Source organism: Magnolia sinica, chromosome 7 (assembly GCF_029962835.1).
Source record: "Magnolia sinica isolate HGM2019 chromosome 7, MsV1, whole genome shotgun sequence".
Taxonomy (NCBI): Eukaryota; Viridiplantae; Streptophyta; class Magnoliopsida; order Magnoliales; family Magnoliaceae; genus Magnolia; species Magnolia sinica.
The window spans coordinates 65022544-65166722 of record NC_080579.1 but is presented as its reverse complement, the minus strand read 5'-3'; the positions used below and the strand labels follow the sequence as shown (position 1 = coordinate 65166722).

The 144179-nt window shown below is 42.4% G+C and overlaps 1 protein-coding gene, 1 long non-coding RNA gene and 1 other non-coding gene across 4 annotated transcripts; all 3 read left to right on the top strand.

Moving 5' to 3' along the window:
- Positions 1–43565: 43565 nt before the first annotated feature.
- On the top strand, positions 43566–77493 carry LOC131252110 (subtilisin-like protease SBT1.8). Its single transcript, XM_058253004.1, has 2 exons — positions 43566–45184; positions 76667–77493. The coding sequence occupies exons 1-2, from the start codon at positions 43582–43584 to the stop codon at positions 77323–77325; spliced, it is 2262 nt and encodes a 753-aa protein (XP_058108987.1). The 5' UTR covers positions 43566–43581; the 3' UTR covers positions 77326–77493.
- Positions 77494–104567: 27074 nt separating this feature from the next.
- On the top strand, positions 104568–106776 carry LOC131252109 (uncharacterized). Of its 2 annotated transcripts, XR_009174189.1 has the most exons (3): positions 104568–104637; positions 105878–106181; positions 106271–106776. It is a non-coding gene; the product is annotated as an uncharacterized LOC131252109 (long non-coding RNA). The 2 variants fall into 2 exon arrangements; XR_009174190.1 differs by having other exon boundaries at positions 105878–106776.
- A 34470-nt stretch (positions 106777–141246) lies between these two features.
- LOC131252291 (small nucleolar RNA R71) lies at positions 141247–141354 on the top strand. The gene has a single exon (XR_009174323.1). It is a non-coding gene; the product is annotated as a small nucleolar RNA R71 (small nucleolar RNA).
- Positions 141355–144179: the final 2825 nt, after the last annotated feature.

Here is a 144179-nt window from a genome sequence, read left to right as displayed (position 1 = left end):
CTAGACCTTTAATCTTCATCATCTGTCGTCTAAGTTGAAGCCAAGGAGCTTAGTATTCCAAGGAGCCTAGAAGATGTAGAATCGGTGGGTGATTTATAGGATTAGATTGTGTTTTTGATGATGGGCCAAGTGGGGTCTACCGATTGATGGCCTACCATGATTCATATGTTTATCCCATGATGGGGCCATTCTCCATGGACCCCATCATGATGTTTATTTTTTCCATTGTTAAAAGGTCATCTAAGCCTTACATTTTTTGTGGGAAAGGGATCTCCACCATTCATTTTTACGATTTAGGGCCCACATGATTTGGGACCCATTTTGATGTATGTATTGTATTTACAAGGCCTACCTAGGGATGGCTCATAGTGGCAGAGCCCCTCCCCTCCATCGCACACCATCTCTCTCTCTCTCTCTCTCTCTCTCTCTCTCTCTCTCTCTCTCTCCCTTTTGCGGCCCACATTGATGAATGGATTAGATCCACACCGTCCGATCATGTGGCCCACGGGACGTGGGGCCCACCTTAATGACGTGTTGCGTCCAGCATATGGGACCCACCATTCTGTGGAAGAGGATTGAATGGTGTACCTTACAACAACTATATAGCTGTTGTATTGACCTCAGCAGGTTCTATGGGTCTGATCATGAGGTATGTGTTATATCTACACTGTCCACCTGACTAGACGGTGGGACCCACGTACACGTGTGGAGTCCAGCACCGTCTAGTAGGGACAGTGGGACCCACGTACACGTGTGGAGTCCGACACCGTCCAGTAGGGATAATGGGACACCACCATGATGTATATGTGTATATCCACACCATCCAGTCTCCTGGATGGTGGGACCCACCTCATGTATGTGTTTTAACCACGCTGTCCATCCATTTTCTGGACGTGGGACCCGCCTTACACGTGTGGGGAGGTGGGGCCCACCTTGAGGTATGTGTTGTATATTTACACCGTCCATCCCTGGACAGTGATATGTGGGGCCTACCTTGATGATATGTGTGTATCCACACTATCCAGTCCCTGGACAGTGGGACCCACATGATGTAAGTGTTGTATCCACTCCGTCTGCCCATGGACCCCACCTGATGTAGGTGTTTAATCCAAACCATCTAGTGATATGTGTTGTACATCCACGTCGTTCGTCTGACCATCTCAGGGTGGTGGGACTCACCCCGATGTATGTGTTCCATATCCTCGCTGGCCATCAATGGTGGGACCTTTTTTTGCGATGCAATAAGCCCACCATGATGTATGTGGTATCCAAGCCGCCCAGCTTAGGCCCATTTTGCAGGCCACTATGTTGTATGTGTTATAATACTCATGTTGCCCATTTATTTGCTGGACTATATGGGATACCCCATTAGGCCTAGTATGATGTATGTGATGCACTCACTATCCATCCATTGTGCCTAGCCCATGGGCCCTTGTGTGAGGCCCAACATGATGTATTTGTGGCCCTTATGTGAGGCCCAACATGATGTATATGTGGCCCATTTAGTGAGGCCCAATGTGATGCATGTGAGGCCCTTGTGTGTGGCCCATTGTGGTGTATTTAAGGCTAATAGATGTGGCCCATTGTGATGTATTTGTGGCCCATGAGATATGGCCCAATGTGATGTACATGTGAGGCCCATTGTGATGTGTATGAGGCCTTTGAGTGAGGCCCATTGAGATGTATGTGAGGCCCTTGTGTGAGGCCCAATGTGATGTATATGAGGCCCAATTGTGATATGTGATTCCACCATGATGTTTATGATGCCCATTCATCTTCCTAGTTGGTATTATAATGGGCCATGCCTTGGGAGAAATAATGGTTAAATGTCCACAATGTAAGGGCAATGGTGGTTAAATGTCTACATTGTAACCCTCCCTAAGGCTCCGTTGTTAAGCCCATTCTCATCTTCCCTTAGTGGGCTAACCCAAATCATTGGGCCCCCATAATTGTTAGGCCCATTCTAGATATGAGTAGGCCGTCTAGGCCCTTCCTAGTTATGAGGAGAGTTCATCATCATATAACATGCTTAGGATGACTTCATGATACATGCCCATATGGATCATACGTATGCTTGATACGAGGAGTGATTGATCATAGCATATGTTATTGGGCAAATTATTTATGAGACTCCCTGATAGACGAAATTGCCTCACATGAACACGCAGTACATGTAGGATTGCTGCATGACTAGATAGTGTGATTCATACATCTCGCATTATGTAACATGACTACTATATGCCCTAGCGCCAGTAGGGCCGTAGCCTCCACAGGCATATCATGGATGGCAGGATTGGACATCGAAAATCTTTTTCTCTACATGGGGCACAATAGATGTCCCTGGGTGCAACATTCGGACTGAGTGGATGCATGAGTGTCAAGTGCTCGAATAACAGGAGGTTGTGCTTCCCACAGTGTCGTGGTCGTTGGAAGGGGGTGTGGCCTTAACTGCCTGAGAGGAGGGGGTAAAGTTAGGCTAAGTTTAACCAGCTCGAGGAATGGATCTGCTATCGACAAGTCAGGCCTAATATTGGTAGGCAAATAGTGAGGACTTTTCCACTTACCTTGTTGTGCGCGATGGGGTGGCAATCTGGTTTGGAATGTACTAAACCCGAGTGATATTCCAAAGATGAGGTGTATTGTTATGTGGATTTTGATGAGGACTGACATGCTTACGTTACAGCTCGCATATGACATTTGGCTATATAGGCCTCGCATCGCATGGCCTTGGTATGGCCGATAGTATTCATGCCTTGCATCGCATAGCCTTAGTACGGTTGATAGCATTCATGGTCTTACTAGCATGTTTCCGCATTGATCTGACATTACATACTTGGCACTTAGCTTGCACACACACTTACACCACCCTTTAAGCTTTCTATAAGCTTAGCACGATCGTTGAATGCAGGTGATGTTAGGATGCTTGACAGCATTGAGATTGGAGCATGCAACTATCTTTTGGAGCTTTTGATATTGATATTGTATTTCTCTTATGCTTTCTACTTAATTTTTTTTATTATAGTGGATATGTGGTGATGTTTCTGGTTGTTGTTATTGTGGGTTATGCTTATGGTTATGCTTCTTACGAGATAAATGTACATTGAAAATCCTCCTTGTAAGATTTCAGGATCGGAACGTGGTATATGGGCGACATAAGCTGAGAATGGGGTACTACGAAGGCTGTTGATGTCGAATTCGGTGATCGGAAATTTTGTGAGCCCGGTTTCTCAGTCTGAGGCGTGATAAAAGTTGGTATCAGAGCATAACTTGGGAATAACTAAGAACAACATCACATGTCTGCTATGAGCTTGAGACAATTAGGTTCAAAATGCATAACCTTCTGGTTTAGTTCCCTAACGTCTGAGCCTTCGAGGGTTCTCAAGGATGATCGGCGCCTTTGTTCTTTTCTATAGACCAAGCCGCCTAGATGAGGCACCCGAGGCACCCGAGGGGCTCGAGCGACCTGAGCGGATCCCGCTCCACCTCCCGCAGTTCCTGTTCCCCCACCTGACCCTCCTGTTCCCGCGCCCGAGATTCCTTCAGATCCTGCACCTCCATTTGAGACCAACGTAGCCCCCACCATATCAGTCAGTGCCAACCAGTTCCAACAGATGCTTCAGACTGTGATAGCCGCCCTTCATGGGCAGGGCGGGCGTCCCGCTGAGACCTTGAAGTAGGCAGAGCAAGAGTGCGTGAGGGCCCTATTATGAGATTTTCTTTGGCTCGATCCCCTGCGATTCTAGGGAGAACCCGATCCAACTACAGCAGAGAGGTGGCGCTCTCGAGTAAACACGATGTTTGAGACCATGAGATGTATGACCCAGCAGCGGGTCCCATTGGTGGTGTGTATACTTAAGGATGAGGCCAAGCATTGGTGGACCTCCGTTGCCCATGCTGTAGGGCCTAATTTCGTTAAAACATGGGAGGACTTCGTGGATCAGTTTGACTGGTAGTTCTTTCTTGACCACATTCGTCAACAACGTGCGTTGGAGTTCAAGATTCTAGTGTAGGGAGATGTGACCATGACTCAGTACGTGGCTCACTTTATCGTGCTTTTCAGATTTATGACATACTTAGTTGATGATGAGGGGCGGAAGGCCCGCCGTTTCGAGAACGGCTTGCATTATGGTCTCTGAGGTCGTATTATTAGTCATATGCTTCAGACCTTCGAGGAGGTTGTTCAGAGGGCCCAGGTTTATAAGACTGAGTGGACCGGTACATAAAGTGACTGTGATCAGAGGAGAGACCGGAAGAGGCAGGCCCCCTCCGGTGGCTCCCAGCAACATTAACCACGGCAAAGGTGCACAAGCTGCCCAGCCTTCCGAGCGCTAGTCTCACCTCCAGCACCACTTCTGAGGTAGCTAAGTGCAGTGAGACGAGGCACCGTATTTGGGAGTGTCCTCGCCCTCAGCAGTAGCAACCGAGAGCACCACAATAGCCTTCAGCACAGTAGCAGCGACCACAACCACCTCAGCCGCTAAGGCCCTAACAGCAGCAGAGGCAGCAGCAGTAACAGTAGAGACCTCAGAGGGGACAGGCACCTCCCCAGCCAACTCAGGCTAGATTCTACGTGACTTAGTAGGACCCACAGTCATCCAGAGGAGTCGTTGAGGGTATTCTTCCCATCTCTACATGCATTGCTCGAGTTTTATTTGATTCTGGTGCATCTCATTCCTTCATGTCTGAGGACTTCTGCCGTTCTACTGGATTTCCAAAAGAGTCCGCCCGTGAGGGATTGTCAGTGTCGACTCCCTTGGGGAAGACCGCAGTGCTAGGCCAATTTTGTTCGTCTTTTCCTGTGTTAGTGGGGGAGACCTTGTTACCCACGAATTTGTTTGTGCTGCCGATGTCAGAGTTCGACATCATCCCGAGTATGGATTGTCTCACCGAGTACCACACCATATTGGACTGCTCTGCAAGGACAGTCACGTTCTGTATACCCAGCTTATCGTACTTCTAATTCGTAGTCGAGCTCAGAGGAGAGCCATTATCTTGTCTTATGTCGTGTGTAGTAGAGGAGCCCGTAGCAATGAGCATTGATCAGTTACCGATTGTCTGTGATTTCCCTGACATATTCCAGGAGATTTTGGAGTTTTCACCATGCCTGCATATTGAGTTTCAGATTGATCTTATGCCTTGTACCGCATTTATCTCGAAGGCCCCGTATCGTACGACACTAATGGAGTTACGGGAACTGCAGTAATAGTTGGATGAGTTGCGTGAGCTGGGTTTTATTCGTCCAACTAGTTCATCGTGAGGAGCACCGCTACTATTCATCAGGAAGAAGGATGGCTCGTTGAGGCTATGCGTGGATTACCGCAAGCTCAACCAGGTCACGATCAAGAACAAGTATTCACTCCCGAGGATCGGTGATTTATTTGATCAGCTACAGGGTGCACAGTTCTTTTCGAAGATTGACTTGTGGTCAAGTTATCATCAGATTCGGGTTCGAGAGAAGGACATCACAAAGATGGTTTTCAGGAAGCGTTATGGTCACTTTGAATTTCAGGTCATGTCCTTCGGACTGACCAATGCGCTTTCCATTTTCATGTAATTGATAAACGAGGTCTTCCACCCTTATCTCGATTAGTTTGTTATAGTCTTCATCGACAACTTTCTGATCTATTTGAGGACCTACAAGGACAATGAGTAGCATTTAGGGATTACGTTACAGACCCTCCATGCCTACTAGCTCTATGCTAAGCTGGAGAAGTGTGAGTTTTGGCAGGAGAAGGTGAAATTTCTCAGTCACGTGTGACGAGGTAGGGCGTCATAGTGGACCCCTCGAAGATAAATGCAGTGCATTAGTGGGGCCAGCCCATGAACACGTCTGAGATACACATTTTCTTGGTTTGGCGAGATGTTATTGAGGCTTTATCGAGGGATTCTCTTGTATCGCATCACCACTGACCAGGTTGATCCGGAAGGGTACAGAGTTTGTGTGGAGTGACACATGTGAGTAGGCATTCACAGAGCTAAAGGACCGTTTGACGTCCACACCAGTCCTCACTCTTCCCTTTGGGAGTGAAGGATGCTTGGTTTTTACCGATGCCTCGCATATTAGTATGGGTGTTGTCCTGATGCAGCACGAGAAACCAGTGACCTTCGGGTCTTGCTAGCTCAAGGTCCATGAGCAGAACTACCCCACGCATGATCTAGAGTTGGCTGCATTTGTCTTTACACTGAAGGTGTGGAGGCACTATCTCTATGGGGTTAAGTTCGAGCTCTTCTTTAACCATAAGAGCTTGAAATATCTCTTCTCGCAGTCCGAGTTGAATATAAGGTAGAGACGCTAGATGGAGCTCCCGAAGGACTATGATTTCGATCTTCAGTACCACCCTGGTATGGCGAATGTAGTGGTGGATGCTCTTAGCCATCAGCCATGGGGCATAGTGGCATATATAATGGTCCAGGAGTGGAGGATGATCAAGGATATAACAATGTATGACTTCGAGTTTGGTTTGCAGTTTACTATCATTCATCTATTGAGCCTATCGATTCAACCCTCTCTTGTCGCAAGGTTGATCGAGGCTCAGCAGACAGATTAGTCGTTACAAGGTTACCGAGCAGAGGCCACATCAGAGGGGCAGTCGAATTGGCAAATTGGCTCTGATGGTGGACTTAGTTTCAGAGGTCGATTGTGTGTCCCGGATATTCTAGAGTTGCGTAGAGATCTGATAATCGAGGCACATCGATCGAGATTTACTATCCACCCCATCTCCACGAAGATGTATCGTGACATGAGGAGGCAGTATTTTTGGGCGCGGATGAAGTGCCAAATCGTCAGTTTTGTGGCTGAGTGTGACACATGCCAGCTTGTCAAGGCCGATTATTAGAGACCCCTAAGTCCATTGCAGCCGTCGAGCCTCCTGACATGGAAATGGGACCATATATCCATGGATTTTATCATAGGTTTTCCGAGGACTCAGCACAGTCCCGACACCATTTGGGTTGTTGTCAATCATTTGATGAAGTTGGCACATTTTCTTGCGATTTGTGCAACTTGGCCATTGGACCGGCTTACCAGGATATTCATCGAGGATATTATGACACTACATGGTGTTCCAGTTTCGATCGTTTCTGACTAAGACCCGAGGTTCATGTCTCATTTTTGGAAGAGCTTTCAGAAGGCGATGGGTTCTACCTTACAACTCAACACTGCGTATCATCCACAGACCGATGGGCAAACTGAGAGGGTCAACCAAATCCTTAAGGATATGCTTTAGGCTTGCATGATTGACTTCTCGAGTAGCTAGGATGAGCACCTGTGATTGACTGAGTTCACAAATAATAACAATTATTAGGCGACCATTAGCATAGCTCCTTTCGATGCATTATATGGCAAACCGTGCAAATCATCAAGTTATTGGACCGATGTTGGAGAGCAACATCTCCTAGGTCCTGAGCTTGTGCGGCAGACGTCAAAGGCTATCGATATCATTAGGCAAAGGATGCATACAACTCAGAGCCGGCAGAAGAGTTTTGCTCATCGTCTGCATCATCCCTTAGAGTTTGTCGTAGGGGACTATATGTATCTCAAGGTCTCACCCATGAAGGGTGTGGTTCATTTTGGAGCCAAGGGCAAGCTTGCCCCGAGATTCATTAGACCTTTTAAGATCACTAGGCGCGTTGGCGCAGTAGCATATCGGCTTGCCTTACCATCTAAGTTGTTTGGTATTCACAACATTTTCCATGTATCTATGTTAAGGAAGTATGGGTCAGATATCGTTCCTGTTATTGATTGGCAACCGCTGGAGGTTCGTGAGGACGCTTCTTACATTAAGCAGCCAGTTCGTATCCTTGATCGGAAGGAGCAGGTCCTTCGGACCAAGGTCATTGCTTTGGTGAAGGTCCAGTGGGGTCACCATTCTATTGAGGAGGCGTCTTGGGAGCACGAGGCTAAGATTGTGTTATCCCCATCTCTTTGATGATTGATTATATGTTATATCATATGCAATATCTCCGATTTTATATGATGATGGTATGTTTCCTCTTTTCTTATAAGTTATGTCTAGTTACGATATTAGTGTAAATTTTGAGAATAAAATTTTTATTAGGAGGGGAGAACTGTAAGGCCCGTATTCTAGTCTGTACCATTCTTTAGACTTCTGCGATCCTCCCCATTAAATTTCGACAACCCATGACCTATAATCGACTTTTGTACCCGATCTTAAGTCGCATCCTATAAATATAAGTCGACTCAACTTGAGACTTATACTATTGCGACCGCGCCATCACCACAATTCCAACACCATGACTTGCGCACTGATGCAATACCCACACCAGGAGTTATGGGCCCGCATTTATTTTGAGGAAAATGCCGTGCATTAGGAATCCCGAAAGAATCTCTGCCATCTATCACATCAATCAATCTAGTACTAGTCAAGTACTCAACCATCCCTCTCTTACACAAGCCATCCCCAAAGTTAACTCTGTCTCTCTCTCTCTCTCCACCCATCCCTTTCTTACACACATCTCATCCCTTTCATCCCATCACATTCTCTCTCCCTCTCATTCTCTCCATTATTTTCCAAGCAACTAAAGAGTGGACGTCCAAGCAATTCTCAAGGAGAGAAAGAGCTAAGTGTGGCCCACTTCCTACCCCCCCCCCCCCCCCAAATCTCTCATCCTAACCCTTCAGTCTTTATCATCCTTCGTCTAAGTTGAAGCCAAGGAGCTTAACATTCCAAGGAGCCTAGAAGAAGCGGAATCAATGGGTGATTTGTAGGATTAGATTGTGTTTTTGATAATGGGCTAAGTGGGGCCTACCAATTGACGGTATAGATCTCACTTTGTGAAAAGGCCAAGCTATATGTCCTAGAGGGGGGGTGAATAGGACAATGCCAAATAAAACTAATAACAGCGGAAATAAAAAGAAAATGATAGCCAAAGTAAATCATAATGCAGTAAATTAAAATAACCTCAAATTTCAGATCTTGAGAGGTTAATACAAACATTGTTCTAAGGACAACCTTACACCAAAAACAGAGTTTATGGTAGGACAACCTTATTCCTAGAAAGATCTTTGTATCAAGTCTCAAACCGAAGAGGAATACAATAATAAATATAAACTGAATTGAAATAACTTGTAATTAAAAATGTATTGCTCTAGGGACAGCCATACACCATAAAAATGGCAGGGCAACCTTACTGGAACAACTTTCAAATGAAATTGAAAATCAAGCTTATAAAGGAATAGCAGAAAATAAATTCTAAGCTATTACAACATTCTCACAAAGCTTGAATTAAATAATTACAACATTCACCACCATACATACATCTCACAAAAAGAATAAAAAATAAGAAGAATAAAACCATCAACCACAACACAAGGGTTTATAGTGGTTCGCCTGTGTGTTCACCAACTGTTAAACAACAGCTACACAAAAAGCTACTCCACTCTTAATATCCTCACACAGGGGATATTAGCGTTCACTAAAAATAGGTTTTCCCAGGTTCACCCAAAACCCTTACAATTGTGTCTTTGTATGTGGGCTTACACAATTAAAAAAACTCCACTTCTGAGTTTTCCTGGCTTTCCTCAGATAACCAATATAACAAGATTTTTCTGGCAAATCTTGAAAGAAACCAAAATAATAGAAAGGAATTTACAATATGTAAAATACCTGAATATCTCCTTCGTTGTAGCAGCCCGGTAGAACCAAATCAAAGTAGATGATTGAATGTCCAAGTTCAATGTCCAGTACTCGATTACAATGGTTCTAATTCTAATAGATTTTAAATTAAACCAAATAGGGCTTGCCTTAATTGATTTTGATTCCAAAGAAAGGGAATAACAATTCCTTTTATCAAATCAGATTGGAATAGCAGAAACAAAATCAATTAAATAAAGCTAAGGAAAGAGAATATTAAATAAGCACACTTAGCTTAGATGGAGCACAGAATTATCTCTCAGAAGTTTGACGAAGATTGGCTTGAATACTTTAATTAATTCGATAATTTCTTCTGAGATTCGTGCACTATTTATAAGTGAGAAGATCGGGTCTTCGACTGGTCTAGAGTGCTCTACGACTAGTCGAAGCCATAACAGATATTTGAAAGATTAGGCGGGATAAGCTTTGACCGTTCTACGACTGGTCGTAGGTCTCCTACGACTGGTCGTAGGTCACCTACGACTGGTCGTAGGTTTCCTTCGACTGGTCGTAGGTCCTGTAAACCATCGCTGGACTTCGAGTCGAAGGTTGTACGACTGGTCGAAGATCAGTCAACACTGTTCCTACGACTGGTCGAACAGATTCCTGGACTAGTCGAAGGTTAACAGATTTCATCCGAAATTTGTAACAAACTCACGACTGGTCGAGGAATTTCTTAGACTGGTCGAAGCAAGTCTAGGACTAGTCGAAGAAGGCCTAGGACTAGTCGAAGAACAGACCAATCACATGTAAAATAAACATTCGGTTTATGTATCCGAAATGACCTACTTCTAAGGTCAACCTATGGTCAATCAAACCTCAACCATGAAGTATGGACATTGAAACATTCGGAACTTGAGACCTTGAAGTATAAGCCTTGTAATCTTGATGTAGATCAAACCTTGATGTAGCTCAATCTTGAAAGTGTACAAACTGCCTTGAACTCTTCTTGAAGTCTTGTAGCTTGAGTCTTGTCTTGTGAGTAGTTCTTTCATTCAAGATTGATCCTTGTACTTGTGAGCTTTGCTTGTTGTGAGCTTAACTTGTTCATGAATGTTGATCCTTGAAAGAGCTTCACTTAAGCAAGTTATATATAACATAACAGTGATTTTGTCATCACAAATTTGACAACAGACAGGGATATAAACTATAGCACTTACACTTTGGACCCTAGGTATGGTCGATGGCCCACCATGATTCATATGTTCATCCCATGATGGGTCCATTCTCCATGGACCCCATCATGATGTTTATTTTTCCATTGTGAAAAGGTCATCTAGACCTTGCATTTTTTGGTGGGAAAGGGATCTCCACCGTTGATTTTTATGGTTTAGGGCCCACATGATTTGGGACCCATTTTGATATATGTATTGTATTTACATGGCCGACCTAAGGAGGGCTCATAGTGGTAGAACCCCTCTCCTACATTGCACGTCGTCTCTCTCTCTCTCTCTCTCTCTCTCTCTCTCTCTCTCTCTCTCTCTCATGCTCTTTCCCTCCCTCCCTCCCTCCCTCCGTGTTGTGTCCACATTGACGAATCGATTAGATCCACACCATCCGATCGTGTGGCCCACTAGACATGGGGCCTACCTTGATGACGTGCTGCATCCAGCACGTAGGACCCAACATGTTGTGGAAGCAGATTGGTTGGTGTACCTTACGACAGCTATATAGCTGCTATATTGACGTCAGCATGTTCTGTGGGTCTGATCATGACGTATGTGTTATATCTACACCATCCACCTAACTGGATGGTGGGACCCACGTACAAGTGTGGAGTCCAACACTATCCAGTAGGGATGGTGGGGGCCCACCATGATGTATATGTGTATATCCACACCGTCCAGTCTCCTGGACAGTGGGACCCACCTCATGTATGTGTTTTACCCACGCCATCCATCCGTTTTCTGGACGTGGGACCCACCCTACACGTGCTGCACGTGTGGGGGTTGGGGCCCACCTTGAGGTATGTGTTGTATATTCACACCGTCCATCCTTGGACGGTGATATGTGGGGCCCACCTTGATGATATGTGTGTATCTGCACCGTCCAGTCCCTAGATAGTGGGACCCACATGATGTAAGTGTTGTATTCACTCCGTCCGCCCATGGACCCCACCTGATGTAGGTGTTTAATCTAAACCATCTAGTAAGGACATGGGGCCACCATGATATATGTGTTGTACATCCACACCGTCCGTCTGACCATCTCAGGGTGGTGGGACTCACCCCGATGTATGTGTTCCATATCCTCGCTGGCCATCAGTGGTGGGGCCCATTTTTATGATGCAATAGGCCCACCATGATGTATGTTGTATCCAGGCCGCCCAGCTTAGGCCCATTTTATAGGCAACTATGTTGTATGTGTTCTAATACTCATGCTACCCATTTATTTTCTGGACTATATGGGCTGCCCCATTAGGCCTACTATGATGTATGTGATGCACTCACTATCCATCCCTTGTGCCTAGCCCATGGGGCCCTTGTGTGAGGCCCAATATGATGTATTTGTGGCCCTTGTGTGAGACCCAACATGATGTATATGTGGTCCATTTGGTGAGGCCCAATGTGATGCATGTGAGGCCCTTGTGTGTGGCCCATTGTGATGTATTTGAGGCCCATGAATGTGGCCCATTGTGATGTATTTGAGGCCCATGAATGTGGCCCATTATGATGTATTTGAGGCCCATGAGATATAGACCATTGTGATGTACATGTGACTCCTATTGTGATGTGTATGAGGCCCTTGAGCGAGGCCCATTGAGATGTATGTGAGGCCCTTGTGAGAGGCCCAATGTGATGTATATGAGGCCCAATTGTGATATGTGATTCGACCATGATGTTTATGTTGTCCATTCATCTTCCTAGTTGGTATTATAATCGGTCATGCCTTGGGAGCAATGATGGTTAAATGTCCACATTATAAGGGCAATGGTGGTTAAATATCTGCATTGTAACCCTCCATAGGGCTCTATTATTGGCCCATTATCATCTTCCCTTAGTGGGCCAACCCAAATCATTGGGCTCCCATAATTGTCAGGCCCATTCTAGATATGAGTAGGTCGTCTAGGCACATCCTAGTTATGAGGAGAGTTCATCATCGTATAACATGCTTAATATGACTTCATGATACATGCCCATACGTTTCATATGTATGCTTGATATGAGGAGTGACTGACATAGTATATGCCATTGGGCAGATTGTTTATAGGACTCCCTGATAGGTGGAGTTACCTCACATGAGCGCATAGTACATGCAGGATTGCTGCATGACTAGATTGTGTGATTCATACATCTCGCATTGTGTGACTTGACTACTGTATGCCCTGGTGACAGCAGGGTTGTAGCCTCCATAGGCATATTGTGGATGGTAGGATTGAACATTGGAAATCTTTTTCTCTACATAGGGTGCGATAGATGTCCCTGAGTGAAATTTTCTAAACCCTTATAGTATCAGAAGGTTGTTCCAACATTTGGACTGATTGGATGCATGAGCGCCAAGTGCCAAATACCAGGAGGCTCTGCTTCCCATTGTGTCATGGTCGGTTGGAAGGGGGTTCGGCCTTACCCGTCTGAGAGGAGGGGGCAAAGCTAGGCTGAGTTTGACCAGCTCGAGGAATAGGTCCCCTATCGATGAGCTGGGCCCGATATTGGTAGGTGGATAATAAAGTCTCTTTCACTCACCTTGTTGTGCGCTATGAGGTAAAAATCTGGTTTGAAGTGTACTAGACCCCGGTTATATTCTAGAGATGAGCTGTATTGTTATGTGAATTCAGATGAGGACTGGCATACTTGCATTGTATCTCGCATATGACATTTGGCTACGTAGGCCTTGCATCACATGGCCTTCGTATGGATGATAGCATTCATGCCTTGTATGGCATGGCCTTGGTATGGCCGATAACATTCATGCCTTGTATCGCATGGCCTTAGTATGGCCGATAATATTCATGCCTTGCATCGCATAGCCTTGGTACAGCTCATAGCATTCATGGACTTACTAGCATGTTTTCACATTACTCTGATATGGCATAGTTGCACTTACCTTACACACATACTTACACCACCCTCTATGCTTTTTATAAGCATATGCATGACCATTGTGTGTAGGTGACGCTAGGACATAGTAGATCAAGAGCAGGAGCATGCAGCCGAGCTTTTGGAGTTCCTATATTATCTTGTATTTCCCTTTATGCATTATACTCAAAGTTTTTTTTAGCATAGTGGGTATGTGGTGATGTTGTTGGTTATTGTTTGTGGGTTATGATTATGGTTATGTTTATGTTTATTATGAAACAAATTCATATTAAAAATCCTCATTGTACGATCCCAGGATTGGAACCTAGTATATGGGTGCTGGGAGCCAAGAATGGGGTACTATGGAGGCTATAGGCGCCAGATTCGGTGATCAAGAATTTCGTGAGTCCAGTTTCCCTAGTTTGGGGCATGACAGTCAAGGAATAAGAAGATAGGCCCTGTTATGATCCTCGGGAAAAGTAATAATAAGGCCTATATTATTAATCTTCCCAAGGGCAAAAATATCTCATAGACTTTCAATGTGGCAAACTAGTACAAGTATCATGAGCTTAGTCTATTGAATAACTCAAGGATCAGTTCTTTCTAAGTAAAGGGGATTGATGTAGGATGTTACACATATATATTCCTACATTGGCTGAACCAAAAGAAGGTTAAATGGAAGAGAAAGTAATTGAACATATCTGAACCCAATCCTTCCCAGGGAGCACCATAGGTCAAGGAGAAAGAACATATAGGGGGCGTTATCAACCTCCTACACCAGTGAACCAAGAGACGGGGAGCAGAAAAGCAAGACCACAAAGAGCAGTAATCGCCACTGACAATCCAAGCAAGATCCTGAACCCTATGGTTGACCAAGGCTAGACCATTGTTGCCAATGTGGCCAACTGGGTCACCTATCAAATGCGTCCTCAACGGCAAGTGTCTAACCTAGTTATAAATGATGGAAGAATGAAAATATAGAAGAAGACCTGGAGATTGATGAGGTACAATATGTTGTGATTGATGAACTAGACGAAGAAAATTGGGTTCCCCAAGATCACAGTGAATCCCTAGTAGTGAGAAGGCTGTTGTATATGCCAAAAAAATGAGGCATACCCACAATGACATAACATCTTTCGAACACAGTGTACAATGAATCGGAGGGTCTATGTTGTGATCATAGATAGCGGGAATAGTGAGATTATCATCTCTAAAGTCATTGTGGAGAAGTTGTAGCTAAAAATGGAAAAACATTCCTCATAAACAATCGATTGGATTAAGAAGATCAGCGAGACGAAGGTAACTTAAAAATACACTATCTCTTTCTCAATTGTTAAACATTAGAAGGACCAAGTAGTATGCGACATAGTTGACATGAAAGCTTGTCATATGTTACTCAGTCAGCCATAGCAATTAGATCGTGATGACACTCATAAATGATAAGATAAAATATACATTTTCGTCAAAGATGGTCGAAAAACAATAGTCGCCCCTATGGACCCGAATGAGCAACTTGAAGCTTTTAAAGTGGAGGGGTGTTCTCTCTTAGCCACATGAGACTTTTTGGAGGAGTCCAAAGAGACAAGAATAGTTTATGCATTGGTTGTGAAGGGTGAAGAGGTAGAGCCCACGATTATTCCTGATGCGAGAATTTAAGGTAATCTAGCCCGATGAACTTCCAGATGGTTGCCTCCTTTATGGGATATACAACACCATCTCGATCTTATCTCAGGGACTAACTTACCCAATTACCCTCATTATTAGATAAGTCTAAAAGAGTGTGATATTTTGCAAGGACAAGTGGAAGAATTGATTCCTAAGGGTCTAGTGTAAGAGAGTATGAGCCCATGTGTCCTACCAACTCTACTGACACCCAAGAAGGATGGGAGTTGGCCCATGTGTATCAACAACCAAGTAATAAATAAAATTTTAAAAAAAGTACATATTTCATATACCACGGTTAGACGATATGTTAAACATGCTAGAGGGGGCATAATTATTTTCTAAACTGGATTTGAGGAGTGGCTACCATTAGATCTACAGTCGGTCAGGTGATGATTGGAAGACAACATTTAAGATCAAAGAGGGTCTGTATGAATGGTTGATCATGCCCTTTGGACTCTCGAATGCACCTAGTACATTTATGAGGGTAATGACCAAGGTTCTGGAACAACTCATTGGGTGATTCGTTGTCACACCCCAAACCCGGAGAGAACTCTGATTGCCGAATCCAGTGCCGACAGCCTCTGTAGTACCCCATTCTCGACTCCCAGTGCCTATACGCCAGATTCTAATCCTGAAATCCTACAAAGAGGATTTTTCAGTGTACATTTATCTTATAATAAGCATAACCACAAGTATACCCAAATCATAAAGGCTACATCATCATCACATATCCACAAATATAAACAGTTGAATACAGTGCTGAAAGGGAAATACATATGATAAAAATCAAAGCTTTATAAGTCTGCTACATGCTCCAAGCTCAATACTGCTGTAACCTAACGCCACCTGCATACATCTATCATGCATAAGCTTATAGAAAGCTTAGTGGGTGGTGAAAGTGTGTGCACAAAGTAAGTACCAAATAAACAATATCAGAATAATCAGAGTAAGCAAAAATACTGACAGGCTCATAAATCATACAATATTAGAATAATGCGAAAATATGTTGATAGGCTCATAAATACCATCAGCCTTATCCAGGCTATGCGATGCAAAAAATATAATAACCAATATTATATACTGAGGAAGCAATGTAGATTAGTTATACAATGCGAAGACAGTAAGCCAAATACTATGTACTGAGGATGCAATGCAATATGCGATGTGAATGAAATGACCAAGCTGAAGTGTGAAGTCGAGATGATAGTAAGTAGTATCGTAGGCTAAGGGGTCCATCACAAGGGACTTCTATCCAAATCAGTCCCATACCTAAATTTAGATAGTCAGACTCAATGTGGTAAACTCCTAATCTCAGGTTAGTCACGCGCCCAACCGAAATCATGGTCATGCGAAGGTACACAACAATTAGTTGCGCACCACCAGCCCGAGTGGATAGTGAATGAAATGAATGCATGAGTATGCAACTCCTACTTAATAAGTCCACATATCAGTACGGTTCCTCTCTAAGAAATCACCGGGGTCTATTACACTCCAAAATAGATTGCTGCCCCATTACGCACGATAAGGTGAGTGAAAGATACCTCACTATCTGCTTGCCAATATCGAGCCCAGCTCATCGATAGCAGACCCATTCCTCGAGATAGTCAGACTCAACCTAGCATTGCCCCCTCTCGGGCAGTGTAATGACCCGGGAATTTTTGTGCTAATCTTTCCTTAAGTAGTTGCTTTTGGGGTAATTAGCGCTATGCTCGATTGCTTGTGAAATTTGCATCAATCACTTTAAATTTGATCTGCATGGCTCTAAACTTGTAGATTAGTTAGCGCTATGTTACTCTGAAATATGGGATCCATCGCTAAATCCAATTGTTCTGGAGAATTTTTGGAAGTTTTGGATCGGACCTGGACCGCGTGTCGAAAGTCCGATAGCGATGATCTTAGGCTGTTACGGTCACCATGTTGGACTTAACCATCACCTCAAAAATCAAGTCCATGTGATGTTCTGGGTCGATTTGATTGAGTTCGGAGTGAAGAGTGTGAGAACGGTTGAAAATTTATTAAGCTTTTATGAAATCTGAGTCGTGTCGCTTGCGCGATGATTTTAAGCAATCTGACCGTTAGATTCTGACCCAATTTCACCATCTGATCAGGGAAGGTGGCCTAGGCATGTCCTTATGCTTGTGGGCCTGATCGAGATTCAGTGACCGTTGAATTGAGTGTGGTCCGCCACGGCTGATCTGAAGAGCCGGTCGGTACGAAAACTCAGCTTGACCTAGATCCATGGTCAAAGAGCTTAAGTCCGACCTTTCGTGGTTATAGGCCCACCGGAAGTGCTTCGTTGGATCGTGAGAGGTTGGTTTTGGTTATACCCTAAGTATACCTTGGCCCTGGGGTTATTTTCATCAATTTTAGGCCTATTTATAGACCTTGAAACCCTGGCTCTCTTTTCCATACGAATTTCCTAAACCTACCTTGGAAAGAGAGAGGAAAAGAGAGAGAAAGTGAGAGAGAAGTTGGTGAATCATCTTAGATTCTTTCCTGTTCTTCTTCATCCTTTAACCTTCACTTTGAATCGTTATTCCGGCGATTCTGAGTTCATCTTTGGGTAAGTTAACCTAACCCTAATCTGTGTTAGAGCTTAGAATAGTCTTGGTGTTGTTGTATCTCATTTCTATTCTTTTCTTAGGTTATTCTATCGCCGTTAACGAAGACATTTCGTCTGAAATCAGTTGGGTGTTCTTTTCTGGCTTAAGGTGCGGACTTTAAGTGTATAGGTTATGGTTTTCAAGGCTTTCAATGCCAGTGAATGATTTATTCTTATTATGGATGAGATTTCTCATGCCAAATGTTGTGTTTATGTTGCGTTCCTGATATGCATGTGTTATATTGAGATTTGTGTATTCTGTGTATGTATAAAGTACCGTATACGTATAAAATATGCACTTGTGTTTGCCATGATTATTTGTCATGTATGTATGCTAGATGTATGTGTGACAACTCCTTGATAAAAGGAATTGTCCAAATGCGTGTATTTCAACATATGTCATGTATGTTGCTTTATGTATTCTAAGTGTTTGTAGAAATGTCTGAATAATCTAAAGTGTAACTTATTACACTATTTGCGGGCGTTGAGAAGTGATTCTCAACACTCCTATTGATGTGTATGATTTCATTCATGTAAGTTACATTCCTTGCTATTTAATTTCAAGTCTTACTTATGCTTACATTTATGATAAGTTGATATTCTTCAAATGCTTGCGTACCATATGAATTAAGTTGTTGCTCCATTACTGTTCTACATTCAATACGAATATCTGTTGTAGTGTAATGTGTGTGGGACTATGCATTAGTCCAGGAAATCGATAATCTGCCTTAAGGTTATGGCTGAGATTGCTTTTGCCACGAAGGACGTGATTAGACGAACCCGAGTCGTATTAGAGTTGTTGGCAGTGGTTTGGCCACGCGGAGTGTTTGCGCACTCTATGTCGCTCAACCCAACGTGCACTCGTGCTAGTCGAGTTCGTCAAGTAACCCGATTGTCCGATATATGTTCACCATCTATGGACGATACTGCTTGAATCTAGGGTACCGAATTTACCAATGAAATCCTATTAACCATGGTACCTTGATCCGCTAAGACTCATGAGCTGGACATGGTGGTATGGGACACGGTGGTCGAGCTGTCGGCCTATGCTGGGGTGACGAGCCTCCCCGTAGTGACCAGTGAGCAACTAAACTCATGAGCCGATTATGGTGGTATGGGACACTATATTCGTGCTGTCGGCCTACATTGATTGGTGACGAGCCCTTTGTAGTGACCTCGAGCATGCCTGAATACTGCATTGAGGTGACGAGCCTTAGTGTAGTAACGAAGGTATGATAGGCGTGCATTGATTGGTGACGAGCCCTTTGCTACGACCTACAACTATATGATCGTATGAGATGTCTAGGATTGACGACCCTAGTATGGATCACTGTTTGGATGGTGTTTTGAGGAAGGTACTTTAGCTTCCCAATCCTGCTGTATGAAAATGACTAATAACAACTTGGCAATCATGTTCATGCACCGCATTTGCATGTGCTTTGTAGATGTGGCGCACTTTGAGGTGGTGTCATGCGTAACGTAAGATGAAGACGCTGAGGGTGTACGCGTGAGGGCATGCATCATTTTACATACATCCTTGCATTAATAAGAGTACTTAGGACATGTTTAATTATTCTGCTTTATCATTACTGCTTGATTGAACTGATAACATGTTAACCTGTGCCTTATTGTTCCACTGAGTTGATCACTCACTCCCACGTTCTGGGGTGGTGTTAAACACCCACCAGACTCTGTCTTAGGTTCTGATGTTGCAGATGTTGAGGCGACTTCTGAGGTAGAGCGGGAGATGGATGATGATGAGGCTGCTTTCTCTTATATGCAGTTTTCAGATGGGATCTAGCGAGCCTTGTTCTGATGCGCGGGATGCTGGGATTTATTTTGGAAATTAAATGATGTAACTTGATACTTGTAATTTTGATATAAACACTTACATGACGACTTGGTATGTATATGTACTTCAGGAATTTGCACTTGTACACATATTTCTATAAGTCTTCCGCTTGCTTTCTTCACTTATCCCTGAATTATATCTGTGCTTTGGCTTAATCTATTCCATGTTTTATGCACTAATACAGACAACATACATCCATCATTAAATATGTTGCATAAGTGATGTTTTGGAACTCGGGAGCTGAGTTATGCGCGCCCCCCGAATTTCAGGGCGTTATAGGCAGGTAAGGCCGTACCCCCTTCCAACCGACCAGGACACAGTGGGATATGTGGCCTAATGGTATACAGCCCTCATGCGCTCATACATCCACTTAATCTAGACGTTGGAGAAACCTCTGGAACTAAGAGGGTTTAATGACTTTCACTCAGGGATATCTATAGCACCCCATGTAGAATAGATTTTTGGTGTCCCATCTGGCCATCCACGAAATACTTATGGAGGCTACGACCCTGATGTCGCTAGGGTGTACGGTGGTCATGTCACACAATTGCGAGATGCATGAGTCACATGTTCAATCATGCATCAATCCTATGCATACCATGTGCTCGTGTGTCGTAACTCCTATCAGGGAGCCCCATGAACAACCTGCCCTATTGCATATGCAATGGTCAATTACATCTCATAACAAACATGCAGATGATTCATATGGGCATGTATTATGATGTTATATTGTCACATACTCATAATCGGTATCAATAACTGGCCTCAATAATCAGCATCGACATTCGGCCTCGACAATGTGGACATTTAACCAACATTGCCCCCAAGCGGTGGCCCACATAGGGTCAAACATATAGTAGACCCATGGCCTCACAAAGGGATTGATATACAACACCATGTGCCTCACTCAATAGCTTAATACACATCACGATGGGCCTTTTACATGGGCCTAACATACATCACAATAGGCTCTATCGCCTAGCCCTCAAATGCATCACAATAGGCCTCATATACATCACATTGGGCCTTAAATATGGGTTGAATACACATCACAATGGGCCTCAAATACAAACCACATATACATCACATAGGCCAAATACACATCACAATGGGCCTCAACTATGGGTTGCATATACATCATATAGGTCTCGACAATCAGTCTTGGCAATCGAAATCAGCCTTGACAATCGTAATCGGCCTCAACAATTGGAATCGACACTTGGAATCGGCCTCGACACTTGGCCTCAACAATCAAAATCGGCCTATACAATCGGCCTCAATAATCGAAATCGGCCTCAATACTCGGCCTTGACAATCGGAATCGGCCTATACAATTGGCCTCGACAAATCAGAATCGGCCTCGACACTCGGCCTCAACAATCGGAATCGGCCTATACAATCGACCTCGACAAATCATAATCAGTCTCGACAATCAGAATCGGCTTATACAATCAGCCTCGACAAATCAGAATCGGCCTCGATACTCGGCCTCGATAATCGGAATCGGCCTATATAATCAACCTCGACAAATCAAAATTGGCCTCGATAATCAGAATTGGCCTATACATTCAGCCTCAATAAGATACTCGGCCTCGACAATCAGAATCAGCTTATACAACCGGCCTCGACAATTGGAATTGACCTCGATAAACGGAATCGGCCTCGACAATCGGAATCAGCCTCAACAATCGGCCTAACAAAGGACCTAAGGGAGGGTCACAATGTGGACATTTAACCATCATTGCACATTAATGTGGACATTTAACCATCATTAATCCCAAGGAGTGGCCTATATAGAGCCAAACATATAGTGGGCCTATAGCCACACGCAAGGGCCTAATACATATCACTACGGGCCTCACTCATGGCTGCATATACATCACATTGGGCCTCGGCATGTAGGCCATAATGACATCACATCATGCCCCAACACATGGGCCGGATATACATCACAATGGGCCTCAACCCATGGGCCATAAATACATCACATCGGGCCCCAACCCATGGGCCGGGTATACATCACAATGGGCCTCAACCCATGGGCCCCAAATACATCTCAATGGGCCTCGACCCATGAGCCTCCTATCCAACAAGTGGGCCGCACTACTTAGGCCTTATGTACATCAAGATGGGGGGTACAGCATACATCGCGGTGGGCTGCACAAGTGGATGGCATAGATGAAACACACACAGTATGGTGAGTCTGTACGGTGCAGGCGGACCCAACACATGCAGCAAGTGGACCCTATGCCATCAAAATGGATAGATAGTGCGGATATGAAATACATACATCGGGGTGAGCCCTACCATCCAGTGCAGATATACAATACATGAATCATGGCGGGGTTCGCGTCCCCTTACCGGACTGACGGAGTGGATAAAACATCGTGGTGGGATCACACCACAAATGGACAGATGGCGTGAATATAATACATACATCATGGTGGAGTCCATGATCTGGATGGCCCATCAAGGCAGGCCCCACATGACACTTAATCATGGGGGGTTCCACACGTGTGTGGGGCCCACGCTGCAGGGTAGCATGATTGAAACACAAATATCATGGTGGCGTCCCACACCACCTGTCTAGATGGACTGTGTGGATAAAACAGATACATCAAGGCGTGGGTCCCACCGTCCAGCCATTTGGACGGTGTGGATAAGACCCATACATCAATGTTAGGCCCCATAGAATTGTTAACGTTAAACAGGTGGTACCCACGGAATTGTCATCGGCACAGCAGTGATGTTGTTAGGATCCATCGTCCCTCCAACAGACAGCGTGGATACAAAATGCATACATCAAATAAGTGTGGAGGTGGGGCCCACACCTGCCAAAAAAATGGATAGATGGTATAGATATAACATATGCATCATGGTGGGGTCCACAACGTGGCCCACCAACTAAATGGACGGTGTGGATTCACACCGTCCGGATGGACGGTTAGCGTTGATGGAACCCACACCAAATATACACATATGTGAGGCTCCACACACGTGGCCCACACTAGTTATACATATGTCATGGTGAGGCTCCACACACGTGGCCCACACCAGATATACACATATGTCATGGTGAGGCTCCACACACGTGACCCACACCAGATATACACATATGTATGTATATATATTATAACATATATTTACATCTTACTTTATTATTTTATTATTTAGTTTTTAGCAAAAACAACCTCCAGCATCCGTCCAGGTCTGGACGCTAGATACACACATACATCATGGCAGGGTCCACTATTCTCAAACAGTTTGGATGGTAGGATATAACACATATCTCATGGTGGGGTCCACATGTGTGGCACACCAGTAAGCTGCACGGACGGTCTGGATTATTAGACCCATTGCTAACATCAATACGTCAGCCATATAGCTGGTGGGCAGTAAACCAGCCAATCCACTTCCATGGTCGGTGGGTCCCACGTGGGGCCACCAGATATGATATTAAACATATATTATATTAGATATATATATTAAATCTATGAATATTTTATTATTATTATTATTTTAGGGATAGTCCAGCGTCCAGGCTGTCCAGTGCACGGATGGACGGTTTAAAACACATCCATCTAGTGGGTCCACACATGTGGCCCACCAGATATCTGGATCATTCACACGTCAGGTGGGTCCACATTAACGTGACCCACAGCTTTTGAATAAGCTGATATTTGTGCTTTCACTGCATCCAGGCCCGTCCACTGGACAGTGTAAATGATACATCATGGTGGAATTCCCACCGTTCACGTGGCCGGACGGTGTGGATCTAATCCATTTTTCAAAGTGGGCCTCAGTAGGAGAGAGAGAGAGAGAGAGAGAGAGAGAGAGAGAGAGATCAACGATGGTGAAGGGGAGGGACCCCGCCATTATGGGCCCTCCCTATATAATACATACGTCAAGATGGGTCCCACATATATGGGCCCTCAAATCATAAAATCAACAAATAAAAGCACCCACCTTTGATCTCCTCTTCCTTCTTCCGCCAATACAATCTAGAGCTCCTAGGGGTGCGATTCAACGGTAGAGATGGACTTTGGATGGTGGAGATGGGAGGTAGAAAGTGGGCCATACAAAGCTCTCTGTCATGGAGCTTGCCTGGACGTGGGTTACTTGGGAGAAAATGAGAGAGAGCTATGAGAGAGAGAGAGGAGTGTAAGTGATGTAAGAGGGTGATGGGTGAAAGGTGAGTGATGGGTGATGTGTACTTTGACATGTGAGGGATGGGTTGCTTTGACTTTGGGGTTGCTTAGAGATGGGGTTTTGTACTTGACATGAGAGGTGATTGATGGGATATTTCTCTTGGGATTGCAACGCGCGGCGTTTTACTCGAACTGAACGCGAGTCCACATCTTCTGGCCCGGGTATCGCCTCAGCGTGCGAGATACGGCGTCGGAACCGCGACGATGGTGCGGTCGCAATGGTATAAGTCTCGGGTTGACTCAGGATCATGCGCAAATGCTGGTAATAAATCACAGGTCGCTGGAATTCGACCGGGGGAACCACGGAAGCCTACGAAACAATACGGTCTAGGATATGGGCCTTACATTCGTGGTGGTTTATTTTGATGACATATTGATATATAATCAGAGCAAGGCAGACCATTTGGAGCATCTTAAACAGGTGCTTAAGTGTTTGCAGAGAATAAGTTATACCTCAATTTAAAGAAGTGCAACTTCTTGATAGAAAGCCTCTTGTTTCTAGGCTTTGTCATGATGTCCACATGCATTTGTGTAGACAAAGAGAAGATAAAAGACATCATAGAATGGCCGGTTATGACAAACATTCATAAAGTGTGAAGTTTTCATGGGTTTGCTACCTTCTATTGTCTATTCGTGAGGAACTTCAGTACCATCGTGGCACCGAACACCGACTACATGAGGAAGGGACATTTTCAGTGGACTGATGAGGCCAATAGATTATTTCTTAAATTAAGTGGAGGTTGTCTACTACTTTGATCCTCATACTTCCAAGCTTTGATAAATTATTTAAGTTGAATGTAATGCTTCATATGTTTGTATTGATGTATTGTCTCAAAAGGGAAAGCCGTTGGCCTTCTGCAACAAGAAATTTAGTGATATTCGTTAGAAATGATCGACTTATGAGCTAGAATTGTATGTAATGGTTCAGACTTTGTGGCATTGGAGGCATTATTTGATTCAGTGGGAATTTATACTATATACAGAATGAAATTGCTTGGAATTATATATCACAACTGCATGTGTTGAAGCTTGGCAGAGCTAAGAATTAAGGGTTGCATAGGACCTAAACTAAGTCCTTATGTAGGACAACAACATGAGTGTGCACGTGTAGGATCTTGAGTAGGACTAAGGTTGTTGGTTAGCCGCTAGAAAACCAACTAAAGTCTCTTGCGAGAGCCAGTCCTTGTGTAGGATTTTAAAGGTTAGAGGTTAACTTGATTTAAAACCTCCCTTAGTGATATCCGGTACACTCATGGGTTGAGTGCATCCGCTGGGAGTGTATGATAACCAAACCACTATACATGCTTGTGTTTGAGATTGTCATTTGTGCATCAGTTGAATTATGCTTTTGTGATTACATGTTTAATCTTTATAAATGCATGATCAAATGATTGTTAAGATCAAATAGGTAGCACATCTTACACACACATGTTCAATATAGTTTGTAAACTAGTCGCTTAACCTGTAAATCATTTGTAGTCTATATGATTGGACCCCCCTCAATTCTTGGCTCTGCCAAGCTTTTGCACACGTAGTCCTGGTATCTAAATCCAAGAAATTTCAATTGGTATTAGAGTGGGTAGCTCTCGAAGGGCTTAACTGCCTTGAGTTGATCCAAGAGGCTTAAGAATGTCGTATAACCAAAAGGGATGTGCTATCACATGACCACCATAATTTGATGGGTCTAACTATGCCTACTAGAAGGTTAAGATGAGGGTCCTTTTAAAATCCATTGACCCTATGGTTTGGGTTACTGTGGAACAAGGATGGAAGATGCCCACATAACAGGTTGTGATTGACGGTAGAACCATTAGCCATCCCAAAGATAAATTCAAATGGAGTATTGATGAGAAATAACGTTATACCTATGATACTAAAGCTCTTATTGTTATTTACTGTGCAGTTTTCCCCGATGAATTCAGACGTATATGCACATGTGAAACAGGGAATGACGTATGGGACATATTGGAAGTCTCTCACGAGCGAACTAGCACAGTAAAGAAGTTGAAACTACATCTCTTGATGACCTAATTCGAAAATATTAAAATGGAAGAGTTTAAAACCTTCATGAAATTTTATTCTAAATTAAATGATATTTGTAACTCCATGTACGGCTTAGGAGAAAAAAAAATACCAAAAGGGCGTATATGTAGGAAACTTCTTAGATCCTTACCGGATAGGTTCTCTCCCAAAATAACCTCTATAGAAAAGTTTAAGAATATAAATGAAATGAAAGTAGAAGAACTTTTAGGTTCTTTACAAATATTCAAACTATACTTTAAGGTCCCCTCCAGTGGAAAGAAACCAGCCATCCTCAAAACATCACATAGGCATCAACACAGGCGTAAGGCAAAAAAAATAAATCTAAAAGTGATAGTGATGATAAGGATGTTGATGAAGAGTTTGAGAATCGTTGCTAGAAGAAGGACAATGTAGTTAAGAATCGTAAAGGCAAATACATTAAACTACCTAAGAAAGTCGAACGTTATAATTATAAAGGTTATTGACAGGTTGTCACTGATTGCCCTAACAAAATAATATCTAAAGGCAAGGAAATAGAGGTGACATGAGATGATACAAAGGAATCCAAATCCGATTCAAAAGACTTCTCTAGTGATGAAGACCTTAGACACTTGCATGTTCTGACGGCCTACACCATTGTATCCCTTCCTAAAAACTTCGAAGACCATAATAGCTTAGATTAGTGACCTGCGAAGTTTTATTAGGGCAAATTGTAAAAACCAAATGATTTTGGCCTCTTAGTTTTTTATTGTTTTTTGGGGACATTAGATATACCAATCTATTAAGTGTTGAGGGATCCAGCCTCAAAGAAAAAATAAAAAATAAAAATAAAAAATAAAAGGGAAAAAGAGGAAAGAGGGGTAATTTTTGAGTTTTCAGGGATGTTCGGTGCGACCGAACTTACTTTCAGTGCAACTGTGGTCGGGCTGAGCAGCATAATTTAAACCCTACGTTGCCCAATTTCATCTCTCGACCGCAGTTTTTCTCGCTCTCTCTATTTTTGTTCCCTCTTTAGGCTGGAGGGCTTTGTGACTATAATCGTTCTATCCCTCGATTCCTCCTTTACATCTTAGGTATTTCCTCCTAAATCATTCTAGGGACTGTTTTCTCTTGTTGATCTTCAACATTTTTGCTTGCATCTTCTTCAAAATGAGAAATCTAGGCTCATCTCCTCCCTACGAAGGACGTACTAAGAAAAAGCATGATGTTGGTTGCCCCACTGAGATGAGGCACAAATAGTTAGCTCCAAAAAGAGGGAAGACCTCCTCTCAAAACCCTAGACTGGGCCCTTCATCTTCAAATGTCTTCGTCGGTCCTAGTTCCTCCACGGTCAGACCATCTCCACCCTCTAGCCCCATTGCAACTAGGTTTTCCAAACAAAAAGTCATCTGTGAAAGGAATGTCGACTGAGATTGTCTGAAGAAGTTTAATGTCTATGATATACTTTTTCGTCAAGGGTGGCATCTCATTCGGTCTTTTGGGGGAGCTTTTAATGAAAACCTTGTTCGGTCTTTCCTGTCTCACTGAACTTAACCAAAGGATGGAGATTCACTGATTTTTAAGGTTAACTATCTATCACGCCCCAAACTCAGAAACCGGGCTCGCAAAATTCTCGATCGCTGAATCTGGTGCCGACAGCCTCTGTAGTACCCCATTCTCGGCTCCCAGCGCACATGCACTAGATTTTCAATCCTGGGATCCTACAAGGAGGGTTTTTCAATGTACATTTATCTCATAAGAAGCATAACCACAAGTATACCCAAATCACAAGAACAACATCATCATCACATATCCACTAATATAAAATTTTGAATATAGTGCTGAAAAGGAAATACATATATCAAAAATCAAAGCTCTAAAAGTTCGCACATTCATCGCATTGGGCCTCACTCAAGGGCCACATATACACTACATCAGGCCTCACCATACGGGCCATAAATACATCACAACGGGCCTTTTCAAATGGGCCACAAATACATCACAATAGGCCACATGCCAAATGGGCTGAAAATACATCACAATGGGCCGCTCAATGGGCCGCACCAATGAGCCTCATATAATGACTATATACACATCACTATGGGCCGCATCACATGGGCCTAATACGCATCATGATGGGCCGCATCACATGGACCTCGAATACATCACAATGGGCTTCACTCATGGGCCTTATATACATAACAGGTGGGGCCTTCACATGGGCCTCAAATACATAGCATGTGGGCCCTACACATGGGTCTCATATGCATTAAATGGGCCACGTATCTGGGCCTCGAATACATCAAATGGACCACACGTCGTGGGCCTAATACATATCACAATGAGCCTTGCCCATAGGCCACGAATACATCACAATGGGCCTTGCCCATGGGCCTCAGATTCAAGCAGGTGGGCCCCATCATATAGCCTTTTATATATCACATCGGGCCTCACTCATGGGCCCAATATACATCACAATGGACCTCTCCATCTGGGCCGCAATTCCATCATAACAGGCCCTATCCCGTGGGCTTCGAATACAACATAATAGGCCTCTCCATCTGGGCCTCACATACATCACACTAAGCCACACAGCAGATCGGCCCTACACAACCAGCAGGTGGGCCTACACCTCCCAAATGAGCCCACCAAATGAACAACATGGATGTACAGCATATACATCAAGGTGGAAAGATCATCTGGACCATACCACAAATAACAGTGGAGATAATGATTTTCACCGTTTAAAATTTCGGGGCCCACCATAACATTTATTTTCCATCTAGTATGTTCATAAGGTCACAAAGACCTGAACTAAGAGGAAAACAAATTTCATATCCATCCAAAACTTCTGACCCCAAACAGGTTTCAATGGTAGATGTTCAAATCCCATTAGTTTTTGCAGGGTGGTCCACTTGATTAAGGGCTGGACACAACACGGTGTGGCCAACCGTGATGTATTTTGAGATCCAACATATTCATAAGTTAACTTAGAGATAGATGGACTGAAAATAAATATCAGCTTAATTAGAAACTACTGTGGCCCATAGAAATTAGAACGGTGGATGTCACTGTCCACTATTATTACAAATGGTGGGGTCCACCTAAATTTGAGATCTAACTCATGCTTTTACTCATGCCATAAAACGATCTCTCAAATGGTTGGACGATATGGATACAGCACATGCATCATGGTGGGTCCATAGATGGACAGGGTGGATGAAACAGGTGGGACCCACAGAACTTGCTGCCGTCAGTACATTAGCTATATAGCTGGTGTGAGGTACCCAGTTAATCTGCTTTCCACGTCCAGGATTGGATGGAGTGGATATACATATCAGGGTGGGTCCCCACAGACGGCCTAGCCTGCCAATGATTTGAATCTGACTCATTTGGATGGATGGTGTGGATCCACACCATACATCAAGGTGGCCCCCAAACAGATGGACGTAACGGATATAGAATAAATACGTCCAAGTGGGTCCCATGTAGGGCCCACCATACTCTATATATATATAATATTATATTATATTATAATATACATCAAGGTGAGTCCCATGCAGGGCCCACCATACCATATATTATATTCTATTATATTATATTATATTATTTATTTATTCGTTTATTTTGTTAGCTGTTTAGTACACCCTACTATCAGTTCACACTTCACTGGCCACATCCAGTGTCCTTGGACGCTGAACGGTATGGATACAACACTTGGATCATGGTGGGTCCCACATGGACGTGGCCCACCAATTTTGATCAATTCGATATTTGCGTTTTCCCCTACATTTGGCCTGTCCAGACGGAATTCCAGGTGGCCCATTCAATGGATGGCATGGATAAGATGCATACTTCATGGTGGGGTCCATCCGGGTGGGCCACATGGCCATATCATCACAAAAACGAAAGAGAGATGAGTGATGGATGGACTCGGGCACTATGGGCCCTCCCTTCTATGATTTACAATATACATCAAGTGGGTCCCATTACATGTGGGCCCACCGATCAAAATCAACGGTGGAGATCCTTTCTCCACCAAAATGCAAGGTCTAAATGACCTTATTCATACAAGGAAAATAAACATCATGATAGGGTCCATGGAGAATGGCCCCATCATGGAATGATCATGAGAATCATGGTGGGCCATCGGCCACACCTAGGGTCCAAAGTGGGATCCATACCATTAATCGGTAGGCCCCACTTGGCCCATCATCAAAAGAATGAAATCTAGGCCTAAGAAACACCCACCTTTGATCTTCTTAGACTTCTTCCATCAACGCATCCTAGAGCTCCGGGGGATGCATTTCAACGGTGGAGATGATCTTTGGATGGTGGGATTGGGTGGTAGGGAGGTGGGCCACACCTAACTTCTCCATGGAAGACATGGACGTTGGGTGCTTAGGTTTCTTAGGAGAATGAGTAGAAAATGAGATAGAGAGAGAGAGAGAGAGAGAAGATGTAAGGAGAGAGGGATAGGAGGAATGGGTTGTTGTAAGGAAGGGTTGACTTTAGGGATGGGAGAGAGAGGGGTGTCATGCTTTGTTGGTGGGAAAGTGATGGGCTAGGTAGTTGCTTGTGCTTTAATTGATTGATGTGAGGGGATATAAAGAGTCACTCAGAATTCGCAACGCGCAGTATTTTCCTTGAACCGAACACAGGCCCACATCTCCTGGCCTGGGTATCTCCTCGGCGTGTAATATGCGGCGACAATGCGGTTGCTAGGGTATAAGTTTCGGGTCGAGTCAACTCTAAAATGTGGGATACAACTCAAGATCACGCACAATTGCTATCTACGTGTTGTGGGTTACCGGAATTCTACCAGGAGGACTACGGAAGCCTACGGAATAGTACAGGCTAGGATACGGGTCTTAGACTATCAAGGTTAGGCATTTGACATTTCACTCACGCGTATTTCATGCCTGATTGAGGTTCTGTTGTGCCCATACCGGCCCGTTGAATTAACACTTTCAACAAAAGCTAAACAGGCCGTTTGGACAAAATTTCTATGTAATGGTCAAAATGTCCCTTAGTATCACGAAAATGCACTTCGGGTCTCAAACATGCCCACTGACTATCGAATTCTTCATCTCATATTTATGTCCAATGTGTATTCTCGGTTGGGAAATCATACCGAGTTCACCCCATTTATGGTGGAAACCTTGTACAATCTTGGCAAGAGGGAGCCTGTGTCTGTCCACAATAATCTATCATCAGCTCACATTTTCTTTTAAGTCAAACACTTATGGGTTACCATTTGGTCGATTATTGTATCATCTTGCCCTCTAGTGTGGTTTTAGAGAGTTTGACGGCACTCAGGTCATCGCTCAAAAATTCAATGCACAATGCCAACTGAAGATGAATCTTCCCTCCACATCTAGATCCTCTCAGGCACCCGAATTCTTAAAACAAATAGATGTTCACGTCCCAGATTTGGTTGCAAACATAGATGAGGCCCCTGTCGATGCGCCGTCACCATCAGCTACTAATAACCACACTACAGCGCCTACACCTCAGGCCGATCTTCTTTTACACCTCAGGGCTAGCAGGCACTAATTTTAAAGGGACAATCACATCAAGATTGGATGGTCCACTCTATGGGGCAAGTGATTCATTCTCTTCAGCGCACTATCTAGAGGATTGCAGCTCACTTATCCTCCCAGCAAGATGACGCCTTTGAACTCGGACCCTCGAGTTAGACCAAGTTGAGGATGACATCGACAGACACCAATAGTATAAGTGCAGATGATTTGTGGGGTGACATGTTATGGAGGAGTTGGTTTATGGGTTGTTCCTTTTTAGGGCATGTGTATGTCATTTTTTTGGATTATTGGATGGTGGTGGATGTTGGGATATTCATCCATGCCATGGGATAATATTTGTGTGTGGATATGAATGGATTACAACTACTCATTTATGGCCCAGACATATAGCATTTATTTATAAATATTTAATACAGTTACATCTGTCTCACCTTCCTTTGTGCTATATAGTTAATTCTAAGGATTAGGCCTCATATTGAGCATATTTGTACATCTAGGGATTAAGCCTCAATTGACTTGATAATTTAAGCTTTAAATTTGACAAATTGTGGTATCATATACCTTTAGCTTAGATTATCATTGGATGATCACAATTTAATTAATATATCTCTTGAATGATCATAGGTTGCTCCATGTTTTCATGATAATATGCATTCTTTCAACCCTTGTTAGTATATGCCATTTATTTGGTAATTTATAACTTAGAGAGTAGTTTCATGCTTTTTTTGTTTTGTCATATTTAATGAACCTAACTCTTTGTCAAGTGCTAACAAAAAGGGGGAGAAAGATCAATTACCACCAAAACAATGAATGATGCCTTGCATGGTTCGTTTGATCAGGGAAGCAATTTGGGGGAGCAATGCAAGAGTTACATGTCTTAGTGTATTGAGTTGTAAATAATTTATATTTAACATGTAATATTTTGAGTTGTTTTGGTATATTAATGGAATGGACAATGACATGGTCTTAGGTTAGGTTTTTGTCACGTAATTGACAAAGGGCAAGATTGTCAGTGCACTAATTTTTGCACCTTATTTGTTAATCACGTGAGTCCTTATGTCATGCAGTCGGTTGAGCACTTGGAAAGTGAAGACTGAAGACACAAGAGAAGATGAAACATCAAGTAGTATTGAACAGGTAAATGAAGTATCTTGGTGAACCCAACCCTATAACAAAAACTACCTACCTCTAGATGATCTTAATAACCTAATTAGCAAAATCCTTAATGATCATCCCTTAAGTCATATGAGCCTAAAATTTTCACTCTCATATTGGCTTTAGAGGTCTTAAGTTGTTGAAATAATTGCAAAAATTCAACAACCTTCGATCTCACCGAAGAGCACTTCAGTCCCACCGAAATTGGCCATAACAAGATAGTAAGCATAGACTTTAAATTCAAGCTAATTCGGCTCCAGCCGAACAAGCCTTCGGCTGGACTCGGTCCCATCAAAGGATGACTTCAGTCCAACCGAAAGTTGCTGAATCTGGTCAACAAGAAATCTTGAAAAATGGGGTATATTCGGTTCCAGACGAGTGAATCTTCTCCTGGACTCGATGTGACCGAAGGATAAGATCGGTTTAAACAGAAGGCTAAGATTGGTCCAATCGAAAGTGACCAAAACTGTCCAGCAGCTTTCTAATTATAATTCAGTCTGACCAAACTATAATTTGGTATGACCAAAAATACTTCGGTGTGATAGAAGATTTACTCAGTGCAACTAAAAACTAGCCGTTATAGATCCATTGGAGCTTTTCTCTTATAAAACTAGCATCCAGATCTTTGTAAAGATGATGGATTTTTGCATTTTAGAGACCCTAATGTGTCTCAAGCTCCACCAAACATCATAGACTCTGTCCCAATGAGATACATGCTCTCTTCTTAATGATTCTTCACTCTAATGAGCATTCCAAGCTCCTCTTTAAGAAGATCATGATCTCAAGCCTCTTCTACAGTATAAATATCATACTTATTGGTAAATCCAAAGTATCTATCAACTTTTAGAGTGTCCATCCAGGTGAATCCCCTAGGCATTTTAACTTCCCATTAACTGTAGGAGATTCAACCAAAACTCCCATCACCTTGGTCACCATTTAGGAATATCAAATGCAATGTGTTTGATCCTAGAGATGAAGCCTTGGCAAAGCGATGGCATCATGATTGGGGGAGCAGTGGAGAGATGATTACAGTATGGAAGAGCAATAATCAAGTAACCCTAGATGGCACGACAACGAGGCTCAATCCGATAAGTAAGGTTGTCATTTAGAGAGTTCATGTACACTATATCCTTGTGTAAGCTTGATTGTAAGAGTTTATGTAAGTGGTGCGCATACTTTTATTTGATTGTAAGTGTTGTGCACACTTTTATTTTGTAAAATTTCAATGAGACAAAACACCTTCAAGTGATAGAAAGTTCACCTTCAAGTTCAACCTCAAGTGATGGAAAGTTCACCTTCAAGAACAAACCATGAAGAGTGTATAGTGTAAGAACAAGTTCAAGACGTGGATAATGCAAAATAAAGAATACTCAAGTTCTACTACTAGTAGAAGATCAAGCTCCACCTTTAAGTAGAAGATTCGTTCTATACACTTCAATGTCCAGCTTTGTCAGGTATAAATGACCCTAGAAAGACCTTAGGCTTAGGTTCTTTCAAATGCTAAGCTTGTACAGGATTTTATACTTTCATTAGGCTTCAGTTTGACTAGTCTAAGCCTTAGTTCGACTAATACAAGCCTTGGTTCGACCAGTCCAAGATTCAAACTCAAAAAATAGATAATTCTGGTGGTTTCTCGACCAATCGAGCAGGGTGTTCGACCAGTCGAAGGGTGCTCGACTCGAAGTCCAGCGACCGATTTTTTGCACCCTTGACCAGTCGAAGGCAATGCTTAACCAATCGAACAGGGCCCTCAACCAGTTGAGCAGGGCCTTTGACCAGTCGAAGAACGGTTTTATCCGATCGCGCTAAAAATTTAAAATTTTGTTAAATCTTAGATAAGTCGAATGAGACCTTAGACGAGTCGAAGTACCGAATTTCAACCTATAAATAGAGGCCTTCTCTCATTCCAAATTAATTAATTCAAGTTAGGAAAAGCCTCCATCGAGACAGAGAGAAGTCCCCACTATCTTCAAACTATTGCACGGTATTTTAAATTTATGTTGATAGCTTTTTGTTTTGATTCTTTGATATTTAGTTTATGAATCTTATTTTTTAAAAGAGATTAATCATTCTTCATTTTGAGATCTAAAGGATTCAAACAAGTAGCCTAAGGTTTGAACTAATTTAAAATCAATTAGAACCTAGAACCCTTGACTATATTATTAGACATTAAACGTTATACATCAAACGAAGTGGTTCTACGGGCTACATCAAGTATGTCTTCAGAAAGGAAGATAAGTATCATTTTGTATTTTTGTTTTTGGTTTCTTTGAGATATCCAGAAAATCTCATGCATTGGTTTTGACTGAGATAGCAAGAAAATCTCAACGTGGGGTTTTGTTTGTGATAGCCCATCTAAAAACACAACAGTATAGGTTTTAAGGTGAACCTGTGAAAACCTTGATTATTAGTGAACACCAATATCACATGGGTTGTGATTATTGGGAGTGGAGTAGGTGTGGTTGTTTGAGAATAGTTGGTGTACACACCGAACCACTATAACTTCTGGTGTTTGTGGTGAATGGTTTAAATTTTTGTATATGTGGTGAATGATTATAATTTGGTTGTGTGGTAAATGCTTATATTAGATAGTTCTCTCTTGTCTCTTGCTTAGTTTGTGATCTTGATCCTTACTATGTTCATGAAATCAGATTATCCTACCTAAAACATTTGTTTTTAGTGTAAGGTTGTCCTATGAACAAAGTTTGAATCAATTTCTCATTACTATTGCTATTGAGATCAGTGGTTTATTCTGATTTATTCATTATATTTGTACTTTAATTTTTTATTTGGCATAATCCTATTTATACCAAATTCAATTAGGTTCTTGAGTAAGATCTAAATTAAGTCCTTGTGTAGGCCACCAACATAGGTGTACAGGTGTAGGTTCCTGAGTAGGACCAAGGTTGTTGGTTAGCCAATAGAAAATCAACTAAAGTCTCTTGTGGGAGCCGGTCCTTGTGTAGGATTGTAAAGGTTAGAGGTTAACCTGATTTAAAACCTACCTTAGTGATATCCGATACACTAATGGGTTGAGCATGTTCACTGGGAGTGAAATAGGGTAACCGAACCACTATACATGCTTGTGTTTGAGATTGTCATTTGTGCATCGGTTAGATTATGTTTTTTGTGATTACATGTTTAATCTTTATAAATGCATGATCAGATGAATGTTAGGATCAAATAGGTAGCACATCTCACACACATGTTCACTATAGTTATAAACTAGTTGCTTAACCTATGAATCATTTGTAGTTTATGTGATTGGACCCTCTATTGGCTTGAAAGCCTTTAGAGTTATATTTCTTATCTTAACTTAATTACCATAATAGATTAATTAGGCAAATTAGACTTAAATAGAAGAAATTTTATTTGGTCCTAATCACCCCCCTCTAGGACAACTTAAAAACCTAATTGAGTTTGGTAATCAAACTCTTACACTCAATCCTACACATGGACAGAGTGTACATAGACTCTACAAATGATAACCTTACTTATCGGATTGAGCCCCATTGTTGCACCGTCTAGGGTTGCTTGATCGTTGCTCTTTCATGCTTAAATCAACTCCCCACAACTCCCCTGATCATTATGCCATCGCTCTGCCGAGGCTTTAACTCCAGGATCAAACAACTTACATTTGTTATTCCTAAGCAATGACCAAGGTGATGGGAGGTTTGGTTAAATCAGCTATAATTAATGGGAAGTTAAAATGCCTAGGGGATTCACCTGGATGGACACTTTAGAAATTGATAGAGACTTTGGATTTACCAATAAGCATGGTGTCTATACTCTAGAAAAAGCTTAAGATCATGATCTTCTTGAAGAGGAACTTGAAATGCTCATTAGAGTGAAAAATCACTAAGAAGAGAGCATGGATCTCATTGTGATAGAGTCTAGAATGTTTGGTAGAACTTGAGATGCACTAGGGTCTCTAAAATACCAAAATCCATCATCTTTATAAAGATCTGGATGCTAGTTTTATAAGAGAAAAGCTCCAATTGATCTGTAACAGATAGTTTTCGGTTGCACCGAGTAAATCTTTGGTCTCACCAAAGTACTTTCGGTCACATTAAATTATGATTGGAAAGTTATTGGACAGTTTTGGTCACTTTCAGTCGGACCGATCTTGGTCTTCAGTCAGACCGATCTTGTCCTTTAGTTGCATTGAGTCCAGCCCAAGGTTCACTCAGCTGGAATCAAATATGCCCCATTTTTCAAGATTGTTTGCTGACAAGATTCAACAACTTTTAGTCAGACCAAAGTCATCCTTCGATGGGACCAGCGTAAATTTCATGTCTATGCTTACTGTCTTGTTTTGGCCAATTTTGGTCGGACCAAAGTGTTCTTCTATGGGACCGAAGGTTGTGGAATTTTTGTAGTTATTTCAATAACTTGAGACCTCTAAAACCAATATGAGAGTAAGAAGTTTAGGCTCTTATGACTTAAGGGATGATCATTAAGAATTTTACTAATTAGGTTATTAAGATCATCTAGAGGTAGGTTATTTTTGGTTTAGGGTTAGGGTCACCAAAACACTTCATTTACCTGTTCAATACTCCTTGATGTTCCATTTTCATTGTATCTTCGGTCTTTACTTTCCAAGGGCTCGACCGACTATGTGACGCAAGGACTAACGTGATTGACAAATAGGATGCAAAAATCAGTGCACTAACACGGACCACCAGGCCCTCAAGTTAATTAACAGTCAGGCTATTTTTATCTGTGTGCACGTTAGGTGGATTTCTTTCTTGTAGGAATTCAAATTCGGGTTTAAATACCTCAAGGACCTATATGTCAATGACAATAACTTTAAGAACATGTGAATTAGATGTCAGGAGGGTTAGTCTAGTAACCTACATATTCAGGACAATTTCACTTTCAAGGAAAATTGGTTGTGCATTCCATGGAGTTCGTTGCAAGAGTGTGTCATCTAAGAGCTACATTGAGGTGGCCTCGGCGGCCACTTAAGGCGAGACAAGACAATAACTCTATTGGAGGAGCGTTATTATTAGCCCGAACTTAAACAAAATATTGGAAAAGCGGTGTTGTGATGTCATACGTGTCAGGCCTCAAAGGGGCTGTAATAGAACATGGGCATATATACTCCATTGCCGGTACCTAACGGCCCTTAGGAGGATTTCTCCTTAGACTTTGTACTAGGTCTTCTGCGAACCCAGCGTGGAATGGACTCCATGTTTGTTTTGGTTGACAGATTCTCTAAGATGGCTCATTTCATACAGTACAAGAAGAATCTCGACGCTACACATGTCACAAATTTATTCTTCTAAGAGGTTGTGCGACTACATAGTGTCCCAAAATCTATCACCTCATATCGCAACACTGAGTTCCTTAGTCACTTTTAGAGGAATTTGTGTAGGCGATTTGACAGGAAGTTAAAATTTTGCAGTGCATATGTAACACACCGAAATTTTCAATACTCGAGTATTGAAAGTTCTCAAGTGTTACCATGAAGTTTAACTTAGTATGTGTATATGTACAATACCAATTTAACTATTCTAATCTTACATTTATTTTTCAAAATGAATCTAACCGTTGGAAATAATCTTCATCCATACATCAAGTCATCCGACCATTAGTTTTTATGATGATATCACCATATAACTAAGTATTCTCATCTCTCCATCATAACAAACTGCTCAATCAAATATTCACTATTAAATAGAGACATCTGACCGTCCACTTTGATTTTGGACCACCTGATTATAGTAAACTAACTATCTGACACCCACATTCGTCCGTACACATATCAGATTGAAATTCTAATCCGTTCATCTTGTTCACCCCATATGAATATGCTTAACCTACCATTAAAACTACAATATGAGGAACTTACACATGTGAACAAGTCACTCAAATATAACAGTGTACATGTTCTACTCTTGATCGCTCCAAAAAGCCACTTGTGTTCATTCATTTACAAAACTGATCGTACAATCACCTAGATACATGATTAGAATACTAACCATCAAGTATACTTATTTTTAACATATCATCTAATCATCCATCATGTTTGGATCCGTCAAATGGTCATTTGAATATTAAGATAATTTAGTCATTATGAAGATCTTAGGGTTTAGATCCAAACCACCGGGTAACGTGACAATTAGATCTGTACAAATGTTATTTTGGAATTATGAAGTGTGTTAGCCATTAAAAGAGCATCTTAGTCATCCTCGAGAGATCGGGGTCCAAACTGAGAGTTAGAAAGAACATAAAAAATAACAAATAGTGGTAAAGTTTCGTCACATTTGGATGGTCCTGTTAGTAGGAACGGATGGTGGAAGTTACGACTATGGAAAAGGCAAATTTGTAATTAAAAACCCAAAACTAATTTAAACTGGTTTTTATGTGAGAATGAAACCCACGTATTTCTATAATGCGTGGTCCACCCATGGCTCAGGTCTGCTTCAAACTTGGAGCCACGGGCCAACACACCATGATGAAAATGGTGAATGGCACGAATCTTCTGAAAGTCATCACAAATGGACCCTACCTATTCCTAACAACCCAACTAAAGCGGCATCCTTTCTCACATTGTTCCAACAAGCGAGGAAAATCGAGTACAACAATGGGTTTTACCCCATCTCCCTACTTCATGTGTGGACCATCCGATCCATGGATCCACCTCAAACTTAAGCCCATTCCCTAACAAGACGAGACGGGATTAGTGGTCGAGATGGATTTCCCGAAGGACTACCATCAGTAGACCCCACCAACCCAACAATTGAGTTGAAAATGGTTTTCACAACGTGCTTTACTGCGTTCGAAGAACACACAATAGGAAAGCGAACTCCACCTTAACCCATCCATAAATTCGAACCATCCAGCTAAAAGAAATGAGAATTCCGACCCTCCCAGGGAATCCGGAAAGATCTGAGGGAGCTTCACCTTGCTGGAAATCCCGGATCGTCCAGACGTCCACACTAGTTGCGGAGAAATCGTCCGAAGCACGATCTTGCGAAACCCACCAACTTAAACGTCTGAAACATCTGGTTTATGGGGCCCACAAGTCTCCTAAGACCCATCCAAACTACCTTTAATCATCAAATCAAAGGTAGACTCATCGGTTGATTATCCGCCATTAAAATCGAGTCATCTTCTTCATTCAAAGAACCGATTCCACCTCATAAACCACCGTACTATGTAGCGGATCAAGCTGATCAAACAATGGGCCATCCAGAACTGACCCAACCCCTGGAAGAAAGAAGGAAGAATCCTAATAGGATCCAAACACAGGGGAATCACAAACAACACTTAATGCTATTCTCCCTTACACATTACGTCCAACCTGCGAATTTCATAAGAACCCTTTAAATGTCGTGGAATATTATATATATTTCTATGCCTGCCGTTGTAGGATATATACAACAAATAGAGAGAGAGAGAGAGAGAGAGAGAGAAAGAAAGAAACGAGAAGAGGGAGAGAGAAAAGAGGGAGAAGGAAGAGAGAATAAAGAAGATAGAGGGCCGAGAACAGAGCCCAGCCCCACTAAAGCCCTGCAAGAATCCGGGCCTGTCAAAACAATTCCAACTAGCCACAGTGAGGAGAAGAGGAAGAGAGTGAAGGGTTGAGATCCATTAGATCTGAGTTGTCTAGTCGGAATGTAGGAATCGATTAAGGTAAGATCCCCATCCCTTTATATAATACCCATCTATTTAATTAGAGAATTTCATTTTCTTTTTATTAAATCTAAACCTAATATCAACCATAGATAAATCTCAACCATCCAAATCATGTGGTTTAGGATGAAATTGCATTTAGACAATACCATCAGGTAGTGAACGATCAGACTATTAAAGGTGAGGTTTTTTTCTTTTAAATTTTGCAATTTAATTGATTTGGTTATATCTTTCTTACATGTTTCAAGTTTTTAATATTGTTATCTTCACCTTATGAGTCATTGTTACCTAATTCAAATCACTACATTATTATCTTGCACGCAAGTATTATGTTGAAAATTTCACTTCTAGTGATCAATACACTATCATGGACATAATGCATTACGAGTAGCGGCCCTCTTGGTTGGCACATAATCTCGTAGGTAGGTGAGTGGTGCACAATCGATGTAAGTAAATTGCCATACTTGTTACATAATTTTTCAGAATTGGATTTCGCAAATAGTCGCTCCATAAATGCATCATGTCATGTAAATCCTCCAATCATATTGTTGTGTTGCCTTGAGATGTTCGCATAAATCCACGTTAACGTTGGACACCTTGACAAATCTACATAGTGTGAGAATGCGGGGCTAGTCAGATATTTTGAACTACTTTCCACATTGTGATGATCGCGGAGTGTGATGGACTAAACATACTTTAGTAGTCATGCATTCCATGTAGAATGTTTGGGTATACCGATACTACTTGTATTTATAAAGTATGAAATGTACCCCCTTCTGTTATCCCTATGAATCACTTAAATTATTGTAAACTTTAAAGAACAACCACCACTATGAGTACAGGGAGTTGACCCTCTCCAACTATACAAATATTGTAGGTGAATTTACAGGTTAATGATACGGATGATAATCATTCTATGGAAGATTCGTTCGAATAAAGAAGAAAGATATTACCATGAATTATTTTATTTATTTTTCGCTACGAACTTTGATAATGTAATAAGCTCCCATTAAGAGGGCATTTGATGATTTGTTAAATTCTTCTATGTTAATGGAATAATAAATGTAGTTGATTTTATTCTCGTGAATGGTTACCTTCGTGAATATAACTGAATGTGATCTAAATGAAAAAAAAAAACAATGTGCAATTTTGAAGCATCCAAGTTTTACATTATTAACACCCGAAATTCTCGGACACGAGTATGTACTTGGGCCGCAAAAATTCAGGGCGTTACAATATATCATCCATAGATAGATGGGCAAACTAAAATAATGAATCATATACAAGAGAGCATTATACGATGCATATCAGGAGATAAGCCCAAGTAGTGCAATTTTTCCTTGACTTAGGCGAAATTCACGTTTAACAATATGCAAAATCAATCGACTAGTAAGTCCCCATTTGAAGTTGTGTATAGACAAATACCTAAGCATACTCTGAATTGGTTCTATTGCCCAAGCTTCCATGCGTGAGCGTTGCTGCTTAACATATGACAAACTGAATCATAAGTGTATACACTAATGTTCAGGCCAAGTTACAAGCATCTAATGACAAATACAAGGAAATAGTTTACACACATCAACACCTAAAGGTGTCCAAGGTCGGTGACAACGTCATGGTTCACCTACATAAGGAGAGATTTTCGACCGAGACATATAACAAGCTGAAGAATAAAAAGATTGGGCAGGTACATATATTCGATAAGATCAATACAACACCTATGTCATCGATCTTCCTAATGACATGAAGATCTCACAAACATTCAATGTAGTAGACCTATACAACTATCACAAACCGGAACCGAAGGATAACTCGGGGACGCATTTTTTTTTTTTTTTCAAGTGGAGGAGATCTGATCCAAGATGTGGTGTATGCATGCTCCTAACACAAATTGACAGGAAGAAGTTTAAAGGAAAATCAATAAAAATTCAGCATAGTTCAATTGATTGAGGTTAATCGAGCAAACCGATTGAGAGAAACATTTGATCAGGTCAATTGATCGGAACAAATATGATTTTTTTAGTTTTAGTCTTTAAACGTTTTTGTGTCATTCCGATTGATCGATCGATCAACGATTCAATTGACGGATAGCAAAAAATTGCATATTTTTTTGTTTTAATTTTTTATTTATTTATCTCTTTTAATTACATTGTATAGGGTTATTTAAGCATGCAAATTTGTTTAATTTAGAAAGTTATCAATAAAATTATCAAAATTTATCTTTTCTCTCATGGGCTAGGATTATTTTTTTTCGTGGACTCAACGTGTCATGGCTTGAGGAAGGGGGTGATACTCATCATCACGCCCTTCCCTGCGTTAAATTTGGGTTAAGCTTTCATGACATTTAATGAAATTTGGTGCAATCAAACGCACTTTAGACAAAATACAATGACAGTTAAACTCAATCCATAGCTCAACTGGTAGGAGTGGAGGTACCTCGTTTCAACACTTGAGGTCTTGGTATCGATCCCTAGGGGTGGCTAACATGGAGTGTGTGTACTGACATGGGCGTGTACTAAAAAAAAAAAAACTGTAGGATGTCAAACATCCTGACGGATTTATGCTGCATGATCCATCAGAGAGAGGCCAACCATATCAACGTCTTGGATAAGTGAACGATGGGGCCAACTTTAGAAACTGAAAAACCGAATATATAGTGTAAAATCCATCGGCACGAGCTTTGTATATCCACACCGTCCATCCATTTGCCGAGATCATCTTAGATGATAAGATAAAAAATTAAGACAGATCCAAAGCTCATGTGGAACATACCACAGAGAGCAGTGGCGACAGTGATTCCCACCGTTGAAACCTTCCTAGGGCCCATTATGATGTTTATTAGTCATCCAGCCTGTTCATGACGTCAAACAGAGCTGGATGAATGGAAAAAACAAATATCTTTTTGATCCAAAAATTCTGTCGCCCCGCGGAAGGTTTTAGTGGTAGATGTTCAATCTCCACTGCTTTCTGTGGTGTGGTCCACTTGAGCTTCAGATCTGTTTCATTTTTGGGAACATGTCCTAAAATGATATCGTAAAATGGATGGACGGTGTGGATATAATACATACATCATGGTGGCGCCCACAAACTTGGTGACGTCAACACACTACGGAGGTGGGTGATGTGTGGCACACCACGCAATCAGCTTCCTTGGTCTTCGCTCTCCAGCACTCTTGACCTTTTTAGGCCCATTCTCTCTCTCTCTCTCTCTCTCTCTCTCTCTCTCTCAGACACACACACACGCCATGGATTCCCTCCGCTGGTCTATGCTCTTCTGTCTCCTCTCTCTATCTCTCACCCACGCCACAAAGCAAACCTACATAGTCCACATGAACAAAAACCACAAGCAGTTATCCTACACCACCGATGCGCACTGGTACACGGACCACCTCCATTCCCTTTCAATAAACGCCAGTACTGCATTACTCTACACCTACGACTCCGTCTTATCCGGCTTTGCCGCTGCCCTTGACTCCTCTGAGGCTGAAGCCCTCCGTCGCTCCGAAACTGTACTCAGTATTTATCCTGATATACTCTACCATCTACATACCACCCATACACCTGACTTCCTAGGCCTCAATACCAAAATAGGCCACCAAAATCAGGACCATCTTGATCAGGACACTGAAGATGTCATCATTGGCTTCCTCGACACCGGCATCTGGCCTGAAAGCCCCAGTTTTAACGATTCGGGAATGCCAAAGATTCCTTCACGATGGCGTGGTGAGTGTGAGCGCGGCGTGGATTTCAGCCCTTCAGCTTGCAATCGGAAGCTCATTGGAGCAAGGAGCTTCTGGAAGGGGATGGCCCAGGGTGGTAAGCTCAAGGAGATAACGTCGGCACGTGACCGAAACGGACATGGAACCCACACGGCATCAACGGCAGCAGGATCGCCTGTGGTAAACGCTAGCCTTTATGGCTACGCTCTTGGCACCGCCCGCGGAATGGCCCCCCGAGCCCGTGTGGCTGCATATAAGGTGTGTTGGAACGTTGGATGCTCTAGTTCAGACATCCTCGCGGGGTTGGACGCTGCGATTGCCGACGGCGTCGACATACTCTCTATCTCACTGGGCCACGGGGGAGCATTGTCCTACGAACTTGATACAATATCGATCGGTGCATTCGCAGCCGTCGATCATGGGATCTTTGTCGCATGCTCTGCTGGGAATAATGGACCATACCAAGGCTTCGTAGATAGCGTGGCACCATGGATCATGACGGTTGGAGCGGGATCGATCGACCGTAACTTCCCGGCTGTCGTTAGCCTTGGCAATGGAAAGCAGTACGACGGAGTGTCACTGTACAGCGGTAAAGGAATGGGCGCTAAAATGCTTCCTGTAATTTATAACGTGAGCAAGGATGCCTCGTTTAGCGAAAGCAACCTGTGCTTACCAGACACGCTCAGTGCAGAGTCCGCACGTGGGAAGGTGGTGGTTTGCGACCAAGGCGGCGGGAATTCACAAGTGGAAAAGGGTCTGGTAGTCAAGAAGGCTGGTGGGGCCGCGATGATCATAGCAGACATGACCGCGGACAAGGTGTTGCAGGCGGATAGCCATGTGCTGCCGGCTTTGTCGGTTGGCAGAAAGATCAGTGGTCTGATCAAGGAGTACATTCGATCATCTCGAAATCCAACGGCTGTGATAAGTTTTCGTGGGACCGTTTTGAATGTGAAGCCTTCGCCTGTGGTGGCGGCTTTTAGTTCGAGAGGGCCGAATCTGATCACGCCGGGGATACTGAAGCCGGATTTGTTCGGACCCGGTTTGAATATATTGGCAGCTTGGACCGGGTTGGCTGCTCCGACCGGGTTGCAGGAAGATATACGGAGAACCAATTTCAACGTGAAGTCAGGTATGCTTCGGCTGGAACAGGAAACGGATTGATTACTCCCCCTGCCACGGGCCCGGTGGATGGTGGTCGGTCCTCTGTGGCCCCCAGCATGATGTATGTGTTTCATACATGCCGTTCATCCATTTTTACAGATAACTTTATGTCTTAATCCCAAAAATGAGAGGGATATAAATTTCAGGTGGCCCACACTACACGAAAATATTAGTGGTTGGATATCCACCATTAAAATCCTCCTGAGGCCCAATGTACTGTTTATTTGACATCCAATCTTTTGATTAGGTCATACAGACCTAGATGAAGGGAAAAAACAATCTTGATCCAAAACTTTTATGAGCCCCAAAAAGTTTTTAATGATTGATGTTCATTCAACGTTTTTTCCTGTAATGTGGTCCACATGAGATTGTTATAGCTCATTTTTAATCTCATAAACTAAAATGATCTAGAAACACAGATGGACAGAATGGATGAAACGCATACATCATGGTGAGGCCCACGGAGCACCGACCACCAGCCATGGGCTGGTGGCAGGGGTAGTAGCCAATCCGTTTCCGGTGGAACACTGGTTGTGGGTCCATCTTGTTTTTTTGTGTGACATCTACTCCGTTCATAAGTTGGGCCTCTTGATGTTAGGCCCCATGGAAATTCGTTAGCCCAGTCAACAACTCAGGTAGGCCATATCATAGCCAACCAGGTGTTTTTGTGTGGGGTCCACCGTGATGCCCATCGAGGCAGTTCATACGGTTTGCGGCTCCAAGATGAAAGGTGAAATTCAAAAATCAGCCTGCCCCAAACCTTAAGAGAGCAACGCCACGTGAACTTAATTAGGCATGATTTTAAGGTTTTATCAATGGTGTGGCCCACCTTAGTTTTAGATAGGGATGATTTTTGTCCATATTATTGGCATGAAGGAATGCACCATTTGGACGGAACGGATGTAACATCGTGAAAACAGTGGGTCTCACACAAAGGATTTGTCTTTTTTTGATGGTAACATGGGCACTCGTACGAGAGATCCTAGATGCCATTAGTCAGATCCCATGGTGACAAACTCAACCCAGTATCTTAACCGGGTAGAAACCTTTGTGCATGTCCGGAACTTGGCCAATTTCTTCTAACCATCCGGTTATAATTTCGGACAGGACCCAGCTCATGAGACTTTAGACCGATTTGGCCGACCACGGCAGCTAATTAAGAATCTGACCCAGTCGATAAGGGTCTGGATCTCTCGGGCTTGTGCCACGTTGCCAGGTCCTGGGGAAGACCACAAAATTAAGTTCACTAGTTCGGGAACAGTTTTATTCTCCATAAGTACATTCATCATTTAAATATCGCCCACATGAATGTTTTTGACACGCTGAATTTGGATCCAGACCCGAGAATCAACCAGACACCGTTATAGACCCGATACTAGACCCAAGGCTACCAATGGTTCATACGAATCTAATTAGATTTCTGTCAGGTACCTCGTATATGGCACACGTCTCATAGGTGGTTTCTAACAGGGGTAGCCTGGTATCGTACTCAAACCTGAGCAGTCGAATGCCCCAGTCAGCGGCTATTCTTAGCTCATGGCATGTAAGTGTGGTTGCGTTACTCAACTCAAAACGTGGCAAAGCTAACTTATTCAAAGAGATTTCAGGTTGAGTAACTAGTGACCCTGACAAGACTCATTATGTCAATATAATTTATTTTTATTTTTTTAAAACACACACACCCTCACACCCACACACACCAAATGGTACACGAACCCATAACCTCAATGATGAAAACGACAGGTCTACCACTGAGCCATGAGTAAGGAACCCAATCATCATGCATGTCAACTTGCTAAGTGGGTCAAATGGAAACAACTTGTGACTTGAGGCGAGTCACACCACTTGTCAATCCATATCTTAGTTAATTTAAAAAAGAGTTGTCTCTTCTATTCCTAATACTTTTAATTTATACTTATTGACTATTAAGTTGAGTTGAGTCATGTATTTGAGTAGACCCAACTCAGAAGACCATCGAACCAAGTCAACTTTTTTGAGTTTTTAAACAATGAGTGGATAATTTATTGCCCAATCTTCCACTTCTCAACTAATTGAAGATTAGAGGTTACGAGGTGCTGCTGCAAAACATGAAAAATTAACACGACTACACGTTTCAGATCACTACAAGGTGGGTGGAGAGCACTAGCATGAATGGGGGCTCAATGGTTTGGGTTAGCCCACTAAGGTAAGATGGGTAACACTTATGGGGGCCCAATGATTTGGGATAGCCCAATAAGGTAAGATGGTTATGGGCTTAACAACAGGCCTAAGGGAGATGTACAATGGGGGTTAAAACCACCATTTACAACGTGGACATTTAACCACTATTGCTCCCAAGGTGTGTCCCATTTGGAACCTAGAGTCTAACTGCAATGGGACCCACGGCCCTTATACTAGCTAGAAAATGGATGGGCTACATAAATATTATCACATACATCTTGGTGAAATCATACATCACAATTGGGTCTCACTTAAGGGCCTCATATACATCACAATGGGCCTTGCACAAGGGCCCCACATACATCATAATGGGCACCACACAAGGGCCTATATACATCATATTGGGCGTCACCACATGGGCTTCATATACATCACAATGGGCCTCATCATAAAGGCTTCATATACATCACAATGGGCCTCATCATAAGGGCCTAACATACATCACCATGGGCCTCATACAGGGGGCCTTACATGCATCACATTGGCCCTCATCACATGAGCCTCACATACATCACCATAGGCCTCATATAGGGGCTTACATGCATCACATTAGGCCTCACTACATGGGCCTCATATACATCACATTGGGCCTAATGGGGCAGCCCATAATCCAGGAAAAATGGATGGGCATCCTGTATATACAATAAGGTGGGCCTCGCACATATGGCTAGTGGGCCCTGCTCTTACAGTAGGTGGGCCCTGCTCTTACAGCAGGTGGGCCCTGCTTGGATGTCCAGTAAGATGGACGGCATGGGTGTCATCAAAGGGGGTCCCACACATACAGGGATAGACGATGTGGATGCGCAACACATACATCATGGCAGGTCCCACCGTCCAAGGTCTGAATGGTGTAGATGAAATATATAAATCATGGTGGGGTCCACGTCCGGCTGGACTGGACGGCTGGATAATCTATCACACAATCTTCCACTTCTCACCGAATCGAAGATTAGAAGTTGCGAGGTGCTGCTCCAAAACATGAAAAATTAACACGACTACACCTTTCAGATTGAATCCAGTCAAAGGCTCCTACAAATCTTAAGTTTGCTCTACATTTTAATAAATAACAGAGAAGGGTATTTGGTGGTAATAAATATTTAAAACTGATAAACTGCTTAAAAGACAAAATAGCCCAAGGGAAGTTGATCCTCAGCTATGGTGAGATCGTAACAGTGACAAGGTCATGAGTTTGAGCCTTGCAAGCCCTATTTTACTTTAATGACTAGGTGACAGTTGACCAGGTGAGTTGCTTGCCTTGAATGATACACCAAGCCATATAGAGTGGGCCAAGGAGTTGAGCTGATTCAACAACTCTCTAGACTGAGTCACATTTGTGAGTGTGATTTTTGAATGACTCAGCTCGAAATCTTGTAGAGTCGAGTTGATTCGACCGAGTTTTGAGTAGAACGACCGAACTTCAGGACTGTGGACTTTGCTTCTGGCAGGACACGCAGAACAAGATCTCACATGTATGATGCTACACAAAAGAAGCTTATTGTTTGGGCCACATAAGTAGTGGGCCAATAACGTGCGCCCTGTAATTAATGAACCATGCCTCGAGCCACCTCTATTAGTTAACATAGATGGTTTCATTGATGGACTACAACTGTGGTTTTATCAAGGGCCCACATTCAACAAGAAAAAAATATCTTGTGGATAAGATTTTAGAAGGGTGAGGTCTTATCGAGAGGTCCTAGTGGAAAATATCCTCCATTGAAAATCTAGTGCGCGTTGCAATCGAGTTGCACTTCTAGATCAAATAATAGTGGACCTGGTTGGCCGAGTTGAGAGGGAAGCAAATTGTGTAGTGTGCCACGTACCATTGACTTGGGTGGTGTGTTGACATCACCAAGTTCCGTGACCCCAATATGATTTATGTGTTATATCCACACCATCTATACAGTTGGTGAGATCATTTTACAGGATGCCCGGACCCAAAAATAGGCAGATCCAAATCTCAAGTGGACCATATCAAAAGAAAGCAAGGAGATTAATGATGCCCACCGTTGAAACCTTCCTACCACCCACCATGATGTTGATTTGCCATCCAACCTGTTCATGAAGTTAAAAAAACCTAGATGAAGGGAAATAACAGTTATCAACTTGATCCAAAACTTCTGTTAGCCTCAAGAAGTTTTCAATTGTAGCCAGACATTCAATCCCTACTGCTTTCTATCATGTGGTCCACATGAGATTTGGATCTGCCTCATTTTTGGATTCATGCCCTAAAAAGATCTCTCTAAATGGATAGATGGTTTGGATATAACACATACATTATGATGTGGCTCACATAACTTGGTGACGTCAACACACCATGGAGGTCGTTGTTATTTGGCACACGATGCAATCCGCTTCCGACTGGGAGATTTGGTTACTTAATTTAATATAAATAAATGTAGAGGAGACTGTGGAGCGGATGTATGAATCTGGCCTCGATCTAGTGACCCCAACATTATGTCCAATGGTTAAAGAACCCCATTAACCACATGACTTTAACCATCCAATAAGTGGCCCTCATCGGTCTTAAGGGACGAAGATGGTTAACCGTAGGAAGTGTTTGTCTCAAGTTGTCATATGTGTGATTCCTGGTACGTCGTTCATCCATAGTGACCCACAAGATGTCCGGTTATGATTTGTTTCCCCACCATTAGTTATGTTATGGGTTTGCATTGGAGCATGAATTTATTAGGGTAATAGGGTTTCGATATTAGGAAAGAACCTTAAACAAGATAAAATAGAAAAATAAATGAAACCAGGCTTTAAAGCAAGTATCAAATACCATTTTTCTAAGTGTTATTTGGCTCTTGTAGTTAGTTTGAGATCACTATTGGGTTTTTAGTGAACCGCTTACAACATACAACAAGGCTTGGTGGTATTGCTTGTAGCAATTACAAAGAGACTACAGTAGAAACTCTGTACACAGCTTTCTGCAATGGAAGACTCTGTGTATAAGAAAAATAGAGAACCCACTTGTTACTTATAGAGAGAAAAATGAGAGAATATGTGTTCTTTTTGAAAACACAATTGACAAGTAGTTTTATAGATAATGAAATGGTCGTGCATTTTTACGAAGAGATGTTTCTTAAAGATGTATCCAAAACTACGCACAACCATTAAGTCATTTAAAAAGAGACGCAACTCAAAAGAAAAAAAGTAATTGATTCGTATAATGGTAGGAATTTGATGACCGTTCATTTGAATGAAAACATTAAGTAGACCGAAACATAGTATGATCGAGATCTGTTGGCATATTTGTTACGCAACCATTTTGCAGGTGGCCGATTTGTGAAACAGTCATAATATTCGGTTGATCAATTCAATGGACAAAATTTACCTGCCATTTTTGTCAGTTGATAGGAAAAATACCCGATTACTTCCTCCTAATTTTACAAAATGATCATTCATGGTCAACTTCAGTAATGACCGTTCTCCTCTGGTTAATGTTGTAATGGACATGCTCACTATGGAAAATTCTGAAATGGCGAAACCTATTCGCACCCGATCGCATTAATCTTTGGAATGTTGTGTGGGAGAGTCACTCGTGACACAATGTGCATGTGTGAAATGCAAAGTGTGCCACTAAGGCCTTTACAACCACACTGCTTCACAGCCCACGCCCTTGGTCATGGCTACACATGCATAGTGCATGTGTTCTAATGCAACATACTGGAACATGTAAGTTAACCTTCCTCTCTCTCTATTCTTCACGTAAGAATACTAGATAATTCAAAACTTATAAACCATTTTCCACTTTCTCTCAAAGCAATGTGGGACTAAACTTTTTGAGTATTTTTATTTTTCAAACAAAGTTCTCGAGGGAAAGAAAAAAATTTCAAACATTTGAATAAAACAAAAGAATAAAAGATGAATGTATAAGACTCTAATTATTTTTATTATTTAATGTAACCAACCCAATTGAAAATAAATCTCAATAATCCCTCACTTGGTTAAATAAAAATAATAGAAATCACTAACAAAAAAGATATATTGTTCTTATGCATATAGAACGGTATCTTACAATTTGAACATTCCCTTAGTGTAAGCTAATCAAAGTATTATTGAAATATCTGGTAGTGTATGCTTTGAACTAGTTATTCATAAATAAATGAACCAGAGAATCCACATAAATAATCACATTTATGTATATGTGATTCCTTAATATACACACTTAACACATTTAGTGGTCATGTGCTTATCTTATTATCATAAACAATTCCGAAAGAATACTCTAACTCTCATGAAAGGCAGCACCACCTCTACGCTCATATAGGTGAAATCCTTCCAATGTCTCCATCACATTTCAGACACTTGTCCTAAAAGACTAAACTTCATTAAGAGTTTTATGACTCAATCATTTTTCTGTAATGATCAGCACTTTTCATCTTAGATGAGGTTCTTATAAATTTCAGTGCTGAAACTTTCATTAATCAGTTATTTGTTTTTACCCATTGAACCCAATAACTAATGATTTACCAGTGTTAGTTTGGATTTCCACGACTGGTGGTTCTTTGATCAAAGGGTTTCAACAACATCCCTCTAGATATCATCCTTACAACTTCTCTTGTTAAAGGTTTTGTGAAATGATCGGTCAAGTTGTTACTTAACTTCACATATGTGATTGTAATGAATTCTTGAATCAATTGTCTTACATAATTATATCTTAGACTAATATATTTAAAGTTTTCATTACATGTACTACTATAAGAATGCGATAGAGTGGCTTTACTATTACAATTAAGTAGTACAATCATTATAGGCTTTGTACAAAATGGGATTTTTAATAAAAGATCCCTTGGCTATTCAACTTCTTTGCATGTTATAGTCAAGGCTATAAACTTAGACTTTATAGTTGAGTGCGATATATAGTTTTGTTTCTTATATCCCTAAGAAATCACTACACCTTTTAGGGTGAATACCTATCATGCTGTGGACTTATTATCTTCTATAATTGATATTCAACTCGCATTGATATAACATTTCAATACGGTTAGAAACTCTGAATAAAATAGCCCAAGTCATTTGGTTCCTTTAAGGTAACCTAAAACTCTACATATGGCTTTCCAGTGTTCAATACTAAGATTGCTAGTAAACATATTGTAATGCCTTGAAATTCGAGGGTCGAGCATAACTCAGCTCATGAGTTTCAAAACATCACTTATGCAACATATGAGATGATGACTGTATGTTGTCTGTATTAGTGCATAAAACATGGAGTAGATTAAGCCAAACTGCAAACATAATCCAGGGACAGATAAAATATGCAAGCGGAAGACTGAAGTGAACATTTGAACTAGTGTAAGTCCCCAAAGGATGTAAGCAGTGCCAGGTTAAAATTTACAAGTGTTTGTCTCAAAATACAAGTATCAATATGAAATAAACCACTACAATAATAACCTTGAATCCCCGTAGCTCAGGACACGGCTCACATGAACCCGCCTGAGAACTGCATAAAGGAGAACGCCTCCTCGTCATCCTCATACTCCCACTCTGCCTCGTGGGTCGCATCATCATCTGCATCTAAGACAGAGTCTGGTTGGTGTTTAAACACCGTCCCAGAACGTGGGAGTGAGTGATCAACTCAGTGGAACTATACAGTAAAAGTTAACATGTTATCAATTTAATCAAGTAGTAATGATAAATCAGCACAATCAAACATATCCTAATTGCTCTTATTAATGCAAGGATGTATGTAGAAATGATGCATGCCCTCGCCTGCACGCCCTCAGCGTCTTTATCTTACGGTACGTATGACAACCTCCCGCAGTGCTCCACAACACCAAGGCACATGTAATGCGGTGCATGAACATGATTACCAAGTTGTTATTAGTCCTTTTCATACAGCAGGATTGGGAAGCTAAGGTACCTTCCTTATATCAATTCCCAAACAGTGATCCATTCTAGGGTCGTCAGTCCTAGACAATCTCATACGATATTATGGTTCTAGGTCGCTGCAAAGGGCTCGTCACCAATCAATGCAGGCCTAATCATACCTTAGTTGCTACAATAAGGCTCGTCGCCTCAATGCAGTATCATGGTATGCTCGAGGTCACTACAAAGGGCTCGTCACCAATCAATGTAGGCCGACAGCACGAATATAATGTCCCATACCACCATAATCGGCTCACGAGTCTGGATTGCTCACTGGTCACTATGGGAAGGCTCGTCACCGCAGCGTAGGCCGACAGCTCGAGCACGGTGTCCCATACCACCATGCCCGGCTCATGAGTCTTAGCGGATCGAGGTACCATAGTTAACGGGATTGCACTGGTAAGTTTGGTACCCTAGATTCAAACAGTAGCGTCCATACATGGTGAACATCCACCGGGACAATCGGGTTACTTGACGAGCTCAACTAGCAAGAACGCACGTTGAGTTGAACGACATGACACTCCGTGTGGCCAAACCACTGCCGACAACCCTAATACGACTCGGGTTCGTCAAACACGTCTTATGTGGCAAAAACGACCTCAGCCACGAACTCAAGCTCGTTACCGATTTCCTGAACTTTCATAGTCCCAAACGCTTTCAATTATAACAGGTAGTCATTCCAGCAATTCAGAACAGTAATGGATCAACAATTCCAATCATACAAGCATATGAGCATTTGATGGATTTCAACTTAACATGAATTCACACCTATGTAGTGCCTAAATTAAACAAACAAGGAATGTAAGTTGCATGGAGAAAATCATACACATCATTAAGGGAGTTAAGAATCTCTTCTCAATGCCCATAAACAGTACAATATATTACACACCTGATCATTCAGACATTTCTACAATCACTTAGACTACATATTCCAACATACATGACGTATGTTGGTGATAGTACATATTAGGACAATTCCTTTTACCAAGGAGTTGATACACATACAACTAGCATAAACACATGACAATTAATCATGGCAAACACATGCTCGTATTTCATACATATACAATACTTTCTACCTATACATGGAATACACAAATCTCAATATAGTTCATATATATCAGAAACGCAATGTAAACATCGCATTTGGCATGTGAAAATGCACCCACAACAATAATAAACCATTAACTGACATTGAAAGCCTTGAAAACCATAATCTATACGAATATAGTCCGCACCTTTAACCAGAAATTGCGCAACGGATTTGATTTAGACGATAAGTCTTCGTCGATGACGAATAGGTAACCTAAGGCATGGATTAGATTAGCTACATCAACACTTAAGCTATTCTAAGTTCCAAAACAGATTAGGGTTTAATTGACTTACCCAAAAATGAGAATAGAATCACCGGAATAATGATTCAGATGCGATGGGTTAGGTATGCTGGGTAATTGGAAAGAATTTCAAGATGATTCACCAACTTCTCTCTCACTTTCTCTCTCATTTCCACTCTCTCTCTCTCTCTCTTAGCTAGGGTTTGAAAAATTCGTATGGAATTTGAGAGTGAGGGTTTAAGGTTTTATATAGGCCTAAAGTTGATGGAATTAGCCCCAAGGTCAAGGTATACTTAGGTTATAACCAAATCGGGTCTATTTCGGTCCAATGGAGCACTTCTAGTGGCCCCTTTTCCACGTACGGTCAGACTTAAGCTTCCTAACCATGGATCTATATCAGGCTGAGTTTTCGTTCTGATCGGATTTACAGATCAACCGTGGCGGACCACTTTCAGTTCAGCGGTGAGGGTGACTCAATCAAGGTTACAAGTACATCGACATGTGAGGGACATTTCTCCTGATTCGAGGGTGTATTTGGGTCAGATTCTGACGGTCTGAATCCTTATATTTGGTCCACAAGCGACACGACTTAGATTACCTAAATTTAAATTTTATTTCTAAATATCTTCACGTTTCTCACACTCTTCGCTCCGGGCTCAAGTTGTGCATTTTTATACACAGTTTGGACTTAATTTTCGAGGGGATTGTTAAGTCCAGTAATGCGGTCATAACTGTATAGTTTCGGGGTAATCGGACTTTCGATGTGCGATCCAGGTCCGATATGAAATTTCAAGATGCTCCCGAGAGCAACTGGGTTTAAAGATGGATTTTAGATTTCAGGGTAAAGTAGCGTCAAAGATTCTGCACATTTTGGCACTTGCAAATCAAATTTAAAGTGATTAGTGCTAATTTCATAAGCAATCTAGTTTAGTACTTGCTAATATTAACTTAATTTCTAAAGGATTTGGTCCTGGGTGATTTCTGCCTGAGGTGGTACTCGGGTCTTGTACGGATTTTTCCGAGGCGTTACAATCCACCCCCCTTAAAGAAAAATTTCATCCTCAAAATTAGTACCTTCTCGTACTTCTCGAGAATCTGCGGGTAGTTTTTTTGAATCTCGGCTTCTGTTTCCCAAGTAGCCTCTTCTTTCGTGTGATGCGTCCACGGCACTTTTACCAGTGGAATGACCTTGCTACGCAATATCTGCTCCTTCCAGTCTAGGATACGCATCGGTAGCAGTATATATGTATCATCCTCGCTCAACTGTACTTGCTCCCATCTGATAATGTGGGAAGGATAGGGAACGTATTTCTTCAGCATAAAAACATGAAATACGTTATGCACGCCCGCAAGTGGTGTAGGCAAAGCAATGCGGTATGCTACCGCTCCCACTCAATCCAGTATCTGAAATGGGCCAATGAATTGAGGCGTAAGCTTTCCCTTCTTGCCAAACCGAAGGACTCCCTTCATAGGGGAAACTTTGAGAAATACATGGTCTCCGACCTCAAACTCTAGCGATTGCCGCCTCGTATCGACGTAGCTCTTCTGTCTGCTCTGCGCTGTCAGCAGTCGGCGCCTGATAATGTGACTTTCTCTGAAGTCGTCTGCACTAACTCTGGGCCAATCAAGCTCTTCTCGCAAACCTCCGCCCAGCAATACGACGCTCTACACGGGCGCCCATATAGTGCCTCGTAAGGAGCCATACCAATACTCGCCTGGAAGCTGTTATTATAGGCGAACTCTGCATAGGGAAGACAGTCGTCCCAACTGTCCTTGAAATCCAGCACACAGGCCCGCAACATATCTTCCAGGTTCTGATTCACCCGTTCCGTCTGCTCGTCAGTCTATGGGTGAAATGCAGTACTGAACTTCAACTTCACACCTATTGCTTCCTGGATACAAGTCCAGAAGATAGATGTAAATCGCGTATCTCAGTCCAACACGATTTCCAAAGGAACTCCATGCAGACGTACAATCTCCTTGATGTACAAACTAGCCAACTCGTCTGCAGAGTTCGTAACTCTGATCAGTAAGAAATGAGCCGATTTCATCAATCGGTTGACGATCACCCAAATGGAGTCATGTCCCTTCCTCGTTCTCGGTAGCCCTAAAATAAAATCCAAAGAAATAAAATCCCACTTCCATTCAGCTATGGGCATGGGCTGAAGCAGTCCAAGAGGTCGACGATGCTTTGCCTTGACCTGCTGACACGTGAGACAACGAGATACGAACTCAGCAATATGAACCTTCATGTTGTCTCACCAGTAGGATCTCCTCATGTCTTAATACATCTTTGTGCTACCTAGATGCATCGCAAGCTTCAAATTATGGACTGACTTGAGAACCTCCCGTCTCAAGTCAAGAACGTCTGGGACACATAGGCGGCCACAATATTGTAAGCCTCCATCTGAACCAACACTCCACTCGGAGTCCTCATCTGTACGAACCCGCTCTCTCATCTTCGCCAGTAGCTTATCATCTGCCTGAGCTGCAATAATCCTATATTAGTGAGGGGTTGTACTAGAATGTGTGCGACAACTTCATACGGCTCTTCCACCGTGAGTTTCTGCTCAAAGTCTCGCACAAACTCTATCATGTCCCATTCTGCTATCATTAGCGGAGCCGCAAACTCTATAGTCTTCTTGCGACTCAACGCGTCTGCCACATGATTTGTCTTGCCCGGATGGTAAGAGACTTCAAACTTGAAGTCTTTCAGTGTCTTCATCCATCGTCGCTGCCTCATATTCAGGTCCCACTGAGTGAATATGTATCTGAGGCTCTTGTAGTCGCAAAAGAGCTCGAACTCCTCTTCGTAGAGGTAGTGCCTCCAGATCTTCAAGGCAAAGATAACGACAGTTAATTCCAAGTCATGCATAGGGTAGTTTTCCTCGTGTTTCCTCAACTGTCACGACAGGTAGGCAATAACTCTGTCCTTCTGCATCAAAACACCACCCAATCCGATGCGAGACGCATCCGTGTATATCATATACTTAACCCCTTGCTCTGGCAATACTAGCATAAGGGCGGACGTTAACTTGTCCTTCAGCTCTTGAAAAGCTGTTTCGACCTCCTTATTCCAGGTAAACTTCAAGTCTTTCCGTCTCAACTAAGACAACGGTTTGGCTATCTTCGAGAAATCTCATATGAAGCGTTGATAATAGCCTGCTAGGCCCAGAAAGCTTCTCACCTTAATAACCGAACCAGGCTGCTTCCAGTCCTGAACTGCAGCTACCTTAGCAAGGTCCATAGCTATCCCTTCTCTAGACACATGTCCTAGAAACTTGTCTTCCTCTTTCCAAAAGTCACATTTCTTATACTGCGTAAAAAGCTGATTCTTCCTCAGAGTATCCAAGACTGCTCGCAGGTGTTCCTCGTGCTCTTCCTGACTCTTGGAGTATATAAGGATGTCATCAATAACACGATGACGAATCAAAAAAGGAAAGGTCGAAATACCCTGTTCATCAAGTCTATGAACACGGCTGGAGCGTTCGTAAGGCCGAATGACATTATGAGAAACTCATAGTGTCCAAAATTAGTCCTGAAAGTCGTCTTCTGCACGTCCTCATCCCTGACGTGCAACTGGTGATACCCTGACTACAAGTCAATCTTCGAGAAATACCTTGCCCCCTTCAATTGATTGAACAGATTATCTATCCTGGGCAAAGGATACTTGTTCTTCACCGTTACTTGGTTCAATCTGCAATAATCAATACACAATCTCAGTGAACCATCCTTCTTCTGTACAAACAATACAGGTGCTCCCCATAGAGACACACTAGGTTGTATAAAACCAGCATCTAACAGATTGTCAATCTGTTTCCTCAGTTCCTCCATCTCACATGGAGCCATACGATAGGTCGAAAGTGAAATGGGCGTTGCACCAGGCACTAAGTCAATGGTGAAATCAATTTCGCGCTGAGGGGGTAGTCCAGGTATCTTCCTGAACACGTCTGAGAACTCTTGGACCACAGGAGTGTCCTCAAGCGCTGGACCATGAGCATCCTCCAGCATAGAAGCATAACAATCAATGCGATAGGGCCAACTGACCTGCACCGGAAAAGTAAAGGTCGTGCCCTCTGGTCCATAAACTGTCACCACTCTACAATCGCAGTCGATCTCTGCCCTCATCTCTGTGAGCTAATCCATACCGAGAATGACATCATAGTGATGTAATGGGGTGACAATCAAGTCGAGGAGTGCTGTCCCGCTCCCTACATCTATCGAACACCCCTTACAGATCCTGGTAGCGTCCGAGAAAGTCCCTGTGGCAGTAAGGATTCTCACCCCAACCATAGGACTAGTTTCCAAGCTTAGCCGCTTGACTGTATTGCACGATATGATAGAGACAGTGGACCCGGTGTCCACCAACAAAAAGACTGGAATACCTTGAATATGTGCCGCAACCTCGAAGGCCATAGGTGGCGTAGGTGCTACCTCTGATGCTGCAGCTGTAAGTGAGTGTACTCGAGCCTGCTGAAAGCGATTGGGCTGAGGTGCCATAGGCTATTGAGGCAGCCTAACTCGAGGTACAGGGGGCCTGAAAGAAGGATGTGCAGGTGTTGTCTATAGGGGTGGAGCCGATAAAGCCTGAGGCATCGGGCGGCTGATCCTCTGTGGCGGCATAAATCTACTATCCCGCATTCCCGTGAAGCAATTACGATCCAAATGCCCGACTTTCCCACAGTATGTACAGCGCAAATCTGAATGCATCAGCTGAGCTGGTGGTGCTGCACGTCTCGGAGGAGAATCTGCCCATGGCCTCTTGCTGAGAAATGGTCTACTCGGAAAGTCAGGTCGCGGTCTGGGAACCATAGGTGCTCGCATACGGGACAACCTGTCCCCGTCCTGCTCAGCTCGCAGGGACATGCTCACCAACTCAGCATAAGAAGAGATGCTAGCACAACACATCTTCGATCGAATCTCAGGCCTCAGCCCCTCAGAAAAATGCCGCATCCGCATCGGCTGATCACTTAGAAGCAAAGGAGCATACCTACCCAGCTCCGTAAACCGGTTCTCATACTCTGTCACCGACATCCCTCCCTGATGGAGGTGAAGGAACTCACTCTCCTTCTCGTGTCGGTAAGTGACCGGAAAATACTTCTCGTGGAAGCGAGTCTCAAACGCCTCCCATGTCCACACAAAATCCTCCGCAACTGTGCGGAGAACACTGTCCCACCATAAACTAGCCTCCTTCTCAAACATGAAGGAGGCAAGGTCAACCTGCTCCGCCTCAGACCAGTGAAGTGACCTCAGCATCTTAGAGATGCGGTCAATCCAGTACTTGGCCTCCTCGGGTCTATGAGTACCCGCGAATGTAGGAGGTCGTAAGTGTTGAAATTGCTCAAATGTGCCACTGGCACTAGCGTTCCCAGATGGATGCATAGGTGAAGCGGGTGGAGTCGCCCCCATCGACTGAGCAAAGATACCAACCAAGGTAGACAAAAACTGCTGTTGCTGCTACTGCTGCTGCTAGATCTGTTGCTGCTGCATCAACAGCATCATCTGCTTCAGCGGACGAAGATGCATAAGGTGTCGACGCAGATGCAAGATTCTGCTCAGGAACCGAAGGCGTGACTGGAGGAGCCATAGATGGTATCACAGGAGTCAGCCCAGCAGTGGGGCCAGTAGCTGGCTGAGAGTCCGGCCTAGCACCAAACTGAGACGGGCCCGACTGGGGGTCCGTCTGTCCATCGCTTAAGGGGAGACCTGGCCAAGCGACTCGCCCAAAGAGAGATGGGCCGAAGTCTTCGAGCCCTTAGGAGGCATAGCCTACATTCAACAGAGGGTGCAACCTATGAGATTTAACATCCACATAATCCACCCACACAGCATTCACATCACAACTTAGGAAAAATAACATACATTTCATTTAACAAAATTGTCGCAATACAATAAGTACAGCATTACATGGATCGCAACAGAGAAAGCATGTGAGCTAATACAACTTAAGCTTTAAACAACAAAATAACTTCCAAATTACTATGCCTATAACGGCTACACATGATAACAAACAACAAAACAGAGCAAAAGATGACTACATCCGTGACTACTCGTCGGAATCTTGTGATGGAGGAGGGGCACCCTTATCCTGCAGGCAACACAGGATAGATTTCAGAGTGTGAGTCACCTTCTTAAACTTATGTTTCACGAGGCCTCGAAAATTCATAATGTCCTGTCGTAGGACAACCTGACCCTCCTCAAGCCGAGCTATACGGGCATCCCTGGTGGCCTGATCCGTAGCCTGCTCCGGTGCCGTAGGAGAAAAACTCTCACTCGTGTCCATGGCCTCCACTTCTTCCTCATCCTGCTCTTCTTCTTCTTCTATTTCAGCTCTACCTTCTTCATTACTCTCTTCCTCTTCGCTCTTAGTCTCATCCTCACTTTCTTCAAGTAGAGCTTGTTGTCGTCGAGGCCCGATGTCCATCTGATTAAGAGTCGTCTCATTGATGTAACGGATAGGTACCGGCCTTTCCGCCCCAAGTCTGTAGCCAAACTCATGTGCAATCTTACATATGAGTCGGCCAAATGGGAGTGATTCGGTTCTTCTATTTGAGCGTACGATAAGGACCATCTATCGCAAGATGTACGTAGGCACACACAGCTTCTCTCCTTGCCCCACCTGATATAAGAAATCCACCATCAGGCGCGTGCACTCACTGCAGTTGCTCCACCTAAGATAGACGTTGAATGTGTAGATGTAGTGAAGCAAGCGAAAGTCGTCCGTCATGTTGGTCGCTAAAAGGCTTCTGTTAGGCTGTCATTCAACCAGACGACCACAAAGGAACCGCGTGCGGTGATCCCTTTCACGTGCACTACTCAGATTCTTCTCACTTGGATGAACCTCGCCAAGTGGCACATTCAGAAGTCGGGATATCAAAGCAACGTCAATTGTGGCCTCCCGATCTCTTTCGCAAGGGATCTTGAACTGTAATGGCTCCAGCGAAGGTTCTCGAATGTGGGCATAGAAAGCTCAGACAGTACCCACATTTATATGATATTCGCTCTCAAATAGCGGACCCCACCTGGCCTCTTCCAAGCGTTCAAATAAGAGGTATTCTCCAAATAGCCGCGCACCTACATGAGCTTCAAAAAGGACCCTACGGCCCTTAAAAACTCCATGAGATAGCTCTGCTAACAAAGTCCTTCCAGCGGAAGCCCAAGGATCGAGGTTCCGCTTTATCTAAAACTCTCGAGTGGCGGTGGTGCTTATGGCGGCGCCTCTTGGCCTCCTTGAACGAGTTGGGCGACTAGGCCCGGCTTCATCAACGGGAGCTCTCTTCTTCTCCATGAAAGAGAGAATAGTGGAGATGAAAAATATGGCCGTAATAAGCTCGAATAGGGCCATGAAAAATGAAAGAAAAGAGAGAAATAGAAGGAATGATGGGGCTTCTACAAATTTGAGACTCAAAGTAGGGATTTGAGTGCTCAAATGGAAAGAAAAGAAAGGAAAATCAGCAATGGAGGTGGGTTTTGAGATGGTACAGTGAGGGTGCACGAAAATGGAAGAAGAAAGGGTTTAGAGAGGGATTTTTTTGGGGTTTTGAGAGAAATTTCAAGAAAAGGAAAGCATGGAAAGGTGTTTTGTGAAGGAAAGAGGGTTTGTGAGGGGTTGTATTCAACCAACCTTGGAGGAGTGGACCAACTAGGCCCTAGATGCATCGGCCCGACCGGCCCAGCCCATCCGGGCCCACTGGGCGGCGAGGCCTCGCCGAACCGGTGAGGGCCTCGCTGGTCTCTGGACTAACCGACGATAGCCCGCCGGTGGGGCGAGGTCCTCCCCCTCCTCAAGTCCAAAAATGATGTGGGTCCCACCCTGGGTCCCCTTGAAAATGCCTCGATTGGGCCCCTAGTCCGTTTCGACTTATTTCGGGTTACTTTGAATAGAACCTGATAAGATTCAAGTTTAACGGAATTTTAACGGCTGGGATGGGATGATACACGATCTAAACCCATCGGTGGACGGTCTAAAAGTGATTTGGGGTCGTTGTGTGTGATCAAGAGTGTGCACAGACTCGATCTCAGCGATCATTTTCAGTAAACTTTCGCCGATTGGTGCAACTAGGAATCCTGCATTGTTTCTAGAGTTATCTCGCCCCCTCCTATGCTAAGGTAGCATCAGCGTACGTTGTGTAACCATAACCCAGGTCCTGTTTAATCCAAATCATGCTTTGATACCAACTTGTAACGCCCTGGGTCGAGCATAACTTAGCTCCCGAGTTTCAGAACATCACTTATGCAACATATGAAATGATGAATGTATGTTGTATGTATTAGTGCATAAAACATGGAGTAGATTAAGCCAAACTACAAACATAATCCAGGGATAGATAAAATATGCAAGCGGAAGACTAAAGTGAACAGTTGAACTAGTGTAAGTCCCCAAAGGATGTATGCAGTGCCACGTTAAAATTTACAAGTGTTTGTCTCAAAATACAAGTATCAAAATGAAATAAACCACTACAATAATAACCCTGAATCCCCGTAGCTTAGGACACGACTCACATAAACCCGCCTGAGAATTGCATAAAGGAGAATGCCTCCTAGTCATCCTCATACTCCCGCTCTGCCTCGTGGGTTGCATCATCATCTGCATCTAAGACAGGGTCTGGTTGGTGTTTAAACACCGTCCCAGAACGTGGGAGGGAGTGATCAACTCAGTGGAACTATATAGTAAAAGTTAACATGTTATCAATTCAATCAAGTAGTAATGATAAAATAATACAATTAAACATATCCTAATTGCTCTTGTTAATGCAAGGATGTATGTAGAAATGATGCATGCCCTCGCCTGCACTCCCTCAGCGTCTTCATCTTACGGTACGCATGACAACCTCCCACAGTGCTTCACAACGCCAAAGCATATGCAATGCGGTGCATGAATATGATTACCAAGTTGTTATTAGTCCTTTTCATACAGCAGGATTGGGAAGCTAAGGTACCTTCCTTATATCAATTCCCAAAAAGTGATCCATTCCAGGGTCGTCAGTCCTAGATAATCTCATACGATATTAGGGTTCTAGGTCACTACAAAGGGCTCGTCACCAATCAATGCAGGCCTAATCATACCCTATTTGTTACAATAAGGCTCGTCGCCTCAATGTAGTATCATAATATGCTCGAGGTCACTACAAAGGGCTCATCACCAATCAATGTAGGTTGACAGCACGAATATAGTGTCCCATACCACCATAATCGGCTCATGAGTCTGGATTGCTCACTGGTCACTACGGGGAGGCTCGTCACCCCAGCGTAGGCCGACAGCTCGACCACAGTGTCCCATACCACCATGCCCAGCTCATGAGTCTTAGCGGATCGAGGTACCATAGTTAACGGGATTGCACTGGTAAGTTTGGCACCCTATATTCAAACAGTAGTGTCCATACATGGTGAACATCCACTGAGACAATCGGGTTACTTGATGAGCTCAACTAGCACGAGCACACGTTGAGTTGAACGACATGAAGTGCGCAAACACTGTGTGGCCAAACCACTGCCGACAACCCTAATACAACTCGGGTTCGTCAAACACGTCTTACGTGGTGAAAACGACCTCAGCCACGAACTCAAGCTCGTTACCGATTTCCTGGACTATTTCATAGTCCCAAACACTTTCAATTATAACAAATAGTCATGCCAGCAATTCAGAACAGTAATGGATCAACAATTCCAATCATACAAGCATATGAGCATTTGATGGATTTCAACTTAACATGAATTCACACCTAAGTAGTGCCTAAATTAAACAAACAAGGAATGTAAGTTGCATGGAAGAAATCATACACATCATTAAGGGAGTTGAGAATCTCTTCTCAACGCCCATAAACAGTACAATATATTACACACCTGACCATTCAGATATTTCTACAAACACTTAGACTACATATTCCAGCATACATGACGTATGTTGGTGATAGTACACATTAGGACAATTCCTTTTACCAAGGAGTTGATACACATACAACTAGTATAAACACACGACAATTAATCATGGCAAACATATGCTCGTATTTCATACGTATACGATACTTTCTACCGATACATGGAATACACAAATCTTAATATAGTTCATATATATCAGAAACGCAATATAAACATCGCATTTGGCATGTGAAATTGCACCCACAACAATAATAAACCATTAACCGACATTGAAAGCCTTGAAAACCATAACCTATACGAATATAGTCCGCACCTTTAACCAGAAATTGTGCAACGGATTTGATTTAAACGATAAGTCTTCGTCGACGGCGAATAGGTAACCTAAGGCATGGATTAGATTAGCTACATCAACACTTAAGCTATTCTAAGTTCCAAAACAGATTAGGGTTTAATTGACTTACCCAAAAATGAGATTAGAATCACCGGAATAACGATTCAGATGCGATGGGTTAGGTACGCCGGGTAATTGGAAAGAATTCCAAAATGATTCACCAACTTCTCTCTCACTTTCTCTCTCCTTTCCACTCTCTCTCTCTTAGCTAGGGTTTGGAAAATTCGTATGGAATTTGAGAGTGTGGGTTTAAGGTCTTTATATAGGTCTAAAGTTGATGGAATTAGCCCCAGGGTCAAGGTATACTTAGGTTATAACCAAATCGGGTCTATTTTGGTCCAACGGAGCACTTCTGGTAGCCCCTTTTCCATGTGTGGTCGGACTTAATCTCCCTAACCATGGATCTATGTCAGGATGAGCTTTCATTTCGATCGGATTTACAGATCAGCGTGGCGAACAGTTTCAGTTCAGCGGTCAGGGTGACTCGATTAGGGTCACAAGTACATCGACATGTGAGGGACATTTGTCCTGATCCGAGGGTGTATTTGGGTCAGATTCTGACGGTCTAAATCCTTATATTTGGTCTGCAAGCGACATGACTCAGATTACCTAAATTTAAATTTTATTTCTAAATATTTTCACGTTTCTTACACTCTTCGCTCCGGGCTCAAGTTGTGCATTTTTAGACGCAGTTTGGACTTGATTTTCGAGGGGGTTGTTAAGTCTAGTAATGCGGTCATAACTATATAATTTCGGGATAATCGTACTTTCGACGTGCAGTCCAGGTCCGAAATGGAATTTCAAGATGCTCCCGAGAGCAACTTGGTTTAAAGATGGATTCTAGATTTCAGGGTAAAGTAGCGTCAATGATTCTACACATTTTGGCTCTTGCAGATCAAATTTAAAGTGATTAGTGATAATTTCATAAGCACTCTAGTTTAGCACTTGCTAATATTAACCTAATTTCTAAAGGATTTGGTCCTAGGTGATTTCTGCCTGACGTGGTACTCGGGTCTTATACGGATTTTTTCGAGACGTTACACATATTTAGTTTTTTCATTATGTATGTTATGTCAAATCTCTTGCACTACATTGGATATATGAGACTACTTATCACACTTGCATACTCTACTTAAGAAAATACTCTTCTATATTTTTCTTTTAATTTGATACTTGAATCAAATGGGGTACTCGTATCAACTTATCTAAGATCCTTCATTTTGAATATGGAAGAGAGAAACCACTTTATCTCTATTACATATTTTATATTATTACAAATCATTAATATATCATCAACATACAGATAGATAATAATCATGCAATTACTATAAACTTTAGAATATATGCATTTATCACTTATATTATAAATGAAACCTTGAGATAATACATTTAAATCAAACTTTTCATGTCATTGTTTAAGTTCTTGCTTCAATCCACATAATGATTTAACAAATTTATATACATTATTCTCATTTCCTAGAAGAATAAACCCTTCAGGTTGTTATATGTATACCACTTCATTTAGGTTACCATTTTGAAAAGCAATCTTCACATCTATTTGATGGATATGTGGATAATGCATAGATGTTAAAACAAATAAAATTTTAATTAATCTTATTCAAGCCACATGTACATATGTATTAAAGTAATCACCGATTCCTTTCGTTGGAATCTTTTGGCTACTAATACAGCCTTAAAGGTTTGAATCGATCTATCAGTGTGGTATTTCTTCCAAAATACTCACTTGCTGCATATAGGTTTGGAACCTAGAGGTAAATCTAATAAATCTCATGTTTGGTTTGACAAGATGGAATCAATTTCATCATTAATGGTTTCCTTCCAAAAATTTGAGTCCCTTGAAGACATAAGTTCACTATAGGTCTTGGGATCATCATTTACATTTAAAACTAAATGTATCTTCATAATTATCTTATCCCTATCACCTTTAGCAAGATAAAAATGGCTACATTAAGAACCTATCTTATCAGAATTTAGATTCTTCTCTATTCTAATTCTTTAAGTCCTAGGAGGTTCATTAGGAGGATCGACAGATTTAAAAAGTATCTCATTCTAAGAATCTTTTATAGGTTCACCACTTAGAGTTTAGATCTCAGCATCCTTAGACTCCACGGCCAAAGAGTTCTTGTATAACTCTATATCTCTTGAATCTAATATCACATTATAGTTTAAATCTAAAAGTCTATAGGCTTTACTGTTATATGCATAACGCACGAATTCACATCTAATGACTCTAAGTCCGGGCTTAATTTATTTAGGATCAGAGATTTTACAATAAGCTAGACACCCTCACACTTTAAGATATCCTAAGTTTCAATTTTTACCTCTCCAAATCTCATAAGGTAAGATTTTAATTTTCTTAGATGTAATCCTATTTAGGATATAGCTTGCTACTAGTAGTATTTCTCCCCATAAACTAAATGATAGTTTAAAGTGTAAAGGCATTGAGTTAATCATTTCTATTAATGTTCTATTTTTTCATTTGGCCGCACCATATCGTTGTAGTGTGTACAGTGTTATGCTTCAGTATTCTATACCATACTCTTCATAAAAGTTAGAAAAAATTAGTAAAAAATACTCTCTGCTTCTATCACTATAGAGAAGCTTGATTTTATGATCTAACTAATTTTCTACTTTAGCCTTATAAACCTTAAAAGCAGTGAAGGCATCATCTTTAGTTATAATGAGATACATATACTTTTTTATAATAATCATCAATAAAAGTGGTAAAATACTTTTTCCCAACTCTACTAAGAACATCATTCAATTCATATATGTCAATGTGCATTATGTCCAAAATTTTAAAAGATCTCGATACATGAAAATGACTTTTTAGTCATTTTAGACTGTGTGCATACTCTACATTTGTTGTATTCATTTCCATCATATGATATTATGTCATTCTTTGTCATCTGCTTGATGGTATTATATCCTAGATGTGTCAATCTACCATGCCATAAAAACATATTCAACCATATATTTTAAGCCCCAAACTCAGAAACCGGACTCACAGAATTCCTGATTGTCGAATTCAACGCCGATAGCCTCCGTAGTACCCCATTCTAAGCTCCTAGCACCATACGCTAGATTCCGATCCTGGGATCTTACAAGGAGAATTTTTAGTGTGGATTTTTTTTTTTTGTAAAGGAACATAACCACAAGTATAATCAAGTCACAAATGACAACACCAACACCACATATCTACTAATATAAACATTTGAGTACAATGCTGAAAGAAAAATACATAAATAACAAAATCTTCAAAGTGATCTGCCACAAGCTCCTGCCACAATGCTACTGCGACCTAACGTCACTTGCACACAATGGTCGTGCATAAACTTATAGAAAGCTTAAAGGGTGGTATAAGTGAGTGCACAAGATAAGTGTTGTCACGCCCCAAACCCGGAAATCGGATTCATAAGAATCCCGATCGCCGAATCCGGTGCCGACAGCCTCCGTAGTACCCCATTCTCGGCTCCTAGCGTCCATATGCCAGATTCCGATCCTGGGATCCTATAAAGAGGATTTTTTTTTTATAATGTACATTTAACTCGTAATAAGCATAACCACAAGTTTACCCAATTCACAAAGGCAACATCATCAACACATATCCACTAACATAATCATTTGAGTACAATGCTGAAAGGAAAATACAATAATTGAAAATCAAGCTCCAGAAGACCGTTACACGCTCCAAGCTCACAATGCTGCAACCTAACATTACCTACACGCATCTATCGTGCATAAGCTTATAGAAAGCTTAGAGGGTGGTGTAAGTGTGTGCACAAGATAAGTGTCAAGTATTCAATACAATGCCATCATCATACAGTACCGAAAATACTGGTAATCCATAAATCGTACAATATCGAAATAAACAGATATACGGACAAGATCATGAATAATCAGAGTAAACAGAAATACTGACAAGAGCAAGAATTATCAGAGTAAGCAGAAATACTGACAAGATCATAAATCATATGATAACAGAGTAAGCGAAAATACGGACAAGTCCATGAGTCAATCAATATCAGAATATGCAATATAGGACAGCTATGCAAATGAGGAGTCATAAAGAGTTAAATATCAGATGTCGAGGATGCGATGCAATATGCGGTGCGAATGGAATGACCATGCTGGAGTGTGAAGTCGGGATGATAGTACGTAGTATCATAGGCTACGGGGTCTATCACAAAAGACTTCTATCTAAACTACTCTCATCCCAAAATTTAGATAGTCAGACCCAATGTGGTAGACTCCTGATCTCAGGTTAGTCGCGCGCCCAACAGAAATCCTGGCCATGCGAAGGTACAAAACAGTTAGTTGTGCACCACCAGCCCGAGTGGATAGTGAATGAATGGATGAATGAGTATGCAATCCCTGCCCAATAAGTCCACATATCAGTACGGTTCCTCTATGGGAAATCATTGCGGTCTATTACACTCCAAACCAGATTGCCGTCCCATCGCGCGCACCAAGGTGAGTGGAAGAGACCTCACTATCTGCCTGCCAATATCGGGCCCAGCTCGTCGATAGCGAACCCATTCCTCGAGCTGGTTAGACTTAGCCTAGCATTGCCCCCTCCTCTGGGGCAGGTAAGGCCGCACCTCCTTCCAACCGACCACGACACAATGGGAGACGCTGCCTAACAGTATACGGCCCTTATGCGCTCATGCATCCACTCGGTTTAGACGTTGGAGCAACCTCTGGAACCAAAAGGGTTTATAGACTTTCACCCAGGGATATCTATAGCACCCCATATAGAACAGATTTTCAGTGTCCCATCTGGCCATCCACGAAATACCTGTGGAGGCTACGACCCTGATGTTGCTGGGGCGTACAGCAATCACAACACACAATGTAAGATGCATAGTCATACAATCCAGTCATGCATCAATCCTGCGCATACCGTGTACTCACATAAGACAATCTCCGCCTATCAGGGGGTCTCATAATAACATGTTCAATGACACATGCAATGGTCAACCACATCTCATAACAAACATACAGATGGTGCGTATGGGCATGTATCGTGATGTTACGTTGTCGCATACTCATAATCAGTATCAATAACCAGCATCGACAATCGGCCTCGACAATGTGAACATTTAACCAACATTGTCACTAAGGAGTGGCCCACATAGAGCCTAACATATAGTGCCTCAAATATGGGCCGCATATACATCGCATTGGGCCTCAAATACAAGTCGTATATACATCACATTAGGCCTCGACAATCGGCCTCGATATCTGGCCTCGACAATCGAAATCGGAATCAGCCTCAACAATTGGCCTTGACAATCGGAATCGATTGATAATCGGCCTCGATAATCAGATTCGGCAATCGGTCACGATAATCAGCCTCGATCGCTGATCGGTCAATCGACCACGACAATCAGAATCAGCAAACGGCCACGATAATCGGGATCGATCGATAATCGACCTCGATACTCAGAATCGGCAATCGGTCACGATAATCGGCCTCGATCGCTGATCGGTCAATCGACCACGACAATCAGAATCGACAAACGGCCGCGATAATCGGGATCGATCGATAATCAAAATCGGCAATTGGTCACAATAATCGGCCTCGATCGCTGATCGGTCAATCGGCCACAATAATCAGAATTGGCAAACGGCCACGATAATTGGGATCGATCGATAATTGACCTCGATAATCAGAATCGGCAATCGGTCATGATAATCAGCCTTGATTGTTGATCAGTCAATCGGCCACGATAATCAGAATCAACAAATGGCCATGATAATCGGGATCGATTGATAATCGACCTCGATAATCAGAATCGGCAATCGGTCACGATAATCGGCCTCGATTGCTGATCGGTCAATCGGCCACGACAATCAGAATCGGCAAATGGCCACGATAATCGGGATCGATCGATAATCGACCTCGATAATCAGAATCGGCAATCGGTCACGATAATCGGCCTCGATTGTTGATCGGCCAATCGGCCACAGTAATCAAAATCGGCAAACGGCCACGATAATCGGGATCGATTGATAATCGACCTTGATAATCAGAATCGGCAATCAGTCATGATAATGGGCCTCGATCGCTGATCGGTCAATCGGCCATGACAATCAGAATTGGCAAACGGCCACGATAATCGGGATCGATCGATAATTGACCCCAATAATTAGAATCGGCAATCGGTCACGATAATCGGCCTATACAATCGGCCCTGACAAATTGGCATATAAACAAGGTGGGGTCCATCGATGAACAACCGATCAACCATAATATAAAGATCGGCCCTCGACCGTGGTTATATCAAGTCCGATATCACGGAGCCATCCCTTTATGGTGAATGGGGCCCACTGATTAGGGTTAACTCACTAAAAGAATGATGAGAAGGGCCTAACAAGGCCTAAGGGAAGGTCACAATGTGGACATCCAACCACCATTGCCCATCAAATGCGGACATTTAACCAACATTGCTCCCAAGGAGTGGCCTACATAGGGCCAAACATATAGTGGGCCCGTAGCCTCACGTACAATCATGATTGGCCTCATTTACGTCATATCGGCCTCATCATATGGCAAACACATATCACATCGGGCCTCGAACACATAATAGGTGGGCCTCGCACCTGGGCTCAAATACATCATATGGGCCTTATCGCATGGGCCTCAATACTAGGCCTCATATATTTTGTGGGCCTCATTACATGAACCTAATAATACAAATGGGTGGGCCTCGCCCATGGGCCAAAATACATTGTAATGGGCCTTGCCCATGGGCCACGAATACATCACAATGGGCCTCCCCATCTGGGCCGCAATTCCATTATAATGGATCCTATCCGGTGGGCCTCAAATATATCTATTACAGGTGGGCCTCAAGTATACATCACAGGTGGGTCCCATCACATGGCCAGGCGGTGTGGATGATTCACATCCATCAAGGTGGGAACAGTAGAAGGATGGCGTGGCTAAAATACATACATCACGGTGGACCATACGTCCATCAAAATGGACAGACGATGTGAATACAACACATTCATCAAGCCAGGCCTCATACATCAGGGTGCGTCCACCTGATGTGATGGACGGTGAGAATATAAAATACATGCAATCAAGGTGGTCCACGTACTAGACAGTACTTGCATCAGGGTGGTCCACTGTACTTGATGAATGGTGCGAAAGCAAAACAGGTGGACGGCTTGGGCGTAAAACAGATGGATGTGAATGAAACACATATGTCACAGTGGTCCCGAGCTACTGCTGCACAGGCAGCACATTATCAAGGTGGGCCCCACGTGCTGTGCATGGACAACACATTATCAAGGTGGGCCCCACGTGCTGTGCATGGACAGCACATACAATGAATACAATAAGGTGGGTCCCACCGATCTAGAACATGGACGGTGTGGATATGCCCCACATTTCACACGTGGGGCCTACAGAACTTGCTGACCCAATGCAGTAAGTATGTAGCTGGTGCAGTACACTAGCCAGTTTGATCTTGGACGGTGTGGATGCAAGATACACCGTGGAGCCCCACATGATGGACGGCTGGAGTGGATGCCATGTAAATCACGGTGAAACCCCACCGTCCCACCCATGGACGGTGTGGATAGAAACCACGTACATTAAGGTGGGCCCACCCTGCCAATGGATGGATGGTGTGGCTGTAAGCACACACACATATATATTTTAAAACATTTGGTGGGTCCCACGTGGGGCCACCTCACGCGCATGATATATATATATATATATACCAACACCGTCCAATCATTCCAGCACTGGCCAGATCATCTGGACGGTGTGGATGTAACAAATACAACATGGTGTGGTCCTCATAACTTGGTGGCGTCAATACATCCAGGTGGGCCGTGAATGGACGGTTTGGATGAAACCCACGTAACTTGCTGGAATCAGTACAGCAGGTACACTAGCCAACTTGCTTTCTGTAGCAGTGGGTCCCACGTGCTGAGTACAGCACATCTTTAAGGTGGGCCCCACGTATGCAGCAGGATGGCCGGATGGTGTGAATACTACACATCCATCAAGCAGGTCCCACCGTCCAGAGCTGTTGGACGGTGCCCATTTTGCATCAAGGTGGGTCCCATGTCTAGTCTGGCTGGACGCTGGCCAAAGCACATACATCATATCAGGGCCCCACCGTCCCTTGCTAGACGGTGGTGGATGGCACGCACATAACAGGTGCGTCCAGCACCGATGGACATTGTAGGTATAACACCTACCTCATCTCATGTTAAATCCATAGGACTGCTGACGTAAACAGCACTTAATGGCTGGTGTGAGGTACTCCTGCCAATCTACTTTCATCCCAGACCCACGTGTAGGGTGGGTCCCACACAGATGGATGGCTGGATTAATCGATAAATCAGGGTGGCCCACTACAGCACCGTGCAACCGGTCCAGCACCGTCCAGATCATCTGGATGGTGTGGATGAAACAAAAACGTCAAGTGGGCCCCTCATCCAAGGCATGGACGGTGTCGAAAAAAATACATATATACAAGGTGGGTTCCCACACACGTGGCCCACCGGTGGTTGAATCTGCCTCGGCCAGGGAGTTGGATGGATGGCTGGCATGAAATATGCTGCCCACGGTGGATTCCACGGTGACGTCCAGATGGCGGATGGGCTGGATACACAGGGCATGCAAGGTGGGGTCCAAGGCAGTGTGGGCCCACTGTCAAGCTTATATTTGTGTTTCCCCCTCATCCAGGCCGTCCAACTGGACCGCCAGTCCAGCAGGGTGGACAGCAGAGCCATCCCACCTACTGGATGGTCTGGATCGCTCGTAGATGGGCCACTAATTCAGGAAGAAGGAGAGAGAGAGAGGAAAAGAGAGAGAGAGAGAGAGAGAGATCGGATGAGGCGGGAGGAGCTCTGCCACCACTATGAGTGCCTCCATGATACAATGCATAGATCAAGATGGGTCCCACCACATGAGGGCCCCCAAATCACAAAAAAATCAAATGATAGAACACCCACCTTTGATCTCTTCTTCCTTCTTCCGCCAACACGATCTAGAGCTCCAAGGGGACGATTTCAACGGTCGAGATGTTCTTTGGATGGTGGAGATGGGAGGTAGGAAGTGGGCCACACAAGCTCTCTCCCATGGAAGCTTGGACGTGGGTTGCTTGGAGAATGAGGGAGAGAGAGATGAGAGAGAGAGTGATTGTAAGAGAGAGAGGGATGGGTGAGTGATGGGGTGATGGGTAAAGTGAGTGGTGGGTGTGCGTTGTGTAAGAGAGTGTTGACTTTAGGGGTTGCTTGGGGATGGGGTGATGTGCATTTGACATGAAGTGTGATTGATGGGATTAATGAGACATGATTTGAAATCTTTCTTGGGTTTACAAATGCGTGGTGTTTTTTCTCGAACTGAACGCGGGCCCACATCTCCTGGCCCGGGTATCACCTCAATGCGCGAGACGCGGCATCAGAACCGCGGCGATGGTGCGGTCACTAAGGTACAAGTCTCAGGTCAAGCTGACTCAGATCTACAGGATACGATTCAGAGTCGCGCGCAACGGCCGATGACAAATCGTGGGTCATCGGAATTCGATCGGGATAATCGCGGAGACCTAAAGAACGATACGGTTTAGGATACGGGTCTTACAAGTATCAAGCACACAAATATCAACGTAAGAGGAATACTGGCAAGTTTATAAGTCATTCAATATCAGATTATGTAATGAAGATCGGCTATGCAACGCAGAGTCATAGTGAGCCAAATATCAGATGTCAAGGTTGCAATACAATATGCAATTCTTGACGAGCCATGAATATCATCAGCCTCATCTAGGCCATATAAATGCAGAAACATAGTAACCCAAAATTCATTCTTTTAACATTCTTTTCAACACAAGCTCTCAAACCCACCTCACAATACAAACATGTATAAAATATACTCATTAAGCATTATCATGTTCATAAAACCAAGATATAAACAGGGGTAAATATGCCATATTTGACACTCAATAGTAACGGTCAAGATCGTTGGGAGATTTGTCATGCAGTCATTTTTGGTTGGTCGATCTATAAAATGGTCGATAATATCAAGATGATCGACTTAACAGTCAAAACTCAATTGCCATATCTATCGGCTGATAAGAAAAACGATCGATTACTTTTGACTAATTTTACATAATGGTTGTTCATTCCTAATTGATTTAATTAATGATCATCCTCTTTTATACAATCATGTGATGGAGATACTTGATATAGTCGATTACTTTTGACTAATTTTACATAATGGTTGTTCATTCCTAATTGATTTAATTAATGATCATCCTCTTTTATACAATCATGTGATGGAGATACTTGATATAGTCGATTCTACATTGGCATGAATCGTGTGGGAGCATCACTCATGACATGATACGCATGTGCAAAGTGCAAAGTGTGCCAATAATACCTCTAGAACTACACTGCCTCACAACCCCCTTGGTTGTCCGTGCGTGGCTACTGGAACACGCAAGCCAACCTCCTTCTCTCTACATTCTACAAGTAAGAATACTAGAGGACACAAAGCTTATAAATCAATTTTCCTCTTTTTCTCCAAGCAATGTGGTACTAAACTTTTCAAGCATTTTCAAATTTTTAAACAAAATTTTGGAAGGAAAGCCAAAATTTTCAAACATTTAAATAAAGAAAAATAAAAATAAAAAATGCATGTGCAAGACTCTAATTATTTATATTATTTAATTTAACCAACCTAATTGAAAATAAATCTTAACAATACTATTGTCATCCCAAAGGTTTATATAATGGGCCTCACCTCACCATTGATATGGGTGGTCTAAAAAACAACTCCCATTAGAATAGTTTAAACTTTTGATCATTCTAAGGCTTCAGAGACCTTTCATACCCAAAGATATAGAGCCAAATGATCTAAAAGTTAAAATATTCCAATATAAGAGCTTCTATTTTTCATCTATCCACATTTAAGGTAAGGCCCATGACATAAATGGTTTGGATCACTAAAAGATGATACAGGATCTAAAGGTTAAAATTTGAGGGTATCCTATAGTGTAGTGTATTCTAGCGAACTTTTTTTATTTTATTTTATTTTATTTTATTTTTTATTTTTACTGTATATTCATATTTTGATAATTTCCAATTAAATAAGCTACATGGAAATCTACCGTCCAACCTGATGGGCTAGGTAATGGAAAGGAAATTGTGAAAAATCACGTGTTGAACAAGTCTATCTTATGGGCTAATAATCTTAAAGCATATGGTTACAAACAAAACTGGTCAGAGGTTCACAATCAATGGAGACAAATAAATCTAAGGTTGTTCCACTAGTTTGATAGATTACCAATGCTAGGACGCATTGGATAGACGGTATGGATCATCTAATCATAGGATTATGTGCGAAATTCATGCAAGTTGTGGATCAAATCTAATCCAGATGAAAGAAAAAGCTCTTCAATTATAATCTCACTTTGATATTCTGAAAGATTCCTTAGTTGTAAAGAATATACTTGCAATCCCCACCATTTCCCCATATATATTATTACGAATGTTGATCTTGATAGGCGCCACTCACATTGATCATAGCTATCCATTCCGCGGGTAGCAAGTCAGTGGTTAGAGATGTTAGACTGAGCAAGAAAATGTGGCATCAATCAAATGGTTAAGATCAACTGATCAACTGAGTGTAGATTGCAAATTCATGTTGGCATGACCCGTTTTTATACATTTAACATGTTGGATAATGTTCAGTTTGTTCTTGATGTAGGCACATCCATGTCATGCCCGCACATCACTGGAGTGGCCGCATTGCTCAAGGCAACACACCCTAAGTGGAGCCCAAACGCCATCAAGTCCGCCCTCATCACCACTGCCTATGCAATTGACAACGTTAAATTGCCCATTCGTGATGCTGCGGGGGGTGCTTCGACCCCATTCGCCCATGGTGCGGGCCATGTCAACCCCCAGAAGGCCCTCTCCCCTGGCCTTATTTATGACATCACGACTGAAGACTATGTTGCTTTCTTGTGCAAAGAACTCAAGTATGTGGACATGCAAAATGTGGTTCGAAACACCAACATCACATGCAACAGGACGTTGTCGGATGTAGGCGATCTCAACTACCCATCCTTCTCCGTCCTGTTTGGCAACAAACGGAGGGTTGTCAAATACAGTCGCGAGGTAACGAATGTGGGGCCTGCACAATCATCCTACAACATAACAATTGGTGGACCAGCAAGTTTCGTGATCACAGTAAGGCCCACTAGACTTTCTTTTAGCAAGGTGGGCCAGAAGTTGCGATATGAAGTGACGTTCGTGTTGAAGAAAGCTAGAAAGTGGAATGAGGCATTTGGATGGATCACATTGAGCAATGAGCAGTACCATGTGCGGAGCCCGGTCGCGTACATCTGGAATAGTTATTTGTAAAATCGTGTGGTTTTTACTTATCTCATTCTCATGTTTTTCTAGGCATTCCTTGGTGCATGGAATTTCAGTTTGAGGATGGACTAGATTCAATAATTTTCCTTAAGTATGCCAATCTCAAGCTTGAGGGCTTTACAAATAACTAAAACCTAGCTAATAAAATATAAGAAAAGACAAGGGATTCTTGGCATGAGGAGAGATTCAAGAGACTATTGGTAACACACGTGCTAATGTGTCACACATATGGATCCCTCCCCAAAAGTGCTTTTCTAAGGAAAAAATGGCTAATTTTTACTGAATTATGTTAGTCGGTGGTCACATCCATGAAACAAGCGCTGTAATTCTAACATGCTAAACTGGAGTGTAACTATTTCCCACTTGATGAGTGTACTTGCTTCTGATAGAACATGCAGATCGAGTAGAGAGAATATTATGCCCAAATCATGGATCGCACTATCCTTAAGACATGCCATGCAATGGTTAAACTAGAAATACAAAGATTATAGCGAATCTACCTACTAGATAAAGAGTCCCAGAGAATCTACCTTGTAGATAATTTACACAGTCCGAACACCTTATAGATCCAACTCAGAAAAACGGAGGAAATGATAGACATTAGGTGGTTGAGAAGGATTTATATTTAATACTAAATATATTTGTCATTCTATGCATGGGTGTTAGGAGCGTCCTAAAAAAGTATTAAAAGAAGCACTTGTCTAGTTGTTGGTGTCATGCCACATAATTTAGATGCAGAGTGTGCACCCTCAGACTCGAGTTACAGTCCATAACTCGTACACCAAGTGTACTCAAATCGACAAGTCATAAAGTTGTTTGGAGCCTTAGTTGAATTGCATTCTAAGTTCATTCTAGAATTCATCAACCCAACAATCACACATCCATACACATCATACAATCCTGCAGACTTTCATTGACTCTCTAATCATACTATAGCAATGTTGAATGATAATTTCGACATTGCTATAGTATATGCTTTTAGATATTATGTGTTATATATATATATATATATATATATAGATAGACTTTTCTAAGAGATAGTTTATATCATGTGCTCCATCTAATTAGTTCTTCACAACAACTTCATCTTTGGTTAAATAGGGCAACTAATCCTATGGATCGTCCACTGGCTTGGCTTCATTTGTTTAAACCTAAGTGACAATCCCAATCTCGATTACCTCTATACGATATCATTCAACAAATGTCAATTGGCCAAACCTAGTGAGTGAACCCATCATGGTTCATGCATAGTATAATTAAGATATAATAACACAGAGTACAAAACAACAAATAAGGTACAAAAATGTAAAAATGGGTATGAATACAGGGATGACATGCAATGAAATCATGATGCATCAAGTTGGAAAACTGTCCACTTGCTTGGATTGGATATCCTTCAACCAACATCTATGTTAGTAAGCATCTACCATATTGGGTAGGCATGAGTAAGGCCTACATCTGCCCCTTGTGCAGGCTTCTATATATAGTAGGCATCTAGGGATGGTCCCCTAGGAACTTCATATGAAGTGTGCTTGTAAATCATCTAAAGCAGTCCTCTAGGAATTAGTATAAGAGCACTATGTGATGCAAGTGATGAATTCTCAACCATTAATGCTTCAACATACACAAGTTATACATACATCTCTCCGTATGAGAGGAAACTCTTATTTCATGCTTCAAAAAATATAACATTTTAATGCCAATGATTCATGGTACTAGCAAATCCATATAATCGTTCATTCAACATTTACCCAATTTAACGGAACAACATTACAATCATAACAATCACATCAAATCCATCTTAATCATAATAGAGAGGAGACATGTTGGGATTCACGCATCTGTGCTCACTAAAGAAGTTAGATTGGTTCATATTTAAGTTTCCTAATAATCATTTAAACATTATTTTTATATGATCTAATCATACCACACATGGGGCCCACCTTTGGTTAAATCAAGTTGGCCCACCTTCGCTCATCAATTTTTAATTAGTCTAAGGTAAGTGAATTACATGTATTATAGACTTATTAATCCAATTATTGCACTTGAGAATTTGATAGATCACTCTAAGAATTGGTCGATCGAACCTTTCAATCGATCGGTCAAATCGAGAAAATCAGAATTATAACATTTTGGTCATTGGACTGTTTTTGGCATCCTCTATCAATTGGATAAAAAATCAGGATTTTACATTTTAAGTCTCTAGACATATTTCACACCTTTCGATTGATGGAAACTTCTTTCAATCAAATCAATAGAGGTCCTATTTCGCTCGATTAGACAATCTGATTTCATAAATTTTGGGGATGTTACTTATTTCTAAATTTTCAAGGATTTATCACGTATATGGGTTAAATATGTACCACCCATTGATTACTACACAATCAAGTTAGGGGATTGCTAATGAATTGTCCAGATCTGGACCATCCTAGATTCATTATCATCACATGACATATTTTTACATTATTTCTTCTCTTAGATTGTTGTGGACCGTTCAATGATTAGATCCATCTCAGATTTTATCTCAGATTTTAGATGAAGTCACAGATCTAACCCCGATTTGATATAAATAATACAGATCAGACTGATTCATTTGACAAACCATCGTATAACCAAATATACAAATCGATGTATGAGATCTCATTTGATCGGTGTAGCCCATCCGATGGTGAGATCATTCTAAGACTTGGGGCCTTAATATATTTTGGCCTTTAGAATCACATGACCCATATGGATCCAAGCTTACACATCCGAATGATCCCATACCAATCTCTATGACAAGAGATCTCGCCCAAAAATCTAAATCTTGGTACCGATTATCCCACCGACCAATGTGATAAATGTGAGATTGATTTGCCCAGTTCATTGCATAGATATAGTGATTATGAGTTAAATGTATAAGAATGAATTTTTAAAAAAGGTTTGCGGATCTATCGTTTGAGAGCTCTTTTCACATGCCTCTCCTCTCTCTCTCTCTCTCTCTCTCTCTCTCTCTCTCTCTCTTCCTTAGGGTTTTTGTAGGAGAATTCTCCCTTTGACCCCTTCGTAAGGAGAGAGGAGAGCCCCAGATTAGGAAGATCTTGTCTGGATGAGCTCATTTTTCATATTTGATTTTAAAAAAAAAAAAAAAAAAAAAAAAAAACTTGATTAAAAAGTTTATATACAACGATGACAAAAATCAATCCTCCAACCTCTCCCATAATCAAGAGCATCTTTGGTGAGTGGTTAAGTGAGTCATTTTTGTTATTAATTATGAAAAAAAATTAACATAATTAATTCAGAATTTTATCAATAACAAATTTTTGTGACATTATAGTTGGAGACACGTTTGTATCTATTTATCTAAAGTAAGGTTGCTATTGTAACTAAAGGGAAATTGACCGTACTCACCTCGAAGTTTGGGCAAATTACCTAGAACGCTACAACACTCCATATATTCCCTAAAGTGCCTTCTGACAGCTTTTGGAGTTTGTTTCTGATGAAAATGCCCCTGACCTTGGTTCAGGACTTGTATGGTTTTCCAGGGAACAAGAAGTTATGTTGTATTTAATGCCAAGAAAGTGATGTGTAATGAATCCTTTTTTGTGTGCAAGCAAACCAAGCTTGTGGGGTCCACATTGATGTATGTGTATAATTCATGCCGCCCATCCTTTTTGTCGTGTCATTTTAGGGCTAGGGCCTAGATATCAGCCTGATCCAGAGCTTGTGTGGGTCACATAATAGAAAATAATGGTGACAATGGAACCTACTGTTGAAACTTTTTAGGCTCACTGTGATGTTTGTTAGAAGTGAGCACTGCCCAAGTCAGGACTTTTTTAGGCCCAAGTGGAACAGGCTGACAAGGTGGACAGAATGGATCATCCCATTGTGGGCCTTAAGCTATGGTACCAATGGTTTGGTAGAAAAGGACGTGAACACGTTCAAAACCACAATCCATATAACATGACAACCATGACCCATATAACATGGCAACTACGACCCATGCAAACCACAACCCAAATGGGCCCACACTGATGTATGTGTATAATTCATTTTGTCCATCCTTTTTGTCGTGTCATTTTAGGGCTAGGGCCCAAATATCAGCTTGATCCAGTGCTTTTATGGCCCACAAAATAGAAAATAATGGCGATTGTTGAAAGTTTCCAGGCTCACTATGATGTTCGTTAGAAGTGGACATTGCCAAAGTTAGGACTTTTTGGGCCCATACCGAGATGGCCGATAAGGTGGATAGATCGGATCACCCCTTTATAGACCTTAAGCTATGGTACCAATGGTTTGGTAAAAAAGAAATTGAACACATTGAAAACCACGATCCATACAACATGACAATTGTGACCCATATATAAGGACAACTACCACCCAAATGGTCCGCAGTTGTATGGATCATAGTTATCATGTTATATGGGTCTTAGTTGTCCTTTTATATGGGTCACAGTTGTATGGATCGCAATTGTCATGTTATATGGATCATATCACGGTCGCAATTGTCCTGTTATATGGGTCTTAGTTTTCCTATTATATGGGTCCTAGTTGTATGGATCGTAGTTGTCCTATTATATGGGTCGCAGTTATCATGTTATATGGGTCGCAGTTATCCTGTTATATAGGTCACGGTTGTAATTGTCCTATTATATGGGTCTTAGTTTTCCTGTTATATGGGTCTCAGTTGTATGGATCGTAGTTATCATGTTATATGGGTCGCGGTCGCAGTTGTCCTGTTATATAGGTCTCAGTTGTATGGATCGCAGTTATCCTATTATATGGGTTGTAGTTATCATGTTATATGGGTCGCGGTCGCAGTTGTCCTCTTATTTGGGTCTTAGCTGTCCTGTTATATGGGTCTCAGTTGCATGCATCGCAGTTGTCCTATTATATGGGTCGCAGTTATCCTGTTATATGGGTCGCGGTCACAGTTGTCCTTTTATATGGGTCTTAGTTGTCCTGTTATATGGGTCTCAATTGTATGGATCGTAGTTATTCTATTATATGGGTCGTAGTTATGCTGTTATATGGGTCGTGGTTGCAGTTATCATGTTATATGGGTTATAGTTGTCATAGGTCGTGGTTATCATGTTATATATGGCCCACGATGGAGTGATCTGATCCATCCACCTTGTTGGCCAGCTTGTCGTGGGTCCAAAAAGTCCTGACTTGGGCCCACATTGATGCTTATTAGAAGTGGACAATGCCTAAGTCACCATTATTGATGTTTCAACAATCACCATTTTTTTCAAAAAGTGCCGACTTGAGCCCACATCTGATCCATTGATGTTTTTATAATCACCATTATTTTCTATTATGTGGGTCACACGAGCACTAAATCAAGCTGATATTTGGCCCCTAGCCCTAAAATGACATGGCAAGAATGATGGGCAGCATGGATTATGCACATACATCAATGTGGGGTCAAGTCAAGACTTTTTGGGCCCATGGCAAGCTGGTCAATAAGATGGATAGATCAGATCACCCCATTGTAGGCCATATATAACATGATAACCACGACCCATGACAACCACGACCCATATAATAGGACAACTGCGACCCGAATAATAGGACAACTGCGACTGCAACCCATATAACAGGATAATTGTGACCCATATAACAGGACAATTGCGATCCATACAACGGAAACCCATATAACAGGACAACTACAACCCAAATAACAGGACAATTGTGACCGTGACCCATATAACTGGATAACTATGACCCATATAACTGGACAACTGCGATCCATGCAATTGTGACCCATATAACAGGACAACTAAGACCCAAATAATAGGACAACTGCAACCTCGACCCATATAGCAAGATAACTGCGACCTATATAACAAGACAACTGCGATCCATGCAACTGAGACCCATATAACAGGACAACTAAGAACCAAATAACAGCACAACTGCGACCGCGACCCTTATAACAGGATAACTACGACCCATACAACAGGACAACTACAATCCATGCAACTGAGACCCATATAACAGGATAACTAAGACCTGTATAACAAGCTAATTACGACTGCAACCCATATAATAGGATAACTGCAACCCATATAACAAGACAACTACGATCCATATAACTGAGACCAATATAACAGGAAAACTAAGACCTATATAATAGGACAACTGCGACCGCGACCCATATAACAGGATAACTGCGATCCATATAAGAGGATAACTATGATCCATACAACTGAGACCCATATAACAGGATAACTACAACCCATATAACAGGATAACTGCGACCCATATAACAAGACAACTGTGATCCATACAACTGAGACCCATATAACAAGAAAACTAAGACCCATATAACAGGACAACTACAACCGCAACCCATATAACAGGATAACTGTGATTCATATAACAGGACAACTGCAATCCATACAACTGAGACCCATATAATAGGAAAACTAAGACCCATATAATAGGACAACTGCGACCAAGACCCATATAACAAGATAACTGCGATTCATATAACAGGACAACCGCGATCCATACAATTGAGACCCATATAACAGGAAAACTAAGACACATATAATAGGACAACTGTGACCACGACCCATATAATAGGACAACTGCGATCCATACAACTGAGACCCATATAATAGGAAAACTAAGACCCATAGAACAGGACAACTGCGACCGCGACCTATATAACAGGATAACTACGATCCATATAACAGGACAACTGCGATCCATACAACTGAGACCCATATAATAGGACAACTAAGACCCATATAACATGACAACTATGATCCATACAACTGCAGCCCATTTGGGTCACAGTTGCCATGTTATATGGGTCATGGTTGTCATGTTGTATGGATCGTGGCTTTCAACATGTTCAATTCCTTTTCTACCAAACCATTGGTACCATAGCTTAAGGCCCACAAAGAGGTCATCCGATTATTGGCCAGCTCGGCATGGGCCCAAAAAACTTGGGCAATGTCCACTTCTAACAAACATCATAGTGAGCCTGAAACTTTCAACAGTCGCCATTATTTTCTATTTTATGGGCCATAAAAGCACTGGATCAGGCTGATATTTGGGCCCTAGCCTTAAAATGACACGATAAAAAGAATGGGTGCAATGAATTATACACATACATCAGTGTGGGCCCATTTGGGTCGTGGTTTGCATGGGTCGTAGTTGCCATGTTATATGGGTCGTGGTTGTCATGTTGTATGGATCGTGGTTTTGAACGTGTTCACGTCCTTTTCTACCAAACCATTGATACCATAGCTTAAGGCCCACAATGGGGTGATCCATTCCGTTCACCTTGTTGGCCTGCTCCGCTTGGGCCTAAAAAAGTCTTGACTTGGGCAATGTCCACTTCTAAAAAACATCACTTTGAGCCTGAAAAGTTTTAACAGTGGGTTCCATTGCCACCATTATTTTCTATTATGTGACACACACAAGCTCTAGATCAGGCTGATATTTGAACCCTAGCCCTAAAATGACACAACAAAAAGGATGGGTAGCATGGATTATACACATACATCAATGTGGACCCCACAAGCTTGGTCCTTGCCAGCACACAAAAAAGGGTTCCGTACACATCACTTTTTTGGCATTAAATATGGCGTAACTTCTTCTTTCTTGGAAAATTGTACAATTATTGAAACAAGGACAAGGGCATTTTGGTCCAAGTAATTTTTGAAAGCATGTTAGAAGGCCCTTTAGGGAATATATGGAGTGTTGTAGCGTTCTAGGTAATCTGCCCAAACTTCGAGGTGAGTACAGTCAATTTCCCGTAACTAAATTGCAACGGTCCACTCTAACAAACTGTTCAACACCCTTCATCATCACCAAGTCGAACCATCATCTCAATTGCCACTAGGGAACCAATGATATGCATAATTGCTACTTCCATGTGCCACATCATGGAACGATCAATGTAGAGTTAATCATAGGTGAAGAGAATCCTCCCATCAGTCTAGCTTGAAACCATGGAACGTTGAATTGTGCAGGGTTTTGGATATTTTTAGAGATGAATTTGTTTGGATCTGTGATTTTGATGAAAATGTGAGATCTGCAAGGTTTTCTTTTTTATCTGTTAATTTTTTTAATTATTGTTTGGAATTATCAACTGCAAGGTATGGATCTTGATCTTGACTTTGACCATTGGATCTTCTGATCTCTTAATTTTTGTTGAAATTCTGGGCTTTTAAACATTGGAACTTCGGATCTATGAATTTTGCCAAACTTTTGATGTTTAAGTGAATTTTTTTCGTACATTCAAGATTCTATATTGAAATTTGTAGATTTTGGATTCTATTGTACTCTAACATGTGGAAGTTGAATTATTTTAGATCCATTATTTCGATTTGAATGCAGATCTATTATTATACCTTACTTTCATTAATGTGGAGCATGTATGTGCTTACAAATTTTTTATTTTTTTATTTTTTTACGATACTTGTATGCTTTGATGAAGTATCCAACCAAATCTCTATCTTTTCTGTTGATGCAAATCAGGGTGGAATTGGTCTGGCTGGCTTGTCTGCTGAGGATCTAATTGTCTGGCTATCTTGGAAAATGGTAGGATCTAATTGATGCAAATCTTTTCTATTATGATAATATTGGAAAATGATCCTGCAAATATTTGGAAGGATCCAATATGCAAATCTTTTCTGTTATGATCATATCCAAGGGAGCTGCTCGCATGTCTGGTTGTTTGCTTGTTTCTTTTTGCCAATTGTCATTATTTGATGGAAGTGGTGTTCATATATGTAGGGTAGTTGTGCTACACCAAAAATTAGGCCTTTCAAACTCTCAAGTGGGCTCCACCTATTAGATGGGCTACAAATTGTTAATGGTCCAGGTTCAGTATACACTCATGGCGCATGCGATGAGTGGTCTGGTAAGAGTTTACACAAAGCCAAAGGGGCAACAACCTGATTTTTCAGATCCTGTAATACTTTCCACATTAGGTTGCACATTCTTCTTGAAGAAATATACAATGTTTCATGAACATTTGCTTGGCCTGACAAACTATATGTATGGAGAGCACTTTTGGTGATCCAGATGATTTTGTGGTGGGCCCTTGGTGGATGGAAGATCTATAGTTACGAATTTTGCTCCTTTTTTTGGTAGTGTAAATATACTCACCATTCTCCATAAACTATGTAGCCCTTCTAATTTGCTTATGGCCTATGAATTTTGTAGGTATATTGGATCAGTTTTATGGACATTACTGCTCCTCATCAAATGACTTCCGCCAAAGGTTGTTACTCTCATATTTTAGTAGTTACAAAGGCATAAGCTGTGTGCATAGATTTTTTATGTGGGTTAGGGATGTATTGGTTTGTTGCATGGAAGGGAAAAAAAGTTTGGATTCGAGATGGGTTTTCTTAAATTAAAAAAAAAAATAATAATAAAATAAAAAGGTTCTACACATTGTTACTTACTTCATGATTATCATTTCATTGTGGTTGTACTATAGTCGTTTCATGAACTATTGTTCAATTTAATAATCTTTCTATGCATCCAAGTTGGATATGATATGCTTAAAAAACACGTGGCTCATATACTACCTTTATTTCTTCTGTGAAGATTCCACAACAAGCAATCGAGGCAACCATCAAGCATCACATTTGCCAAAAAAATGGGTCTAATGCAAGTTCTAATAGTCCAAATACCCACCCTTGTGACTTTGGTGCTGCTTATTATAAGAATATTATATGACATGGTTTTGGCTCATGTGAAATCATGCTTCTATCATGGTGACCATTGTTAGTTTTTTTTTTTCCTCGTGAAATTGAAAGTACTTTTGGACAGGGATCCTGAAGAATCAGATTTGAAGGAGCTAACAGCTCTTTTCTCCTTTCAATCACAATTTTCAATCATTTACTTTCTTTTTCCAACTTAAAATAATTGTGATTATGCAGGGAAACTGCCTTTCTGTGACAGAATCTGATGTGAGGGTTATGGGGACTGCCTAATTTTGCAGGATCTCATTCCCAAATGGGTACTATATAAGAAGCTATCATTTTGAGACTATGGGGCTGTTCGATTTTTATTTTATTTTATTTTTTTTAGAAGGCTATGGACTCATCAATCAGTCATACCTACCAATTTGAATCCCCATTCAAGAGGGATTCTCTCTCATATGTTTTCAGTGAATTGATGTTTGCTTGCACTACTTTGTCATGGTTATTTCAATACAGTGTGAGGACATTTCAACAGGCAATACTCTTCTTATTTGGTTTAAGATTATTGTTGCACCATATATTAATCTTAATTCTAGCTTTCTTCTTTATTTCCACTCAATTTTAGCAATTGGAATTATATATGACATTTTTTACTCTAAATTCTCATAATAAATCAACATCTTTTGTAGGAAAATGATTTCCATAATGGATCATAAAATCCTTTGACGTGGCTGGTAATATTGTTATGGACAGATGTCTTAAATCTGTCTGTTGGTCTATCGATGACATCGACCAGGCTTCGAGGACATCAAAGCCAGTCGTCGATGACATCGAAGGTTGCTCGATGCCATCGATAATTTTCAAAATTATTCACCCCTGGTCGCTAGACAGTTTTGGTTCGTTTTCGATGACATCGATGGACCTTCAATGACATCGAAGATTTTACGCAGATTTTCTGCGGAAATGCAGATTTTGCGATTTTTGTTTCCTATTCTATTTCTACTTCTTTCTAAACTTATATAAAGGTCCATCCCTAACAAGGGTATTTTAAGGCTTTCTAAAGGAGCTTCAAGGGTTTCTAAAAGGATTGTAGGGTTTCTAAAGGATGTAGCAAGGGTAAGATTTGAGGTTGTTCGAATCGGGTAAGTCCTCTCTTTGTAATTTCTATTTTCATAGTGGAGATCTGTCGCTTTGTGCTGCAGTTTTTTCCCGCAAGGGTTTTCCACGTTAAATTTGTGTTCTCTTGTATGTGCTTGGTGTCATTGGATTGCAATCCTAGATCTAGATCTATGTGATTCCGTAGTCCAAATCCCTAACAAGTGGTATCAGAGTAATCGTTGGGGCACAGATCTGAATCTAGGAGATTAGTAATAATGGCGAGCACCAGGTATGATATTGAGAAGTACTCAGGAAAAAATAATTTTGAGTTATGGAAGATCAAGATGATGAGTTCCTTAATCAAGCAAGGCGAAGATGGTGCTCTTGAGGAGAAAAAGTCTACTATGACTGATGATGAATGGAATACTCTTGATAAGAAGGCATTATCATCGATGTAAGACCCGTGTCCTAATCCGTGCTGTTCCGTTAGCTTCCGCGATCCTTTCGGTCAAATTCCGGCAACCTTCGCACCGTATTCAGTATTTGCGCACGATCCTAAGCCAGGTCCCGCGCACCGACGTCGGCTTGGTCCGAAAGTTATATCATGGCGACCGCGTCGTCGCCGCGGTTCCGACGCCGTGACTTGCGCACTGAACCGATACCCAGGTAAGAAGATGCCGATCAGCGTTTATTCCGAAGAAACACCGCGCGTTGCGGATTTCGAGGGAATCTCTACAATTAGTCCCATCAATCAACCATTAAAGCATCCCATACCTCAAGTACAACAACCCATCACCACCTTTTACTAAAGTCCACCATTCTTTCCACCTCACCACTCCTCTTTTCCAAATTTCAACAACAACCATACCTCTTTTTGCCATTTTCAACCCAAACCATCCCCCATCACTCCATCACCCTATCTCTCTCTCTCTCTCTCTCCCTTACAAGTCTCTCTCTCATTCAAACTCTCCCATAGCAAGTCCCATACGTATGGTCTTCCCATGGTGAGAAAATTTTATTTGTGAGGTCCACCTTTCCCACCCCTTCATCTCTCATCTCAACCATCCATTTCTCATCTTCCACCATCAAAGGGTAGCCCAAGGAGCTAAGGAAGCCTAGGGAGCAAGAAGATCTAGCGGTGGGTGTTTGGATAGGATAGTTTTTGATGTTTTTAAGATGGGCCAAGTGAGGCCAACCGATCAATGGTTTGGATCTCGCTTTGGACCCTATGATGTGGCCAATGGCCCACTTGGATCATCATGATCATTCCATGATGGGGCCATTCTCCATGGACCCCATCATGATGTTTACTTTCTTGCATATTTAAGGTCATCTAGACCATTTGTTTTAGTGGAGAAAGGATCTCCACCGTTGGATTTCAATTCCATGGACCCCACATGTAATGGGATCCACTTGATGTATGATTTAGTGCAAGGGAGGGCCCATAGTGCCGGGGTCCCTCCATCACACGGTCTCACTCTCTATCCCTCTCCCTTTTTATTTTATTTTTATTTTATTTTATTTTTATTTTTTTATTTTGTTGTATGATGGTAAGGTTGTATGGCTACTTGAATGGACCCCACCATGTAGTAAGCATTTTATTTGAGTGGGGCCCACCTTATAAGTATAATACCCACGCCGTTCATCAGTGGTGGCCCACCTGAACAGGCCCACCTCAAATTGCAAAGACAGTCCAGCGTCCCTGGACGCTGGACGTTTAAATGGAAAACATAAATATCTTTTTTTAAAAGGCCTTGGAGTGGTCCACTCACGTAGGCCCCACCTTGATGTATATATTAAATCCATGCCGTTCATTCCTTTCCCAAGATGATTTTAGGCGTTGAGCCAGAAGGTGGGATCCATCAGACCTTCAGGCGGGCCATACCATAGCAAATGGTGGTTTTCACCATTGAAAACTTCCTTGATTGGTTGTACCTTGAAATATGTCCAATATTGGACTTGAACTGCTCGTGGTGAGCCATGGGAGAGCGCTGGATGGTGTGGATCCCCTGGATATGGACCCCACCTGCTAATTCCTTGAAAATCAAAAAAAAAAATAAAAAAAACAAAAAACTGCACACAGCAGCGTTGCTGCTGTGTCAGGAAGTGCAGCAGGCGCTGCCTGCGCACGCCAGCGTCCGGGCGGACGGTGACCGAGCAGCCACCCACGGCTGCAGCCGTGGGCCCCACCTTGATGTTTATATGTCATCTAACCCGTTCATCGGGTGGGCCACTACCTGACGTGGGCCCACCCCAAAAATCAGGTTGATCCAAGATTCAGGTGGCCCACACTGTAGGAAACAGTTGGATGGGACTTCTACCCTTGAAATTCTTTTGGGGTCCACAGAAGTTTCGGATCAGGGTGAAATTTGTTTTCACCCTTCATCTTGGCCCACGTGGCCTTATCAATGGGTTGGATGGAAAGCAAACATTATGGTGGGCCCCACATGAAGCCCACAGTGATGTAAGTGTTTTATCTTCACCGTCTGCTTGGACGGTGGAGCCCAATGTGACAGTGGACGTGGAGCCCACTGTGATAATTGTGTGGGCCCACTGTGATAATTGTGTGGGCCCACTGTGCTGCGTGCGTGTGTGTATGTGTATATATATATATAGATATATGTATATATATATATATATAGATATATATAATATTATGGTTCATGTAATATTATATGTATATTATATACTATATTATATATATATATATATATATGTATATAAATATTGTACTTATTTATGTTGAGGCCCATGATTGAGGCCCACTTTGACATATAGGTAAGGCCCACCTCAGTTGCTTGTGGCCCATGAATGAGGCCCACTTTGATGTATAGGTAAGGTCCATGGGTCGAGGCCCATTTAACGTATTAGGAGCCCATGGGTTGAGGCCCATTTTATGCACGTATGGGGCCCAACTGGCGAGGCCCATTTGATACATATAAGGCCCATAAGATTAGGCCCATTTGATGCACTCTAAGGCCCACGGGTTATAGCCATTGCAATGTACATAAGGCCCATTGGTACGGCCCATTGATATGGCCCACTTAATGAATATAAGGCCCTTGTGATTTGGCCCATTTGACGTATTTAAGGCCCAATGGGATGTACCTAAGGTCCATTGCAATGTGTGATCCCAACATGATTTATGTAATGATGTTTACGACGGGTAGTACCTTAGGAGCAATGGCGGTTTGACGTCCCCATTGCAAGTATAGTATTGGTTAAACGTCCGCATTATGACCTTCCCTTGGGCTCATACGTGTAATGTGTAGGCCGTTTAGGCCCATCTTCATTATAAATATCATCTATCCTATATAACTTGTTTAATTCTATGATTCATGATCATATGCATCATACGTATGCTTGATATGAGAAATGACTGATCATCGCATATGCCTTCGGGCAGATTGTTTAGGGGCTCCCGTACAGGGGGTGTTGCCCTACATGAGCGCACGATACGCGCAGGATTGTTGTATGACTGGATAGTGTGATTCATGCATTTGCATTGTGTGATATTGTTACTGTACGCCCTAGCGACATCAGGGCCATAGCCTCCACAGACGCATCGTGGTTGGCAGGATTGGATACCGGAAATACCGTTCTACATGGGGTGCGATAGATATCCCTGGGTGAAAGTCCCTAAACCCTTATGGTACCAGGAGGTTGCTCCAACGTCTAGACTGAGTGGATGCATGAGCGCTGAGTGCCGATTACCAGACGGTTGCGCTTTCCACTGTGTCGTGGTCGGTTGGAAGGGGGTGCGGCCTTACCCGCCCGAGAGTAGGGGGCAATGCTAGGCTGAGTCTGACCAGCTCGAGGAATGGGTCCGCTATTGACGAGCCGAGCCCGATATTGGCAGGCGGATAGTGAGGTCTTTTCCACTCACCTTATTGCGCGCGATGGGGCGGCAATCTGGCTTGGAGTGTACTAGACCCCGGTGATATTCCAGATTTGAGCCGTATTGACATGTGGACTTAGATGAGGATTTGTATGCTTGACTTGCATTTCGCATTGCATGGCCTTGGTATGGCCGACATCATTCTTTGCACCGCATGGCCTTGGTACGGCTAATGGGATTCTTAGCATACATTAGCATTTTCCGCATTACTCTGATACTGCATGACTACATTATCACCTTGAGCATACACTTTCACCACCCTCTAAGCTTTCTATAAGCTTATGCACGACCGTTGCGTGCAGGTGACGTTGGATCGCAGCAGCGCTGAGGCTTGGACGCGTGGCTGATCTTCTTTTGGAGTTTTGGTCTATCTTCATTGTATTTCCCTTATGCTCATTGTACTTGGAAGGTTTTTGATTATAGTGGAAATGTGATGGAGTTTTTGGTTGTTGTTTGTGGGTTATGCCTTTGGTTATGCTTATTACGAATCAAACTGATGTTGAAAACCCTCCTTGTAGCATCCCAGGATCGGAACCTGGCGAATGGGCGCTGGGAGCCGAGAATGGGGTTCTACGGAGGCTGTCGGCGCCAGATTCGGCGATCGGGAATTTTGTGAGCCCGGTTTCCGAGTTTGGGGCGTGACAGAAGTTGGTATCAGAGCATAACTCGGGAATAACCAAAAACAACATTACATGTCTGCTATGAATGATTTAAGTCCTAAGTTCGAGTAGCCTAGCGATCTTTTATTACCGACCCTTAACGAGTGTGCCTCCGAGAGTTTTCAAGGTTGATTAGGCACCTTTGCTCTTTCCTGTAGGACATGGCGCGCAGGAGAGTGACCCGATCGACTCCCGCTCCACCACCTGCGGCTCCCGCACTACCACCTACGATCCCTGCTCCTCCACCCGAGATCCCTACTGCACTGCCTGAGGATGCCACCCATCTGCCAGGGATTCATGCTGCCCAGTCTATGGGTGCAGTTCCTCCACCAGAGACTAGTGCGGAGCCGACCGTATCTGTGAGTGCTTCCCAGTTACAGCAGATGCTGCAGGCTGTGACGGCCGCACTTCAGGGGCAGGGCAGACCCCCAGTCGTTTCTCCAGCACAGGCAGAGCAGGAGCGCTCGAGTGCCCTCCTTCGAGAGTTTCGACGCCTTGATCCTCCGCATTTCCAGGGTGAGCCAGACCCGACCGTGGCTGAGAGATGGCGCGCCGACGTAGAGAAGGTATTCGAGACGATGGGATGCGCGACCGAGCGGCGAGTCCGATTAGCCGTATTTCTTCTCCATGGTGAGGCTGAGCACTGGTGGATGTCGAGCAGCGGGCACTGATTTTGTTTGGACTTGGGAGGATTTTGTGGATCGGTTTGACCGACAGTATTTTCCCGATCACATCCGACGTCAGCGAGCGTTGGAGTTTGAGGCCTTGGTGCAGGGCGATATGACAGTGGCTCAGTATGCCGCTCGTTTTGTAGCACTGTCCCGATTTGCACCTTACTTAGTGGATGATGAGGAGCGGAGAGCCCGCCGATTCGAGGCCGGCTTGCGTTACGGTCTTCGAGGCCGTGTTATTGGGCATGAGCTCCCTACCTTCGAGGAAGTGGTGCGGAAGGCCCAGATTTTTGAGGCTGAGTGGGACAGTTCTCAGTCTGATCGCGGTCAGAGGAAGGACCGGAAGAGGCAGGCTCCTTCCAGTGATACGCAGCAGGTCGACCTCAGAGGCGCACAGTCGCCCGGCCTTTCGAGCACCAGCACCTCGGCACCACCTCCGAGACAGTTCTCGGCACTTGTTTTAGGTGCGGTGCGACAGACACCGTATGTGGGAGTGTCCTCGCCCCCAGCAAGCAGAGAGGTCCACAGCGGCCTCCACCACCGCAGCAGCGAGACCCCCAGCGAGAGGCCCCCACGGCGGCGGCAGCGGCCCCCACCACCGAGACCACCTCGGCGGCGGATCGCCTCTCGAGGCGCAGCAGAGAGGCGGTTTCGACCGCCTCAGCGACAGTAGCAGCAGTAACACACTGAGAGGGGACAGGCACCTCCCGGTTAGCTCAAGCTCGATTCTATGCGGCCCACCAGGATCAGTCCTACGGAGGAGTCGTTGAGGGTATACTTCGTATCTGCATGCATTGCACGTGTGTTGTTTGATTATGGTGCATCGCATTCTTTCGTGGCCGAGAGTTTTTGCCGATCGACTGGTTTACCGTTGGAGTCTGCTCATGAGGGGTTGACTGTATCGACTCCCTTGGGGAAGACTGCAGTGTTGGGCCGATTTTGCTTGTCTTGCCCCGTTCTGGTTGGGGATATGTTTTTGCCTGCCGACCTGTTTGCTTTGCCTATGTCCGAGTTTGATGTCATCCTGGGCATGGATTGGCTTGCCGAGTATCACGCCATATTGGATTGTTCCGCGAGGACAGTCACGTTTTGTATACCTGGCTTGCCGCAGTTCCAGTTCATTGCTGAGCCCAGAGGAGAGCCGTTGTCTTGTTTGATGTCTTGTGCCATAGAGGAGCCTTTAGCAGTGAGCGTCGACCAGTTGTCTGTGGTTTGCGATTTTCCCGATGTGTTTCAGGAGATTCCGGGATTACCGCCTCGTCGACTCACCGAGTTTCAGATTGATCTCGTGCCCGGTACTGCGCCTATTTCAAAGGCCCCATATCGTATGGCACCATTGGAGTTGCGGGAACTGCAGAAGCAGTTGGACGAGTTGCGTGAGTTAGGCTTTATTCGTCCGAGCAGTTCGCCGTGGGGAGCGCCGGTACTCTTCGTGAAGAAGAAGGATGGCTCGTTGAGGCTCTGCGTAGATTACCGCGAGCTCAATAAGGTCACGATCAAGAACAAGTATCCGCTCCCGAGGATTGATGATTTGTTCGATCAGCTGCAGGGTGCACAGTTCTTTTCGAAGATTGACTTGCGTTCCGGTTATCATCAGATTCGGGTCCGAGAGGAGGACATTCCGAAGACAGCATTCAGGACGCGTTATGGTCATTTCGAGTTTCAGGTCATGTCCTTCGGACTGACCAATGCGCCAGCAGTGTTCATGCAGTTGATGAACGAGGTCTTCCGTCCGTATCTCGATCAGTTTGTTGTAGTCTTCATCGACGACATTCTGATTTATTCGAGGACTCGTGAGGAGCATGAGCAGCATTTAGAGGTTACGTTGCAGACCCTCCGCGCACACCAGCTGTATGCGAAGCTGGAGAAGTGCGAGTTTTGGCAGGAGGAGGTGAAGTTCCTCGGTCACGTGGTGACGAGGGAGGGTGTCGCAGTAGACCCCTCGAAGGTTGAGGCAGTGCGTCAGTGGGGTCAGCCCACGACTGCGTCCGAGATCCGTAGTTTCCTTGGTTTAGCGGGCTACTATCGGCGTTTCATTGAGGGCTTCTCTCGTATTGCAGCCCCGTTGACCAGGTTGACCCGGAAGGGCGCAGAGTTTATTTGGAGTGACGCCTGCGAGCGAGCATTTATGGAGTTAAAGGACCGTCTGACGTCCGCTCCTGTCCTCACTCTTCCCTCTGGGAGTGACGGATTTATTGTATTCACCGATGCCTCGCATATTGGTTTGGGTGCTGTCCTGATGCAGCACGGTAAACCTGTAGCCTACGCGTCTCGCCAGCTCAAGATCCATGAGCTGAACTACCCCACGCATGATTTAGAGTTGGCTGCAGTTGTTTTCGCACTGAAGGTGTGGAGACACTATCTCTATGGGGTTAGGTTCGAGCTCTTTTCTGATCATAAGAGCTTGAAGTACCTCTTCTCTCAGTCTGAGTTGAATATGAGGCAGAGGCGTTGGATGGAACTCCTGAAGGACTATGATTTTGATCTTCAATACCACCCGGGCAAGGTGAACGTGGTGGCAGATGACCTCAGCCGTCAGCCACGTGGTTTGGTGGCGCATATGATGATTCAGGAGTGGCGGATGCTTGAGGATATAGCAGAGTATGACTTTGAGTTTGGTTTACAGTCTTCTATCATTCAGCCATCAAGCCTGTTGATTCAACCCTCTCTTGTCGCAAGGGTGATCGAGGCTCGGCACGATCAGTCGTTGCGGGATTACCGAGCAGAGGCGGCATCTGAGAGTAGACGGATTGGCAGATTGGTACGGATGGTGGACTTCGCTTGAGAGGCCGATTATGTGTCCGGATATTCTGAGCTACGCCGAGATCTTATGGACCGAGGCACATCGATCGCGGTTTTCTATCCATCCCGGCTCGACGAAGATGTACCGCGACATGAGGCGGCAGTGTATTTTGGGCGGGGATGAAGCGCCGGATCGCGGCTTTGTGGCCGAGTGTGACACGTGCCGGCGTGTCAAGGCCGATCATCGGAGACCCCCTGCTATTGCAGCAGTTGAGTGTCCCGATGTGGAAGTGGGAGCACGTGTCGGCGATTTCATTATGGGCTTGCGAGGACTCGGCATGGTCATACGCCATCTGGGTTGTCATTGATCGACTAACGAAGTCGGCACATTTTATTGCGATACGTGCGACTTGGCCTTTGACCGGCTTGCGAGATTATTCATCGAGGATATTGTGAGCGTTCCAGTTTCGGTCTCGATCATTTCTGACCGAGACCTGAGGTTCAAGTCTCAGTTTTGGGGGAGTTTCCAGAGAGCGATGGGGACTGATTTGTAGCTCAGCATCGCGTAACATCCACAGACCGATGGCTACACCGAGAGGGTCAACCAGATCCTTGAGGATATGCTTCGGGCCTGCGCGATTGATTTCGGGGGTAGCTGGGATGAGCATCTGCGATTGGCTGAGTTTTCATACAATAACAGCTATCAGGCGACCATCGGCATGGCTCCTTTTGAGGCGCTATATGGCAGACCATGCAGATCACCGAGTTGTTGGACCGAGGTTGGAGAGCGTCGTCTCTTAGGTCCCGAGCTTGTGCAGGAGACGTCAGAGGCTATTGATATCATCAGGCAGAGGATGCGCATAGCTCAGAGCCGGCAGAAGAGTTTTGCTGATCGTCGGCGTCGTCCCTTGGAGTTTGATGTAGGGGACCATGTGTATCTCAAGGTCTCGCCTATGAAGGGCGTGGTTCGATTTGGAGCGAAGGGCAAGCTTGCCCCGAGATTCATAGGACCTTTTGAGATCACTGGGCGCGTTGGCGCCGTGGCCTATCGGCTTGCCTTGCCATCTCAGTTGTCTGGCGTCCACAACGTTTTTCATGTCTCCATGTTGAGGAAGTGTGGGTCAGACATCGTTCCTGTTATCGATTGGCAGCCGTTAGAGGTTCGTGAGGACGCTTCCTATATTGAGCAGCCAGTCCGTATCCTTGATCGGAAGGAGCAGGTCCTCCGGACTAAGGTCATTCCGTTGGTGAAGGTTCAGTGGGGTCACCATTCTATTGAGGAGGCTTCTTGGGAGCGCGAGGCCGAGATTCGAGAGCATTATCCCCATCTTTTTGTTGATTGATTGTGTTGTATTTTGTAGGTTATCTCCTGATTTTATATAGTGATGTGATGTTTCTTCTCCCTCTTGAGTTATGCCTAGTTGCGGTGATTGTGTAAATTTCGAGGACGAAATTTCTATTAGGAGGAGAGCCGTAAGACCCGTGTCCTAATCCGTCCTGTTCCGTTAGCTTCCGCGATCCTTTCGGTCAAATTCCGCAACCTTCGCACCGTATTCGGTATTTGCGCACGATCCTAAGCCAGTCCCGCGCACCGATGTCGGCTTGGTCCGAAAGTTATATCATGGCGACCGCGCGCTGCCGCCGCGGTTCCGACGCCGTGACTTGCGCACCGAACCGATACCTGTAAGAAGATGCCGATCAGCGTTTATTCCGAAGAAACACCGCGCGTTGCGGATTTCGAGGGAATCTCTACAATTAGTCCCATCAATCAACCATTAAAGCATCCCATACCTCAAGTACAACAACCCATCACCACCTTTTACTAAAGTCCACCATTCTTTCCACCTCACCACTCCTCTTTTCCAAATTTCAACAACAACCATACCTCTTTTGCCATTTTCAACCCAAACCATCCCCCATCACTCCATCACCCTATCTCTCTCTCTCTCTCTCTCCCTTACAAGTCTCTCTCTCATTCAAACTCTCCCATAGCAAGTCCCATACGTATGGTCTTCCCATGGTGAGAAAATTTTATTTGTGAGGTCCACCTTTCCCACCCCTTCATCTCTCATCTCAACCATCCATTTCTCATCTTCCACCATCAAAGGGTAGCCCAAGGAGCTAAGGAAGCCTAGGGAGCAAGAAGATCTAGCGGTGGGTGTTTGGATAGGATAGTTTTTGATGTTTTTAAGATGGGCCAAGTGAGGCCAACCGATCAATGGTTTGGATCTCGCTTTGGACCCTATGATGTGGCCAATGGCCCACTTGGATCATCATGATCATTCCATGATGGGGCCATTCTCCATGGACCCCATCATGATGTTTACTTTCTTGCATATTTAAGGTCATCTAGACCATTTGTTTTAGTGGAGAAAGGATCTCCACCGTTGGATTTCAATTCCATGGACCCCACATGTAATGGGATCCACTTGATGTATGATTTAGTGCAAGGGAGGGCCCATAGTGCCGGGGTCCCTCCATCACACGGTCTCACTCTCTATCCCTCTCCCTTTTTATTTTATTTTTATTTTATTTTATTTTTATTTTTTATTTTGTTGTATGATGGTAAGGTTGTATGGCTACTTGAATGGACCCCACCATGTAGTAAGCATTTTATTTGAGTGGGGCCCACCTTATAAGTATAATACCCACGCCGTTCATCAGTGGTGGCCCACCTGAACAGGCCCACCTCAAATTGCAAAGACAGTCCAGCGTCCCTGGACGCTGGACGTTTAAATGGAAAACATAAATATCTTTTTTTAAAAGGCCTTGGAGTGGTCCACTCACGTAGGCCCCACCTTGATGTATATATTAAATCCATGCCGTTCATTCCTTTCCCAAGATGATTTTAGGCGTTGAGCCAGAAGGTGGGATCCATCAGACCTTCAGGCGGGCCATACCATAGCAAATGGTGGTTTTCACCATTGAAAACTTCCTTGATTGGTTGTACCTTGAAATATGTCCAATATTGGACTTGAACTGCTCGTGGTGAGCCATGGGAGAGCGCTGGATGGTGTGGATCCCCTGGATATGGACCCCACCTGCTAATTCCTTGAAAATCAAAAAAAAAATAAAAAAAAAACAAGCGCACACACGCTGCTGCCGTGTCAGAAGCGCAGCAGCGCTGCCAGCGCCCGCGACGACCGAGCAGGCCACCACGGCTGCAGCCGTGGGCCCCACCTTGATGTTTATATGTCATCTAACCCGTTCATCGGGTGGGCCACTACCTGACGTGGGCCCACCCCAAAAATCAGGTTGATCCAAGATTCAGGTGGCCCACACTGTAGGAAACAGTTGGATGGGACTTCTACCCTTGAAATTCTTTTGGGGTCCACAGAAGTTTCGGATCAGGGTGAAATTTGTTTTCACCCTTCATCTTGGCCCACGTGGCCTTATCAATGGGTTGGATGGAAAGCAAACATTATGGTGGGCCCCACATGAAGCCCACAGTGATGTAAGTGTTTATCTTCACCGTCTGCTTGGACGGTGGAGCCCAACGTGACAGTGGACGTGGAGCCCACTGTGATAATTTTGTGGGCCCACTGTGATAATTGTGTGGGCCCACTGTGCTGCGTGCGTGTGTGTATGTGTATATATATATATAGATATATGTATATATATATATATATATAGATATATATAATATTATGGTTCATGTAATATTATATGTATATTATATACTATATTATATATATATATATATATATATGTATATAAATATTGTACTTATTTATGTTGAGGCCCATGATTGAGGCCCACTTTGACATATAGGTAAGGCCCACCTCAGTTGCTTGTGGCCCATGAATGAGGCCCACTTTGATGTATAGGTAAGGTCCATGGGTCGAGGCCCATTTAACGTATTAGGAGCCCATGGGTTGAGGCCCATTTTATACACGTATGGGGCCCAACTGGCGAGGCCCATTTGATACATATAAGGCCCATAAGATTAGGCCCATTTGATGCACTCTAAGGCCCACGGGTTATAGCCATTGCAATGTACATAAGGCCCATTGGTACGGCCCATTGATATGGCCCACTTAATGAATATAAGGCCCTTGTGATTTGGCCCATTTGACGTATTTAAGGCCCAATGGGATGTACCTAAGGTCCATTGCAATGTGTGATCCCAACATGATTTATGTAATGATGTTTACGACGGGTAGTACCTTAGGAGCAATGGCGGTTTGACGTCCCCATTGCAAGTATAGTGTTGGTTAAACGTCCGCATTATGACCTTCCCTTGGGCTCATACGTGTAATGTGTAGGCCGTTTAGGCCCATCTTCATTATAAATATCATCTATCCTATATAACTTGTTTAATTCCATGATTCATGATCATATGCATCATACGTATGCTTGATATGAGAAATGACTGGTCATAGCCTATGCCTTTGGGCAGATTGTTTAGGGGCTCCCATACAGGGGGTGTTGCCCTACATGAGCGCACGATACGCGCAGGATTGCTGTATGACTGGGTAGTGTGATTCATGCATTTGCATTGTGTGATATTGTCACTGTACGCCCTAGCGACATCAGGGCCATAGCCTCCACAGACGCATCGTGGTTGGCGGGATTGGATACCGGAAATACTGTTCTACATGGGGTGCGATAGATATCCCTGGGTGAAAGTCCCTAAACCCTTATGGTACCAGGAGGTTGCTCCAACGCCTAGACCGAGTGGGTGCATGAGCGCTGAGTGCCGATTACCAGACAGTTGCGCTTTCCACTGTGTCGTGGTCGGTTGGAAGGGGGTGCGGCCTTACCCGCCCGAGAGTAGGGGGCAATGCTAGGCTGAGTCTGACCAGCTCGAGGAATGGGTCCGCTATTGACGAGCCGAGCCCGATATTGGCAGGCGGATAGTGAGGTCTTTTCCACTCACCTTATTGCGCGCGATGGGGCGGCAATCTGGCTTGGAGTGTACTAGACCCCGGTGATATTCCAGATTTGAGCCGTATTGACATGTGGACTTAGATGAGGATTTGTATGCTTGACTTGCATTTCGCATTGCATAGCCTTGGTATGGCCGACATCATTCTTTGCACCGCATGGCCTTGGTACGGCTAATGGGATTCTTAGCATACATTAGCATTTTCCGCATTACTCTGATACTGCATGACTACATTATCACCTTGAGCATACACTTTCACCACCCTCTAAGCTTTCTATAAGCTTATGCACGACCGTTGCGTGCAGGTGACGTTGGATCGCAGCAGCGCTGAGGCTTGGACGCGTGGCTGATCTTCTTTTGGAGTTTTGGTCTATCTTCATTGTATTTCCCTTATGCTCATTGTACTTGGAAGGTTTTTGATTATAGTGGAAATGTGATGGAGTTTTTGGTTGTTGTTTGTGGGTTATGCCTTTGGTTATGCTTATTACGAATCAAACTGATGTTGAAAACCCTCCTTGTAGCATCCCAGGATCGGAACCTGGCGAATGGGCGCTGGGAGCCGAGAATGGGGTTCTACGGAGGCTGTCGGCGCCAGATTCGGCGATCGGGAATTTTGTGAGCCCGGTTTCCGAGTTTGGGGCGTGACAATCGATCCGTTTATGTCTCACAAACGAGCTTCTCTCCAACGTCGTGAGGGAGAAAACTGCGGCTAAGTTATGGGCGAAGTTAAAGGATGTCTATGAGAAAAAATTCTTGAAAAATCGCCTACACTTGAAGTGGTAGTGGTATAACTTTAAGATGGCAGAGGGTGGAGATCTGGAGGCTCACATCAGCAACTTTAATAAATTAGTTTACAAATTACTAGATATGGAGAAAGTGATGAAAGATGAAGAACAAGCATGTATGTTGCTGAATTCTCTTCTGGCATCGTATGAGTCATTCAAAGACACTATGTGCAGCATGAATAAAACCTTGAGTGTCGACACTTTTATCTCAACCCTTCAAGGGAAGGCTATGAGAAAGCTAAACAGCGACATGGGGATATCTTCTGATGCACTGTTTACAAGAGGTAGGAATTTTGAACAAGGTACGGGTTCTTCAGAATCTAGATCCAAATCTAAGGGTAAGGGCAAAGGAAAGGTAAATTGCTGGAATTATAGGAATGAAGGACATGTGAAGAAGAATTGTGAAAATTCTAAATCGAAGAGAGAAGATTCTGAGGCTTCGTACAGGGAGGCCAATGCTGCCACGTTAGATGGATCAAGTGGATGTGATGATAATGTTTTGTCTGTGTCTACTATCAGGCGGCCATACGATGATGGCAAGGATGAGTAGATGCTAGACACAGTGGTAACTTTTCACATGACTCCTCATCGGACTTGGTTCGCCAGCTACAGGGAGTGCGATGGTGGACAGGTGTTTATGGGCAATGGCTTTGCCTGTAATGTTGTGGCTGTTAGTACGGTACGCATCAGGATGTTTGATGGGGTGAAGCGTACCTTGACTAATGTCAGGCATGTTCATGATTTGAAGTAGAATCTAATTTCTCTTGGTGTACTGAGGCAAAAGAATACAAGTACACAGGTATTGATAGTGCTCTTAAGGTATCTAAGGGGCATGGGTAATCATGAAAGCGCAACGACTTGGTAACTTGTACAGGTTGATCGACAGTACTCTAAAAGGTGGAGCTGCAGTAGATGTAGTGGATTCTACCTCTACACATGTGTGGCATGTTGGGTATGGCTACATGAGCGGGCAGGGCAGGAAGGCTGAGACGCACAGACAGGGATACAGAGCAGATGGACCAACCACCTGTGAGAAGAATCACACAACATGATCACAGGATATAGGCGTGGTACATGGATGACTCTAATATCACAGGGGATTCATCTTCTATTCTGATGGCTCTAGGTGAGCCTGGTGCTGAGAAGTGGAAGGTGACTATGGGCGATGTGATGGATTCATTGTACCCGACCGACATATAAGAGCTGGTGGAGCTTCCAGTGGGTCCGAAAGCGGTTGGATACTGGTGGATCTTCAGGAAGATACAGCATAGATACAGGGCGAGGTTCGTAGCGAAGGGTTATGCTCAGAGAGAAGGGATCGGCTTCTCAGAGATATTTACGCCGACGGTATAACAAGTGTCTATTAGATCCGTGATTGGCGCTGGTTGGCCAATGTGATCTTTAGCTGGAAGGATGGATGTGGAGTATGCACTTTTGCAAGGGAAAGTGAAGAGCAAATCTACATGAAGTAACCCGAGTAGTTCAAAGTTAAAGGAGCTGAGAAAAGACTTTGCTCGAGGTCATGGTTCAACCTGTCACCTAGGCAGTGGTTTGATTCCTTCATGGTGAGTCAGGAATTGATGACATGTAGATTGCCACTTATAACATGTCTGAAATTATTATACTGTAGACTCAGTTAAGTGGGACATTCAAGATGAAGGATCAGGGGGCTGCAAAGATGGTTCTCGGCGTTGAAACTAAAAGACAAGTGGGCTTTGGTAAACATAGGAGGAATACCTTGTGTGTAGGTATTGATCAAGGATGTGATGGGCCAGAAAAAGCCAAAGAGCATTCCCTACGCATCTCTCCTCAAGTTTTCCTCAGAACATGTCCCAAAATAGATAAGGAAAAGAAGGATATCTCATGAGCCTTATTCGAATGCAGTTGTTAGTGTATGTCATGGTTTAGATTAGACCGGTTATTTCACAGGCTATCAGTGTTGTGAGCAAATACCCCAGCAAGCAATATTGGGTTGCGGTGAGATGGTAAGAAGACTACATATTTTCTTTTAGGAAGACAGGAGCAAAGGTGGTTGGGCATGTGGATTTAGATCTAGCAGACATGATCAATAAGAATGTTCCTGTAGAGAAGTTCAAGTTCTGTATAGCTTCTCTGGGCTTGGCGATGGTATAAAAGAAGGGCGAAGTGTGCACGAGAAGTGTTGATGAATCTATGATGAGATGTAGAGACAAGAGAAGGGGACAAGAAGCTACACAGATGAAGATTGAAGACATGGTGGAGATTGTTATGGACAGATGTCTTAAATCTGTTTGTTGGTTTGTCGATGACATCGATCAGGCATCGATGACATCGAAGCCAGTCGTCGATGACATCGAAGGTTGCTCGATACCATTGATAATTTTTAAAATTTTTCACCCTGGTCGTTGGATAGTTTTGGTCCGTTTTCGATGACATCAATGGACCTTTGATGACATCGAAGATTTTACGTAGATTTTCTGCGGAAACGCAAATTTTACGATTTTTATTTTCTATTCCGATTCTACTTCTTTCTAAACTTATATAAAGGGGTGTATGCAGGATTGGGATGTATTCTAAGGCTTTCTAAAGGAGTTTCAAGGGTTCCTAAAAGGATTTTAAGGTTTCTAAAGGGTGCAGCAAGGGTGAGATTCGAGGTTGTTCGAATTGGGTAAGTCCTCTCTCTTTGTAATTTCTATTTTCATCGTAGAGATTTGTCGCTTTGTGCCGTGATTTTTTCCCACAAAGGTTTTTCATGTTAAATCTGTGTTCTCTTGTGTGTTCTTGGTGTCATTGGATTGCTATCCTAGATCTAGATCTGTGTGATTATGCAGTCCGATCCCCAACAAATATCACTGTAGACAAATCAAAGCTTCTTTAGAAAATTAATCTTGGTGTCAAATCCTTCATGTGGTTGAACAGATTTCTCGGTAAAGACGCTTGCCTCCATCTTATCATGTTATATTTTTTAATCCTTTTGTGTTTAATGCGCTTTATGTTTGATGCTTGGAGTGTAACCTTGTACTGAACCTGCTTTGGTTGACTTGTATTAAAATAATGTATCCCCTTTATTTGTAGTGATAATTTATTTTTTACTTTACTAGCTTGTGGTTTTTACCATCTGCAATTTAAATGGGATTCACAATGTAGAAAGCGAAAAGAATCATGATGCCTACTTATCACACGCACTTTTTGATGCACACCTTACTCCTCTGGGCTGGGACCAGGTAATAAATACCATGTGGCGTTTACAGTCTCCTGCAACCTGCAAACTTCTACTCACTACACCAAATTCATGTCTACATAAATATGTAAAATTATATAAATAGAGCCAAATGTAAGAATAAAAGATTAAAAAAAAGGCTTGCAAGTTCTCTGAGCACCATTTCGGTGCCTGTCTGCACAACAAAACCTTTAAGATGGATTTACCTTGTCAAAGGTTTTCAAGTTTTCTGAGCACCACGTCAGTGCATGTTTGCACAACAAAACCTTTAGGAAATGGATTTCCTTGTTACATAACTTTAAAATTGTCAATCAACTCTTTCCTTAATGGTAATACTGAGCTGCTGACATCAGTCATAAGTCCCATAATATAAAAGCTGCTGATTTCATGCTTTCGTCTTATAATATGGCTCTTTTTTTTAATTGTTATTAATTACTTTTTGCGGGCAACCTATGATTATGACAGAGAATGTGGTATCAGAAACAACAATTTCTACTATGCTAAAAAATCAGTCAAAGTCTTCACCATCTTGTGGAGTTTCTGGTAAACCAGACGGCCGTCTTTTAAATTACTCCATAAAAGAAAACATGGTTCTTAATTAACTAGTTTTTTATCCAAGGATATGGCTAGTTCTATTGTATGAGATTGGGAACCTACAACTGAATGAATGGCACCATTCCAGTCTAATGTCCAACATGCTGCAAACATCAAATTTTTTTTGTTATGATGTCAATTTATTGTTTGCCAATGTGGATTTTGACATGTGCACCCGACATGACAATTTTTAGATGTATGGAGTGTTGTTCAAGCACAAGCTTTATATTGGGTCATTGCTTCATTCTATTGATCTTTAACATTCAGTCCACATGTTTCTTCTTCATTATGTTTTACACAGCTGGGATTACTTTGTCATAATTCATGATGTTGTTGGTTTTCATTTGTTGCAGGTCATGTGTCCTACATGCCTTTGCATGGGGATGGCAATGGCAAGCGAACATGATCCTTGAATTGACCCCTTCGATTAGAGGTGCATTGCATTATTGTGTCTCTTGTCATCAGCTGAAAAATGAAAATGTCCTGTTAGTTGCATCTTCAAGCTGGCTATAAGCGTTCCTGTACATAACTTATGGTGTACCTGAAAGAGTCATGTATTTGCATCTCTAGCATGCACTGATTAATTTTACTTAGATGTCCAAATCTTATGCTTACAATGCTTAGAAGATTGCTGATAGAAACATCGTACCTGCCCCGGTATGCATAAATCCTTTTGTATTATGAGAATAATACTTTTCAGCAACTGCGATTTTGTATTTTATCTAATGATCTTTCAACTACTATAGGCTGATGGCACAAGCTTGCATGAATCTCCTGTCTATTTGGCTACTATTCTTGAGTACTTGGAAACTAAGGTTTTGGAGCTGGCTGGGAATGCTGCTAGAGACAATAAGAAGTCCCGCATCATTCCAAGGCATGTTCTTTTGGCTGTCAAAAATGATGTGGAGCTTGGGAAATTGCTAGCTGGTGTGACAATTTCAAGTGGTGGTGTTTTGCCAAACATAAACTCTATTCTCTTGCCTAAGAAGTCTGAGGAAGCTTCAAAATCTCCAAAAAAGGATTGATTGGGTTGGGATGAATGCTTGGGCCCCACTTTATAATTCTTATTTAATGGATTTTTTGAAAATTTCTTCAAATTTGTAATTTTGGTTTTGGTGTTGGGATGGTCTTTGTTGCTTTCTTTTCTTTTTCTATATTTTGTAAATAGAGTAATCCTACTGTTGAGGTTTAGATGTATGTGCTTCAACAAAAGGATGCAATAGATGTTATCATTGGATCTCCATCAATGAAATTTCTCTAGGTTTTAAAAATAAAAAATAAAAAAAGCAGGGTTTAAAATTGCTAAAATTCTGTTCTTAAAATGTGACCGTTGGCAACGGAATGGTTTAAAACCATTCCGAAAATACCGTCCCTAAAATTTAAAATGGTACCCAAAACGGTTCTGAACCATTCCTGCTTTTCTGCAATGCCTCATTTAGGAATGGTTTTAAACCGTTCCTGAATGACAATTTTGGTGTGGTGAACTAGAATTAGAATCCTATCATATCTAGTGGGAAGAAGAGAGTCAAATCTCTAAACTTCTCATTGATCTAGTCTTAATGGAGGAGAATTGTGGTGAATTGGAAGGGATTCCATCACCCAACCATGCCCATGGGATGATGGCAAACAACAGGATTTACCAAATCCACAATCTCAAATAGTAAAGAAGATATTTAAAGCTATTGCAGATCTATTGTAATTCGAGTCACAACAAACCATTAAAAACTAAAAATATTCCTTAGAATCAACCAGAATTCAATGAAGTTTAAACATGAACATGAATCAAAGCAAAGTAAACATCTCAATCATGCTATAAGCTTTACCTCTTAGCCCTAGCTAAGAGGTTTAGCCAAGCATAAACATGATTGAACTAAAGTCTCTCAAACAAAGCATAAAACAAACTAAAGAACGAAGAAAAAACCTATTGGACGGCGACTCCGCCCTTTTGCTTCACTCCTTGAACCCTAAAAGATACCTAGGAACGTCCTTGGGACTCCTATTTATAGTTGTGCATCCCTCTCTTATGCACCAACTTGAAATTTCTTCAAAATACCTCAAATTACGCTATCCGCGTTGGCCCTGTACAACAACTCCGTGCGATTTTGGTGGCACCGAAGTTGGTTCGGTGGCACCGAAATCGTATCTGTCACGCCCCAAACCCAGAAATCGGATTCGCAGGAATCCCGATTACTGAATCCGGTGCCGACAGCCTCCGTAGTACCCCATTCTCGAGTCCTAGCGTCCATATGCCAGATTCCGATCCTGGGATCCTACAAGGAGGATTTTTTTTTTGTATATACATTTAACTCATAATAAGCATAACTACAAGATTACCCAATTGACAAAGGCAACATCATCATCACATATCCACTAATATAATCATTTGAGTACAATGCTGAAAGGGAAAATACATATATCGAAATCAAAGCTCCAGAATACAACTGCACGCTCCAAGCTCAACGCTGCTGCAACCTAATAACACCTGCACGCATCTATCGTGCATAAGCTTATAGAAAGCTTAGGAGGTGGTGTAAGTGTGTGCACAAGGTAAGTGCCAAGTATTCAATACAATGTCATTATCATAAAAACTGGAAGTACTGGTAATCCATAAATCGTACAATATCGGAATAAGCAAAGATACTAGCAAGATCATGAATTATCTGAGTAAGCAGAAATATTGAGAGAAGGAATTATCAGAGTAAACAGAAATACTCACAAGATCATAGATCATACGATAACAGAGTAAGCGGAAATACGAGCAAGTCCATGAGCCAATCAATATCAGAATACGCAATATATAACAGCTACGCAAACGAGGAGTCATAAAGAGCCAAATATCAAATGCCGAGAATGCAATGGGGTATATAATTCCTTATTTGTTCACAAATACGTCATCCATATCTAGACCATATAAATGCAGAAGCACAGTAACCCAAGATGTCGTATGTCGCGGATGTAATGCAATATGCGGTGCGAATGGAATGACCATGCTGGAGTGTGAAGTCGGGATGGTAGTGCGTAGTATCACAGGCTATGGGGTCTATCACAAGGGACTTCTATCCAAACCAGTCCCATACCTAAATTTGGATAGTCAGATTCAATGTGGTAAACTCCTGATCTCAGGTTAGTCGCGCGCCCCAACCGAAATCTTGGTCATTGCGAAGGCACACGTAACAACTAGTTGCATACCACCAACCCGAGTAGATAGTGAATGAATGAATGCATGAATGAGTATGCAACTCCTGCTCACTAAATCCACATATCAATACAGTTCATCTCTGGGATCATCACCGGGGTTTAGTACACTCCAAATGGCACTGCCGCTCTCCCAGCCGCACAGCCCAAGTGAGCATAAGAAACCTCACTATCCGCCTTGCCAATAGTCTGCCAATACCTATCCGGCACGTCGATAGCGGACCCATTCACGAGCTGGTCAAACTCAGCCTAGTATTGCCCCCTACCCTCGGGCGAGTAAGGCCACACCCCCTCCCAACCGACCACGACACAGTGGGAGACGCGGCCTCCTGGTATTTGGCACTCTGGCGCTCATGTATCCACTCGGTCTCGACGTTGGGGCGTCTCCTGGCCACGGAGGTTTAGGGATTTTCACCCAAGGACATCTATGGCGCCCGTATGCTAGAACCAAACATTTCCGGTGTCCTATTTGGCCATCCACGATATGCCTGTGGAGGCTACGACCCTGATGTCGCTAGGGCGTATAGTAATCATAATGCGAGATGCATGAGTCATACAATCCAGTCATGCATCAGTCCTGCACATACCGTGTGCTCATGTGAGATAACCTCCACCTACCAGGGAGTCTCATAACAACATGCTCAATGACATATGCAATGATCAACCACCTCTCATAACAAACATGCAGATGATGCGTATGGGCATGTATCATGATGCTATGCTGTCACATACTCATAACTGGTATCCACAACCAGCATCGATAATCGACCTCGACCATGTGGACACTTAACCAACATTGCCCCCAAGGAATGGCCTACATAGAGTCAAACATATAATGGGCCCACGGCCTCACACAAGGGCCTAATATACAACACAATGAGTCTTACTCAAAGGCCACATATACACAATAGGTGGACCCTGCTCATGGGTCTAATACATATCACAATGGGCCTTGCCCATGGGCCATGAATACATCACAATGGGCCTTGCCCATAGGCCTCAAACACAGGACATGTGGGCCCTACACATGGGTCTTGAATTCATTAAATGGACCATGCATCATAGGCTTAATACATATCACAATGGCCCTCAACTACGGGTCACATATACATCATGCAGGTCTCGACAATCGGCCATGGCAATCGAATTCGATACTCAGAATCGGCCTTGACAATCGGAACCGGCCAATACAATCGACCTCGACAAATCAACACCGATAATCTACATCGATAATTAGCACCAACAATCAGCTTCGATAATCAACACCGACGACCGGTCACATAGACAAGACTGGGTCCATAGATGAACATCTGATCAATCATAATATAAAGATCAGCCCTCGACCATGGTTTTATCAAATCTGGTAGCATGGAGCCATCCGTCCATGGTAAATGGGGCCCACTTATTTGGGTTAACCCACTAAGAGAATGATGAGAATGGGCCTGATAAGGCTTAAGGAAGGGTCACAATGTGGACATCCAACCATCACTGCCTAGCAATGTGGACATTTAACCAACATTGCTCCCAAGGAGTGGTCCACATAGAGTCAAACATAAGATGGGCCCAAATATCCAACAAGTGGGCCTAAAATAGTCATCACAGTGGGCCTTACACATACAGCACGTGGACCTACACATCACGGTGGGTCGATACATTGGGCCGCACGCCACACCAATGGGCCTCAATTCAACAAGTGGGCCGCATCAATGAGCCAGAAATACATCTCGATGGGCCTCATCACAAGAGTAGGAATATTTCACAATGGCCTCACTAAATGGGTCGGAAACACATCTCAATGGGCCACGACGTATGGGCCGAGTATATATCACAATGGGCCACGACCCATGGGCCGCAACCCGTGGGCCTCAAATACAAGTGGGCCACATTAATGGGGCCCATATATAAACCTCAGGTGGGCCCTGCTCATGGGCTTCAAATACATAATATGTGGGCCCTACCCATGGGTCTTATACGCTTCAAATGGGTCACGCGTCATGGGCCCAATACATGTCACAATAGGCCTTGCATCAATGGGCCGCACTAATGGGCCTCGTACACATCAAGTGGGTTGTATCAAATAGGCAGCACTAATGGGCCTCGACCCTTGAGCCCTGATATATATCATAATGGGGTGCCTACCCTGGATGGCGTGGATAAAAATACATCAAAGTGGGCTTGACAAATGGGCCACAACATACATCAAAGTAGGCCTCATAACATGGTCATACATACATCAAATGGGCCACACCAATGGGCCCCATATATATCAAATGGGCCACACTCAAATATAAGTGGTGATAATGATTTTCACTACTAAAATTTTCAAGGCCCGCCATAACATTTATTTCCCATCTAATCTAATCATAAGGTCTCAAGATTTCAAAGATAGCCGTTCAATCCTCACCGTGCACTATGGTCCACTTGATAAATAAATCTGTATTATTTTCATCCTAAACCTTAAAATCATTTTTCCAAAAATGGTTGGACGGTTGGATGAAACACATGCATCGTGGTGCGTCCCATTGGGATGGAAGGCATAGATAAGTCACATATCCCGCTATGGAGGTCCACAATTGTGGACACAACACATACATAAATGGGTCTTAAGTAAGACCCACCAAAATGTTTATTTTTCTACCCAACTTAGGGCCCAACATACTGTCCATCCAAACTAGGGCCAACATGATGTTTATTTTCCATCCAAACTGGTCATAGGGTCACATGGGCCTAGGGCCCACAGTAATATTTATTTGCAATCCAACCTAGGCCACTGTAATATTTATTTGCATTCAACCTGGGCCACTGTAATATTTATTTGCATCCAACCTGTTAATAAGGTCATATAGACCTGGGGCCCACTACAATATTTATTTATTTATTTATTATTATTATTATTATTATTATTTTAACCTGTTGATAGGGTCACACGACATTGGACCCACTACAACATTTACTTGCATCCAATCTGTTGATAAAGTCACATGGGCCAAGGGCCCACCGCAATGTTTACTTGCCATACAACCTCTTTATAAAGTCACGTGGACTAAGCCACTGTAATATTTATTTGTCCACCAAACTTTTGGTACGATTATGTGATCTTGGGGTCCACCATGATGTAGTTCACAAATCCAACCCATTCATTGTGTGTGTCCCACCAATTTAAGGGTCCAAACAGAGTTTCAGGTGGATCCAAGCTGCATGTGGACCCCAACAGTTGATTCCATGTGGCTTGACATACCACCGCATGAAAGATGATGGTGTGGGCCATACGAGAACGTTTTATAACTGATTTTTAGAACCAACGTATCAAATAAAGGGACCTATCAAATGAATGGCGTGGATGTAGAACATACATCATGGTAGGGTCCACCATTGGGGCCAATGGGATCCTCCCTACTTAACGTTGGACGTCCAGAGAGTCTGGACGTCAATGTACATGCATGCATATATATTTATATTTTTTTTTAATCCTAGGTGGGACCCACATTAACCAGATCTACTCCGTCCATTATATTTGTCCCATAAAGTTAGGGGTCCAAACCAAGTTTCAATCACATCCAAAACTCAAGGAGGCCCCACCAGATGATTTTATATTTTTAGGCATGTTATCACATGATTTTAGATGGTATGGCCCACCTGAGTTCCGTATACAGCTAATTTTTGGGATGGACGGCTGGTCCATGGGGACCCATCAAATGCACGGTTTCGATGTTCAAAATGCATCACGTGGGGCCCACGGCTGGAGCCGTGAGGTCCAGCCAAGCCGTCCGCCCGCCCATGCAGCAGCAGCGTTGCTGCCTTATGATTCTGTGTTTTTTTTTTTTTTTTCTCTAAATCCAATTTTTTTAGGGAATTTCTTAGGTGGGGCCCTCATCAGGAAAATCTATCCTGACCATTGCATCTCACGGCTCAATATTGACCAAACAAGACCAATATTGAGTATTTTTCAGCATGTAGAATCGTTGGGTGAGTTTTCAACGGTAAAAATTTACATTTCCTACGGTATGGCCCGCTTGATTGTCAGATTAGCCTCATCTTTTGGCTCAATGCCTAAAATGAGATGAGAAGTGAAATGGGCGGCGTGGATTTTATACATACATCAAGGTGGGGCCTGCATGAGCAGCCCACCTCCAAATACTATTCTTCTTCCTCTCCTTTGCTTATTAGTACACCACCATTTCAGTGCACGCACACCACTTTAGCCACTCTCTGTCCAGCGTCCCTTGGACGTTGGACAGCATAGGTATAACACAATCATCATAGTGGGTCCTACGTGTAGGTGGTCCACGTGTCACCAAGGTGGGTCCCACATGAACGTGGCCCACCATATTTAAATCAACTTGATATTTGTGTGTTTCCATCACTATAAAGTAGGGTCCACATGACTTGTACGGTTGGGATAAAACATACCTCAAGATGGGATTCATCCAAGTGGGCCACACATCACAAAAAAAATGAGAGGAAAAGAAAGGAGCACCCACCTCGAGATCTCTTCTTCCTTCTTCCGCCAATGCATGATAGAGCCCCAAAGAAACAATTTCAATGGCGGAGATGATCATTGGATGGTGGAGATGGGAGATAGGGAGGTGGGCCACACTAGCTCTCTCATGGGAGCCATGGACGTGGGTTGCTCCATGGAGGGATTGCTTGGAATGGAGAGAAGTGAAAGAGAGAAATGATGTAAGGGAGTGATGGGAGAGAGGGATGGTGAAGTAATGGGAATTAATGAGTTGACTTATGGGGAAAAGGGAAGGTAAGGTGGTATGGTAGGGTGATGTCACCCCTAGGGTGACATCATAGTAATTAATGTTTTTAGGGAAGTACAACAATAGGGATAGGTGGGTCCCACAATCAAGCGATCAACGGCCTAGATAATGCACGGGCCGGATCTTATAATCTGAGCATCGTATTGACGCACAAGACGCATCGTCGGAACCGCGGCGACGGCACGGTCAAAATGACATAGGTCTCATTTTGAGTCGGCTCGGGTTTACAGGATGTGACTCAAGAGCATGCGCCAATGCTATCTACTCGTCCCGGGTCGCCGAAACTCGACTAGAGGGAACCGTAGAAGTTTATGGAATGGTACAGGCTAGGTTACGGGTCTTACAGTATCTACATCTAAAATTGTATGTGCAGAGTACTTAGGTGGCAAAATGTGCCACCAAATTTGCTACTGAAATTGGTTTCGATGGCATTGAATTAACTTGTTTTCTTGCTGGACTGTTTTTTGCACTTTAAGTGGCACCGAAATGTGTTATTTTTCTACTGTTTAACTTGTACTTTTGTCAATGTTTTCTCCATCCTTTGCACTTGGTTTCCTTGGATCTTTAGCATGAAAATTCTCTGTTCTTAGTCTCCTAAGATCTCACCTTTGCCTTGGTGATTCTTGAGCATTAAAGCCATGCTTTTAGCATTCTTTTTTATCCAAGCTCTCAGATTCACCTTGCAATACAAACATGCATAAATCATAACATTAAGCATTATCATGTTCATAAAACCAAGATATCAATGGGGGATAATATGCAATATTTGACCCTCAACACAATCCCAACCAGCATTTTGCTAGTCCCGAGCAAAGTATGCATGAAATAAACCTTAATGCTCAATGTCCAAAAACCTCTTTAGGAAAATAGTTTTTTGTGTACTTAAGTATGAATGAGTAGAATTAAGGTGAGATGATGAGATTTTAAAAACCTAAAGCTGAATCATATAAGCGATCTATCAAATAGATTCGTTATCAATCGAATCAAAGTACAAGTCTAGATATCATGTTCTTCAATGTGCTTGGTGAAAATCAACTTACTTCCCATAAACATACAATCTTTTCATCTTGCTAGCCATGCTCATCACTTCAAGATTGATTTGAGCTCAAGTACTGATTCTGAACTTATCCCCTTCTCCTTCTTTTTCCAATTTTTGATTTTATATTGACGGTCATTTGTATTCATTCAGTCTTTTCACTATACATGACCTTTTTGTTGATCTTCTATTTTTTAACTGGTTCTTTTCTTCTTTTAAGGTGAATGAAATTTTCCAGACTTGATTCTCACCATTTATCAGTGATTCACATACTAATAGTAAAAAATTCTAGCATTATTCACAGAAAACGAATTAAATGTATCTTGTGATTTAGATTAACATGACATTCAAACTTCTTCTTAATCAATTGAGCATAAGAACTGTAATTAATATATTATTTAAATGATCAAACTCCAACAATTCAAAATTCAATCTTTACCTTGTCATCATACTCAAAGCATTCTTAAATACCCAATTCATCGCTTCCCAAATAGATTTTAACTTGAAACATTGAAATTTTTAAAACTTTTTACTCAAAAACTGAGAAAACACTGATTAGTTTACCTAATCCCCCATCCCCAACCTAAACTCTACATTGTCCTCAATGTAAAAGAAATAAGCATGTAATGCAAAAGAGGCAATGAAAAGAAAATGGTAGTGATGAAAAGATAATACCTGAAGAATGAATTTTGAGGCTTTTCTAATGATCTTAGAGTGAAGATGGGTTAGCATAAAAAAAACTTAAACAGACAGTAAGCAAAGTATCCTAAACAGGGGAAAGCAAACTACCCTAAAATAGTGAAAAGTAAACTATCCAAAATAGTGGAAAGCAGTAAACCTAACTATACCTCCGTCAAACTAGGAGATCAATCTTGGTAAACAAGATTAGTCAGAGGTATGGACGTGTCCTCTGAATTAAATTTCTCAACAAATGGCTTTAAACGATGTCCATTCACTTTGAAGGCATTGTCATTATTTGGATTTTGAATCTCGATGGCCCCATGAGGATAGACATTAGTAACAGTGAAAAGGCTGGTCCAACGAGATCGGAGTTTACCCGGAAAAAGATTTAACCGAGAATTATACAAAAGGACTTTCTGACCTGGTGTAAATAATTTTTGAAGAATGTGTTGGTCATGAAACACGTTCTTCTGTCCTTGTAAATTCTCATATGCATCATTCCGGATTTCTTCAAGTTCATTTAATTGAAATTTGTGCAGCGAACCAGCGTTGTCCAAATTAAAGTTCGGATTTTTAATAGCCCAGTAGACTTTATATTCCAACTCCACAGGTAAGTGGCAAGCCTTCTCATAGACAAGTCTAAAGGGAAACATTCTAATAGGGGTCTTGAATGCAGTACGGTAAGCCCATAAAGCATCGGTCAATCGAATTAACCAATTCTTGTGGTCAGGGTTAACCGTCTTTTCCAAAATATGTTTAATTTTCCTATTAGAAATCTTAGCTTGACCACTTGTTTGTGGGTGGTATGGAGTGCTCACCTTATGAGAGATGCCATATTTCTTCATTAAGTTCGCAAATGACCTATTACAAAAATGTGAATATCCATCACTAATGATGGCTTGAAGCCTTCCGAACCGGGAAAGTATATTTTTTTTAAGAATTTAATAACTGTATGATGGTCATTGTTCCGACATGTGATCGCCTCGACCCATTTAGTAACATAGTCTACTGCTAGCAAAATGTACAAATTTTCAAAAGATTGGGGGAATGGTCCCATGAAATTATTACCCTGACAATTAAATAACTCTATAATCAAAATGAGATTTAAAGGCATCATATTTCTATGGGACAAAGCTCCTAATTTCTAACAACGCTCATAAGCTTTGCAAAACTCATGAGTGTCCTTGAACATAGTAGGCCAGTAAAAGCTACACTACAGAATCTTGGCCATGATCTTTTTAGCAGAAAAGTGACCACCACGGGCCTGAGAATGACAAAAGGAGATGACACTTTGGTGTTCATTATTTGGCACACATCTCCTTAATATTTGTTCTAGGCAATATTTAAACAAATACGGATCATCCAAGAAAATTTTACGTACCTCGATGAAGAATTTTTTCTTATCTTGCACAGTGCAATATGTTGGCGTAAAACCTTTAGCAAGATAATTAGCGATATCAGCAAACCAAGGTAAGTGGGAGACTTTAAACAATTGTTTATTGGGGAACATGTCATTTATATGTGTCGTTTCAAGGGAATCAGAAAGATCAAGGCAGGAAAGATGGTCAGTCATTACGTTCTCTACTCATTTTTTATCTTTTATTTCCAAATCAAATTCCTGGAGTAGAAGGAGCCATCTTATTAAGCGGGGCTTAGCATCATTCTTAAAAAGAAAATACTTGAGCGTTGCATGATCAATGTAGATAATGATCTTGGATCTGATCAAGTAGGACCTAAATTTCTCCAAAGCGAATACTACGGCTAAGAGTTCCTTCTCCGTGATGGAATAATTCACTTGGGCAGGATTTAAGATTTTACTAGCGTAGTGTATAACATAGGGCTTCTTTTCTTTTCTTTGGCCTAACACCGCCCCAAGAGCATAGTCAGACACATCACACATAATTTCAAAAGGAATACTCCAATCGGGTGGCTGCATGATAAGTGCGGTGGTTAACATGCCCTTTAGCTTATGAAAGCTTCCTGACATTGATCAGTCTACTCGTATGGTACATCCTTTTGAAGTAGATTGCATAAAGGATGAGAGAGGTGACTAAAGTTATTTATGAATCGTCTATAAAATCCGACGTGCCTTAGGAAGGATTGCATGTCTCGTATGTTCTTGAGTGGAAGTAAGTCAGAGATAAGATCAATCTTAGCCTTATCTACCTCAATTCCTTTGGATGAGATGATATATCCAAGGATAATTTCCTTACGAACCATGAAGTGACACTTTTCCCAATTCAGTACCAAGTTCTTTTCCTCACATCGCTTCAGCACATTTTTCAGATTTTCTAAACATTTGCTGAAGGATGGACCAAAGATCGAGAAATCATCTATGAAGACCTCTATGTATTACCCCACCATATCAAATAAAATACTTAACATACATTACTGAAAAGTGGCAGGAGCATTACATAGCCCAAACTGCATCCTTCGGTAAGCAAAGGTGCCATAAGGGCATGTGCATGTTATTTTTTCCTGATATTCAAGGGCTATCTCGATCTGATTGTAGCATGAATATCCATCAAGGAAACAGTAATAAGAATGACCAGCTAGCCTTTCCAAAATTTGATCGATGAAGGGCAAAGGAAAGTGGTCCTTCCTTATGATGGTATTCAATTTCCTATAGTCAATGCACATTCTTCAACCAGTAGTAACTCTGGTTGGCACGAGTTCGTTATAGCCATTGGCTATGATGGTGATTCCAGACTACTTGGGGACCACCTGAGTTGGACTCACCCATTGACTATCGAATATAGGGTAGATGATGCCCACATCCAATAGATTAAGAACTTCGGCTTTAACCACTTCCTTCATGTTTGGATTTAATCTACGTTGTGGTTGTTGGGAGATCTTCGCATTATCCTCTAGATAAATGCAGTGGGTAAAAATTAAATGGTTCAATTCCCTTGAGGTCTGCAATCGACCATTCAACAGTTCCTTTGTGCTCAATGAGAGTAGAGATAAGTATACTCTCGTGTTCTTACTTAAAGTGGGAAAAAATCACCACCAAGTATGTCTCATCTTGACCTAAATAGACATATTTCAAATCAGAGGGTAAAGGTTTTAGGTTAAGCTTTAGTGCCTTGAGGTTAGACAGTAAAAGCACTACATAAGTTTGGGGTAATTCTTCAAATTATGGCCTCCACCTGTTAACTTCAAATACTGGCATGGTATCGAGCATGGTTCCCATCTCCCTAATCATATCATCATCTAAATCATGGGAGTAGACTAGGCACGTCTCTAGAGGGTCAGAAGATAAGGTCAGAAGTGTTTTATCTTCCACGAAAGAATTAATCAAGTTAATATTGTCACGTCCCAAACTAGAAAAACGGGCTCATAGAATTTTCGATCAGTGGATCTGGTGCCAACAGCTTCCGTAGTACCCCATTCTCGACTCACAGTGCCCATACACTAGGTTCCGATCCTAGGATCCTACAAGGAGGATTTTCAGTGTGAATTTTTTTTTTTAATAAAGGACCATAACCACAAGTGTACCCAAATTATAAAGACAACATCATCATCACATATCCACTAATATCAAAATCTTTAGTACAATACATGAAAGAAAAATACAAGATAAATGTCAAAAGCTCCAGAAGCAATGCTGAACACTCCTGCCTCAGCTCAACTGCGTCCTATCATCACCTGCACGCATTTATCTTGCATAAGCTTATAGAAAGCTTAGAGGGTGGTTTATATGTGTATGTAAGATAAGTATAAAGCACACAAATATCAGCGTAAGCGGAATACTGGTAAGGCTATTGGTCATTCAGTATCAGAGTATGCAATACAGATTGGCTATGCAATGTGGAGTCATAATGAGCCAAATATCAGATATCGAGGATGCAATACAATATGTAATTCTAAAGAGCCACGAATACCATCAGCCTCATCTAAACCATATAAATGTAGGAAACATAGCAACCCAAATGTCAAATGTTATGGATGTAAAGCAATATGTAGATCCTGACGAGCCCATAATACCATCAACCTTATTCAGGATATGCAATACAGAAGCATAGTAAACCAAATCCTATGTGCTGAGGATGCAATGCAATATGCGGTGCGAAAGAAATGACCAACTGGAGTGTGAAGTCAGGATGATAGTACGTGATATCACAAGCTGTGGGGTCCATCACAAGGGACTTCTATCCAAACCAGTCCTATACCTAAATTTGGATAGCCAGACTCAATGTGGTAAACTCCTGATATCAGGTTAGTCACGCCCCAACTAAAATCCTGGCCATTGCGAAGGTACACATAACAAATTAGTTACGCACCACTAGCCCGAATGGATACTGAATGAATGAATGAATAAGTAAAATATTGAGTATACAACTCCTGCTCAATAAGTCCACATATCAGTATCGTACATCTTTCGGATCATCACCGGGGTCTAGTACACTCTACGCCTCCTTGCCACCCCATCAAGCGTACAACTAGGTAAATGAAAGAGACCTCACTATCTGCCTACCAATATCGGCCCAGCTCGTCGATAGCGAACCCATTTCTAAGCTAGTCGGACTCAGCCTAACATTGCCTACTCCCTCAGGCGGGTAAAGCCACACCTCCTTCCAACCGACTACGACATAGTGGGAGACGCGGCCTAGTGGTATATGGCCCTCATGCACTCATATATATTTACTCGGTCTAAACGTTGGGGCGTCCCCTGGCCTCAGGGGTTTAAGAATTTTCTCCTAAGGACATCTATCGCACCGTATGCTAGAACCAAACATTTTCGGTGTCCCAGCTGGCCATCCACGACATACCTGTGGAGGTCGTGGCCCTAATGTTTCTAGGGCATACGGTGGTCATATCACAAAATGTGAGATGCATGAGTCATACCATCCAGTCATGCATCAAACCTGTGCGTACCATGCGCTCATGTGGGACAACTCCATCTCTCAGGGAGTCGCATAAACAATCAGCCCAATGGCACTTCCTATGATCAATCACTCCTCAGCATACATATGATGCGTATGGGCATGTATCATGATGTAATAAAGTACATAGGCATGATTATCTGATAGGACAACAACAATAATCCACATTCGACCATCATGGGCATATCACATATAAAGAGTAGGAGCTAAACAACATGCCCCTTCTACAACTATAGGAGTCCATGTGGTATGTCCTATGTTAGATTAGCCTCCTAAAGCACTAATATATCATATATCCCAAGACGGGGTCCACTGGAAGGATAGCGGGTCTAACCCATACATCGAGATAGGCTTTACATAGTGGATATACTAAATCTGGTACCACATATTCTCCCATATACGGCAAGAGGTGATGGTGTATTAGCGTCAAGGATAAGCCTCACACTTGTCCCAAATAAGTAAATGGACAGTGTAGATGATATATACGTGATACTGAGGTCCTAGCAACTGGATACAAGGATAAGATATATCTCATGGGGCAAGTCAAGTGGGTATACAACAAGTGGGCTTCCTCACTCCCTATATCATGACAATTGGGCTTTCCTATGAGGGCCTGATACGGATATAAGGCAATCCTTGGTAGGATCCACACATCAATATTACGTAACCCTACAAACAGTCCTACTCATCATCTAAGTGGGCCTCGGGTTTGGGTTAGTAAGCTTAGACAAACACATGCATCTAGGTTAGGCCACATTCCTTATGGAAGGCTCGATACGAACACAAGCTGGGATCCAAGGCTTGGGTGGTTCTACAGGGTATGGTGGAAAGTATCATTATCAAATGGGGGCCCAACGGATTGGGATAGCCTAATTAAGGGAAAGATAGGTAATATAATCATCAATGGGAGCCCAACGGTTTGGGTTAGTCCATTAAGGGGAGATGATAATGGGCCTAACAATGAGCCTTAGGGAGAGTTACAATGTGGACATTTAACCATCATTGCTCCCAAGGTAATGGGCTTAACAACGGGCCCTAGGGAGGATTTCAATAGTGGACATTTAACCACCACTATATTTATGATACGATCCCCTTAGGACTAGGATCTAACTCACAACGGGGGCCCACGGCCCTTATTCTATGTAGAAAACGGATGGATAGTACGTGTATAACACACACATCAAGGTGGGCCTCTCAAGGCAGCCCCTCAATGGGCTTATAACATATACATCACAGTGGGCCTCTTAAGGCAGCCCACGACCCTAAAATGGGTGAACAATATGTATATAACACTTACATCATAGTGGGCCTTACAAGGGGGCCTTACAACTGGGCATATAACACGTAAGTTAGGGTGGACCTCACAAGGCAGCCCTCGGCCCAAAAATGAATGAACAATATGCATATAACACAAGTATCACAAGGCCTCCTATGGCAGCCCCAACATGGGACGCCCAGCCCAAACAGTCCAAATTGCTCCCTGTAGCATGTCCATCTGAGATTTGGGTCTGTTGCTCATAATCTGGGCCCCTACAGAGGAGTGGGCCCTGGTGAAGTGATAGAGGGTGTGGTGGAGCCACACACCTCACTAGTGGGCCCAACAATTTGTGTGCAGCATGGGTAACATACGTACAGCAGGGGCCTCTTGCTGGACGTCCAGCCCAACCAACGAGCTGGGCCTGCTGGACGTCCAGTAAATGGACGGCCTAGATACCACACACATAATGGGTGTAGGGGCCTCATACACCATAATGGGCCCTCACAATGGATGGGCCACATGAATATACAACACACTGCCAGGTGGGCCAGCAGTTGGGCGTCCAACCCATCTACACGCTGGGCTTACTGGACGTCCAGAAGCTAGGCGGCTTGGATAGAACGCATACATAGTGGGCCTCATCAATGGCCTCATAGCCCCTAGCTCAGCTTTCTCACAAACATCGCAGTGGGCCTAAGAGGGTTTCAATGATGGATGACAACCCCACTGCTTCCTGCGGTGTGGATCAATTGAGATTTAGATCTGTCCCTTTTCCAGGCCCATGGCCTAAAATGATATGGAAAAGTGGATGGACAGTCTGGATAAAATACATATCACTGTGGGTCCCACTTAGACGTGGGTTGTCCAGAAGATGGGCCGACCCGCAGTCGTCCTCCCAGCCAAAATGGGCCAGACATATACATCACCGTGGGCCTGGCTGTCTGCTGGGCAGTTCTGCTCGACTGGATCTGTCCAGCTCTAGGACCCATGCCCAAAATGATCTCTCCAAAATGGACAGTGTGGATATTACACATGTTGCATGAGTTCCACGGTTATCCAGTGTACACTAGAAACACATACACTGGTTGAGTGGGCCAATATACGTGATTTCCACTCATACCAGCCGGTGCCACCTGCTAGACAGGTCAAATGCCAAACCATACTGCAGGCCCTGAGAGTATTCAACGTGGCCATTGGATTGCCACTGATCTAAGGTGGGGCGCACAAGAGTATAGGATCGAGATGATATTTGTGTTTTCTGCCATCTGGCGTCTAGGCCTGCTGGACGATCTGGACAGCAGACGTCCGACAGGTCTTAGACCATCTGGCCGTTGGATCTAGCGACCGATAGATGGCCTAGATATAAGGCACATATGTCCAGGTGGGGTCAACGTCAGTGTGGCCCACCTGGTTTGAATCAAACTGAAATTTATTTTTTTGCCTTCCATGTAAACAGATAGCATAGGTGCTGGTTCTGCTATTGCAACGAGCAGCCCACCAAGACTCTGGATCTGTCCATTGTAGATGGACGGTGAGGATGCAACTCACATCAAGATGGGGTCCACGTCAGTGTGGCCCACCAGCGTTGAATTCAAAGCTGATATTTAGATTTTTCCCGTCATCACATCCAGTGTAATCACTGGACGTCCAGCAACTTAGACAGCAAGGGCGTCCTTACTGTTGGACGGTCCAGATCCATCACACATGCTCATCAAGTGGGCAAGCAAAACATGGGAAAGATAAAGAGAGAAGGAGAGAGAGAGAGAGAGAGAGAGAGAGAGAGAGAGAGAGAGAGAGAGAGGAGTGGAGGGGAGGGACTTTGCCACTATGAGCCCTCCCTCTACTAAATACAATGCATACATCAAATGGGTCTCACCAAATGTGGGTCCTCAAATTAAAAAAAAAAAAAAAAAAAATCAACGGTGGAAATCCCTTTCCCACCAATCAAATGCAAGGTCTATATGACCTTCAAGCAATAGGAAAATAAACATCATGATGGGGTCCATGGAGAATGGCCCCATCATGGGATGAACATATGGATCATGGTGGGCCATCGGCCACACCTAGGGCCCAAAGTGAGATCCATACCATCGATTGGTAAGCCCCACTAGGCCCAATATCAAAACGTAAATCTACTCCTACAAAACACCCACCTATGATTCTCTTCCTTAGCTCCTTGGAATCCTTGCCTCCTAAGATCTCTCTTTGATGGAGGATGATCAAGATTGAAGGGTTGGATAGTGAGATTTGGGGTAGGGAAGTAGGCCTTGATCTTTAATTCTTTGTCTCTCTTGGTTGCTAGGAAAAATGGTAGAGAATGAGTGAAAGATGGGAGATGTAAGGAGAGAGGGATGGGTGTTGTTGAGGGTCAAATATTGCATATTAGACCTCAGTTACTACCTAGATTTACGAACATGATACTGCTTACACATCAAATTTCAGCCATTGGATCCTTGCGGAAGTGTTCCAACGGACAGATCAGCCCCTAAAATCCTGAATTGGGGCCCACTTGATATCTGGATATGCTTCGAAGTTGGTCCCAACCCCTTAAATTCGATGGGAAAGTGGATGGACGGAGTAGATTTCTCACAAACATCTCCGTGGGACCCACATGTACAGTGCATGTGTAAGGTGCACATGTGCACCGGACGTGCACCGAAACTCCAAAAGTCGGTCAGCGTGTGCTGACCGACTCTTCTTCTCAAAAATACAAAAACGTCCAGCGACGGACGCTGGCTCCCCGTTTTTAAGTAGTGGGCCACCATCATCACTCTTCAGGACAATCTGAACCGTTCAAAGTGTCCATAGGGTGTCCAATCTCGTATCCATGCTCACTTTTTTCTCCCATCCAAATAATCACACGATTTACACCGTCAAAAGCAGGATGAACGGCAGCTTGAGTTGATTCGGTGGACCACATCTAATTCAAGCCGAACAATCCATTTTCGAATGTTTTTTCACGAGTATTCTAATGGACGGACTGGATCCCTTCGATTACGTCGATCACGGCCTCAACGACAATAACGAAAAGGCCAACGTGGCTCTGTTTCGCACTAGGCATCGGACGAAGTGCTGTGGGCCACCATCGGACATCAACGGTCCAATCCGGACCGTCCAGTAGGAGACCAAGGGTCCTCTTATCTAAGTCTAGGTGATAAATTCGTAAGAAACAACGGAGATTCGTTGTTAACCGTCTAAAAAGAGGACGAACGGTAGAAGCATAAATCTCATGGGCCATGCCGAATTCAAGCCTAATCGGTCCATTTCAGACCAAAAATCCGACGTGAACCCACGGACGGAGTGGATTTCTTGTATGACATCAATCCTGGGCCCACCAATCATCATAGATGCGTAAGATCCTCTCTTTTTATTCTGCTGCGTAAACAGAGGGTTTTCGACTCTGTTACAGCAGCTGCTTCAACGGTCGTAGCCACCGCCTGCTGGTTATAAAAGGGAGTTTGAGAGAGGAATGAGGGGGCAGATCCGATCAGGGAAGGAACGGGCAGCCGTGAAGGCCGAGAGAGAGAGAGAGAGAGAGAGAGAGAGAGAGAGACAGAGAGAGAGATTATAGAGAAAATGACCACTGTAGACAAAACCTTTTACCCAGCGGTTTTTATGAAGGAATATAAACTTAAGTTACCAACTTAGACTAGCACGTGCGGACAATAGGTTTGAGGATGAAACTGCTCCTCCTTTTTACCGCCGTTGCTTTCCTCTCCCTCCCTTCCCTCGCTCCATTTTCGAAAAAGGGAGGACGAAAAATACTGCACTACATCTGCTGCTTGGATCGCACCATGCTCTAGCTGGATCCCACCGTCTCTATTCAACTTTGCTGAAAATGGTCCCTCCACAGAAGAAAGTAGGACTATAGGTATAATGTAGTACATTTACCTAAACGGTGTAAATTTTTTGTGGGCCATTGAACTGCTGGATGAAGCCCGAATCTTAGTTTTCAGTTCATTCATACAAAAATCATCGTATGAATATGATGAATTACAAGTAAAACATCATTGTGGGGGCATAACAAGGTTTCTACAGTGGAACCACTGTTTCCTGTGCTGTGATTCACTTGATATTTTGATATGCCATCATTTTGGGCTAAAACCCTTTAGATGGAAAAACGGATGAACGTCGTGGATAGTCCACATACATTCAAGGTGGGCCCAATTCAGTTTTTGTAATTTTTTTTAAAAAAAATATTATTAATTTTTTTTAATTTTTTATTTTATTGGGTTAGCTTGTTAGTACACACCCGTGTCAGTACACACACTCCATGTTAGCCACCCCTACTAGGGATCGATACCAAGACTTCAAGTGTTTGACATGAGGTATCTCCACTCAGTCTGCCAATTGAGCTATGGACCTAGGTGTGCCCAACTCAGTTAACTTAGCCCTATAAGTGCGTACTGAGCAAACTATAAATCGAAATTGCGAGAGGTTTTGGTCCATTTGACCTACTTCTCGGGTCACGATTGGTGAAATTCCCCAAGCAATTCATAAATTTAACAAAGATATCATAAAAATATGATGGGAAACTTCCACGGATTCATGTAATGTAACGGAAAATTTTATGAATTGCTCGGTCAATATCATTAATTGCTCGATCAAATTCACCGAAGAGAATTTCATGTAAATCTCGGTCAATTTCATTAACTGGTCGGTCAAATTCACCAAAGAGCAAATTGTTAGGCTAGGTCAATTAAATTTAAAGTTCATTCCAATTCATGTTAGCCTCACCCGATTTCAAGCATGCCTCGCTCAAATTCATGTTTCCCTTGCTCAATTTCTCAGTTGCCTCGTTGAATTTTTACGTTGCCTTTCTCAATTCCTAGTTCCCTTGCTCAATTTGTAGCTTCCCTCACTAAATTCAGAAGACTTTTTTTTTATTGCATAAATGTTATCTTCCAGAACCCTAACCGAGGAATGAGGATAATCTCATTTGGCAGCTCAATCCTCGTGATCATAATTATGCTAATTCTGCCTACAAATCTATTCAGGTGATCAAGAGGGCCCCCTTTTCCAGTAGATGAGATTAGGATGAAAGGTATTATCTCAACACTTCTTTTCTCTATCTTGCTCTTAAAAATCGTTGAATCCTAAGCCCTCGGAGAAGAGAGATCTCTCCTGATAAAAAATGAGAGGGATCTCTCTTCTATATTATATCTATGAGAAAAGATATAGAGATCTTCTCTGTTCTATCTATTCCTCTATCTATGAGAGGATAGATAGTCTCTCAAAATAAAGTCATTCTCATCTTTGTTGATAATATAACTAGCACTTAATCTGTTGGTTGCCTTGCTGAATTTGTATGTTGCATCGCTGAATTTATAGGTTCCTTCGCTCAATTTCTAGCTTCCCTTACTCAATTCTTAGGTTGCCTCGCTGAATTTTCACGTACCCTTGCTCAATTTCTAGGTTCCCTCGCTCAAATTTTAAGTTGCCTCGCTCAATTTCTAGCTTCCCTCGCTCAATTCCTAGGTTACCTCGTTCAATTTATAGGTTCCCTCTCTCAATTTCTAGCCTCCGTCGCTTAATTTCTAGCTTCCCTAGCTCAATTCCTAAGTTTCCTTGCTAAATTTCCTTGTTGCCTCGCTCAATTCCTAGGTTGCCTCACTCAATTTCTAGCCTCCCTCTCTCAATTTCTAGCCTCCTTCGATTAATTTCTAGCTTCCTCTAGCTGCCCTAGCTCAATTCCTAGGTTGCCTCACTCAATTTCTAGCCTCCCTCTCTCAATTTCTAGCCTCCTTCGGTTAATTTCTAACTTCCTCTAGCTGCCCTAGCTCAATTCCTAGGTTTCCTAGCTGAATTTCCAAGTTGCGTAGCTCAATTCCTAGGTTGTCTCGCTCAATTTATAGGTTGCCTCACAGAATTTCTAGGTTCCCTCGCTCAATTTCTAGCTTCCCTCGCTCAATTTCTAATTTTCATCACTGAATTCCTAGGTTGCCTCGATTAAATCCTAGGTTTCCTCGCTGAATTTCTAGGTTCCGTTGCTCAATTTCTAAGTTCCTTCACTCAATTCCTAAGTTGCCTCGCTCCAATTTTTACGTTGCCTCACTCAATTCCTAGGTTGTCTCGCTCAATTCTTAGCTTCCCTCGCTTAATTCCTAGGTTACCTTGCTCAATTTCTAAATTCCCTCACTCAATTTATAGCTTTCCTCGTCAATTCCTAGGTTCCCTTGGTTACCTCACTCAAATTCTACGTTGCCTCGCTGAATTCCTACGTTGCCTCGCTCAATTCCTAGTTTCCCTCGCTCAATCCCTACGTTGCCTCGGTCAATTTTTAGGTTGCCTTGCTCAAATCCTAGGTTCCCTCACTCAATTTCTAGCTTCCCTCGCTCAATTCCTAGGATTGCTCGCTCAATTTCTATGTTGCCTCGCTCAATTTGTAGGTTCCCTCGCTCAATCCCTATGTTACCTCGCTCAATTCCTAGGTTGCCTCGTTCAAATCCTAGGTTGCCTTGCTTAATTTTTAGGTTCCCTCGCTCAATTTGTAGCTTCCCTCGCTCAAATCCTAGGTTGTCTCGCTGAATTTCTAGGTTCCCTCACTAAATTTCTACATTACCTCACTCAATTCCTAAGTTCCCTCGCTAATTTCCTACGTTGCCTTGCTCAATTCCTAGGTTGCCTCGCTCAATTTCTAGTTTCCCTCGCTCAATTTCTAGCTTTCTTTGCTCAAATCCTAGGTTACCTTGCTCAATTTTTAACTTCCCTCGCTCAATTTCTACCTTCCCTCACTCAATTCCTAGGTTTACCTCGCTGAATTCCTACATTGCCTTGCTTAATTCCTATGTTGCCTAGCTCAATTTTCAGGTTCCCTTGCTCAATTCCTAGGTTACCTCACTAAATTCCTACGTTGCTTCGCTCAATTCTTACGTTGCCTCGCTCAATTACTATGTTCCCTCGCTCAATTTCTAGCTTCCCTCGCTCAATTCCTAGCTTCCTTCGCTCAATTGATAGGTTGCCTCGCTCATTTTCTAGCTTCCCTTGCTCAATTTCTAGCTTCCCTCGCTCAATTCCTAGGTTACCTCGCTGAATTCCTCCGTTGCCTTGGTCAATTCCTACCTTGCCTCGCTCAATTCCTAGGTTCCCTCGCTTAATTTCTACCTTCCCTCGCTCAATTCCTAGGTTACCTCGCTGAATTCCTACATTGCCTCGCTAAATTCCTATGTTGCCTTGCTTAATTTCTAGCTTTCCTCGATCAAATCCTAGGTTGCCTCGCTCAATTTCTACCTTCCCTCGCTCAATTCCTAGGTTACTTCGCTAAATTCCTATGTTGCCTCGCTTAATTTCCTACGTTGCTTCGCTCAATTTCTAGGTTCCCTCGCTCAACTCATAGGTTGCCTCGCTCAATTTCTAGCTTCCCTCGCTCAATTTCTACCTTCCCTTGCTGAATTCCTATGTTGCCTCGCTGAATTCCTATGTTGCCTCACTCAATTCCTAGGTTCCTTCTACCTTCCCTCGCTTAATTCCTAGGTTATCTCGATGAATTCCTACGTTGCCTTGCTCAATTTCCTACGTTGCCTCACTCAATTTCTAGGTTCCTTCGCTCAATTCTTAGGTTATCTCACTGAATTCCTATGTTGCCTCGCTCAATTTATAGGTTGCCTCGCTCAATTTTTAGGTTCCCTCGCTCAAATCCTAGGTTGTCTCGCTGAATTTCTAGCTTCCCTCGCTTAATTTTTACCTTCCCTCACTGAATTCTTACATTGCCTCGCTCAATTACTACGTTGCCTCACTCAATTTCTAGAATCCTTCTACTAGGTTACCTCGCTTAATTCCTATATTGCCTCGCTCAATTTCTACCTTCCCTCGCTCAATTCCTACATTGCCTCGCTCAATTTCTAGCTTTCCTCACTCAATTCTTAGGTTACCTCGCTCAATTGATAGGTAGTCGTGCTCAAATTCTAGGTTGCCTCACTCAATTTTTACCTTTCCTTGCTCAATTCCTAGGTTGCCTCGCTGAATTCTTAGGTTCCCTCACTCATTATCACGGTTCCGTCGTTGAATTTCTTGGTTACCTCGCTTAATTTCTAGGTTTTTCGCTCAATTTCACCTTGCCTTGCTCAATTTTTTAGGTTGCCTAGCTCAATTTCATCTTGCCTCGCTAAATTTAATGTTTGCCTTGCTAAATTTCAAGTTTCCCTCACTCATTTTGTAATTTGTCTCGCTCAATTTTCAGTTTGCTTCGCTTGATTTCAACTATGTTTAATTTTTTGGGTTATGATTCTTTAAGTAGTGAAATTTGCTATTAATATATTTTCCATTACATGTTTGTAGGTGACGATTCTTGTTCTCAATTCCCAAACCCATCCTCTAATTGTTCATTGAGATGGTGGTTCGACACGGTGAAGGGTGGATTAGAGAAGGATGATACTTGGCTAAGCCTATTTAAGCAATCCCCATTTTCCTTCTTGTTGCACCTCTCATCCTTTCGATTTATAGGGGCTCTATTTCACCTTCTTCTTGTAAGATATAAAGGTGATCTTATATTTGAGATACGGGAGACACGGTTACAATTCACAGAGATGGACTTCGCCCTCATAACAGGACTTAAGACTAGGGAGCTTACAATACCAGAAAAGTGTCCCATCAGTAGAACATTAATGGACAAATACTTCAGAGAATATCCAGTTATTAAGAAGCATTTATTAGATGTGTTTAATAAATTAGTTGATACCAATAAGCATAAGGATGTCGTAAAGGTTGCTCTACTTATGTGTGTAGAGTATTTTGTTAGGGGAACCGAATTGAAAACTGTGTAACATGGTTTATATGTACCTAGTAGACTCCATAGAGGATTTCTATAGCTATCCTTGGGGTAGTTTGGCCTACAATACAATGTCGCAAGGGGTTGCAATTGTTGTGATGGCATCAGGTGCGGTTCGCTACAATGTATATGGTTGTGTCTTTCCTCTGTAGGTAAGAACTCTTTATTTATTCTACATGATTATATTCAATTGTGGATTTTTATCTTCATGCAATTTCTTTAAAACAGATATGGGCTGTAAAGAGATTACCGGCCCTACGAGAGTGTGTTATTTCATTTATTCCCTCGCAAATTCCACGCTTCATTCAATATCGAGTCTGGAAGGGTTGAAGGTACAACAAAATATATGTAATTTTTGATAGTGAAGCTGTAAGTATATGTATTTCTCCACCATTTACTTTGCTTGATTTGACACTTGCACTCCATATATTAACATCAATCTGGGTTCTTTTATAGATTATCTTAATAAAGAACTTGGAACCCACCCCATGAGAATAGGAAACAGACGCCGTTCGCTTGCTCCGTGATAGTTTTCAGGTGAGATATCATGAGCGTTTAATTAAAATGAAATATTGTTTAATTCACCGTTAAAATTTTTTTGACTCTTATATGTGCATTGATACATTTCGTAAGTCATCGAAACCCAGGAATTGAGCGATGAGGGTAACGAGAATGATGACGAGGGTGAGGGGGGATTAGCGAAAAGTGATGAAAAAGGCGTACAGGGAGAGGGATCAGGGGGAATATCGTGAAACCATCTCTTTTGATGGATGAATTTAGGGTTGGGATAGATGAGTTCAAGAAGGAGAGAGAGGAGTTGAAGAAGGAGAGGGATGAGTTGAGGAAAGAGAAGGAAGAGTTGAGAAAGAGAGAAGAGAGGCTCGATTAGAGGGAGACGTTGTTGAAAGAGAAAGAATTGTTGAAGATGGAGAGAGTAGATTTGAACGAGAGAGTGCAGTTAAAGAAAGAGAAGGAATTGTTTTTCATCATGAACGAGGAGTTGAATAGGCGGATGTGTGAGTTGTTGAGAGAAACTGAAAACTTAGCGAAAGAGAGGGGGGCCTTGAAGAAGGAGAAGGAATATTTCTATATACAGAGAGGATAGTTTATGAGGGATGAGGACGAGGAGTTGAAGAAGAAAGTCAAAGTTGAGGATATGGAAGAAAAAGAACAAGGAAATGTGGAGTTTGAGGTGCAATCGTATGGTATGGCGGAGCGTAATCTATTAGATGAAGCACCTGTTTCTCCTCTTGTTTATGTAAGGAGAACTGAAAGGGTACTTAAGCCATCCTATTATATGGTTTCTCCATTCTTGTCCCTGTCTTTGATCAATACAACCCCGAACGTGGTGAGGCGACCTGAGGAAGCCGTAAACTTTCCTATATCTCCGATACCATTTCATCTACAGATGGATCTATTCAGGATGTTATCGATGGATGAACTCAAAGAGGTAGAAAACTACTATGAAGCAAATAAGGAGACGGGAGAGGCTTCATGGTTCATGTCTATATGGGTAGATGACACGTGGGTTGATAGCGTGGTAAGCATTCGTATGAGAGTATCTATATACATTGACTTTCATATAGTTATATCTTTTAATCGATTATTGTTGAATCATATTATCTTGTGGAGTAGGCTATCGACAAATATGTTGACTTCCTAGAGGAAAGGCAGTCTGATTGTGCAATTGCATATCCCCAAGATTGCAAGTTCTGTCCCACTTATTTTATGGTAAATATTTAGTTCGGAGTATCGCTAGCCTATTTTTTCAATTAATTCATGTTTTTCTACTTGTATTGATCTTTAATTTTTGTTACAGCCATGCCTTCAAACTAGTATGCTGACTCTAAGGGCATATCGGGACTCAAAGTCTACTTCGGAACGTGCAAAGTTGATAGGCATGATGAACAATGTCATCGCAATTGCCAAGCAGCAGGGTAAATCACATGCCAAGGAGATTTGGTATAGTGAACGGGTAATTTATTCGTCACATAACATCAAGAAAGGTCGTAATGTGTTCTTTGATCATGTTTTTTAACTGATAACCTACTTCTTAAACAGGGACAGGTTTATGTACCCATCAACCATGATAACTCTCATTGGTTCTTGATGGTCCTATATCCAAGACAATGGGAGATCATTATTATCGATAGCTTAGTGTCAAATGCTCTCCTAAAGTATAAGCAGATGATCAATTTGATGATGGAGGCGCTCTCGATTCTCTTCCATGCCACCGGAGACATCACCGCGCATGAAGGGAAGACTTGGACCGCCAAATCCATGAAATTTGTGCCGAAGCAATGCAATGGTTTTGACTATAACATATTTGTAATGAAATTCATCAATATACTGTGCAGCGGTTGCACCTTGGAGGGAACAAACATGCAAAAAATTACTATACATTGGAAGAAGTCGATAGCGTATGATTGTTTGTCTGTAACCTGTAAATGATACTTGTTGTAGGCATGAGATGAGAAGGATAATTTTGAGGAATGTTCTATTATATATAGTGTTGTATGTACCCCGTACAATTTGTACTTCAGGAAATTTTATAATGAATTAAATTTCATAACGTGTAAATGTTTCCGTCACTCAACTTTCATGCTTGTTTTGTTCAACTTCTAGTTTGCCCCGCCTAATTTAAAGTTTTCCTATCTCACCTTATACTTACCCTCGCTCAATTCCTATGTTGTATTGCTCAATTTCTACGCTGCCTCGCTCAATTTGTAGGTTGCCTCACTCAATTTCTAGCTTCCCTCGCTCAATTCCTACGTTACCTCGCTCAATTCATAGGTTGTCGCGCTGAATTTGTACGTTGCCTCGCTCAATTTCTAGGTCCCCTCACTTAATTTTTAGCTTCCCTTGCTCAATTCCTACGTTGCCTCACTCAATTCATAGGTTGCCTCACTGAATTTGTACGTTGCCTCGCTCAATTGCTAGGTTGCCTCACTCAATTCTTAGGTTGCCTCGCTAAATTTCTAGCTTCCCTCGTTCAATTCCTAAGTTGCCTCGCTCAATTTCTAGCTTCCCTCGCTCAATTCCTAAGTTCCCTCGCTCAATTCGTAGGTTCTTTCACTCAATTCTTAGGTTCCCTCGCTCAATTCCTAGGTTCATTCGCTCAATTTTTAGGTTGCCTCGCTAAATTTCTAGCTTCCCTCGCTCAATTCCTAGGCTGTCTCGCTCAATTCATAAGTTCCCTCGCATAATTTTTAGGTTGCCTCGCTCAATTTCTATCTTCCCTCGCTCAATTCCTAGGTTCCCTCGCTGAATTTCTAGCTTCCCTCGCTCAATTCCTAGGTTGCCTCGCTCAATTCATAGGTTCCCTCGCTCAATTCCTAGGTTCTCTCGCTCAATTTTTAGGTTGTCTCGCTGAATTTCTAGCTTCCCTCACTTAATTCCTAGGCTGTCTCGCTCAATTCATAGGTTCCCTCGCTGAATTTCTAGCTTCGATCACTCAATTTCTAGCTTCGCTGCCAAATTTCTAGCTTCCCGCGCTAAATTTCTACCTTACCTCGCTCAATTCCTAGGTTCCTTTGCTCAATTTATATATTCCCTCGTTCAATTCCTAGGTTCCCTCGCTCAATTTTTAGGTTCTCTCGCTCAAATTTTAAGTTGCCTTGCTCAATTTCTATCTTCCCTCGCTCAATTCCTAGGTTCCCTCGCTCAATTTTTAGGTTGCCTCGCTGAATTTCTAGCTTCCCTTGCTCAATTCCTAGGCTGTCTCACTCAATTCATAAGTTCCCTCGCTCAATTTTTAGGTTGCCTCGCTGAATTTCTAGCTTCCTTCGCTTAATTCCTAGGCTGTCTCGCTCAATTCATAAGTTCCCTCGCTGAATTTTTAGGTTGCCTCACTCAATTTCTATCTTCCCTCATTCAATTCCTAAGTTCCCTCGCTCAATTCATAGGTTCCCTCGCTCAATTCGTTGGTTGCCTCGCTGAATTTCTACGTTGCGTCGCTCAATTGCTAGGTCGCCTCGCCCAATTTCTAGGTTCCTTCACTCAATTTATATCTTGCCTGGCTGAATTTCTAGCTTCGCTCGCACAATTCTTAGGTTGCATCACTCAATTTCTAGCTTTCCTGGCTCAATTTGTAGGTTGCCTCACTTAATCTACAGGTCCCCTCGCTCAATTCCTAGCTTCCCTCGCTCAATTCCTAGGTTGCCTCACTCAATTTCATGTTTGCCCCGCTGCAATTTCGGTTTGTCCCGCTGAATTTCATGTTTGCCCCGCTGAAATTCAAGCTTGTCCCCGCTAAATTTCATGTTTGCCCCGCTCAATTTCATGTTTGCCCCATTGAATATCATGTTGCCTCGCTGAATTTCTAGGTTAACTCGCTCATTTATAGGTTGCTTCCCTCATTTTCTATGTTGGCTCTAGGAACGGTGACTATTAATTGTAAATCGGAATCTTGCGATAAATCCCCACATCCGTTTGAGTTTAAACATTGGACAGTCCCTTATCTGACCATGGGGTACCCATTTCATAACTCAGATGGGCCAGGGGCCATCAGGGTAACCCAATTTGCCATATATGGGCCCAAAGACCCATCTCAGCTAATAAGTGACACTTGGGGCTAACTTAACTAAGCTGCAGGGTATATATAAACCTTTAAACCTTCTCTCCCTAACTCCCACAGCAAATTTACAGTAGCTGAGAGAGAGAAAATAGAGAATGATGGGTTTGAAAGAGAAAGAGAGGATTGGGGAAAGGGTGTGAGTGCTTAGGGAGCAGGAAATTGGAATTCCCACACTCTTGCATCCAACATTCGCTGGAGACCACAGCCCTACTACCGTAGATGCAAATTGTGGCTGATAAAAGGTAACAAATTCAAGCTCTCTTCCATTTTTCTTAGCTATGGCCGCATGCATGTGTCCTGACATGCAATTCCTTAGGCACAGGGCCCCTGCAAAAAGAACCCTAGGACAAAGAGGTGAGATCCGACCCTTGACCTAAACCCTAAGCTAGTCAGGTTTTCTCTTTCCAAATATCCTTATAAACTCCATATATTGGATAGGTTAAGATGACCCAAAACTCAAACCATATGTTAATCAGGTTTTCTCTTTCATAATTCCTTTATATATGTTATACATATGTTAAATTTGATGATTATATAAATGCGCAAATCCACTGATGTGTTTTGTGTTCGACGAAATCCCTGTGTGGGCCTAATAATAACATTATGCTAGTATCGCAGCGGTTGTCAAGCCACGGAGACATAATTTTTAAAAATTTCATGGGAATCTCAACTAACCACCTGAATTAAGGAGCGGCCTGATCCGAGCTGGCCACAATTGGCTTGTTCGATCTACTTTGGTTGAACTCGATTGACTTGTTTAACTCCATTTCCAGAGAAGAAAAAGAGGAGTACCAGGTGGCATAAGAAGCCTGGAATAAGAAAAGAATCCTCGATAAGTCTCAATCCATACTCATTTGTTTGACCTCACTCACATTATGCATAAGCCACCAATAAAATGAGAAATTAAATCTTCCAGTTCTGACGCAGTTGCATCTTGAAGAGGCACACATGTGAAAGTAAAAAATCAACATGCTAATTTGTAGCAGTGTAAATAATATAAAAAAGAATTGATTTTCATAAGGTTTTAGGCAAGTGAAACACAAAACTCATACTACTAACCCATTCACTAGGGCTACCTACAGGATTTCTTAACTCAACAATGACATTCAACAACCCTTGCTCCTAAATCCAGGATCAAGCTATTCTTTTCCTATCAGTTGTAGCAACCACAAGCCACTTCAAGCATAATTCCTCATAAATCATTCAAAATTTCAAAACTCCCAACATTTATGCTGATTAATAACCCTTGACCTTGAGTTAAAAATTGAAATATGAAAAGATTTCACATACACTAAAGTTGATTTTTGCCTTATTTTAAAAACTTGTTTCTCCTTGTTTCAATTATTAGAGGAACAAAAAACGATCTCAAATGTTTGGGGCCCGGTCGACCGGGTTTCCTCGCTCATTTCCTAGGTTGCCTCGCTTAATTTGTATGTTGCCTTGCTCAATTTTTAGCTTCCCTCGCTCAATTCCTAGGTTCCCTCGCTCAATTCTTATGTTCTCTTGCTCAATTTCTAGGTTGCCTCACATAATTCCTAGCTTCCCTCGCTCAATTCATAGGTTGCCTCGCTCAATCCGTAGGTTCCCTCGCTTAATTCCTAGCTCCCTCGCTCAATTCTTAGGTTGCCTCGCTCAATCCGTAACTTCCCTCACTCAATTCCTAACTTCCCTCACTCAATTTGTAGGTTGCCTCACTTAATCCGTAGGTTCCCTCGCTGAATTTCTAGCTTCCCTCGCTCAAATCCTATGTTCACTCGCTCATTTTCTAGGTTTCCTCGCTGAATTTCTAGCTTCCCTCGCTCAATTCGTAGGTAGCCTTGCTTAATTTCTAGCTTCCCTCGCTCAATTCCTAGGTTGCCTCGCTTAATTTTTAGGTTGTCACGCTGAATTTCTAGCTTCCCTCACTCAAATCCTATGTTCCCTCGCTCAATTCGTAGGTTGCCTCGCTCGATTTCTAACTTTCCTTGCTTAATTCGTAGGTTGCCTCACTCAATTTTTAGGTTGCCTCGTTGAATTTCTAGCTTCCCTCGCTCAAATCCTATGTTCCCTCGCTCATTTCCTAGGTTACCTCACTCAATTCCTAGCTTCCCTCGCTCAATTCCTAGGTTTCCTCGCTCAATTTTTAGGTTGCCTCGCTGAATTTCTAGCTTCCCTCGCTCAAATCCTATGTTCCCTCGCTCAATTCGTAGGTTGCCTCGCTTAATTTTTAGCATTCCTTGCTCAATTTGTAGGTTGCCTCCCTCAATTTTTAGGTTCCCTCGCTGAATTTCTAGCTTCCCTCCCTCACGGTCAAGTCGCTTCACTTCACAGTCATTTCCATGCATTTCACGGTCAATCCCATGATTTCGTTTTGATTCACAGTCATTTCCATGCATTTCATGGTCAACTCCCTTCACTTCACGGTCATTTCCATGCATTTCACGGGCAATCCCGGCGATTCCGTTTCATTTCACGGTCATTTCCATGCATTTCACGGTCAATCCCAGCGATTCCGTTTCATTTCACTGTCATTCCTATGCATTTCACGGTCATTTCCATGCATTTCACAGTCAATCCCGACGATTCCATTTCATTTCACGGTCATTTCCATGCATTTCACGGTCATTTCTCTTCATTTCACAGTCATTTCCATACATTTCATGGTCATTTCCATGCATTTCACGGTCATTTTCCTTCATTTCAAAGTCATTTCCATGCATTTCACGGTCATTTTCATGCATTTCCTGGCAATTCCCGAGACCTCAACCCAAGCCCAACCCAAGTTTTATCGAGTTGCTATTTGTATGGCCCAAACCCAAGACCAAACCCGATACATCCTGACCAAGCCCAACCCAATGTCGGGTCAGTCACAGGTTGGTCGGGTTGAGCCCGCCCAACTTTCAGCCCTAAAATTATATATGGTACGTCAAGTAACTAATTTTGATTTAGAAAATATTCTTGTTATATGATAAAGAAAGAAATGAAAAAAAGAGAAATTTTTTTATATACTTATATTTACATATTTATATAAATATGTGTTAGAAAAAAAATGTAGGTAGAATAAAATTCTCCATGTAAAAAAAAAAGTGCATAGGGATACGGTTATAGCTACGATTATAATCCGTAGCCATAGATCAGGGGTGGAATCACGGAATCTATGATTAATCGTCGATAGGGACAGCGACTTGCGATGGAATCACGGGATCCGTGATTGATCACCGAGCTACTGTTATGGCTACGGATTATAACCGTAGCTATATCTGTATCCCTATCCATACGCCATTACCATTCTGCTTGAACGTCTACCGTTGAAACCCTTTTAAGGGCCTTACAAGTTTTGGATCATTATGAAATTTGTTTTTCCTCTTCACCCAGGTCTTCGTGACCTTATGAATAGATTGGATGGAAAATAAATGTTATGGTGGGCCCTACAAAAGTTTCAACGAGGAAAATCAATTTTTCGCTGCTCTGTGTGGTGTGGCCCAGTTCATCTTTGGATATGATTTTCCTTTTTTTGATAATGCTCTGAAATGATCTTGAAATATGGATGAACATTGTGGATATAATAAATACATAGCTGTGGGGCCATGTAACTTTGATCTCTTTTAAGCCGTTCATACAACTCTCAGTTGGAGGAGCATCAGCGCTCGTCTTCGCGGTGAAAAGGAGGGGTAGTTTCGTCCTCAAAGTCGTTGTCCGCACGTGCTAGTCTAAGTTGGTAACTTAAATTTGTATTCCTTCATAAAAACTGCTGGGTAAAAGGTTTTGTCTACAGTGGTCATTTTCTCTAAATTATAGTTTGTTTTTCTTTTAGTTTTATGTTTTTGTTTAAGACATTTAGCTTTGCCATGACTATGCTCCTCTTAGCTAGGGCTAAGAGGTGAAGCTTGTAGCGTGATTGGGGTGTTAGCTTTGCTTTGATTTATGTTTATTAAACTCTCATGGATGCTAGTTTGATTATAAGGAATGTTTTTAGTTTTAATGGTTTGTTGTGACTCAAATTACAATAGATCTGCGATAGCTTGAGATATTCTCTTTTCATGTATTGAGATTGTGAACATGGGAACCCTGTTGTTCACCATCGTCTCATGGGAATGGTTGGGTGATGGAACCCTTCCTAACTTTCACAATTCTCTCACGATTGGCAGTGAGATTGGTAAATTGTTGTTGTTTGCCATAGTCTCCTAGGCATGGTTAGGTGACGGATTATCTATTGATGATTAGACCCATGAGAAGTTCAGAGATCTAACAAATCTCTTCTTACCAACTGGATAGGATAGGACTCTAATTCCAGTTGTGTCCTTGAATCATTGCTAGGTAGCTTCCCAATTGTTACAAGTGGATCCTTAGCACCTTAGTTTTTCACCTTTAAATTTACAAGTTTTAGATAAATATTTCATCATTATTCCCTCAATTACATTCAATTTAGATTTCATCTTAATCTAGCTCTAGTTTTATTTAGTTTCAGATTACATACAGGTTCCAGTCCCTTGGGATTCGACCTCAGTCTCACTGAGTTTATTACTACATCACAACCCTATACTTGGGGAGTGAACAGGTGTGTAAGAGGGATGGGATGAGAGGTAGGGTGGTGTAAGGAGAGATGACATGAGGGTTGACTTTTTGGTGAGAGAGGGATGGGTATCATGCCTTATTGGTGAGAAAGGGATGGGCTAGGTATGGGTTGTGATAAGATATGTACCTGATTGATTGATGTGATAGATGATAGAGATTCTCTCAAAATTTGCAACGCGTGGCATTTTCCTAGAAATAAATGCGGGCCCACAACTCCTAACCTGGGTATTGGATCGGTGCGCAAGTCGCAGCGTTGGAACCGCGATGACGGTGCAGTAAATAGGGTACAAGTCTCAGGTCAAGTCGACTCAGATCTATGGGATGCGACTTAGGGTCATGTGTAAATGCCGATTATAGGTCGTAGTTTGCGGGAATTTGAAAGGGAGGATCACGAGAGTCTACGGAATGGTACGAACTAGGATACATGCCTCACAAATATCGTGGGCATCATCATCATCCCCTGCCTGTTTGCTCATAATGAAAAAGATATTGAGCTCCAATGTCATATTCTCAAAAAATAAATTCATGACTCCATTCATATAATTAATGATTGCATTTGATGTGGCAAGGAATGGGTAACCAAGAATGACTGGAATTTGAGTGTTCATGTCCACGACAGGTTGAGTATCTAAGACGATAAAATCTACTGGGTAATAGAATTTATCAACCTGAACCAACACATCCTTAATTATCTATCTTAGTACATGAACTGAGTGATTAGTAAGTTGTAATGTGGTCCGGGTGGGTTTTAATTCACCTAGACCTAGTTGTTCATAAATTGAGTAAGGGATCAAATTTACACTTGCTCCTAAGTCAAGAGGTGTGTGCTCAATCTGGTAATTCTCAATTACACAAGTGATGGTTGGGCTACCAGGATCTTTATACTTCTGTGGCACATCTTGCTTTAGGATGGCACTCATTTTTTCTGTTAAAAATATTTTCTTTTGAATATTTTGTCGTCTTTTAGTTATACATAAGTCTTTTAGAAATTTGGCATATGAAGGTATTTTTTTAACGGCATCTAGTAAAGAAATGTTGACCTTCACTTGTTTCAGCACTTCTAGAATGTCCTGAGAGTTAAAGAGTGGTTTTGGTGCAACCAACCGTTCAGGTCTAACTCATATGGAGTGTTGCTAGGTCCATCATTGTTGTCCTCTTCCGAGTCATTGGACTTTTCAGCCCTCACCGGAATAGATTTGTCATTTTTTTCTCACTCCTAAGAGTGGTGATAGACTTATCTTGCTCCATTTGATTTGAAGAGCTTGGGTTGCTGATTTCGTATTGCTGTTTTGGATTAGGAAAAGGTTGAGGTGGAAGGCTTCCTTTTTCCCCACTCGCATTTTTTGTCTCAAGCCCTTGTATGACCTTTGTAAGGTCTTGAAAGGCTTACAGCATACCCTGATTGAAACGCTCTTGATTTTGAAGATGCTTTAAACCGGATCCTCTTGAGGTTTCCCTTGATTTAGAATTTGATTAGGAAATCCTTGAGGAGAAGCAGTTTGTCCATTCCTCTAACTGAAGTTTAGATGATTTCTCCAACTAGGATTATATGTATTGGAAGTGGATCCACTAAAAGGTCTTTGGTAATTGTTCACGGCATTAGATTGCTCATTTAGTACCTCTTAAAAAGCAGGTATTGTTGGACAATTTTCAGTTGTGTGAATGTTGCAAGCACAAATACCATAAATAGTTTCCTTAGCCTTATCCTTTTTAAGTTTCATGGCCTCGAGTTTCCTTGTAAGATTGGTCACTTTAGCATTTCTATCATCATCTTCTTTTAGAAGATATAATCCGCCCCTCTCCTTTGATTGAGTAGGCTTAGAAGCGGTGCTAGGTTTTGGGAAGATGTCCCATGATTGTACATTTTCAGCAAGTCTGTCAAAATAGTCCCACACATCATCAACATTTTTGTTCATGAATTCCCCATTGCACATTGTCTCAACCAATTGACGCATGAAAGATGTCAGTCCATCATAGAAGAAGTTTGTGATGCACCACGTTCAAAACCATGTTGTGGGCATGAATTGGCAAGATCCTTGAACTGCTCCCAACATTGGAAGAATATTTCATCTTTTTTTTTGTGTAAAGTTCATGATTGATTGTCTAAGGGTGTTCGTTTTATGATATGGGAAAATTTTCTTAATGAACTCCCTTGTCATGCTGTTCCATCTACCAATAGATCATGGACGTAGTGAGTGCAACCACGTCTTAGCTTTCTCTTTCAAAGAAAAGGGAAAGAGTTTCAGCCTAACCATGTCCTAAGACACGTTGGAAAAATATAAAGTGGTTATAATCTCATCAAACTCTTTCATGTGTAAATATGGATTTTCAAATTCAAGTCCATGAAATTTTGGAAGGAGTTGGATCACCCCAGGCTTAATATCCATATCACTACGCCAAAACTGCGAAAAAAGGACGGTCCAAAACCGTCTCAAATGACCAAAAGGGACGGTCTTGGACCGTCGCAAGGGCCATCAAATTTTGACATGTCGTATTACTTAAAGGACGGTCTAAAACCGTCATTCTTATTGATGGAAAAAGGATGGTCGTGGACCGTCCTTAAAAAGGATGGTCATGGACTGTCTCTTATGAGCCTTTAAAGGACAGCCATCGACAGTCCTTTTTAAGGACAGTCATGGACCGTCCTTAAAAAGGACTGTCATAGACCGTCTCTGATGAGCCTTCAAAGGACGGCTATGGACCGTCCTTTAAAAGGACGGTCATGGACTGTCTTTAAAAAGAGGGTCAATATACACTTGTTACAATATATTTCATCGTATTCTTCCTGATATACACCTGTTATATAATATATTTCATCATATTCACTTATGAGCCTTCAAAGCACATTTTCAAATTTGAGAGGATCAATATACACCTGTTACAATATATTTCATCGTATTCTTCCTGATATACACCTGTTATATAATATATTTCATCATATTCACATTCATATCCATCTAAACCCAAACTACATAAATCCAACATAAACTACATTCATCCAAACATAAACTACATCCATCCAAACACAAACAATCATATCCACATGACATTCATCCACGCATAACTACATATAAGTTTAACATCATAAATAAAAAAAAGGAAAAAAATCAGCAACAATTTTCTTTTAGTGTCTTTCATCTGAAAAAAAAAAATTAAACCAACAAAACATTATAATCCAGAATCACGAAGAATTGCATAAATTTCTTCCAAAAAAGTGGGCACTTTTTTAAAATAAAACTAATGCAAGCAAATAATGCAAAAAAAGTGTTTCAATTCAAGTTAATAGAAACAACAACAAAAATTAAAGCTTTGTAAAAAGGGGCGTGTCAAAAGGGATACATTCTTGTTTCTTGCCATGTGATTGGGCTACATTATTACAGCAATTGGGTTTGGGTTCGAGATCGGGTTTAGGTTTAGGTTTTCAAGTTTAGGTTTAGGTTTAGATTAGGGAGTTGAGATTAGGATTAGGTGTAGGTCTTGGTTTAAGGATTTGATAATACATTTCGATTATAGGTTTAGGTTTAGGTTTTAGGTTTTAGGTTATAGGTTTAGGTTTAGGATTAGGTTTTAGGTTATAGGTGATAAGTTTTGGTTATAGGTTAAGGTTTAGGTTATAAGTTTTGATTTAGGTTAAGGTTAAGGTTTAGGTTTTAGTTATAGGTTATAGTATATAGGTTATAGCTTTAGGGAATTGAGAATAGGTTAAGGTTAAGGTTTAGGTTTAGGAAATCGGGTTGAGGTTTGGGATCGGGATCGGGTTTAGGTTTGGGTTTTCAAGTTTAGGTTTAAGTTTAGGTTAGGGAGTTGAGATTAGGATTAGGTGTAGGTTTAGGTTTAAGGATTTGAGAATACATTTTGATTTTAGGTTTAGGTTTAAGTTTTAGGCTTAGGTTTAGGTTATAGGTTTAGGTTATAAGTGCACGTAATAGGTTTAGGTTTAGGTTAGGTTATAGGTTAAGGTTTAGGGAATTGAGAATAGGTTAAGGTTTAGGTTTAGAAAATCGAGTTTAGGTTCGGCATCGGGTTTAGGTTTGGGTTTTCAAGTTTAGGTTTAGGTTAGGAAGTTGAGATTAGGATTAGGTGTAGGTTTAGGTTTAGGTTTAGGAATTTGAGAATACATTTAGGTTTTAGGTTTAGGGATTGGTTATAGGTTATTGGTTTAGGTTTAGGTTTAGATTAAGGTTTAGGTTTAGGTTTAGGTTATAAGCTATAGGTTTAGGGAATTGGGAATAAGTTAAGGTTTAGGTTTAGGAAATCGAGTTCGGGTTTGAGATCGGGTTTAGGTTTGGGTTTTCAAGTTTTGGTTTAGGTTTAGGTTAGGGAGTTGAGATTAGGATTAGGTGTAGGTTCAGGTTTAGGGATTTGAGATTACATTAAGGTTTAGGTTTAGGAAATCAGGTTCGGGTTCGGGATCGGGTTTAGGTTTGAGTTTTCAAGTTTAGGTTTAGGTTTAGGTTAGGGAGTTGAGATTAGGATTAGGTGTAGGTTTAGGTTTAGGGATTTGAGAATATAATTAGGTTTTAGGTTTATATTTAGGTTATAGGTTATAGGTTTAGGTTAAGGTATAGGTTTAGGTTTCGGTTTGAGTTATAAGCAATAAGTTTAGGGAATTAAAAATAGGTTAAGGTTTAGGTTTAGGAAATCGGGTTCAGGCTCGGGATCGGGTTTAGGTTTTGGTTTTCAAGTTTAGGTTTAGGTTTAGGTTAGGGAGTTGAGATTAGGATTAGGTGTAGGTTTAGGTTTAGGGATTTAAGAATACATTTAGGTTTTAGGTTTAAGTTTAGGTTATAGGTTACAGGTTTAGGTTTAGGTTTAGGTTAAGGTTTAGGTTTAGGCTTAGGTTTATGTTATAAGCTATAGGCTTAGGGAATTGAGAATAGGTTAAGGTTTAAGTTTAGGAAATCGGGTTCGGGTTCAGGATCGGATTTAGGTTTTG

Excerpts from the sequence above, each read along its gene's own strand:
- LOC131252110 (XM_058253004.1), top strand. The coding sequence starts at position 43,582 with ATGGATTCCCTCCGCTGGTCTATGCTCTTCTGTCTCCTCTCTCTATCT. Across the intron at positions 45,185-76,666 it reads CAATTTCAACGTGAAGTCAG|GCACATCCATGTCATGCCCG; the intron begins GTATGCTTCGGC and ends TTCTTGATGTAG.